Consider the following 144179-nt stretch of genomic DNA (forward strand, 5'->3'; position numbering starts at 1 on the left):
TGATGCAGCGGAAACGAGCCTTCAGTAGGCCGAATGCCTGTTCTATGACTACACGGGTACGTGAGTGGGCATGGTTGTAGTCCTCCTCATGCTGGTTCTGTGGGTTCCGGATTGGTGTAAGGAGCCATCTATTCAGTGGATACCCGGCATCACCTGTATGTGGACAATGAAGGATGTTTGTGGAATGACATTGCTACGTACGCATCCCCCCCGCTTCCTGCCAGGTCATTGACGCATCACCTACCCCACATTCCCATGCATTAAATGAGACTCACCGAGTAGCCAGGATCGGTGCCCTGCGTGTCGCTCCATGTAGCGTGGTATTGTAGAGTTCCTCAAGACCATAGAATCATGGGTTGATCCTGGAAATCGGGCACAACAATGTGTAAAGATCCTGTTGGAGTCACACACCATTTGTACATTGATAGAATGATATTGTTTCCGGTTGCGGTACTGGACCTCCATGGCATGTGGGACAACCAATTCCACATGGGTGCAGTCGATGGCACCAATGCAACCCGGTATTCCGCCAAGTGCATGGAATCCCACTTTTGTGTTTGTAAGCTCCTGCTCCGAGCGTGGTAAAGAGATGTAGTCGTCTGTGTGCTTCAGGAGGGCATCAAGCACTTGGAATAGTGTCCGTGACAATAGTGGCTGTGAAATGCCATGCAACTGTCCGACTGTGTGCTGGTAGGTGCCTGTGGCCAGGAAGTGGAGTACAGACACCACCTTCAGTAGGGGTGGGATGGCGGTTGGGCTATCTATCATGCTGACAAGGTCAGCGTGTGTCATGTTGACAATGGCGGTTATGGTGTCCCGGTCCAAACGGTAGAGGGTGTGGATCTGCTCAGCAGTGAGGTTGAACGGATTAGCTCGGAGGCGTGGGATTGCGGGCTGCCTGCGTGGTGGTAGTGGCTGTGCTGGTGGGCCTTGCTGCCCCTGCCTTGCCCTCCTCCTCCTCCTCCTGCGTCTCCTCTGTGCGGCCGGTTGTTGTAGTAGTTGGTGTTCGTCTTCTTCTTGAAGTTGGAGTACTTGCAGTGCTATCAGGTCCCCCAGGCCCAACATCGCTAGTCCTGTCGGTAGCATTTTGGAGTGGGTGTGGTTGTGGGAGGGGGTTGGGTGTGCAATTTATGTGTTTTCAGGCTGTATAGCCTCCACCTGTGGTGATTCATTCCACCTGTGCCAGCTGCAATAACTTTTGGGCGAGCACGTCCCGCACACAACGCTGCAATTTGACGCATGGCATCTTGCAATTACAATCATGTATTTAATCCCGATGGCAGTGAAATATTGGTTAATATGTTAATTCTGCTATGGTCCCATTGTTTCACATACTATATTTGCAGTCGCGAACAAACTTGTGAAGGGTCAGTGGAATGTAGTACTCGATCAACGGTGGACCCTCATGCAGCACTGTACCGACGTTCACCGACGGGCGGGGAGTCCCATTAGTGATTGAAGCCAGTTACCATTTTCACACACAGCCGCACTACATAGATGTATTTGTGAATTCAAGCGTTCACAGATGCCTTTTCGACGTGATGTTGCAAATGAGGAATTCGAAGGACAGCGCTTTTGGTTTTCAACTAGCGGCGAGGAGACGCCCACAGGTCTGACTTGAAATATAACGTTCTATTGTTGAATGTCCTTGGGACAGGGCCCATGACGAGAATGCAATGATTGATATGAATTGAAAGGGATGCGCAATAGCGTAGTGGACGATAAGGCAGGACGTTCCCAAATACATGTTACTTCACTAAACTAGAAATCCGGCCAGGAGCACAGTGGATTTTGCAGACTGCATTACGCACAGACTCAATGGAAATTTCAAATGTTATGTGAGTAAATATTCAGGCGTTTTTATACCGGGATGAGGGAATGATGAATGGATGCATGGACAGATGATTTAATTGAGAGTTTGCCATGTACATGGCTTTTTGGAATCTATCCCCTTCCCCTGCGCTATGTGATGCAAAGCTGCCATAGTGGGACCATCGTCTATCTGCCCTTGTTGAACCCTCCCTGTCTCGACGCGCCTTCAAACACTTGTGTCTATGCACGTTACTAATCCCATCTAATGGATTCTGTTTTAACAGACGCATGCACACAAACACTCCTTTGTAATAGTGTATTCACCTCGATTTATATCGTTATGATTCGCAAGTGATTTTTGGGTGAAATTTATCCTTTAGAGTGGGCTAGCATGCATATGGTTGTAGATTTAGTGTGTTGAATGAAGTGAGTAATACATATGAAGTTCGGATGCCCATACTATTATTTTTTTTTTCATTTGGGTGACAGGTATCTCCTCCCCTTTTGCCGCTGCCATCTGTACGCCACTCCTGCAGATGGCTTTTACAGTCGACACCTGCAGCTTCGAGTTAATCAGTGGAGCACCATTACGATCTTATGGGACGATCGCCAATGGGCCACATGCCCTTACGCAGTACTAGTGGCTAGGAGCAACATATCAACCTTTCAGCTGGACTAGTGCCTACTTCATGGGACGGCCCTGCGGTTCTAGGCGCTTCCATGTTGCCTTTTTGAACGTAAATGTAGCCCCTGTGTACCATGAAGGAACAGGGCGTCACACAAGAAGAAGCTGGTCATTTATTGCGGATGCAGCCCACAGTAATGAAAATTATTTGGGAGTTCATGAGCAAATAGCTGTATGGGCTTGGTGATTTTGATGTGCATTAAATTTATATTCAGATATTAACCGTGTAGCGTTATTCTTTGCTAGTAATGTAGCATATTCCGATTTGTGGCGCGATGTATTGTGAGATGATCTGCATTGGGTTCCGGCTTCTGAGTAGAGTTGTGTGGTACTGTACTGGCCGCGTTTGCCTACGAAGCCCAGTAAGGTCAGGGACAGGGGCTGCCATTATGACTGTTTTTATGATGTCATGCTCAGGGGCGGGGGATTAGCTTTTGTGCAACAGATGCCGGTCAGCCAGGTGGATTGGTGGAATGATGGGATTATCAGAAAATGGCTGGTCACAGGTGCCTGTGTTTGCGTGCGTTTCTTGGAGGGAGAGTGAGGTCAGGTCCATTGGAATTGCTTCTGTATTCGTGCCATCTGTGCCCTACAGCTCCCATTGGCCCCTCTTGAGATGAGCCTGGCTGCTCAGTCACTCTGCCAACTTGTGTGGTACATGCTTATGCTGATGGTTGGTTTGTCTACTGGCAAGAGTACAGGGCTGGTGCAGTCTCCCTCAGGATACTGCTTTGAATGTTGATTTACACTGGTGGCAAGCGATGGGGGACTATTGTTGTTTTGTCTCATGGAATATTTCCATTCATTTTGGTGTACTTGAACCTTCACATGCCTGTGCTGCATCAGTACGGCAATGGTGACATGCCAAATATGGATGGCCACTCACAAGGCACTTGGAGCCCCTGCATGCATTTGTTCGTTGGCATGCATGGGTGACTTGTACATTTCACTGGTTGCATAGTGTGACTACATTGCGCCTACGAGGAGTTGTGCAATGTGGGCAGGGAGTGGAGTACAGGCACTCAGTAGGGCCATTTACAGTTGGTTCGCGATGCCGTAATTCTCACCATGGCGGAATGGTACTTTCCGCCATGCTTGATGGCGTTAAGTAAATGCCCGCTAGGGTCAGAATTCGCGTACCGTTGCGCCATGGCGGAAATAACGGTTTTGCAAGGCGCGCGTGCGCGTACTTGGTGCAGTTAGCGTTGGCGTTCACTACGGTGTCGCTAATGGCATCGTACTTTACGGTGACGGGTCATAATCGCAACGAGCGGTATTCGATGGCGGTATTACATTTCCGCCATCGTTTTTCGAATTCCGCCAGGGTCGTAATGAGGGCCCTTGTGTTTAGGTCTCACCCTGAGCGCCCTCAAACCAGGTTTGGTATATTCTAATAATTTTTTTTAGAATAACAGGCTAACATTAAACAAAAAGAAATAAAAAGAATCATTATCTTTGGTAAGCGACCCAAATCTTGTAGCAGACACATAAATGACGAACAACTGGAAGAAGTAGATACATATTTGTACTTAGGCCTGCTGTTCTCTAGCTCGAGTAGATGGGATAGCCATATAAAAGGTCAAGAAACAGAGGCTCTTAGGTTAAGAGGCTTACTACGATTTGACCATCTGTTTGGGCACAGAAACTGGACAGGTGTCTGGAAGTTTATAAGCTGATGGTTGCATCCCTACTGCTGTATGGTAGTAAAGAATGGGGCCACCAAGACTGTAAAGCTATGGAGGCTGTTCAGAATCGTTTTCTGAGACAGCTGCTTAGGATACTGCCTGGTTGTCCAGCTGGCGGCTTGAGGTTAGAGCTGGGACTTCAGGGTGTTAACCTATTAGTACAATCTAGACTCCTATCATATTGGGCAAGGGTCAAACTAGGTTTTGTTGCCAATGCTAGCGTGACTGCTGAATTCCTAGAGATGTAGGTCTCGGCGAGCACATGGGAATATGAGTGGTTCAAAGCTGGGCATAGTCTGTGGAAGGCGTTCCGGTCAGGACATGGGGAAGACCGTGAACTGGGCACATTAAGTTAAGGCTAGTATTCCTGCCTGGTCAAAGGAAAAAGGCCCTCGATTCTGAGGTAAGACATTGTAAATCCCTGTCATCGCTGGCCTGGTACTCAGATATGAACATGTTTAAGCCGAGTCCAGGCCCAATTACTAAAATAAACTCTCCAGCAGGCAGAAGGCTGCTGATTTTAGCATGGACCCTTTCGCGACCTCTGCGACTCTCTCTCACTCACTATTCTCCCCTCTGGCCCGACTCACTCTGCAGGGCACACTCTGGATGTTCTGATCTCCTCAGACCTTCCCCTTTCTGTCCCTCTCTCCAGTCCTCTCTCCTGGAGTTAAGCACTTTCTCCTCTCCTCCCACCTCACCCTCCCTGCCCCTCAGGCCAAGCCACTTCCATCACTGCCACCCACCTTCTCGGTCATCTGACCCATGAAGCGTGTGTCAGAAGAGGCTTTCGCCGCCACCTTCTCACCCCCACACCCCATTTGGCTGCCTCTCACCCTGATACAGCCCTCTCCACGTTCCACTCTCCTATATCTGATACTCTTGACATCCTTGCCCCGTCATGAGAATCTGCCTGAAGCCCAAAGCCAAGTGCAACTCCTGGTACGACTCAGACCTCGTCACCCTAAAACGCAAGTACAGGGTGGCCGAGAGGAAATGGCACGCTTCATGTACATCCTCTGACAAACTGGCCTGCCGCCTGCTCCAAAGGCAATACCGGCTCTCTGTCCTAACCAAGAAGAGAGCCCATATCGAAGCCCGCATCTCTGCGGCATCTAACAACTCGGCTGAACTCTTTAAAATCTGCAAGGAACTGGCCAATCCTGCCACAGTCTCTACCTCTCCTGTCCCATCCCAGGCCCTCTGCACGGCACTGGCTTCTCACTTCATCTCTAAAACTCAGGACATCCTGTCCTCACTCTCCTCCTATCCCCTTCCTCCACCTACTCCCTGCTCTTCCTCTGGCCCTTCTGCTGACATCTCTCCTCCCTCGTTCTATGCCTTTCCCCTGTTCTCCTCAGACAAGGTCTCTAGACAAGTTCGATCTATGAAAGTCTTGTCGAAACAGGTTCACCCCTGTTCCTCCAAAATGTATCAAGGACCACATCGACTCCCTGGCTCCTGCCCTGGCGTATTTCTGCAATCACTCCTTCGCCACTGGAGTCTTCCCATCCCCCCTGAAGCACTCCCTTGTGCACCCTCTTCTTAAGAAACCCTCTGCCGACCCCTCCTGCCCAGCTAACTATCGCCCAATCTCCATCACTCCCTTCCTGGGCAAGCTCCTGGAGAAACTGGCCATCTCCCAGATTAATCTCCACCCTGAATCTGTTGGTTGTCTTCATGACCATCAGTCTGGCTTCAGAGCTGCCAGAAGCACAGAAACTGCTCTCCTGAACATCTGTGAAGACCTGCTCCCCAACCTTGACTCTAACACATCTTGCGTCGTCATCCTGCTTGATCTCCCTTCTGCCTTTGACACTGTCAACCATGCCATCCTGCTCAACTGTCTCTGTGATAACCTGGGTATCACTGGGCAGGCTCCGACGTGGCTGACTTCTTTCCTCTCTGACCGATCCTCCCAGGTCCAACTTGAGTCCTTCCTCTCTGCTATCTTCTTCTCTACCTGTGGTGTCCTCCAGGGGTCTAACCTCTATCCCTGGCTGTTCAACCAATACCTGGCGCTCCTTTCCCTCCGCATCACCACTCTCTGCCCCAACTTTCAGTGCTATGCGGATGACACCCAGCTTATTTTCAGGCTACCCTCGGCCTCCTCCTCTCCTTCCCTCATCTCTGACTGTCTGTCTGCTATCCAGGAATGGTGTGCCGCCAATGACCTTTGCCTTAATGCCAGTAAGACTGAGATTCTCCTCATCGGCACACCCGCTCCCTCCTTTCCTGTAGCTCTCTGGCTGGCCTCTCCTGGCCCTCTTCCTGCTCCCACCGGCAAGGCTAAAAACCTTGGGGTCATCTTCGACTCCACACTCTCCTTCTCTCCTCACATCTCCGACGTCTCTAAGAAGTCACAATACCAGCTGCACCTCCTCAGAGGTATTCTTCCTTTCCTCTCCTTCCCCCAGAAGCTCAATGGCTCCAGAGCTCTGGTTCTCTCCAGGCTGGTCTACTGCAACAGCCTCTTTCTAAATCTGCCTGCTTCTACTCTCTGCCCCCTGCAACTCATCCAGAACAGGACTGCAAGACTTGTCCTTGGCCTCAAGCCCAGGGATCGTATCTCTCCAGGACTGAAAGCTCTGCACTGGCTCCCAGTGGCTGCGAGGTTAAGTTCAAAACCCTCTGCTTCGTCCACAGGGCCTTCTGGGTCCAGGGGCCTCAATACCTTCAACTCTCTCTTCCTAAATATCATCCATCTCGAGCCCTTCGCTCATCTGCCTCCAACTCCCTCAGGGTCAGTCGCTTCTCCAAGCAACGAGTTGGGGGTAGATCTCTTTCCTCGGCTGGTGCCTCCCTCTGGAACAGCCTCCCTGCCTCCCTTAAACTTGAGGAGAACCATCTGTGGTTTCGGAAGCACCTCAAAACCTTTCTCTTTGCTTCTGCTTTTTCTCCTCTTCTCCTCTGCTGTCTTACTAGCTGTAACCGGAACTGCACTGGCTACCTGGACACCCTCTGATCTCGGGCCCAGGTCCCTTCCCCGCCAGCGTCAAACACCTGCACTGCCAGCCTGGCAACCCCGCACTTGGGGACTGTTTCTGTATCCCTACAGTCCCCCTACCAGCCTGTGACACCTGATGTCTGCACTTACCCTGCACTTGCCACATGCTGGCCGTTACTTACTTATTGTTATTATCTTTTCCATGTACTGCACTGTCCCTGCCCCCTCCCCACGCACTTGCGCAATCTGAATGACACCTGGCCTAGTAGGATCGTTGTCTGTCCTCCCTCTGGTCCCCTCCCTTGCCTCGTTGCGCCTTGAAACACTTGTGTATAGCCGCATTATAAATGCCATATCATATAATCTTTAAACCTATTGCCTCGGTCTAAAAGGATTAACTGGATGAAGGGATCAGGCAAATGTGGTTGCAATATGAGGATTTGGTTCACTTCCTCTCTATCTGCCCACAAGATCAGGACCTGAGGAAGGAACAGTTAAAAACATATTTAAGAGTAAGTAGATTAGAGATATTAGGCAAGCAATGTCTATGGTCTTAAACTCAGAAGATAACATTTTCTTGTACGACTTGGCTGAATTTGAAAAAAAACCTTTAGACATGAGAATGCATATTTTGCACAATGCAAGCAAATAGATTTCTCAACTGCCTGAAACTTATCAGACTGCCTGGTTTTAAAAATGTATGTTTGTAGTTAGAAGATTTTAAATTGGGTTTTAAGATGTATTTATTAATCTGTATTAATTGTGTTTTATTGTCTATTGTTAATGGAGAAATCCGAAATAACTCTTGCCCTTGGAGGACCGGTAGTTCGACCAAGGAAAGATAATTTGTGCTCATAGAATGTAATTGGGGGATACAATGCAAGAGTTGCAACACATTAGCTCCATTTTAAAAAAAGGGCTTTCTCTTTTTAATTTTTATTCTGTGGTTGAAAGTAAATTCAACCTTTAATAAATTACAAACTGATACAATCGAACATTACAGAATAATTACAATTCATTTTAATTATTACATTATAAAACAAATCATATCATTACATAAATTCATCACATCATTTTTTTTAAAACACATTAAAAATATTCCTCTCTTCAATTTCAAAATTCTTGGCCACTAAATAAAATCAAAAGGTCACTACACATTCACAAACTAACACAAACTTCACCCTTGCACGGGAAACTCTTCTACTTTCAACGTTTGAATAAAATATGTGACTGCAATTACTGTAGAGGGGGTGCGCATGGCCAAACAGGTAAGCCATACCCTCATCACCAAGATTATAAACATATTTTTAGATACAATGTTGGCAGACTTGATAATGCCTCGCATTCTGTCAGCCAGTGTTTAAGTGTTTCACAAACTCCAGCCAAGTTACAAAAACAGCAAGATGCATGCTCAGAGGTTATGAGCTCCCGAATTTGCTTAGAGGGGTACAGATTCCAACGAACAAAAATAGTTTGAGAAACTTCATCTGGTTAGACACTCAGAAACGGAGATACAATTCCCAACTTTTTGTGCTCACACCGCAGATGAGATAACAAGGTATATGTATGCATAGTCTCCTGTGTACTAATACAGTCTTATTGGTATAAAGACAATTTCACTTTAGGTGGCAAATGTATTCATTCGGTTATGGGACTACATATGTTGTCAAGGATAGAAGTGCCTAATTCCTGGATGGCTTTCATCCAAATACAGCCTTGTTCTGAATAAATGAGTTTAAAGTCCATGTATAAGGATTTCTCAGTTGGGCCTAAGATCTAACACAGCAATGATAAAAGCCTCCAGTATGAGCTTGCCTTCAATGAAACAAGCCTCAGTTCATATCTGATGGCATCAATCAGGAAAGAGATTGGTATTTTCAGAATTCTTTTCCATATTTTCCCCCCAAGAACCAGAAGGTAGTTCAACATACTAAGTGAATAGGTCTCTATTCCATACAATAATTTAGGAACAATTTTGGACTCATAGTAATGAATCCCAGGCTTCAATGTAAACTTTCCAAATTTCATATCAACCCTAGTCAGCTGATTAGCCAGACCAGAGGCTCGGCTTTTAAGCCAAGTGTAACTACTTGACAAGCAAGGCCTAGCGCTAATCAAAAACCCCAAATATGTCAAATAATTAACACTAGGCACAGCGACATTCCCAATGTGACAAATAAATGTACTCCTCTTCCTAGATTTTGTAACTTGCATAACTTTCGTTTTTTCAGGATTAACCTTCAAGGCATGGTCTTCCACATCACAAAAGCGTTAATAAACCAGGGCTTTCATCTGTTGCAAATCATTCAGTGATTTTTCTCACTTGTGTTCCATTTTCAACTCTGTATTCCAGTGCAGAATGGAAGAATCCTTATTACTACAATCTCCCCTGAGTGCTGTATGGATATCGTATTGACTTTAGGTTCAGTGCTCCTAATGATCCCATCAGCACTGACCATCTCTTCACTGTGATGGTTACTTTGGGGATTGACATCCGACGAGATAGAGACAGACCGTTCTCCAGCAGTATCCAAGGAAACTATAGAATCTTCCCAAGCAGCGAGAGCTTTAGACTGATGTGACCATGCATCCAAAGTTCTCACTGGGAGCTTTTTCCTGTGGCAATTGATCTTACCCTTGTAAAAAACTTTTAGCCATTTCCACAAGTTCATAATTCTTAGACGAGATGCATTATATATTAGGAACTGTTGCAATGCCCAGTGATCCAGAGTTACTTTTACTGGCACCCTGATTGTCTATAATTTTCAGAACTATTTATGCTGATTTGTTTCTTCTTTTTGTTCTTCATTCTATACATTTTCCGATGCCATAAGGTATCGTGAGCCATATGTCATTCTGAATATGGTTCAGATTGATGGCGCTATGATGTTCCAAGGAAGGCAGTAAAATATCCCACTCCCGACGGTGCACTTCATCTCACTTTCCGTTAACTGCTGTTCACAGTTGTTTGCAGAGGTATTGGGAGTATATGTAGATATGTTGTTTTCAATACAAAGAGTGTTTTTTTAGACAGCGTCCACAATTTTCCCAACAGTGCTGCAGAGCTCCTTTTGTTCTTTAGAGATAGCAGTGCACCGAGTAAACAATCATTTCAGTTTTATGCAAGTATTCAGTATTCTCTACCTCTTTCTCTTCCTTGCTAACTACTCCACTGCCACTGAGACGGGTGTCCTGGGACTGCCTCAGTAGGTGAGATTCCTGCATGAGACCAATATGCTTGGAGATCTCCTTTCAATGTATTGGACTATTCAGTCCTTTAACGTTCCAAGAGCAAAACTTGATGGGCCTTCTCACACAGTTCACAGTGTCCATACTGAAAGGTCACTGTTAAATAACCTCGCATACCGTCCAATCAACTCAAGGAAACTGAAGCAATAGACACCAGGAGAGGAAGGAGGGAATGGAAAAAGGGGTAGAGATGTGGAGGTCTTCCACCAAAACAACTTGCTCAGGACCATCATGCCTCAAACAAAGGCATCATTCCATACACCCAGACCCATAGTTCCTACTAACTGCATCCTATTTATTTTATTGATTACCAATTTCTTTTAATTGATTTCCACAATAACCACTGTTGCCCATTTATTTATTCATTTAAAACATATAAAGCGCAAACTAATGCCCAGAGGCGTCTAGGCACTAACTTTATCAGAAACAGAGTTAAAAAATGCCCTTTGCAATTTTGCCCAAAAACCAGTTAAAACAAATGGGTTTTAAGGGCCCTGCGGAAGGGCAAATGCTCCTCCATGACTTTCAGCGATAATGGAAGTATGTTCCATAGTGTGCAAGCCATTACTGAGAAGGAGCGTCCTCCCAACTGGGCGCGCTGACGCCTCAGTATTTTGAGGAGTGCCTGAGACGACGAGCGCAAATGCCTATCTTATCTTTCAAGTAGCGTGCACCTACATTGTGGAGCGCCCAGTGAGTGACACAGAGATTCTTAAACTCTATCCGCACCGCAACCGGGAGCGAGTGGAGCCGCCGTAGCAAAGTGGCAGAGGGGGGTCAAACGAGGCGCATTTAATGCCAATCTAACTGCTGAATTCTGCAAAATCTGCAGCGGTTGGATCTAGTACTTAGGTTGCCGCAAATAAATCCTGTTGCAGTAGTCCAGCGATCCCATAATGGTTGACGTGTCCATCATAGTTTGACTATTCGAGGGTAACAAAGGCAGGATCTTCCTCAGAACTTTGTGTTTCCCAAAGCCTGCATTATAGATAGCCGAAATCTGTGCTTCACGCGAACCATTAGGTAAAAGCCTTACCTGAAGGCTTTTTACAGACGGACATGGTGCTGGACAGAGCCCAAGCAAGTCGGGCCAGTATTGGGAATTCCATAAACTACTAGCAGTTGGAGGGCCAAACACCAAGACCTCCGTTTTATCTCCATTTAGCTTTAACCAATTAGCAGACATTCACTTGCCTACACTGGCCAGGCAATTTTGGAGCTTGGTAAAAGGTTCAGTTTCCAGGGAAGTCCAGCCAGAACACTAGTTGAGTGTCATTGGCATAAGTGTAAAATGGGACTACAGACTATGAAATTAAGTCTGCCAATGGATGCAAATACAGGTAGAACAGAAGGGGGGGACAGATGAGGGGACAGTGCCGAACCTTGGGAAACCCCACAAATCAATCTAGAAGGGTGGGACTGGCAAGCCTGGAAGGAAACGGTCTGGGTCCGTTCTGCAAGAAACGACTCAAACCACGTCAATAAGGGCTTCGTAACTCGTTCTTTTTTCCAGACGGTTCACCAGAATGCCATGATCCACAGTATCAAATGCTGCAGAGAGGTCCAGGAGGATTAGCACACCAACCTCTCTGCGATCCTGGAGAAGGGTTAAATCTACCAGGAGTAATATCATATGGAATATTGATGAATCCCCATTACCAAACAGTGCAGTATCTCAATGATCCCAATTATTTGGAATAAAAAAGAAACAGAAGACATAAAAATCCATGAGGTGCATTTGTTGCTAAATAATTCATGAAAAGAACCAAAGGATCAAATTGCAAACGTAGTATTATAAAATCAATTAAAATGAGGGTGAGGGCACCATGCGCTTGGATAAATCTAGGAATTAATTCCAATATCATGTTGCTCTCATTTTCTGTAATGTTCTGACCCATAGGCGACTGGGTGAGTCTAGCAATCTTTATTTCCTACCTTTTAATTTGATGATTGCACAGTGCATGTGGCAAAAAGAGTGGCTGGAAACAATGTTTCAGTAACATTCCTGTTCTGACTTGCTACGCGACTTGTATAGCGCCTCAAGTCCCACCACTGATGCTTAATGTGTGTTATACGCCACATCATGCAGCAGAGCTTCGTTCTGACCGAAGCAACTAGAGCGAGCATGCATGCCAGAAGCCTGCAAAATTGTGGGTTGTGCATTGCACGATTCTTCTGTATCCATCCAGACGCGCATTGACAGCGCACTAAAAAATGTGGTGCTGGTCCTAATGTTTTTCAGTGTCCAGTCTCCGCAGCAAGAATGCGCCAATTGTATCCAATGTAAATAAAAACCAATCCTAATAACTGAAGGCAATTGAGTCACCAACCTAGAGTACACGGTCATGGTCACCAAAACCATTCTAAATTGCATCAAGTCATCGAAAACCAAATTGTGGCAAGAGGTCACAGAACAAGGGTTATCTGCGATTTGCTCAAATTTAAACTGGTTGAATTGGTTTTACTGCATTTCTTTTACCTGCCCCCCACCTGCCCTCCACACCCTCTGTGTGACCCACCTCTTCTGCATATCTAACCCCAACTGACCATTTACTGATTTGTCTCCTGGTGCTCTTTATAATCGTGTAGGTTTAACTTTCCTGTCATTTATTTTGTTTAGTTATTCAAAAATGAATAGATACACCACGCAATCTTAGTTCCCCTAATGCCGGTGCCTATCTGTGTTGCTCAGTGCATTTTAAGTCGCTTTGATGTGACCCACACCCCCATTAACAGAAAGGAATCCATAAAATAACTAACAATGAAATGAAGGCCGGTCCCTTCCAGAGGTTTCTGATTTTCAGCCATCCACACAATGCTGGTGTTCCCTTCCAGAGGTTTGTTGGGCTGATGCGTGTTCATGTATAAACGTGTACAAAGTCAGAGGTGCAGTTGCTCATCACATTAAGTGCACACCTGAACCGAACTGGTGGCAAAGAATCTCCCCGAAATAATGTACAAATTGGGATGATAGTCAGTCCCACTTCATAGACCCAGGGCATGACGGTTTTCCACCGGATCATTGTGATTTTATTGAACTGAATCCAGCCTCAATTCATGCTTTTCAAATGTGGACCTTTTAGGCTCTGCTCTAGCTGGGAATGAGGCTTTTCACATGGCGGTCCATTATGGCTTTTTTGACGATTAACTGCTCATTGGTTCAGCAGGATCTTGTTATAGTAATGTTCTATGATGTTATTGATTCTGCATGCATATATATATACCTTCCGCCCACCTCTATTTTAATTCATGCATTATAGGTTGGAGGTAGGAGGTAGACAGGTAATTGCTACCTTTAGAATCTAGTTGTTTATTGTCGCAACCAAACATTTCGGCACATTATTGGCACCTGGCATTTTTCTCGTTCAGGGCAATTGTAAGGTTTTCTGTAGTAAATGGATGCCATATATTATCCTTGATTTGGATGCTTAGATCCAGGTTTTCTTGCTTAATATGTTCATCTGGTTTCTCAACGTAGGCTTCTATGGGATTCAGTGCATGTATTTCTCGGTATGTAGTGATTTAAACAAATAGAAAATAACAAACAATAGTTATATCGAAAAAAATACCACATTTTAAAAAATATATATGGGTGTGGGGTAAGGGATTAAAACAGGTGTGGAGGGGTTTGGGATGAGATTATAAACTAAGGGAAACAGGGGTTTGGGGGACCCCCCAAATTATGTTTAGGTATGAATGTTGTTCTTTAGTTTCTATTCATTAAAATCACATATAACCATATTTCTCCTGCACGATCCCCTCATGCTCGAGTAGTGTGTACAGTTGAATGTTGGTTCACATTTAATGCACTGGTAAGGTTTTCTTTTCACATTCATTTAGATGGTTTTATGACAAACATTTTTGACCTGATATTTGTATTCCTGAGGTAAGTGTCTCCATTTCTGGATTTGCAATATGTGTGTTTTGATATGACATGAGCTGCGTTTTTCTACCAAAACTTTTCTGACATTCAATACATTTACGAGGTTTCTCCTGGAAGAGTTCTCTCATGCAGGGTAAGACTACTCTTCTGACTGAATTGTATCTGACATTCAGTGCACTGATTAGGTTTTCTTCAGTGTGTTTTTCCCCATGGAGATTAAGAGGGCTTTCTTGACTGAATATTTTCTAACATTCAGTGCAATGGTGAGGTTTTTCCCACGTGTGTTCCCTCTCATGGACCACATGACGATTTTTCTGCAATGACAACGTTTTTCTCCAATGCATGCTCTCATTGCTTTCTAAGAAAATGTTTCCAACTGAAGCTTTTCTGATATTCAGTGCACTCATTAAGGCTTTATTATGCTGAATAAGACTGATTTTACAACACAAACATCTCTGACATTTGATGCATTGATATGTTTGTTCTTCCGTATTTTTTCTGACATACAGAGCAAGTTATTTTACAACTTTATTTTTGTTTTAACATTCCGTGCACTGATATGGTTTTTCTCCAGCGTGAGTTCTCGCATGCAGAATAAGGCTGCGTTTGTAACCAAAGCACTTCTGACATTCAGTGCATCGATAGGGGGTTTCCCTTGTGTGTGTTCTCCCATGCTGAATAAGCGTCTCTTTGTGACTGAAGCACTTCTGACATTCCGTGCACTGATAAGGTTTTTCTCCTGTGTGAGTTCTCTCATGCTGAATAAGCACCTGTTTGCGACTGAAGCACTTCTGACATTCAGTGCACTGATAAGGTTTTTCTCCTGTGTGAGTTCTCATATGCAGGATAAGAATATGTTTGTGACTGAAACACTTCTGACATTCAGTGCACTGATAAGGTTTTTCTCCTGTGTGAGTTCTCTCATGCTGGATAAGCATATGTTTGCGACTGAAGCACTTCTGACATTCAGTGCACTGATAAGGTTTTTCTTCTGTGTGAGTGCTCATATGCTGGATAAGAATTTGTTTGCGACTGAAGCACTTCTGACATTCAGTGCACTGATAAGGTTTTTCTCCTGTGTGAGTTCTCTCATGCTGAATAAGCATCTGTTTGCGACTGAAGCACTTCTGACATTCAGTGCACTGATAAGGTTTTTCTCCTGTGTGTGTTCTCATATGCCGGATAAGAATTTGTTTGTGACTGAAGCACTTCTTACATTCAGTGCACTGATAAGGTTTTTCTCCTGTGTGTGTTCTCTCATGCTGATTAAGCTTTTGTCTGCGACTGAAGCACTTCTGACATTCAGTGCACTGATAAGGTTTTTCTCCTGTGTGATTTCTCATATGCCGGATAAGAATTTGTTTGTGAATGAAGCACTTGTGACAGTCAGTGCACTGATAAGGTTTTTCTCCTGTGTGAGTTCTCTCATGGTGAATAAGCATCTGTTTGTGACTGAAGCACTTCTGGCATTCAGTGCACTGATAAGGTTTTTCTCCTGTGTGAGTTCTCATATGCCGGATAAGAACTTGTTTGTGACTGAAGCACTTCTGACATTCAGTGCACTGATAAGGTTTTTCTCCTGTGTGAGTTCTCTTATGCTGAATAAGCATCTGTTTGCGACTGAAGCACTTCTGACATTCCGTGCACTGATAAGGTTTTTCTCCTGTGTGCGTTCTCTCATGATTAATAAGAGTGATTTTCATTCTGAAACATTTCTGACATTCAGTACACTGATACGGTATTTCTCCTGTGTGCGTTCTCTCATGATTAATAAGAGTGCTTTTGTCCCTGAAGCATTTCTGGCATTCAGTGCACTGATATGGTCTTTCTCCAGTATGGGTTTTCACATGCAGAATCAAGCTCCGTTTGTAAATAAAGCACTTTTGACATTCAGTGCATCGATAGGGGGTTTCCCTTGTGTGTGTCCTCCCATGCTGAATAAGCGTCTCTTTGTGACTGAAGCGCTTCTGACATTCACTGCACTGATAAGGTTTTTCTCCTGTGTGAGTTCTCTCATGCAGATTAAGCTTCTGTCTGCGACTGAAGCACTTCTGGCATTCAGTACATTGATAACTTTTTTCTCCTGTGTGCATTCTCTGATGCTCAATATGGTCATTTTGTAGACTGAAGCCTCTTTGACATTTAGTGCACTGATAAAGGTTTTCTCCTGTGCGAGGTCTCTCATGATGAACAAGATTGCTTTTCTCCCTGAAGTATTTCTGACATTCACTGCACTGATAGGGATTTTCTCCAGTGTGTTTTCTCTCATGCTGAATATGATTGTTTTTGTAACTGAAGCAGTTCTGACATTCAGTGCAGGGATCTGGTTTTTCATCTGTGTGTGTTCTCTGATGCAGAATAAGTCTCTGGTTTTGACTAAATGCATTGGGACATTCAGTGCACGGATATATTTTCTTTGTGGTGTAGAGCTCCATGTTTGCTTTTGCTATGATTACAAACAACGGCAATGTAGAAGGCAAGGGAGAGACGCGAAGATGCAGGCCCAGGATCTTAACAGTGCAGTTAGAAATATCCAACTGTTGGAAGTTCACCAAAATGTAGCTCCAGAGGGAGCACATCTGTAGAACTTTCCTAGCTGGGCCACGGTTCTAATTTTTCTCACTCGGTATGCATTTCCATGCCATTTTACCTGTACCCTTAATATGTCACCCTTCTTGTTGTATTCATAGTATTGTATTTCCTTTGCCACAGTGCTCGGTTTGTCCCAGATATGTTTACGATATAGATACCCAATACATTCTTGAATAAAATTAATTCTAGCGTGAGGACATGCTCGGATAAAGCTTAGACTTTATTTTCAAATATTTGCCAGTCCCCTAGCAAATATTTGCATTTTATCAGACATATATTTCCTTTGGATTGTGGATGTTGTCACTTCTAAAATCGGCCTCTATGTAGTTGCATCATATATTTTACTTGGTTAATTTGGCTGCACCAAAGATGACTGGGTTATGTTACCCTCTGTTGTGTGCTGTCTCTTGGTCTGTTTTTGACAATATTTACTAACAACCTAGAGCAATATGGTTTCTGTCCACAGGCTGGGAGGATAGCTCAGGGGCAACGCAATTGTCTTGGAAGCAAGACAACGCATAGCAATACAGGTTAAAATCCCAGGCTCGCGCTTAGAAGCCATCCCCGGTTTTAAGAACATTGGAAAAGAACAATTATTAATATAAATGTGTCTATTGTCATGGGACATCAGGTTTAATTTGTAACCATTTTCTCCTACGTACTTCACATGTATATGGTCTATATCCTGTTAATGTTCATGCAGATAAATCAATGTCTTCCTAATAGTGATACTTTCATGGGCTCCAGTTTACCTGTGTATATTTGCTTACATTTAGCAGCAGGCAAAATGTTTAATTGTAAGATATTAGCGTGGTATAAAAAATCACTCAACACCTCAAGTATACAAATACACACATCACACCATTTCTGACTTGACAAGTGGCTTTTAACTGTACCCAGTGGCTAACAGTGAGTGCAGAATTTGAGCCCTTGAATTTAGGAATCCTTCTAGTCCCCTCATTTGACCAACACACATCTGTCCAATTACTCAGCTTTCGGAAACATGTGGGATTGAAGACATCACTTTTTAAAGCAGTAGAGTTCTTGGGTCTCCCGATTCATTCCTTAACACTGCAGCCTGTGGTGTTCTTTCCAGAGCATTGAAGCATCACCCTTTTCTTTTTCAAAAGTCCTTTTAGGGTGTTAGTTTTAGCACAAGTTACTAAATCATCCTTCTTGTCCTTTGTGGCCATGTGGCAGTCATCTGTAGAATTAAAGTGAAAAGTTATCTTTCGACACACACATTTGTGGATAGAAATAGCATTCATGAACTGAAAGGCAGCATTGTATGAGGAATCAGGAATACATTGGGTGCGGCAGGAGGGTTCACCTTCGTGGCTTAAGACGGACAGTGAGAACAATGGAAAGAATTAACACTGCTAAGATAATGTGATGGCCTAGAGAATATATCAGTCTACGCTGACAACATAATTCTTCTTTTATAAGGGAAAACTCCAGAAATGTTCACAACTTCCTAAGAGGAGGGGGTGCAGGATATTTGTTTATTGTTACTATCTATCTGATGTTATTGAGCTGATCAGTGGATGTAAAAATCCAATACAAAATAAGGTTAAAAAGAAAATCTAACCACTGAAAAACAGGTACATTTAACCAGCAAAGTTAAAAGATGTATTAAAGCCAATTTGTGGTTCCTTATTTCATGTGTCTTCCATTTTTGCACTAATGACTTACGCTGAAAGTCTCCATGTGCACAAGGCTGTGAATCTCTTATGCACATCGACGCACATTATCATTTGTTCTACTTGCGTCTCTGGGATAGCTTGAACGAAGTGAAGGCAGCTTTGTGGTACTTTAAAGTCACCCAATTTAAATACTCTGCTGGTGGCGTCTGCAATACCATTGGTAGGTAGCTTCTCACACTAACCTTATACTTTGCCAAATATTCACATTCCAATCTCATTTGGTCATATCACCCCCTCAATATATTGTTTGGCACCTGCGGGATGCTATCCGGGCTAAAGAACCAACCTTCTAAACCTACTTCTTGCAAACACTCTTATATGATTAATCCAGGGTATTTTGCTCACAGCTGCACTTTTACATACATCTGGAAGCAATTCTTTTGTAAGCACAGCTTGATTTTGGTTCCAAACACTGGCCAAAACAATAAGGGTTGCATGCCAATTAAATCACTTAAAAAAGTTATTCCCAATTCTGAGTGAATGTTATCGTTTTGCATTACGTTGCTTTATGTCTAAGGTCCAGAATGTTACGCAGGAACTTATCCTGGACCGCTTGCAATTTCCCCACCTTCACAAACCCACAGATAGCAGCACCATATCTCCCTCCCTACTGATGTGGCCTAAGCATTGTAGGCCTTTAAAATTGCATCAATGGGATCATTATCGACTTTTCTCACAACGCTGAGTATTGCACCATTGGCCTGTGTGAGTTTGGCATCAAGGAAGGAGACACAGAAAATTGATTAAAGATTGAACAATAGTAGTTTATTAAAGCAAAGGTCAGGTTGAATAAATACCTAGCCTGCCCTACAGTACAGTGGCGTTTCCCTACCTCAAGAAACTAAGGAAGGTCTGTGACAGCATGTTCAACTCAAACGTCTATCTGTGTCTAAATCCTATATTTGCCTTCACAACAACAACTACTACACAAAACAATGTACAAGGAAGTCAACCACAACCTAAATAGTGTTCCAAACAATGTTCTGAGCTGTTTTCCCGCTCCAGCGTACTCTTCAGCTTCTCCTCTCGAAAAGTCAATAAGTTCAACACAAACATTAAAATTGTCTTCCGCTAAGCATTATCAGAAACACAGTCGTGTAAAAGTCAGGGTGCCCTTTCCCAAGTTCAACACAGTTCCAGAGAAACACAATTTCAGAATACCAAAAACTCAGGGTTTCCTTCCCCAAGCTTAGTATCACCTTTCAAATGAAATATCTTGAAATTTCGTCTTTTAGTTGGCTCTTCACAACTTAGGGTTCTCTTCCTCAAGTCTGGCAATTATCAAGGTTTTGTTTCCGGGTTTTACCACAAGCTTCTTCTTTGCCAAAGATTAGTTCTCTGGTCAAGGCGCAGTTTCAGACTGCACGGTCCACGCATTACAGGTCACGCAACCACAAGCTCTCATGTTTCTTTCAGAGTTCCATGTGGAATTCATTGAGCAATTCCTTTAAGTGCAGCTTCACCACATTGAGTTCTTTCCTTCAATTCAGCAGGATGTTATAATTATGGCTTGTACTTCTCCCTTTTAGCTTTATATTCACTTAAAGCCAGTGTACTTGCTGTATTCACGTAGTGTTGGAATTATGGGCCTTTTGCTCAGTTCATTGAACCTGATATTCAAAAAGAATCTTCTTCACTTGATTTGTTCTATTCAGTATTTTGTAGGAAGAACATATTTTGTTTCATTCATTGAGTTATGGTACACTCACTCATTTTGTTCAATTTGATATTGAATAGATGCAGTGTAATCTGTTTAATCCAAAAAGAAATGTTATTTCCTGTTTATTCATTCCATTCAGTATGCAATAGGCCAACTTGGTCGCTTTCCTTTAAAGCGACAAGTTACTTTCTTGTCATTCATTGACTTTGGTATTCAATAGGTTAAGTTGGTCTTTTCCATTGACCTCTATCTGCGCAGTATTCAACCCGTGTTGTTTTACGTGTCCCTGACACTTAACCAGTCTCAGCAGCTCCACCGGCAGCTCCTTCTTCCGACGTGCAGCCGAACAGCCGGACGATTCACTCTGAGCTCTCCAGCTGCTATGCAGAGCTTCTCTTCCTCATCTCAAGATGAATGAGTGTAACACTTTTACCATGATCCCTGATGGTTGAGGAAAGATTATATTGGCTGTCATAAGGCTCAGTGGGTTCCCACAATTTACTCCCAAATATCTCTTTTCTACTCTCTATCTGTGTTTAACATAGTTGGTATAATACTGTTTCCTAACAGTCTCAAACCCAAGGGAGCTAGATACACAATATCCTATTACTATTTCTGGGATAGTGGTTGCTTTTGAAGAGGAGGATCCAGAATACTGTGTCCCTCCCATGGGACTCTCACCTCCAATCCCAGAGGACCCTCTATCCAGGTGATCCTCCCTCGCTTGTCCACCCACAGGGGCAGGATCCAAGAGTGATGGCCTTTCCGTGGCCACCTGCGTAGAGGATCCACAAGGAGTACAAGTGAGAAGACCCTCAGGTTTCTCACATGTGAGACAACGTCAATGCACAAACTTGGATGTAGTCTACCCATTATAGAATGGAGTTATATGCACGCCCAATATTTGAATGTTGCACATAATTCTAGTCTCTCTTGTACCATGCACACAGGATTGAACTTTTCTCTTTTCCTCGATATCGCCACAACGTTGGATTTGTTAACATTCAATACCAGGACCTTTTTGGCCATGCATGAAACATATGCAAACACTAGTTTCTTTAATCCTGCTGGGGTGCGGGCTAGTAGGAAAGCATCACCTGCATTGCCAAGAATGGGAATTTGCCTCTTGTCAATATGTGGTATATAGACAGAGACACACTGCAAGTAAACATTTCATGAATTTGTGTACAGACAGAAGGGGGTAGGTGCCAGTACACACCCCTAGCGGAAGCTCTTTTCAACCAGAAACCTGTTGTTACCCTCCCCCTCATGCCCGTACCTAACCCTAGCCATATTCCTCAGATGCAACTCAATCATGACATTCAATAAGCCAACCGGAAAGGGCCATATGCTAAAGAGTAAGAGCATAGCTGGTCTCTATCCACGTGTCGAAAGCAGCTGTCAGGTCCATTAAAGTGGCATATAATGTGACTTTTAGACCAAACACATATCTAGATAGCATCAGATACAGGTTTGCCCCTTGTGTCTCAGTGCCCAAACCTTGTCTGAATCCTAATTGTGTATCGCACGGATGGCCTCGCTCCAAGCCTCTACGTGGCTGGTGGCTACCATCGTCCCCCACCGGGGACAAAGGAGCAAGAAGGTAAGTGGGGTGGGGAGGGTAGGGAAGAGGGAGGAAAGGGGAAGGGAAAAAAACGACTTACCTGAGTTCCCAGCGGGGGGCAAAGGCAGCCTCTCAGCCGTGGGGAGTCTTGGAGGGGGGATGGCTCAGCTTCGAGCCTCCTCATTGGCTGAGGGGCTGCCATGCCCCCCGCCGGGTACAATGGCGTGGAATCCCGGCCGAGGGATTCCCGGCCGGGTAATGCCTCGGCGAGGGCCAATCAGAATAGTTGTTTCATTCTGATTGCACCCTCGCCGGGTACTAATTGAATATATAACCGGCCATCTTATCTGATCAATAGCTTTGGCCCTACGATGGGTTCTCAAGGCAGTTTTCACATCTTTCCAGCGCAGTACAATGGGATTATAATCTTCGTTATGGGAACTCAGTTCAGTACAATAATCATGACGGGACGGATACTGAGGATTCATTTTTCTTATCATGCAGTTTTCAAAATATGCCACCCACTTGTTGCCTGTCACAAGGGTTCGCTGGAATTTTCTTTCCTCCACTGACCTCTACTACAATATTCCAAAATGTGGAGAGGTTTTTATCTTTAGCTGTTTTTAAAAATGTCTGCCTGGGCTCCTTCTTGACTTTTCATCTTCTTTTATGCTTTATTTTATTTGCTGCTATTTCTTGTCTAATCGTCTCCAAGTCCATTGGGGTAGCTTTTAGTGCCCCAAGTATTTCCTCTTCTTACTGCTGCAGGTATTATTAAACCAGGAGCCTTTCCTACCTTAAGCATGCATAGCATTCCCTTACATGCTCTGTGCATGTTTTTTTTTAAATGTTCCACACTCGTCTTGTGAGCAATATCTTCCTCCAAAGAACACTTGACATATTCCCTGCCCTCCAAACCCAATTCCCTGTAAAGTTAAAAAACTATACTGTAATACATGTACAGGAGAGTAGAGTTTGTGGTTAAACGATAGAAAGCTAAGCTGTTCGAGTGATTATGGGTACCACACAGAACTGGAATGGTTGTGACATGGATTTTATGACATAACTATCCCTGTCACATAAGAATACTGGAAAGATGAAAACCTTTTCATTCCACTCATAGACGGGGCAAGTTTTTGGCAAAAGGTTAGCACTATTTGTGCAACATACCTGTAACACTTGTAACTGTTCAAATTGCGCCCAGATACCTCCGGGTTAAAGTGCGCTATAGAAATAAATAAATAAACAAACATTGTCCACCTCCATAGGTTGCTTAACAGAGATGCCTTGGACTGTGGGCCTCCGTTCACAGCTACATTCTGGAATGCTCTTGCTGAGAAACTAGGCCTCCAGTTGCACAACTTCATTGCTTTCCACCCATAATTTGATGGACAAACGGAACAAGTACACCAGGTGGTAGAACAGTTTCTCCACTGCGTTAGATCCCACGCACAAGACAGCTGGATGAAATTCCAGCCAGAAGCTGAATTTGACTGCAAAAAATAACATATCTACTGCTGTGCCAATGTTCTAATAGCTGACAGGCCGTCACCCCCGACTGTTCCCAGGGCAGCGCGCAGACAGTCCTGTTCCTGCAGCACACACGTTAGCCAAAAAGATGGACTCTGTATACTGGAACTCAGCACACAATTTTGGCTAACGCAGCAGGCTAAAGGCACAAGCATGCGTGAGGGGTCAGAAATGCAAGACAGGCACAAAGGTAAGGTTTTCTCAAGGTTTGCCATTCATTAAATAAAAACAGGTGAGATAAACACCTATCTTTCCCTATCCTAACAAAGATGTATCTAGCAAACTAAACTAAAGAAAGATGGCCTACTGTCCAAATGTCTGTGACTCTCATACGAATACATACAACAAAATAACACATGGAATATTTGGCAGTTTTCAATTCAACACAATAGAATAAAAGTTAAAACGTATAGGTCTTTGAAAGCAGTCCTTGTGACCACGGTTGGATTCCCTTCTCCTGGATCAATGCAGGAATCATTTTGGAGAATTTCTGATTCAATAATGTTCTGAAATAACAAGAAGGAGAGGGGTAACCTGTTTAGGAGTAGTTCTGTAGGGGTTGTGCCCTAGCACTATTTTGCAACACGACAAAGGAAGGGGCTACATACCCTGATAGTTAATCATTCAGCTAAACATCTATAATGCCCTGAAGGTTCTGTGTTGGAAGCCAAAAAAGGAGGGCGGACAAAGCTGGTTCTGTCCTGTCTTGACTCTCGAAAGCTGAATTATTGTTTGGGTAAGAGACTAGGCACTGAGTAGTGTAAGTATAGACAGCTGTTTAAGGACAGGAAGGCAATGGGGATAGAGAAAGTGCTGTCTTTCCCTGCCTCCTAATGGGCCTATCCCTAGTAGTTCCTGGTGTGCCGCTTATCTAATGGTGGATAAATTAAGGAAAAGGATATATATTTTTCATTTTTCTTTTTTCATTATTGTACCAATTCCTATTCTTTCAACTTCAGTGCCAGTTTTTTCATATGTCAGCGTATTCAAGACAGGAATTACCAGTTTGGGGCCTTACTCATATAGAATGTTAAAAATGTTAGATAGGATAGTTGTCGAACAGTATTGTGACAATGTTTACTTTATTGGGCAGTACGGTAGGGTCAACAAATCCCTGTTAAAATGTAATAAACACTCCAAGTGAAGAGCTAACACTATTTTTCTCTGAAGACTACTGTAAGAGGTCTGTCCACTCTCGTTTCTAGGCAGGCCCCTTTTTTGTGTCAGGGACTGCAGCAGAATCTTTTTTGCTGTCTCCCCGTATCTGTAGACCAGGTTCAGTGGACTATCGGACTCTTGCCACCTTCTTCAGGACTGTCTTCGTGCTATATTTGTAAGGATTATTTGCGTATCGGTATGACTATCTTACAATAAGTCACCCTAATTCCGTATCCAAGACGCAGGAATCAAATTGGAATGGCCTCACCTTTTTGGGTTTGTAGAGACATTCAAACTGCCCAGGTCATTCTTGCAGCAACTGTTTTGTTTTTGGCTTAAGGTGAATGTAACTGGTAACATGGAAGGTTCACACTGAGATCATCCAGTACTCGCAGGTCCGTGTTTCTCCTTACAACGGCGTTCTCACGCCGTATCCTGGCAACACAAAACCTTCAGGAGCATTACAGATGCTCAGCTGAATGATTAACTATCAGGGTATGCAGCCCCTTCCTTTTCTCATGTTACTCAATAAAGTTCTGTTCAGTTCAACACAAAAGATCTTCTCCTTCAAATACGAACTTCCACTTGTTAAAGTAAATGTCTCTTTCATAAACACAAACCACAGTCATGGGTGTGTTTCCCAATAAGCTACTTGGTAAAGCAAAAATGTCTTCCTCTCAAACATAAGTTCATAAATTAAAGCAATTATCAGCATATCACATTTCTTCCTCAATGGAATTCTTTTGTGAAGATAACACAGGAATAACTTCTGGTAATGCGCACTTGTTCTTCCAGTGAAATACTGTTGACAAGTTCTTTTCATTATAGCACTTTGCCACAAAAACATCTTGTTTCCTGGTCCACTTGCCTGCCACGACTGGTCCACCGGCCTTGGTCCCTTTCCTGGTTTACTCACCTGCCAGGTTGTAAACTCCTTCAACTACAATTATGCTTTGTGAGAATATTTGTTCCAAGATTCACAACACCAGTATCCGTTGGGGGAGGGTTGAACAATGTCTGCCTCTTTTTATAGTCTCTTGACTCTTAGTAATGCGGGGTACAGGTCTCCCCCAGTTGGTATTCCAGATAAGGGGAGATGCTCCCTTGTTGCCTTTCCTCTGCTCCTTTACAGTCGCTTGGCTGTTGGCACTGTGGGTTACAGGTTTCCCCCAATCGGTGTCCCATATAAGTGGAATTGTGCCCTTGTATTGCTTTATTTGGTCAGCATTCAAAAGTAGTCGTTTATGCTAAATGTTCTATTGGGAGCACCCTGGCGTTACCTTCAGCTTTAGGCCAACTCACAGGTCTTCTTTTGCGTCTTCTTTTCCTTTGCAGGTGTTGCGCTGGACCGTCTATCTTCTTTCTGCTTTGCGGTCAGGTGTTGCGTAACTCCTGTGGCCTGCACAGCTTCTTCCCGGAGCTCTGACAACTACAGTGGTCCTCCTGCACACTGAAGAGCTTTTCGTCGGGTTGGGAGCACGTCTCCTTTTCGGCTTGGCTTTTCTCCCTGATACCGCTTCTTGCTTTGCTTACTCTTCCACGCCACCGGCCTTCACATCTAGCATTGGCATCAGCTGCCCCTGCCTCAGCTACTCCTTCAGCGTCGTCCTCTCCTCCTTTCAGCTGCAACTCAGTCCCAAGTTTAAATATTCCACTCATGTGTTGTGGCCTATAACAACTAGACTGCACATTCTGGTTGTTTGGATTGTTGATCCTTACTAACTCTGGGCTCCTCTTTCTTCATCCCAGTACCAAGGGCATTATGGACCCTGAAGTCCATAATGGTTTGGGAGTTTTCATATTCAATTAGCTTGGATTGTTTTGTGAAATTAGCATTTCTAGTTAGGGAAATTTGTATAAAAGAATTGTGTTTTACATTGGGTTTTGAACCTCTATTTAAGAAATGATCTTGACAATTAGAGGATGTTGCATTTAATTTCTGAACCCTCGAAGTGTACACCTTATTCTGATTAGAGGACCTTTCACAACATGTTCTTTGGGCATTTTCATAGGAGGGACTTGTACAATGACAGCATGCCATTATATATTCGGGCATCTCATCCTTATTATAATATGAATACCATGTCGCTCCCAAAGGAGTCACCACTTCCTCTTGAAAGCCATCTCCTACCATGTGATCCTCCCTCATCATACCACTCCCAGGGTTAGGATCAGGCAGGGGCTGCCTTCCCCTGGGCATATGTCACTGATGACCAACTCCTGCCTATGCAGTCCATGATTATGTTTGTCTAGCAACAAACAACATTAAAATCCCATAAGGTTACTGCAAGCCCAATTGCTGCTTTGTCTGTTCTTTTAGAAATGTGAAACTTATTCCATCAGTGGCTACCAAACCACAGCTTCACAAGCATTGACACATACACCTGGTCTTCCATGTGTCCCCCTTAAGCACACTTACCCTGCACATCGGCATGCTTGCTCAGATGACACTGGCTCTCAGGAGCACCAGAATCAGAAGTAGCATCAGCCTGTTCATGATTCCTGCAGGTGAGGGCACAGGGACAAATATCTACTCCAGTGGAAAAGTATAGGCCCCCAAAAGGTACACTTGGGAACCTGCTCTTCTGTTGCATTTCTGCATCTTGTTTGGCTATTCCGATGGTTCATTTCCATAACCCTGATATGCCCAGTGCTTTGGGTTGTTCTGTCAGGAAAAAGCACAAGACACGGCACACCTTGGAGGGATTGCAGAGGTTAACTATGTCTGAGAGGTTTGTTTCACAAGCTCAGCTATCAGAAGGTATTTCACAGCCTCCTACAAAAGCTGTCTCTGTGCCCATGTCCTTCACTTCACAATATCATTAATTATTTATCAGCTAGTCTCCGCCTGCCATGATTCCACTGAAAGATCCGATCTGCCTATGCATCTACTCAAAGTGCACGCCTGATGCTTCCATCAGCGACTTCCATCTTGTTTCATAAGCCCTGGCATGCCTGGATCTCTGACACACTACAATATCTCTTGCAGGAATGTGTAGAAGCTGAGGGCTTTTGGTACCACCTGGCATCAGCTCCAGTGTGGTATTGGTGAGTCAAAGCAAGGAGAGGAGGCAGTAGGGCGTTAATGAACAGGCAAATGGAAAACGATAATTGAGACTGTGGTTCTGGTCATGTGAATGTATGTGTTGCTGATGGATTAGTCAGAGTGCTGATCAGAAGAGAGGTGATAGACCCATTTGTAAAGCCGAGCATTTTCTGTGACGGACGATTCTCGTACATTGCTGAGTGGTAGTAGAGACAGGGCATGGCTGTGTGATGGGCACAAGATGCTCTCAAGTGTGCCCTGAAGTATGGAAATTCTTTACCAGATCATTATTAGGAAATGATCACCCTCTTACAATCAATAAGGAGATTCTGGGATTGCCACATTGTCTGACAGGAGAGCCAGCACGAAGATTTGGCCGTGCATAGGTGACTCAGTGGGGCACAAAAGGTGCGAAGGGAGCAGAGAAAAACTGGATCCTTCCAGGTCTATACTAAGTACATCCTAGTGCTGCATTACAGAGATTAGGAGGGTACATCCTGAGTGTCTGAAATAGAAGAGAATACTCACGCGAGCACAAGGCTTTACATTGGGTAATGGGTGGTCCTTGGGCAGCATCGCTTCAGTACTGTGGAAATGCTGGTGCTTGCGCGCTCATGGAATGCACTTCCCGCTGTTCCCAAATGAAGGAGACCTTTATGTGTGGCTAGTAGCTTGCAGCTTCAGGCTTTGCACACAGCTGTAAAAAAGGAAAACATGTCTCATTAACCAGCAGCACAGAGGGCGCTTCAGTGACCCTCAGCAGTTGTGAAACAGTAAGAAATGACCCAGAGATGTTGTTTGCTGACTTTGAAACTCTTGGTACAAAATGCAAAACCGCATCCTTTTTTATACTGGGCATCGCAGGTCCTGGTAGAAAGCGTTAAGTGGCATGTACCATGTTGGCAGAAAGGGTGGAGATGAGGATTGTATCATGCCATGCCTTCATTTAGCAGGACTGGGACTGCGGCAATTCAGGAAGCCTTTACACTTTTAAAGACACGTTTGAAGCATTCAAATCAGAAGGAGAGACTAATAAGCTACGAGGGACACAGTGTGAACGTATCTGCCATTAACATAAGAGAAATACAGAGTCCTGAAAACAGTTCACAAGAGAATCCTTGAGGAAAGCAAACTCTCGTGGGGGAGAGACCAAGGAAAAACCAGCAGGATGGCATTGGAGCCTTGGAAAGTAACTTTGTGCAACTAAAGAACTAAAAGAAAAGCTAAAAAGTAACTTAGACTGTGACGGCATCATGAAGCAAGACACAGACAACAGATTCAAAGCTCAGAAGAACATGATTTATTAAATCAATTGTCAGGATGGTAGAAGCCCTAACGTGCCCCATACTAAGGTGGGATTTCCCTACCTGAATGAAACTAAGGGAATTCTGAGTCAGAGAGTTCATCTCATTTTGCCACACTGTGTTACACACTTCTTGTCAGTCTTTGGACTTGCTGCACTGTATTCATTCATACAATTCACTGTGTGGTGGTCTTTCTCATGCCCACCTTTCTATTGTATTTCTTTCACACTTGAGCTCTTTTCAATAAGTTGCTTACAAATGACCACTTAATCTTTTGGTTGCCATCCGTTGTTAGCTTTGCCCATAAGGTTTTATTCAGCTATGTGTGTACTTTAGCTCAGTTTAAGGATTTCATTCAGTATGATATTTAATCAGCTTTGTTTTCAAAGTTTAATTCGATTCGGTATTCAAGAAACATAATACAGCTTCATTTAAAGTTTCATTCAGTTTGGTATTCAATAAACGCTCACGGCACTTGATTGCCTATGCATAGCCCGCTAGGAACGCTCCGGTGCTGAGTAACTCTCCCCGACACTCAGCGTTCCTCTCCAGTGCCCCGCTTCTCCTCTTTGTCTTCTCCGGTCAGCGAGCCCTGCTCACATTCCGGAGGCGGTCCCCACACGCCGGCAGGTCCGTTGCTCTGGTACGGATGCGGATGGCGTCCTTTCTCCTTTCCTCGGTCGCCGCTTCAGCAGCTTTCTTTTGCAAATGCGCAGGATCCCACACCTGCAATGGCTTAACAGCCCGACTTCTGTTTGCTTCCACAGGTCCCCGGGATATCGGCCAACATCCTGGCTTCCTCTCATTTCCCACCACAGATGCCTCCTCACGACACATGCCCCCTGCTGGTCTCTGCTGTACAGGCCTCCCTTGTTGCTCTGTCTGCTGCACTTTCGTCTCCCTTTATACACCTGCAACCCTTTGACAGGTTGCAGGTGTGGATTTGCAATTGGGCTTGCCTCGCCATAATTAAAAGGACATGCCTGACCTTTGGAGCACTCTAAAGACATCTTCTTATCTTCTTCGTTCCAGTACTAGAATGGTGAAACGAGGTGTTAGTGTTCATCACTCCTAGTTGTCTCTTCCTCGTCCCAGTACTGTTGGAATTAAAAGATGGGGAAAAGAGGGGAGAGATCTTACAGTAGCCTATAAAGGCTGGGGGAGGGAAAGGTGTTACGCTCACCTGGTTCCCACGGGGGCGTCGATCGGAACTGGTCTGTTACGGTCTCCACCAGCGTTATTCGTAGTGCTGAGACGGCTGACTGGACCGGCCCTCCTAGCTTCGTTTGCTTGATTCGTAAAAAGAGTTTCCTAAAAGCAGGAGAAGGGAATTAGCCACCCAGTGGATGCGAGGAAACACTCACTTAATTCGTTCCCTCTAAGCACCTCTGATATTCCCTTTTGCTCCCTCACCTTATTGTTTGTAATGATGAGCTCTCCATCCTGCACCGAACGCAGGGGCGCGTAGAATTCCAGTTGCTTCACTGGTTTGAAGATTTTGGACGAGTACCAGACGTGTTGGACTCTATGGCAAGTGGCAAGGAGCCGTAGGTATGATGTCTATAGAGTTCAATTGTCTGTTATTCACTCGTTTTTCCCTTTTGTCTTGCAGCTTGAACCGAGAGGAGTTCACCTGAAGTGCAGCAGGTTGCGCGCAGGTAAGAGTCTGTATAACCCAGCGCTGTCCGGTAAAAAAATAAATAAAATGTCTTTAACAAGTGTCTTATCCTCCCACAGGTGCGGCATTAAAGATGTTGCATGCCGATGAAAGATGACTAGGGCGGTAACTCTAGTGAGTATAATATGGTTGTTTTGATTGTCTTTGTTGGCACCCGGCTCACCTTGTTATCCTTTGTCTCTCCCAGGTGCCACGGATGCAGCGACGAAATGATGGCAGCAACGCTGGACCGTGGAGATGAAGACTGGTAAGTATGGCGGGGCGCTACTGCTAGCGATGCAATGCTTTTATTTCTGAAGTCTTTTTCCCAGTTCGGAAGTGCAGCGAGTTTGGGAACAGATGAAGATTAGAAGGTAAGTTCTTGTTCTTATCTTCCTTTCTTCTAGGATGATGTCCAGGTTCGAGGCGGGCGTGGCAGAAGACAGGATGCTGCAGGCACGGTGAGCGTTACGCTGCTGAAATTCAGAATAACGCGAAGCGTGGGTTGCTGGTCGGGCATGGTTTAAATAGCCTCAAAAAGTAGTCCCAGGTAAGAAGTCCCTAGAACCACACCCGAGTAAAAAATAGTCCGTGTAGTAAAATAGTCCCCTCCAGGCTTCACGTTGGCCTGGATTCAATTGACGGAATATCATTGGATAGATGGAACCTCGCCTATCTACAACAATGTAGAAAAGAACATGGAAATGGACACAAGCCGGAAGGAGGAACCGACTGTGACGCGGGCAAAAACATCCAGGTATGCGAACAGAGACGACGGAAGTCAGGAGAAGCGAGAGAACGCCAACAGCAGCCCGCAAGGCAGATGGATCAAGCCCTTTAGCTAGAAGGTAAGTGAAACATCCGAGACAGCGAATGTAAGACTGTAGGAGGGAGATATAATAGAGCGGAATGTCCCTATTTCTAAAGACATGTCCCGTGATTTAGCTATAAGAGATATTGGCGCTTAGTACACCAAGAAGCCGTTTAAAGATCACGCGGGCGGAATGTTTCAATTTTTAAAGATACACTTTTTGTTTTTTGCTTCTATAGATATCGGCACTTAGAACACTAAGAAGCCGTGTATAGATCACGTGGGAACCCGGGACGACCAAGGTCGTAACCATTGAAGCAAAAAGAGGCATTCATCTCGTACAAAGATCACTGAAGGGTCGGGATAAGCTGAAAACAACAAACATGGCGGACTCTAACATGGGAAGTCCTAATTAAGGTACATACCCTAGAACTATGTGTAACACCAGATTATGCTTATTATACATAGGATATGTAGTACCAGTTTAACCAGGAGTAACTGTAAGTGACATTTCTGTATTGATAGATGTTGCAAAAGGTGAACCCAAAAAGGCAGTACACAAGTGTTGAGAATTAAGAAGCACCTAGAGATAGATACCTGGATGGATGAAAATAAACAACCTGCAGGTAAAAGCCAGAACGTAAATAGTGTACCATAACAGTAGGGTGAGAGCGTTGGGAAACTAAATAAATTATCAAATGCCCCTTTTTTAAGAACAGGGGAATTACGGTAAAAAATAGAGAGGGTAGGTTACTAGAAAAACGGTAAACCACCTTATGAAAAGACGTTGTGTCGTGATAATGTCCTTTACCAAGTAGTGCATGTCTAGTACTGAAGAATTGGAAGAATATATTCTCTCATGGTAAATTGTATACCCCGAATGTAGGAATAAGACTGCATAGAAGTTGGGTTAATAATTAAATCCATTCTTCATACACTTGCTTCTCACAGATACCTTCTTGTGGAATTCTGGGCCAGAAATGAAACAGATGTGAACCGAACACATGAGCCTTGACAAGAAGTATAAAGAATACAAGAAGACCGAATGGTCACTACATAACAGACTGTTGCTATACAAAAATTAACCCCTGAAGAATTTCCTGAAATTATGTGAACTGATAAAGGAAAGAAACATGTTGGGTAGTGTGGATTGTAGAATGAAAGGATGTCTGAATGACATAAGTGTGAATGAGTAGAGCACGATTTATGGGGAAGTTAGAGTACCCAGTGAAGAAAGGAGAAGATATAAAAAGTAAATGAAAAACTGAAAAATGTGTCTTCTACTGATGAACTATCTAATAACAGAGATATGTATTAGAAAATAGAATGTTATGTAGAAGTCGTCTGTGGTCAATGATACCAAAAATAGTGGCAAATGTGTAATAATAGAACTTAGACAAAAGTGCAAGATGCTGTCTTTGTTGAGATAATTGTGAATGTATTTTTTAGTGGTGTTTTTACTGAGAGTAAATAAATTGATATTTTTGATAAAAAAAACTGTCTGGAATAAGTATGTTGTAATTTAATGAGTTAAACAACATGCAGGACTGAGTTAGAAGAAGGTACTGGAGAAGCAAGGGACCCTTTAAGCATTAGTGTGGTATGTTTAGTGGTTTTGATGTTTTGAGGGTTGTCTTAAAGAGGTCCAGATAAATATTCCCTCTAGTCTCTTAAAGTTTTTTCAAGTGGTTGGACGGTCGGTGGGCCGTGAGACTGTTTTTTTGATAAATACAGTGGATGACATTGCATCATACTTGGGAGGAATAGATCACGCACGACAGAATATAAAACATGGCAGCTGAAAGGTGCAAGAGTTACGATGATGGATACATCACCGAACTACTTATCAACTCCACACTGTTTGGGGGAGAATTGGGGGATACCTCAAATCTGACTAGCTGGGACGAGCTAACCAGATAAAGAAAAGATTAATTAGGTCGGAACTACACGGTAGCATAATGCTAGAATACCTATGAAATGGGATCCTGCCACAGGGACTCGTGGTAAGAAACGAGCCAAGAATCTTTCTAGACAACAAAGAATTTCTGATCCAATGGAGTTATATTGGAAACAAATGTGGCAGGGATTGGGTAATACTCATAATAGATACCGCGCGCCAGACAACAGAGAAAATAGCGATAGACCTGCAGAAATTGGAAGAGGAGATCAAAAAGATAGTCCCCATTGAACAATATAAAAAGAGACTAGACGAACTCATGAATGAAATGAAAATATTCAAGGAAGATCTTACAAAAGAACGAATCAGAAGGTTGAAAAATGATATTCAACAATTCACACATGAAAAAGCCTTTACATACACGCAAGAAAATTATTTCACCAAAGAAAAAGATGAATTAGGAGTATCTCAAAACCAAAATAAGGGCAAAAGAAGAGTAAGGTTTAGAGGTACATCATATAGCTCAAGCGAAGAAAGTGCAGGAGAAGGAACTAGCACAGGAAGAAGGGGACGAAATTCTGAATTTAATTCAGGCAGACGAGGTTATAGAGGATCACAGGGCGGTGCAAGAAGGAATGGCAACAGAGGAAACCCTAATATACAACAACATTTTTTAGGACGGGACCAGCAGGAATGGGAGCCAGACCAAAGAGTCACCCGCAGTATGAAAGCACTGTGGAAAACCTTTCCGAATACAACCTTAGCCAAATTGAGACTCAAACATTGGAAAAAGGACTTGGTTTTGTGACCACTAATAAACATGACCGGTTTAAGTTTAGGGAAGAGCTAACAGAATTCATGAGGAAAATACACCTCAAACAATACTTTGAAGATAAAGAGGACTCCACCGAACCAGATAGTGGGTTGCATAATAAATCAAACTTTTGCCCCCCAATACACTCTCGGACTGCAGAAGCTCGAGTTTTTGAAAATAGAGTATTACAAGAACTTGCTATACTAGAGAAAGACACAGAAAAAGAAAAGATCTTCCAAAATCTAAGTCGAAAAGAGAAAACCACCCTAAAGGGACTACTATTCAATGATTCCATAATAATACGAAAAGCTGACAAGGGAGGAGCCGTCGTTATCCTGAATAGAAAAGATTACATCAATGAATGTATGAGGCAACTGGAAGATGGCCAGAGTTATCAGAGATTAGATGAGAATCCCACACAAAAATTGGAAACAATGATCCGTCTGAAAGTGACAAAAGCAGAGGAAAGGAGATGGATCACTAAGAAAGAAGCAGAATTTCTACGAGCAGACAAACCAAGGACACCACAATTTTATATTCTCCCGAAAATTCATAAAAGTCTAACTAGGCCTCCAGGGAGACCAATTGTGTCAGGCTGTGACTCGGTATTAGAACCTCTATCAAGATTTGCGGACCATTTCATGCAACCAATGGTCAGAGAGATGCCTTCCTTTATAAAAGATACCACACAAATTATAAAGGAAGTAGAAGGGAGACCATTTGACCATGTTGAAGAAATTCTGATATGCCTTGATGTAGTATCTTTGTATACGAATATCCCACAAAGGGCCTCACTTGAGGTCTTGGAAGAAAAACTCCTGATGGAAAATAATAACACTGAAACCCCAGCTTCTTTCATACTTTGGTGTGCTGAAGTAGCACTAATGGAAAATTATTTCCATTTTAATGGATGCTACTATAAACAAATACAGGGGACGGCTATGGGGGCTACACTAGCCCGAGCATCGCAAACCTCTACATGGAGGCTTTCGAAAAAAGAGTGATCTATGGTGACAACAACCCTTTCAGAAATAATATCCAGGTCTGGAAGAGGTACATAGATGATGTGCTTTTAATTTGGAAGGGCGATGAGAGTGAAGCAATTTCTTTCTTCAAATGGTTGAATGAACAAAATCAACACTTAAAGTTCACTGAGAACTACAGCAGAGAGGAAGTGAATTTCCTAGACGTAACAATAAAGGTTGATACCAACAAAGGAGAACTCTTTGTTAAACCGTATAGAAAGCCAACTGATCGGAATGCATTATTACATTATACTAGTTTTCACCCGAACCATACACGGGATAACCTGCCCTTTGGGCAGTGTTTGCGGTTGAAAAAGAACAGCACGAACAGAGAAGACTATAGAGAAGGGGCCAATAAATTGAGACTGAATTTATATGAAAGAGGCTACCCTAAAAAACTGGTAAACCGGGTGATGAAGAGGGCTGACAATAATCACCGGGAAGCCTTACTTGAGCAACAACCGGTATTGAAAAGAAAAGATAATGACAAATTGGTGTTTGTGAACACGTATAGTAATCTGTCAAATCGGATCAGGAAAATCATATACCGAAACTGGACAATTATGGAGAAAGGAAAAAGCCCACTGGAAAAACCGCTAATAGCTTTCCGAAGAAGTAAGACTGTGAAGGACCAAATAATGCGCAATGACATAACAAAACAACATAAATTTCAACCAACACTGACAGAGAGTTGGGGAATGAGAATACTAGAGGGACATGTACCGTGCGGCAGTTGTACGTGCTGCTCTCAAACTAAGAAATCAATTCAAATAGATCTTGGACTGAGAAATGAGTGGAGACAGAAAACACTAACTAACTGCAATTCCAAATTTGTGGTATATGTGATATGGTGTCCCTGCAAAAAAATCTATATAGGGAAGACTGAAAGAAAAATAAAAACCAGGATAACGGAACATAAGAGCTGCATAAGGAACAGAATTCCTTCTGCACCTATGGTAGGACATTTCGTTGAAATGATCCATAAGGCAGAAGAATTAAAGTGGTCGGTGGTTTACAAGGTGAAAGAGAGTAATGATATGAACATCGACAGGAAGAAATTATTAACAAAAGAAAAAGAACACATTTTTTTAACAAAATGCTGTGAGACGGGTCTCAATGAAAAAATCGAGTGATACAAAATGAAGTTATGCTACCACTTGAACTGGATATAAATTTGCATCAAAATCGTATAGTGTTGTCCAAAAAGCGACTGATGAGGAAATACGACTGAAATTAACGTGTCCAGCTCTGTAGCTGAATACAACATTTACGTGTTGAAAAAAGCATAGAGAAACATATGTGAAGAACAACTTTGATGGGTCAGGAAATTAGATCCTTATCTATGGTGCAGGAAAGGCAGTACCAAAGAAGAAATAAATAAATACGGAGTAACGAAGGCAAGAAAAAAGGACCTGTAACTCCGGAACGATGACGTGACGGAATATCATTGGATAGATGGAACCGCGCCTATCTACAACAATGTAGAAAAGAACATGGCAATGGAGACAAGCCGGAAGGAGGAAACGACTGTGGCGCGGGCAAAAACATCCAGGTATGCGAACAGAGACGACGGAAGTCAGGAGAAGCGAGAGAACGCCGACAGCAACCCGCGAGGCAGATGGATCAAGCCCTTTAGCTAGAAGGTAAGTGAAACATCCGAGACAGCGAATGTAAGACTGTAGGAGGGAGATATAATAGAGCGGAATGTCCCTATTTCTAAAGACATGTCCCGTGATTTAGCTATAAGAGATATTGGCGCTTAGTACACCAAGAAGCCGTTTAAAGATCACACGGGCGGAATGTTTCAATTTTTAAAGATACACTTTTTGTTTTTTGCTTCTATAGATATCGGCACTTAGAACACTAAGAAGCCGTGTATAGATCACGTGGGAACCCGGGACGACCAAGGTCGTAACCATTGAAGCAAAAAGAGGCATTCATCTTGTACAAAGATCACTGAAGGGTCGGGATAAGCTGAAAACAACAAACATGGCGGACTCTAACATAGGAAGTCCTAATTAAGGTACATACCCTAGAACTAAGTGTAACACCAGATTATGCTTATTATACATAGGATATGTAGTACCAGTTTAACCAGGAGTAACTGTAAGTGACATTTCTGTATTGATAGATGTTGCAAAAGGTGAACCCAAAAAGGCAGTACACAAGTGTTGAGAATTAAGAAGCACCTAGAGATAGATACCTGGATGGGTGAAAATAAACAACCTGCAGGTAAAAGCCAGAAGGTAAATAGTGTACCATAACAGTAGGGTGAGAGCGTTGGGAAACTAAATAAATTATCAAATGCCCCTTTTTTAAGAACAGGGGAATTACGGTAAAAAATAGAGAGGGTAGGTTACTAGAAAAACGGTAAACCACCTTATGAAAAGACGTCATGTCGTGATAATGTCCTTTACCAAGTAGTGCATGTCTAGTACTGAAGAATTGGAAGAATATATTCTCTCATGGTAAATTGTATACCCCGAATGTAGGAATAAGACTGCATAGAAGTTGGGTTAATAATTAAATCCATTCTTCATACACTTGCTTCTCACAGATACCTTCTTGTGGAATTCTGGCCCAGAAATGAAACAGATGTGAACCGAACACATGAGCCTTGACCAAGAAGTATAAAGAATACAAGAAGACCGAATGGTCACTACATGACAGACTGTTGCTATACAAAAATTAACCCCTGAAGAATTTCCTGAAATTATGTGAACTGATAAAGGAAAGAAACATGTTGGGTAGTGTGGATTGTAGAATGAAAGGATGTATGAATGACATAAGTGTGAATGAGTAGAGCACAATTTTTATGGGGAAGTTAGAGTACCCAGTGAAGAAAGGAGAAGATATAAAAAGTAAATGAAAAACTGAAAAATGTGTCTTCTACTGATGAACTATCTAATAACAGAGATATGTATTAGAAAATAGAATGTTATGTAGAAGTTGTCTGTGGTCAATGATGCCAAAAATAGTGGCAAATGTGTAATAATAGAACTTAGACAAAAGTGCAAGATGCTGTCTTTGTTGAGATAATTGTGAATGTATTTTTTAGTGGTGTTTTTACTGAGAGTAAATAAATTGATATTTTTGATAAAAAAAACTGTCTGGAATAAGTATGTTGTAATTTAATGAGTTAAACAACATGCAGGACTGAGTTAGAAGAAGGTACTGGAGAAGCAAGGGACCCTTTAAGCATTAGTGTGGTATGTTTAGTGGTTTTGACGTTTTGAGGGTTGTCTTAAAGAGGTCCAGATAAATATTCCCTCTAGTCTCTTAAAGTTTTTTCAACTGGATTCAATTGCAGCATGGTCTGCCTGAGGTAAGTAATGACTATGAGCCTGGCGCCTTAGGCGCCAGGACTGATTTCTATTATGAGCCTGGCGCCTAAGGCGTCAGGACTGATCCAAATTTAGCCCCTAACCGGGGCTGCTGAGGTTTTAATAAACATCTGGATGCCTGCTTCCGGGGCTGATGGGCTAGGTCCAGATGCCCGGGGGTAGGCATCATGACAATAGGTTAGTTTTCCATTGGAAAAGGAGGATACCATGTCTCACCTACCTCACCCTTAATCCTGTGTCTCTTCATCCTCTGTCTGGTTCTTTGTGGTGAATAACATCTTCTGACGTGTTCTTTGTCAGGGGAATAGGGAAAACAATATCCCATTACTGCCTCTGGGATCGAGAGGTCACCATGAAAAGTAAATGCTGAATACCGTGTCTCACCTGAGAACGTGTCATCCCGATCCCCAAGGACCCTCCACCTAGGTTATCCTCCCTCGCTTCTCCACCCCCAGGGGTCAGGATCCAAAAGCGATGGCCTTTCTCTCGCAAGACATGTAACGAGGTGCTCAACACAAGCCTAGAGAACATAAAAGAGCCAACACAATTAAATAATTGCCAAAAGCCTGCAAACGAGAAGTGGAAAGTAGAAAAAGTAACTCATCTTAGAAAATAATAATGAGTTAAACCGATCAACAGAGAAACTGGAACGACTTCAAAACAATATGGAGGGGATTCACAGGCATACAATTACGCGTAGGCCTGTAAATATAACCCTCTCCCACCGGGTGCTCTAGATATGACTCCAAAGTGGGAGTACCTTACTGCCTATTTTTTAAATTTGGGAGTAAAATGATAGAGGAAAAAAAGTATGTCCCACTGCTGATGGGAGCATTTGATTAGCAAATAAATATATTTTTAACAACTGGAACACATAAATGTTTTCCAATTAATGTTTCTTTGCACCTAGTTGTTCACGCATAATAAAAGCTATAGGTTTGCCTCTTCATACCAGCAGTAATAATGATAGTTACTTCTTGTAGTACTTCTTGTAGTACTACGTGCACTAATTTTCCAAACATATCCATATAGCTGTATGGATGGAAGCAGGGGGACAAGCTCCTATATGCTTGTTTACTATTTTTTGATGGGAGTATTTTTACTCACCATTTTTTGTGGGGAGTATTCACCTCTTTGTAGGGAGTACAAGTGCCTGATGACATGCATTACTCACCGTAATAGCATTTCTGATGATTGTACCTGCTTAGATTCACATGCTGTTCATATAGTCTCACATCCAGTGGCAACCGCGGTGTATTGCATCTTGTCTTTCGAGGATCGAAAGGGGACGTCGACAGTGGCGTGTCTGTAACACTATCCCTAACGTGACGTGTAGTGTACCCAAAATCCCTCACACGTCGCAGTGCCTCCGATTGTATTTTTTCTGCCATGAGGGAGCCTAATGACTATCGTAGGTGAATACATAAAAGAGAGATAGTAGTAAGACGTCTATGTTCCTTCTACCCTAGCGGGGAGGAAGTGTGGGCGCATTGAATCTAAGCAGATGCAATCATCGGAAATGCTATTACGATGAGTAATGCATGTCTTCTGATGCTTGTTAATTTGCTTAGAATCACATGCTGTGCATAGACTAGCGAGCAATACCCGGAGTTGGAGGTGGGTTGTGAGAAGGAACAGTAATGAAAAGATGTCTTATACTGCAAGTCCAACCGGAGAATCAGACTTGGAATGAGTGTCTAGGCAATAGTGTTTTGTAAAGGTGTGTACAGAACTCCAGGCTGCCACTTTGCAAATGGACTCTAGGGGAAAATTTGCAATGAAAGCTATGGAAGCCCCAGTGCCTAGAGTAGAATGTACTCTAGGCTTGAAGGGCAGTTCTCTCTTAGCAAGAGTGTAACAGAGTGTGATGCATTTGACAATCCACATTGAGATGGCTGATTTAGAGACAGGATCCCCTTCTCTACCAGCTGCCCCCTAGTCCTTTCCAGGTAAAACATGTCTGCCCTGTGCACATCTAATATGTGTAGGCTTCATTTGGCCATGTTAGTGGGGTTCTGGAAGAAAGTAGTCAGTTCTATTGATTGGTTCACATGGAACTTGGAAATAAACTTAGGCACAAATCGAGGGCAAGTGCGCAGAACCACCTTATCTCTGTGAACTGTAAGGAAAGCGTCTAGAACTGAAAGGGCCTGTAGTTCACTAACCCATCTTATGGAAGTGATAGCCACTAGGAAGGCTGTCTTATAGGTAAGATCCTTGAGACTTGCCTTATGCATAGGCTCAAAGGGAGACCCCATGAGTCTAGTCAATACCACATTTAGGTCCCATCCAGGAGACGGGTTAGAAATGGGGGGATGAATCCTTTTAACCCCTTCCATGAAAGCCTTAATAACTGGTATCTTCGACCACAGCACCTTCTGTTGTGACGTAGTGTAGGCTGAGAGAGCAGCTAAGTGAACCTTCAGATAATTAAAAACCAGGTCTGAGTCTAGTAAGTGAGTCAGGTACAATACAATGTGAGTAGGAGAGCAGTCAATGTGATTGACGCCCTTGGCATTGCACCAGATAACAAAGCGCTTCCATTTACTGCAGTAGCAATATCGGGTGTTAGATTTTCTTGCATCTCTGAGGAAATTGTAGGTGTCCAAACTCTATGACCTCAGGAGCCAGGCCGCTAAATTCACGGTTTGCGGTCATGGGTGAAGAGTTTCTCCCTTGTCCTGAGATGACATGTTGTACGAGCAAGGCAGTCTCATACGAGGAGAGAGGGACATCTCCATCAGATGGGAAAACCAGGGTTGGAGGGCCCACATGGGGGCCACCAATGTCATGGGGACTGGTTTTTGGTGCATCTTGTTGAGTAGGGGAATCGGGGGAAAAGCGTTAACAAATTTCCCTGACCATGCTATCCAGAGACAGTTCCCCTTGGATCGGTTCTGAGGGTACTTGGAGGCGTAATCTAGGCATTGGGCACTCTCCACAGTTGCGAACAAGACGATTTCTGGGAAGCCCCGTAGCGCGAAAACATTGGAGACGATGTCTTTGTGTAGTTGCCATTCATACTCTATGGGCAGTGGAAAGTCTCTGCTGAGCACGTCCACCAGAAGATTGAGTTCTCCTGGAACGTGTTGGGACAACAGGAACATCCTGTGTCTGAGAGCCCATATCCAAATGTTTTGGGACAGCTTGGATAGCCCTGGAGAGTGGGTGCCCCCTTGTTTGTTCAGGTAGTACATGGCCGTGGTGCTGTCTGTCAAGATCAGGACTGTCTTCCCCTGTAACTGTGTCTGAAAGGCTTTCAGTGCTTTGAATACAGCTAATAGCTTTAACAGATTAATGTTGCTGGATGCTATATCTGGGGACCACCCTCCGTGTGCCGTCTGCTGAAGCAGGTGAGCACCCCACCCCGTGGGAGATGCGTCTGTCGTGAGAGTGGCTTCTACTGCGGGGTGGTGAAGGTCTTCCCCTTCAAGAGGTTTTCCCTCGACCACCACTGCAGAGAGAGAACAAGGGCTGGCGAGACAACTACCAGATCTTCCCATTGTCCGCTGGCCTGGCACCACTGGCTGTTGAGCCACTCTTTCATGGGACGCATGGGTAGACGCGCGTGAGGAACTAAATAAATTCAGGACGCCATCATTCCTAGCAGTCACATGGCCTTGCATACTGTCACTTCCCGACTGGCTACATACTGAGGAATCTGAAACAGCATGTTTTGAATCCTCTCGCTGGAGGGGAAGATGAGGCCGTCCCTTGTTCGAATTAGAGCACCTAGAAACTGTTTGACTTGACTAGGGTCTAATCTGGATTTCTTCTCGTTGATGGAGAAACCAAGACTGAATAAGAGGTCTATTGTCTTCTAAGTGTTCAATAAGCATGTTCCGTAGGATTCTCCTGTTATGAGCCAGTCGTCGAGGTAAGGGTAAACCGGGACGGATTGTCTGGGCAGGTGCGCTGCTGCCACCGCCAGTACCTTCGTAAACACCATTGATGCTGAGGTAATGCCGAAGGGGAGTACTTTGAAATGTTGAACTGATAGTGCTTCTCCTCTATCATGAACCTTAGGTATTTTCTGTGCGCTGGCAACATTGAAATATGAAAGTGTGCATCTTTCATGTCCAGTGCTGCCATGTAATCCCTCTGTTTCAGCAGCAGGATTATCTCTTGTAAAGTGACCATACAAAACTTTTGAGGTTTGACCAATTCGGTACAAGGAAGTATACTGAATAAATACCCTTGTTTAACTGTAGCAGAGGGATGACTTGTACGGCGCCCTTTTCCTGCAGGATCTCGACCTCTTGCAGCATGATGCGTAGGTGTTCCGGCGTCAGACGTCTTGATTTTGGTGGTTTGAATTGAGGTGGTCGGACAAATTCTATGCAGCACCCGTGGGCTACGGTCTTGAGTCCCCACTCGTCTGTCATTATCCCCTCCCATGCTTGAAGGAAAGATGTTAGACGCCCCCCGACCGGGGTGGCAAGGGAGGGTACTCGGATCCGAGGGTCATTTCGGAGATGAGGCCAGGGAGCACCTGGGGGTGGAACCTTGGCCTCTATCCTTTCCATGCTGCTGTCCTCGAGGTGGATAGGTGGTAATGGTATTAGATCCTTATCCTGAATTCCAGTTGTTTCCAGAACTGTACTGGTTTTGAGGGGAGCGAGATTGCCCATGAAAGGACCAGTGAGAGCCGCTCCCTCTCTGTTGAGAAGGTTTCTGGGTAATCTGTTGAAGGGACTTGAGTTTCTCATGTTCTTCCTTGGCTGTTTCAAGTGCGTCGTCCACTGCCTTGCTGAACAAGTTGGTTTCTTCAGTGGGCTTGTTTATTAAGGCAGCCTGGGTCTCCTGCTTAAACCCGGCATGTCGCTTGAGCACGGTATCTTGTGCCAAAGTTCTTCCTGCTGTTTCAGCAGTATCTAAAGTGTTCTTAAGCACATTCTTATTCACTTGCTTGACTTCTGATACGATGGCGAGCAGCTTAGCCCGCATAGGTTCTGGTACTTCTTGAAGGCCTTCTTGCAGCAGGTTCCACTGGATGTCTGCATAGCTAGCCAACAGGGTGGTGTTATTGGCTATTCGGGTGGAAAATGCAGCAGCAGTTGTGACCCTCTTCCCCAGTGCATACAGCCTCTTGGACTCTTTATCAGGCTGTGCCTCTCCTGTAGACAGGGGTAGACCCGCCAGTTTCCTAGTAGTGGTAACTACTAAATAATCTGGAGTGGCATTGCCCTTAATGTAAGCACGGTCGGTAGGAGAAGGACGGAACAACTTCTCCACCCTGTGGTTCACTGCTCTGGTTTGAGCTGGTGTCAACAATGAGGGTGCCAATCTTCCCTTGATAGAGTTCAACAAAGGAATAGCCTGGCTGGTAGGAGGCTTCTCTTTGAGGATGTCCTCAACACATTCTGAATCCGGCAAAGCTTCTTGTGTGGCGATCTGAAAATGTTCAGCCGCCTTTTTCAAAATGTCATTAAACGCCATTTGATCATCCGCAGGGGAGGATTGGCGGACTGGGGTAGAGGGGGACGGTCCACACACAGGGCATCGGGGTCTGGGGTGGGAGTAGGGGACGCCCAAGCTTGACCCTCAACCTGGCAGCTCTCTTCCCATTTGTCCATAGGATCTGCAGGGTCATCTATATTGTAATTGTCCCCGAAGGGTGCATCATCTTGTACATAAGTGTCTAAAAGGACATCGTCATCAGTGAGGTCATAGGTATATTCCTCATGAGGATCATCAAAGGTCCGTCGAAACCTGGCCATAGGTGTAAAGGGAAGGTCCTCCGAGGCTTATTGGGAGCAAACTTTTCAGAATAAGAGACACATTTCTCTAGTGTGCCCATACACCCCTCAAGCTTCTCCCTGGTCCATGAGGATGAACCAGAGGAGTCCAAGGGAGGAAAGGGCTCATTTTCTCCTCTTGAACATTGGAATTTATCCCCTAGTGTGCTGGATAAGGGCACAGGACTCTCAGAGTAGTCCTTGCGGGGTTCCAGATGCTGTGGTGCGTTTTTCAGTGCGTCCTTAGGCTGTTCTGTGTGTCTCCACTTGTCTTTTGGCTGTTCCATGCATTTTGCTGTGTCTTTTAACCTTTCCTTCTGACCAACCACTGAAGCGATCCTAGCGATACTATTGCTGATGCTCGGGGTAATGGAGAGATGTGCCGGGTGGACCGGAGGCTGCGCAGTGGATTTTGGTGCCACCGGGCCTTAAGTGGCGTCTGCGCTGTCTCCTGTAGCGTCTCAACAGGCGCGTGTGTTTTAGTGCCAGCGCCTTTACTTTGGATTGCCTAGTCGCAGGCTGCTGCTGCAGTTGCGGGTAAGGCTGCCGATCATAAAGATCAGCGAACCCTGTCAAAGAATTCAACGGGTCTTTTAGCGCTTTGGAACGCTTCGACTGTGCTACTGAAGCAGAACCTTGGGTTGTGTGGTTAGTGTTTGAATCTTGTGCGCCCCTGTTGCCGGGTTTCTTCCCCATATCATGACTCGCGTTGTGCCTGTCGGGGTCGGGGACGGACACTGCAGATCGAGAACTCTATACCGTTAGGTCAATGGCCTCTGAAACGGAGCCCTGGTCATCGCTAGTCCCTTCATCACATTCAGAGGTTGTGGCGGCGGGGGAAGAACTCTCATGGCGGCTGCAGGGGAAGAACATGCCGTAGGCCGCCCATCGCTTCAGACAAAGCTCCTTAATCATTTTAGGATGAAGTAGTCTGCAAGCCGCACAAGCCGCCTCGTTGTGGTTGAGGGGAAGACAGTTGTTGGACTCACGGTGCTCGTCTTTCCACGGATATTTGGCCCTACACGAGGGGCAAAATTTAAATGGCATCTTGTCCATAGCGCAAGACAGGAACAGCGATGACAAAACCCAGGGAACAAAGTGGGTGAAAGAGGAAAGGCATACTTGAAAGAATATGGCCACCACAACCCCATTCTCTCTACTGTAAGGGCCGGACAGAAGGCCCGGCCACGTGGACGGCAGCGCCGCCGGATCTACAAGGCTTGGAAATTCTGCAGCAGTCTTCGGCGTTGCACAGGATTTTGTATTTTTGTATTTGTTTATTATTTATATCGCACACCGAACCGGAGGTAACTGGGCGCTGAAAAAAAACATAGATGTAGAGTAAGACAATTACAATAAGAAGGACCAGTGGATACAGAAAGGTCTGGAGGCAAGAATCATAAATAAATAATAACATAAAATAAGAATAAATGCAATCGGCAATCGTGAGGAAGAAGTTTTAGACGTTGGGGTGGTATCAAGCTGCAGTCAGATGGGTCTCATTGGGGTGGTTTGTTACTTAGCCAATTTTTTATTCCAGTTTTGAAAGTCAGGAAGGATGGTTCTTGTCTGAAGGTAAGGAGCATGGGGTTCCAGCGTTTGGCCACTTGGACTGGGAAGCTGGCTCCTCCTGCAGATTTTAGGTTGAACCTGGGTACTGTAAGGCAGTGAGATAGGGCAGATCTGGTGGTCCGAGAGGGTTGGTATTTACTGATTCTGTCATACAAGTATTTGGGGGGTGAGTTCGAGAGGCACTTGTGCATGATTACTAAGGTGCGGAAGGTTATTCTGTCACAAACTGATAGCCAGTTGGCAATGCGTCTGGGCGTTGAGATGTGGCTGGATCTGGGTATGTTCACCGCTGCTCTCAATGAGTTATTTTGCAAGACGTGAAGCCGGTTTAGGTTGAGTTCAGAGGAACCTAAAAAGAGTGTGTTGCAGTAGTCGATTTTAGAGAGTGCTAGTTATCTGGCTAACGTAAGGCAGCTATCGGTGGACAAGTATGATTTGCAGCTGTAAATTAATTTGTTTGTGTAAGCAGTGGCGGCCGCCACAGAGCTGACTTGTTTTTTGAGGAATAGTGTTGAGTCGAGAAAAACCCCCCGTGTTCAGACATATCATCATTGAGGCATAAACTGTTGGAAGCCATCCAGGCCTGGATTTCTAGGTAGATATCATGGAGTAGTTTAAAGTCTCGATCGTAGCATCTAGTGAGGGGGATGAGGACTTGGGTGTCATCTGCATAGTTAGTGTAGATGACACCCAAGTTGTCCAAACGATCAAATAGGAGCTTTGTGAATATGTTGTATAGCGTGGGTGACACACACGAGCCTTGAGGGACTCTGCAGAGAGTGGGGCTTGGGTCTGCTGACGCAGATGGAGAAAAGACTCTGGTTGTCCGATTGGAGAGAAAGGAGTTGACCTAGTCGGTGAAGAAGGCTGCAGCTATAGGAAGGTGCCCTGTTAAGATTTGGTTGTCGACAACCGTCAAAGTGAATTAAGGGAATAAACGACCAAAGTCGATAATTATAACAATAATGCAATCTCTTTTTAAGAGCTCCGCATTAGGGCAACCAGTTATCTGGTCGGAAATAAACAATCTGAGGGACCTCGAAGCGTGAGGGATTTTGGGTACACTACACGTCACGTTAGGGATAGTGTTACAGACATGCCCATGTCGACGTCCCCTTTCGATCCTCGAAAGAAAAGATACAATACTCTGCGGTTACCACTGGATGTCAGACAATATGCACAGCATGTGATTCTAATCAGTTTAACAAGCATCAGAAACACCCCTTATCTGTAGAGCTGCTACCACCATTATGAATAACACTATCCAATAGAAAGGTGATCACATGGGAATATGTCCCATGGACAAGTGTGGGCCATCAGTGCACATACCAGCGCTGTCATCATAGCTGGGGTAGGGCGTGTATGGCCAGAGACCATGCCGTGAAAGATGTGCCTGATCTGAGCTCCCCTACTGATCCTTATCTGATCCTTCTAACTTCAGTGCGTGGCATCCTGAACTGATAAATACCTACTTGGAAGGGCAGCAGCGGCATGTGCCACAGTCTTTAAGGCATTTTCAGGAGCGGATGCCCTCTTTAGCTGCACTGCCTTCCTGCGTGTGAGTTCATGCGGCCGACGAGAGGACAGCCAAAATGGCCGGAGGTGTCTGAAGAGGAGTGCCAAGACCTGTGTTCTGGTGAGTGGCGGTGACCAGCTGAGCAAGATTAGTGCTGTGGGAGCCCGGCGAAGTCTGCAGGCTAAGGCTTGAGTGGCCACCTGGGCTCGGATGACTGGAGGCGCAGGACACAAGGCTTTTGCTTCACACACTTCGCTTGGTTGCAGCCTGATTCTTCGCTCCTGCAGGGGCTGTGAGCTCACTGTGGACAGTGTGATTATACAGCGGGCCCCCCCACCAGATGTGATGAAGAAGTGGCAGGCTCTGCTGTGAGCGACGGTACCTGCAGGAGATGGGCTGACTGGGGGAATACATTTGTTTTATGGGGTATAACATCAACACAGCCCCTGATTACGAGTATAGTTTAGAGCGCTGGTAGCTGCGGCACAGACCTGCCACTAAGCCCACTGCAGCTTTGCACACTCTGCGAGAAGGATGCTATAGTAGACCTGGGGCCATGTTGGATGAAGGCACACCATAATGGCTCGTGTCTGTGTCTCTGTGGGGTAGCACAGTGGGAGCTGCTACATTGGTTGTGCAACATTATCCCTGGGCCCCCACTATCATCCTACTGTGCTGACACGCCCTGCTGATACCACCGCCGCTTTCCTTCCTGTTTTTTTTGTTTGCCTCTGCTCCTGATTTGAGGCTTGTATTGCAATAGTCTGTGGAACCTGCGGTGACCTGAAGGGAGATACTAGCTGCTAAACCCCCTGTCCATAAGATACTTGATATGCTAGCCACTAGGAACAAGGGGGGGGCTGAAAGGCACCATCATGGACTCCTTTACCCCCAAAGTTGTGCAAAAAGACACTACAGCGCCCTTGGGTCAGCATGGTCTGCAACTCTCTGACCCCCAGGGCCAAGAGCATGAAGACAGGGTCCTGGGAGCAATCGCAGCACTATGTAGCTCAATAGAGGCTAAAGTGGATGAAGTTAAGATCGATGTTGGCCTACTACGACAGGACGCCTGCTCCCTGTCTGCACGTGTAACCAACAACGAAGCTGTGCTTACTAAATACACCTCCACCACCACTGACCTAGGCTCTGTGGTAAAAGACTTGGTGAAATGGCATGCCGTATTGGAGCTATGTGCAGAGGAGGCAGAGGGCGGTCCCGATGTAATATCTGTTTACTTGGCCTGCCAGACGGCGAAGAAGAGTAAAATGCCACCATGTACATTGCGAACATGATATTTCAGGAAATTGGCCTGGGCAAATTGTCCCAGGGGTTTACCGTGAAGCATGCACACTGATCAATGCAGCAGAGACCACCACCTCGGTCCAACACTAGACCATTCATCGCCCTGATCCTTAATTTCTGCAACAGAGAGGTGATCCTCCAACACTCCAGAGTGGGAGGACGATAAGGCGTGGGAACAATAAACTAGCGATCTATCCTGACTACACGCCACCAGTGCAGAAAAAAAGGAACATGTTCGTCCAGACTATAGAGAAGCGTTGCGCATTGTGTGCCAAAGTCAAGGTAATCTACAAAGGGAAAGCCCACTTTTTTGAGGATCCTGCTGATGTAAGTGCCTGGATGGACCATGCTGGATTGGTGGGCAAAGCACCGATGTAAATGCCTGGATGGACCATGCTGGATTGGCGGGCAAAGCACCGATGTAAATGCCTGGATGGACCATGCTGGATTGGCGGGCAAAGCACCGATGTAAATGCCTGGATGGACCATGCTGGATTGGCGGGCAAAGCACCGATGTAAATGCCTGGATGGACCATGCTGGATTGGCGGGCAAAGCGGCGTGGGATGAGGGAGATAATGCACAACAGAACCCTTGAGTATCTGAATACTAATGATGCGCTGCTGCAAATTTGTATTACAATACATAGGAGGTATGATTATACAATAGTACACTGAAGTTCCCTAATGGGCATTATTTGCATTGTGTGGAAGCCACACTGACCCTCACGGCAATACACCATCTAGCGACCCCACAAATCTGACCACTGAGGAGGGCGCAGAACGCTGTGGCTGCCTCCGCCTGCCGTCCTAATGGTGACGTTCCACCACATGGAGGCGGGTCTGCTCGAATGGTGTGTTGCTGATGAGCACGCATGGAATTCAGCTGTCCTGTGTTCAAGGACTTGGTTTTGGTTTGTAAGATGCTGGGGAGGTCCTGGCTTGCTCGTTCAGTCCCGTTTGGTCTGTTTAAGTTTGGTTGTTATGTTACAGGGCATTGTATGGGAAATTGAGGAAAGGGAAGGGAAACACCTGGGGAATGATGTCTATGGCCGGCAACAGCGAAGGAATATTGGAACATCTATACACAGGATGGGTGTCTGTGGGGGGAATGGGGTGGAACATAGATAGCTGCAATGACCTCAATTAAGGTGATGACGTGGAACATCAGGGGGATGAATACCTATAGGAGACTGAAGAGAATTCAATCCTATATGTGTAGGAAGAACGTCTCCATAGCGCTGGTACAGGAGACACACATGTTGCCAAATGAGCAGGAGAGGGTGGTGGCCAGTGGGGGTGGGAGTATGGTTCCGCCTATTCTAGCTATATGAGAGTTGTCCTAGTCTGGATTAGCGGTGCAACCCCCTTCCAGTTAACTGATGTCGCGAAAGATGATGAAGAGGGTAGGCTTGTTGTGGTTCATGGGTACGTCGAGCATAGAGAGGTATATATTGTTAATTCCTATTCATCTAATCATGGGACGGACACATATCTGCGTACACGGGGCGGAAGATTGGCACGCCTAAGGGACTCATTGTTTATATGGGGTGGGGATTTCAATTGCGTACTAGACCCTACCAAGGAGAGAAATAGCCCCATACATTTGAGACTGCTGCCAGCTTCTATAGCTCTTAACAAGATGGCATGAAGAAACCTCAATGGCAATAACAGTAGTTACTCGTACTACTCTGTGCCACATAAGCTCTACACTAAGATTGACTATATTTTTGTGGGGAGAGAGCATGCTGGTGAGTTTGTAGAAGCTACATATAGCGGTCGCTCGATATCCTTGTAACCCACTGGGAATGTACTGGGGCATATCCGCCAATACCAACGTGGCGCATGACCACAGGGGCCCTACTGGATGAGACCTTCCAGGAATCATGTTGATGAAACCTTGACAGATCACCTATAGAGCAATGAGGGCAGTGTGGACAGATGGGAGACGGTATGGGAGATGCTCAGGTGGTGGTTCGGGGGGAAATTATAGTTAAGGCAGGGGGCATTAGAAGGTCTCTGCAAAGGGAACTGGAGAACTTAGAGGTTCAGATTTACACCCTTGAAAATAGTGGGGAGCTAGATGCTGGGACATAGGCAGAGCTGCTGACCCTACAAATTCAGTGTACCTTGGCATGGGAGTGATTAAGCACATTTTATAATGGTACCTATATCTCCAGGTTACATGGAGAGGGAGATAAAGCAGGAAGGCTCTTGGCATGTCTCTGTACCAATGAAGCTCCCTGAGGTGAGATCACAATGGCCAAAGATGAATGTGGTGCGTTGTGGTGCTCGCAGGCAGGAATAAATGACTCTTTTAGTCCATACTGTAACACCCTATACGGACAACGCATGGGCCATTCATAAAGATGACGTGGAGTTTACGCTGTCTCAAATTGAGCTGACGAGCCTTACCACTGAACAAGCTGACGCTTTGGACGAGCCTATAACCGTGGAGGAAATCCTGTTTGTGATACAAATCCTTAAGACTGTCTCCCCTCTGGGTTATATAAAGAATATGGTGGTGTCCTTGCTCCATATACTACACAAGTTATATGAGGAAGTGTATGAGCTAGGGAATTTACCAAGCAGTATGAGGGAATCTATGATAGTCCAGGTGCCCAAGCCTGGGAAAGACTTCACGCGGTGTCTTTCGTATGGGCCACTTTCCATGCTGACCCAGGACATCAAGATTCTGACGGCATTGCTGGCTGGTCACCTCAACCAGGACACAAGGTCCTTAATACACAAGGATCAATCAGGCTTTGTTCCCAGACGGAACACTTTCATGAACCCCTGTAATGCTCACCTGGTATCCACGGGGACATCACTCAGCCTGTTCTGACCTCTTACGACCTCGAACCCTTCCCTGGAGTCTACTCGACTGGAGACTGGGCCTTGTTTTCTTGGAAGGTGTGCTCTCCGTCCTGCTTTCAGCGCAGGGGAGCGTTGATTGATGCAGGCTCGTTGCTGCCTAGTTACTTCACTGGCAAGAGTCCGACAGGTAAGTATAATGAGTCTTTTGAACAGTTCTCTAACTTCGTTCCTTTCCTTCCTTAGATGATGGCTGGCGTCCGGGGATGGCGACGTGCTGCTGAGATGAGTAGCGCTGAAGGTGAGTGAGAGCGCGATGCGCGATGCGACCCTTTCGTATTTGTATTGAACTGAGTTCTTTTTCTGTGTCTTTTAGGTGCCGCAACGCTTTCAGCGTGAATGCCGGTTATGAAGAAGAAGTCCGGTGAGTAAGCGCGGTATGCAGCGCCTCTAGATGTTTCCACGCTAACCTGGAGTGTCTTTTCCCTCTTGCAGATGGATGAGAAGTTCTAGAGACAGAGTTCCCCCAGAGCGGCTGGGATTCAGGTAAGCGTTTGAACCTCGTACAGTCTTTAAAAATAAGCGAAGATTTGCTGAATGCTTACTAATGCCTTTTTTCTGTTCTTTTCCCTCTTCCTTAGGAAGCGGCGTGCCGGGATGGGAATAACACCACCGAAGATGCCCGCAGAATAGAAGAAGCGATGAATGATGAGCAGAAGCGCCGCAAGGTAAGGCTGTTCCTAACGGTGTTCTTGTTCTTTGTTAGGGAGAATTCTCTGTAAAGGCTAATTTCCCAAACCTAGTGAGTCCCCCAGCAGCTTTTCTGGATTTTTGGGGTTTATTTTTTTCTCTCCTGCTAAGAGTGAGACTCTTTTCCTCCCACTCTTAGACATGATTTGAGGTGTTCCTTTGACTTTGTATGTGTTCTATGGGCTATGGGGTCCTTTAACCCATAGGGCTTCATGTGTTTTTGGTATGTGGGTTACACAGCACCCTCCGTGCCGTAACCCAGGGGTGTCGTAGCGACCCCCAAACATAGACTCCATACCCTGGGACTGACTACTGTCTCCCAGGGCATGTAAAGTCACCATTGGCTTTACTAGTCTCAAATTATGAACAGAACCAGTACAAAGCATCCTATTGTGGACGTACTGGTCGGGGCAGGTCTGTTGTTCGAGGGGGCACTGTCCAGTCCCCCCCGACCGAGTTTTGGCTGGTGGCAGTGGATACTACTTTTTATATTCGACCGCGAATATATTCCTATGGGATTTTCCCATTGTTCGAGGCTACTACTTTTTAATATAGCCTCGAACATACCGCCGGTTTATTAAATTAATATAAATTCACCGGTTGGTAATTTTTGCCGAAAGTTGGTTCCAAAATGGCGTTTGTGTTCGCTTCTGTGACTCCAACCCAAGTCGAGCCCTTTGTTCCACTTTTTGGCGGGCTTCTCCACAAAAGCCTCCAAAAGTGGTGCCACTCTGTCTGGGTACCACAGGGGGTGTGGGAGGGGGTTTAGGCACCATGGACTGAGTTGCCTCGGCAACTCAAGACGCACTCTTGTGTGATTGGCCCAAGTGGTGAGCCGCCCGGCTCACCACTTAGCATATTTGATTGACAGCTAGGCTGAATGAATGGGGGTTTTCTGCATAAAAGCAGGGCTTTGGGGACTGGAACTTCAGAAGTCGCCACAGGACCTAAAGAATCCGAGGAGGGAGAAGCCGAGCCGACCTGCAACGACGACACCCCCGGTGGTGCCCTGCTGAACCGTCTCACCACTTTTCCCGACGACAGAGGAGATCTCCAGCCCGGAGAGTCTTCTTCCTTTCACTGGTGGGGATAACTAGTTTGCCCGTCTTTTCGCCTTCCTGGACCATCTCGTGGCCGCCTTGCCCGTGCCAAGCACCCCGGCAACCGGAATACCACGGATTACCACTACCGCGAAGAAAAGGGTGGTACCTTGTAACCGGGAAACTCTGCAGCTGGTTTCTTCCCTGGCAGTGCAACGACCTTCAGCTTTCCTCCACGTCGAGACCTCCTCTTCTCCTGGGCGAAACACCGACTTGCACCCGCTGCCAGGAACAACTGCCCCTGCTGGAGCGTTCTTCCCACTTTTAGGTACTGTGTCCCACCTGGCTTCCCTTGCGACAGATCGTTCGGGGTGACAGTACATCCTCGACTTTCTAACCTGGGCTAGCCTGGGACCTGTTAACTAACTTTTCCTGACTTGATCTCAATCTTTTGCGAACTTTCTACAAAGACTCTTTGGGCATAACCCCACTGTGTGATCCTGGACACATTTCGCTTGCTCTCTGTGGGTGGGTCTGGCATTTGAACTTCCTTGCTCCCCAGTATACTTTGCCTAATCTGCCTCACTCTGGTTCTTTGAAAAGTATTGAAATTTGTGTGCTTTCATAACTGTGCCTTTTTCCCTCCCTTTTTAATAACTTATTAGAGTGCCATCTTATGTTAAGTGCTCACCCCTGTCTGGAAATAAGTGGTGTTTCTCACTAAGACTTGTCTAATAAGTAATCAGGGTTGTATATATATGATAGTGACTTTGTGTTGAATTTACTTACCTCTTTTTGTGCTAGTGTAATTTACAAGTGTGTCTTTAAATAAATAATTATATACTTTTACACCAAAGCTCTGGTCAGTGTCTGCTTGTGCTACTGTATCTCTGTACCTATTGTGTATACTCTATATACTGCCTAACTCATCTTGAGAGAAGTCTGACTGCTCAGCCGAGCTACCAGGTAAATCTGGGTGGTACAGACTGCTATCAATTGGGTTTACTGCCAACCACCTGTAGTCCTACATCTTTTGCAGTGGTCCCTAAGGGAACTGCACAGGTTTATGCCTAACATTCTTGCAGGAGCTGAGCGCAGAAGAAAGATGCAGGCCTACTGGGGACCGATCCGAACACGGTGAGTGTCACGCTGCAGGTGCAGAAAACACAAACCATGTTTCTCAGCCTGGGCGTGGCTTAAATAGTCTCTGGGTATCCCAAGTGTCTCTGGGCTGAACCACACCCAAAAGACTAGACTGCACATGCAGTTCTGGGAACTGAAATATGTGGGGGCATCCATCTTGTCCCCATCAAAGCACTACAAGTCAAATCCCCAATGTTATCCTATGGGAGTGAATGAGTCTGGTGCCACAAGCGCCAAGTCTGACTTCAAGTGGGTCTTTGGAGGGATGGAGAGGCCCTTGAAGGCCATGTAGGTGATCGTGGCCTGGCTCCAGTCTGACATCTTGGAGGGCTGGGAGCATGAGGGGCAGGAATCATGACAACCTCCGCCGGCTGCAGTACATCGTAGACAGGACTGCGCATCTGGATGCGCGGTGTGCTGTGATATCACTAGATGCTCTTAAAGCATTAGATTCAGTTTACTGCGAATGGATATATGCGCTGCTAGGTAGATTTGGGGTTGGTCTTGGAGTTAGGACTGATTTTCTATACTCTGGCCTGGTGGACAGATGTACAGAAGGCCAACCTATTTTGTGACAGCAACAACTCTTGGAAGCTGTTGCCAAACCATTTTAGGTAGCAGTGACAGGCGGTCTAGACTAAGTTCTTCAGAGGGGGTGAGCTTGTTAAGGGTCCACAATGACGTCACACAATGGGACTCAAAGATTACACTTAGACAGGATGTATAAAAGTACAGTTATTTATTTATGGCCAAAACACACTATAGAAAAATGACTACTAGCAGGTAGACTTAGCACCCAACACTATTCACTTTGTTATAGGGCATAATACACATCAGAAACTCATGCAAAGGAAAGGTTACAATGATATTATGCACACAACGTCCACCAAGATGATCCCTAACTAAAATTGTCCAGCCCTAAATTGGCTGGGGCCTTTTGCCCAATAGTTCAGGTTACAGTTCCACAGAAGTTAGGAGGCAGGGAAAAATGCAGGTAGGGTCTCTGGGGTCCAGTGAAGGGTTCTAGTTCAAGTTAGACTAATGCCCAAAAGTAGCCCCAACAGTCAGATGTATTGCCCAAGCTAGCAATGGCAAACCCAAAGGTCTTATAATTAAGCTTTATTATAAGCCCATTGATTTATAATGGGAGTATGGGGTAGGTTAGAAACCCTGTAACTTACCCCCCGTATGCCGATTCTTACCCAGACTTGGCAGAACAAAGGAAGTGTCCAAGGTTGCTTTTCCCACTGAAAGTCGGAGTCCTCGATTCACAGGGGTTGCAGGTTCTAGCTGATATCCGGTTGGTGTCTTTCACTGTTGCAAGGACTCTCGATTGAAGAATGCAGCAAAACTGGATGCAGCACCCCTCTCAGGGATGGACTCAGGTCAGGTAAGATATTTCGATCGGTGGTCACCACAGCAGGGTGACACAAATGGACTCATTAGCCGCGGTCAGACTTTCCCTCCTATCTCGGGACCCCTCGATGATAGGACACCGATGTTTTGCAGGGGTAGTCTCATAGGGCCAGCTGAGGATCCACCAAGTTCCAGGCTGAAACTCGGTACGGTGTCGCCAGCAGCACGGTAGCCCAAAAACGAAGCTGCTCAGCCACAGGACGGTTTCAGGGCACTCCCGAAGGCTTCCTTTGGCAGGGCACCAAGCAGACGTCAGGAATGAATGGTCCCTCCACTCCAAGGGTTGCAGCTCCTTTGCAGGACTGCTAAAGATCATGAGCAAGACGGGCTCCTCAAAGACAGCAGAAGTTGGTTGCCAGACCTCCTTCAGTTAGGTCTCAGGTTTCTTTGCGGATCTTACAGCTGGACAGGATACTTGGCTCCTTCAGGTTTCTCCAGGATCTCTGAAGAATGGGTTCAGTGGTCCTCTTCTTATCCTAAAAGCCAGGTAAGAGCTGCTGCCCTCACTAGCCAATAGTAGGACTAGCCCACACACACACCAGCAGTGGTCCAATCAGGACCACTGGCTGGAACATTCATGCATACCACTCAGACACACCAAAACCAGTTTGTAGATTGGGGTCAGACAGACCCAGCACACATTCTGCCAGCAAACACACACAGCCCTCCAGTAGCCAGCCCGCCAAAAGCTTCTGCTTTCCCTGACACTGGAAGTCCTTATTAGGGTGTGCCTGGCCTCTGAAGCCAGGAAGAAGGCTAAAGAACAAGATGGCAAAAGGAGAGCCGAAAAACCATGTGGCACTGCAATGTTTCAACACTAGCCGCAGTTAGTAGCCAAACACGGTAAACGCGGTAAAGCTAAAACGAAAATCCCCAAAAAGTGGGGAAAAGTCACTGCTGTTACCAGCCTTTCCTAGCCTTTCTACATCTAGAGTAACCAAAAACTGTGAGTGTTTGTGTTGGGCAAAACAAAAATGCACTCCATTGTACTGCAGTGTAAGATGCATTGTACAATGATAGAAAGGAATCTATGTGATCACTGTGCCACCTGTAACTGCGCGATGAAAATGTCACCACAATTACAGTGCAGTTCAGTGATCAAATAGATCACTTTAGCCACGTCTATCATCTGGCCCCCTTCTCCCCACCCGACACCCCCAAACCACTTACCCGTAGGGTGGCACACTTCTGTGTGCGCCGCTGACTCCCCGCTACCCCTGCGGCATCAGTTTCTCCCACTTACGTGGGTCGGAGCTGACGCTGCAGCGTGATTTTCTTTTTCTTTTTACTTTATTGTCCCCAGTTTAACACAATGGTAAGCAGGGGACACCCCTGCCACCCCTGACTCCCATTACTGCACCCAAGGAGAGCGGAGGACACCCCCGCTCTGCTGTGGCGCATTAATGGGAGTAGGTAAAATGAAATGCATCAAAGCCACCGTAACTGCGTAGTAACAGTTACGAGGTCGACATTTTGGTGCATTTCCATAAAAAGTTACCACAAGTGATACAAACGTAACCAAAAGTAGTAACATAGTAACACGACTAAGGGAAACAAGGTTTGCCAGTACTGACAGCCTGCAGGACATATCAGTTTCCCCATAAAATATGAGCAAAGGCCAGTGCAGTGAAGCTTAAGGTTCCACTGTACTGCAAAAAGTACAGGTCAGATTAAAAAATAAAAGCAAAGATTCCAAGATGGCGGCCGGCGCAGGAGGACGTGCCTGATTGTCTCTCCCCACCGGGCCGCTTCACAAACACCCATATATGCAGCGTGTCGGGCGATCCTAAGCTCGAAATCCGAACGGTGCAGTGGCGAATGTGCATTGCGGGGGACACTGAAACCGGCTCCTCTTGAGGTCCTGCTCTACACCAGCGGGGGTCTCCCGGGCCGTAGACGGAGCGACGTGAGATTGATATGGCGGGCGGCTGTGCCCCCCGCTTAGCTTCCAGGGGTTGGACACCCCCGGCCCAGCCCGGGGCCGGCGGAGTGGCTCGGGTAGAGGAATGCTCCGGAGGCGGATTAGAAGCTCTGCTCCTGTGAGGAGCCGCGGTCCACAAGGGCTGTACCGTGAGCCGAGAAGAAAGTCAGCTGCAGCCGGATGCTGCCGCTCTGGGGTGGGCTGGCCTCCTCCCCCGGCTGCTCACCCGATCCGCGCCGCACGGACGACCGCACTGGGGCAGGATCAAACAGGCACCAGATCACTTCACTGGAGCCCTCCTTCGTCGAGGACTATTCATCTAGACCCTCCTCTTTCTTTGCCGCCATCTCGGGACTGCAGGCACCGGGCCCTACATCAGGGCTGTGCCACGTTGGTCCACTGCCGGCTACGAGCAACCCTGAAGACCTGTGCTGGGTGTACGTGTGACGGGCGCCGGGACGCCCTTGGACCTTGATTGAGCAGTGAGGCTGGGGGCATTAGGCGCTACTGCGGGAGACTAGGATGATCAACCTCATCAAGGCGACTTCGGCCCCACTCTCCCCCGGCCTCTCTTCGGCTGACTGGGAGCGGTTGTCCCCGCCTTCTGGAAGCGGTAGGTCTTTGGCTTCTGGGCGAGAACTGGTCCCTGGGACATCACCTGCAGAACTCTCATGTGAAGTGGGAGACTCCACTCTACCTCTCCACCTCGACACCGCATCAGCCCTTCAGAGAACCCCCTCCTCTCTGCAGCATACCTGGGCCACAACAGTCTGACTTTCAGCTGCCCCCCCCCCGGAAGTGGTCTCCCCCTGGTTGAAGGTCAGTCCTTTCTCTACAGTGTACATCGTCTGGCCTGCTTTATTGGGAGGTGACTCTGCTGACAGGGGGGAGTCTCAATCCACCCGCCCGCGCCCTCTCTCCCACCGCGCCTGGGCACTTCTCCTGCGGATTCTCCCCAACTGTAGTGTACTGCATTGATGTCGAGATCGAGGACAAAGACCCCGGCCCAATCCCCTCCACAGAGGAAACAAGGCAGGAACCTAAGGCAACTATGGGGGACACAGAAGGACGCCTCCCTGAGTTCAGACGAATTCCCCCCGCTCCTTCGTAGCTCTCCTCAATATCTACCATGGAGGGGGGGCATACTGCACAAAGATGATATGCAATCCTACTTCAAAGACCTTCAATCTCAAATCATTAGCTCCATGCAGGAACAGTTTGCAATTTTCAGGGGCGAAATGAAGCAGGCCATTCAAGAAATCAAACATGATGTGGCTAAGCTAGAGGAAAGGGCTGACATAGTGGAGAAGAAGCTTCAGCAGGTCGAGGAGGACTCCATGAAATCAGATGAAACCTTAGACAATGTTGCTCAGACGACCATGTTCCTAGAGCAACAATGTGAGGACCTGGAAAACAGGTCGAGAAGATCGAATATAAGAATTAAAAACCTGCCAGAGACCATAGAGGACTCAGACCTGCGTTCCACGGTGACACAGCTCTTTATAGGGATTTTATCAGAAGATGCAGACCCAGAGGTGGGGATTGATCGCCTTCACAGAGTGGACCCTAAAAGAACGTCTGAACCAGGGGCCAGACCCAGGGACGTCATAGCGGCGCAATCCTCCTACACCCAAAAGGAGCAGATTCTCCGGAAAACAAGGCTGGTTCCTCAGGTGCGAGTGAATGGTCAGGAGGTACAATTGTACCATGATCTCGCCCAGTCAACTCTTCTCAAACGCCAGAAGATGGGCCCGATGGTCCATCACCTACAATCACTTCAAGTGAAATACAGATGGACTTTTCCCTTTGGTCTCCTCTTTACCTGGGAGGGGGTGCAGTACAGGATCACAACCTGTGAGGAAGGGGGAAGAATCCTGGAAATAGAGTGCGGAGGCGAGGCTGCGCACCCAAGACCGCAGAGGCGGACCCGTGGTTCGACTGCACAAGATGGTTGGTCAACGGTCCACAGGAAAAGCAGGGAGAAGAAGCATAACTGATGTGCAAGGTGACTGGGATCTCACCACCCCCCTCAGAATGGATAATGTTCATGAGAAACATGCCACTGCTGCCAGATACATACAATACTCCCGCCCGACCGATCAGTGCCAGGCCGGGAAGGGGGGTCAGCACAGCTTGTTTGGAATCAATAGTGGGGTTTAGGACCCCCCACGCAGAGTTATTGAGGGAACACATGGACCGGGAGCGCCGGGCACTACGCCTCGGGGCAGGTAGCAACCCGGTACAGTCCTCAAAGGACTTGGGGGAGGGAAAGTGGGTATATTTGGGGAAAGGGAATGTCAGGACGGCACTCTGCAAAAGGAGCGACACAGCAAAGGCTAGAATGGGAGCGGCACGGCATACTCAAGTGAAGATTAAACAGCTGATAAAACACCAATGGCTTCAGTGACAATCCTCTCTCAAAATGTCAGGGGTATGAACTCCCCTATGAAACGGGCCAAACTAGAGCGCCAAGCTTGGCAACATAAGGCGGACATATTGCTATACCAAGAGACCCATATATAGAGGGGCGAGAAACACCGGGTTAGAATCAAAGGGGCAAATTACATCTATCAATCCAATGCTGAGGGTAAGAAAGCAGGAGTTCTGATAGCCGTGTAAGACTCTCTCAGGGTGCAGATCCACGACCACATTGTGGACAAAGAGGGCAGATACATCTTCCTAAACCTTACACTTGAAGGAAAACCAGTAACTTTAGCATCGATCTATGCGCCGAATGTAAGACAGGAGTAATTTTTGCTTCGTAAATTGGGTGAGTTGGAGAAATTCTCTTCAGGAAACATCATCCTGGGTGGAGATTTGAACCCACCTTGGAATCCCCTGCTGGACAGGAGCTCCAGAATAGGCACCCACTTGAAGGCTCCCTCTGCGACTCTTAAGAAAGCATTCGAGTCCCTTTCCCTTCATGATGTATGGCGAACACAAAATCCAGTAAAGCCGGGATATACGCACTTCTCACACGTCCATAATTCCCTATCAAGGATAGACTATATATGGGCCTCTACACCCTTGATGGGCACGATGGGGGACATGGAGGTGGGTCCCATCTTTCTCTCAGATCATGCTCCGGTTATACTCTCCTCAGCACTCAGAAATAGGGAGAGGATGCCCTGGTCCTGGAGGTTCCCGTCTGATCTACTGCAAGACACCACGATTGTAGAAGAAATACAGGAGAAGATAGATGCTTACTTCACTGAAAATGACACAGGGCAGACCCCGCAGGAGATAGTGTGGGATGCCTTCAAAGTGGTCTTAAGAGGTGAGCTCATAGCCCTCAAAGCAAGGAGAGATAAACTTTTGGCACAATGGGAACATGACTTGGAAGCACGACTCCAGATGGCTCAGAAGGAGGTGGTGGCCAACCCTAGCAGAGCCAAAACAAGAGCGATGCAGCATATCCAGGGGCAATTAGACCTCCTTAGCAGGAAAAAGGTGGAGAACTCACTCCTTCGAACAAGGCAAAAGTACTACTTGCTTGCCAACAAAGCAGATTAATTGCTCGCCTGTCAACCCCGTGAGACGGTTAAAGAGAGGTCGATCTTAGCTCTGGAAGATCCCAACGGAGATCGGAAAACTACAGATGCTGAAATGGGAGAGATCATGCAAACTTTCTACCAGTCCCTTTACCGCTCGACTTGTCCAGTTGAGTCGGAACAGAAGAAAACCTTCAGGACATTCCTCTCCCCCACTTACAAAGAGAAACCAGAGATATACTAGACCAAGATATTACACCAGAAGAGGTACTCCGAGCTATCAAGCAACTTCCCAGAAATAAGGCACCGGGACCAGATGGCTATACCGAGGTCTTCTATAAAAATGTCCAAGCCTCACTGGTCCCTAGGCTCACACAGGTCTTTGACACGTTTAAATCCCGGGGAAACATCACACCTTCTATGAACGAAGCAAAAGTAGTTTTGTTTCCGAAGCCAGGTACGGACCCTACCCTACCAGGATCATACAGGCCAATCGCCCTGATAAATCTTGATGCAAAACTTTATACAAATATTCTGGCCAATAGGCTAACGGAGCATCTGGCATCTTTGATAGATATGGATCAATCAGGTTTTGTCCCCTTGAGACAAACAGCGGACAATACCAGGAGGGTCTGCCACCTCATTGAGAAGGCGGAGAGTACCGGCACTAAAACTATACTAGTGGCATTGGACGCTGAGAAAGCGTTTGACCGCGTTGAATGGTCACAACTGTTTCTCACAATGGAACAAATGGGATTTGGAGAATCCTACTTGAAAATGCTGAGGGTGAATTACAACTCTCCTTCCCTGAGAATATCAGTTAATGCTTCTTGTCCCAGCCAATCGTCCAGACGAGAGGAACGAAGCAAGGCTGCCCGATGTCCCCCCTCTAATATGCCCTTTTTCTTGAACCCCTCTTGGCGAGGATGCGCCTTCAGAGTCAAATAAGGGGCATGCAGATGGGAGGGCTAGAATATAAAACCATGGCCTTTGCGGATGACATGTTGGTGGCCATAACTGAGTCCACAGAATCTCTGTAAGCCCTCTTACAAGAATTGGAGGCATTTGAAGCTGTCTCAGGTCTCCAAGAAAACAAGACCAAGTCGTAAATCTTGAATATCTCGGATGATCCTTCGGCAATAATGAGATTAGCGCAGATACAGGGGATGAAAGTAGCACAAAACAACATAACATATCTTGGAGTCAAGCTCACCCCCTCTGTGACTCAGCTTTACCAGTCCAACTGCCCAGCCCTACTACAGCAACTACAGAACCTCTTGGCAAGGTGGTGCCCCCTTTCTGTCTCGTGGCTGGGAAGGATTGCTGAGGTCAAGACGACAGTCCTCCCGAAGGCCCTTTCCTACTTTCAGGCCCTTCCAATAAGATTACCCAAATCATTCTTCAGATCACTGAACAAGATGAATTCATCATATGTAAGGCAAGGCAAGAGACCAAGGGTGGCATTGGCATTGATGACGGCGCAGGTGGGGGACGGGTGCTTGGCGTTTCCGCATTTCCAGAAATATCATGAGGCAGCACAACTTCGTGTGATTAGAGAATGGGTGGCAGATACACCCCAGCACAAGTGGACAAAGCAGGATACGGCTGTGGCAAGGACTCCCCTCTCTAATCTCCTTTGGTCCCACAAGAAACATAGGCATGCAAACTCCAAAATAAGTGAAATCCTACGGGCGACTCTCACCGCATGGGACACTGCAGTGAAAAGAGTGGGTCTGACAATCCATCCCTCCCCCTTCACGCCGTTATTTGGCAATCCTGATTTCCCCCCGGGGATGGACCCAAAAGCATTCTCCTCTTGGAAGCAGGCAGGTTGCACCAAAATTTGCGACATGTTCCCCGCTCATTCGCTTAGGACCTATGAGGACTGTGTCTGAGAATTTGGTCTGACTACCTCGGATAGGTACCAGTATACTCAACTAGCCCATTGGCTCTCCTCCCCCACCACTAGGGAAGCTGGTACAAGGCCCTTCACAAGATTTGAAACCTTCTTGATGACAGACGCAGGAACGCGGAAACTTATATCTAACTTATACGGGCATTTGAACCTGCAGGGGGAGGAGGTCTGGTGGAATTACATGAAGAAATGGGAGGTGACGCTGGGGGAGAGGATACTGCGGCACTTCTGGGAGGAAGTTTGGCGAAATATACCCAAATTGCCTGAGAGAAATGTGGTATAAAGTGCTAATACAGTGGCACCTGACGCCAGAAAAACTATGTATCATTTTTCCTAACAAGGATGGGCTGTGCTGGCGGGGGTGCTAACAACATGAAGACGTGTCCGGTCCTGGAGGACTTTTGGAGGGAACTCAAGACTGAGGCGGGGAAAATGGTCCACGGACTTGAGACTCTGGGGGACGGAGTGTGGTTGGCAGGCCTTTGGGATCCGCAACAGTCAGTTTTTACCAAGCGCCAGCGGAAAGTGATAATGGTTTTGGTGATAGCAGCATGGCTAGTAATAGCTCAATGCTGGAAACAACGAACTCCCCCAACTCAACTTCAATGGCTCAGAAAAGTCTGGCACTTTGTCACCATTGAATGGATGACCCATAACTTGCAGGGTACCCCAGAAACTTTTCATGCAGACTGGGGTCCTCTCCTCCAATATTTGCAAAGTGACTACATGCTGCAATGGTGTCCTCATAATATTTGTATCTTGAACCTGTTTTGACGTAACTCCTAATGCTGTGTCTCATCTTCATATGCTTAAGTACTGCCGTTCTGAACTCCTGGGGAATCTGGGTGGGGGAAGGTTGGCGGAGGGGGAAGAAGGGTTTGTTTATGGTTGTGTTTGGTTACATGTTAAATTAATAAAAAGATAGTTAAAAAAATAAAATAAAAAAAGCTAAACGTTTGGGGTTCCATGACGATGGAAGGAAAGGTGCTGTAAAGAGAAATCTTTCCTAACACAGGGTTTCACAAGATGGGTGCAACTGTTATACACAAAACCGATAGCCAGGGTCCGCACAGTCATACATGTATCTGCGGCCGGGGAAATCCTGCGAGGCACCAGCCAGGGCTGCCCGTTGTCTCCACTGCTGTACATTCTCGCACTGGAGCCCATCGTGGTGTCCCTGCGGGCGGAATTCAGTGATATGGGGCTGGGACACTTAGTATCACTTTACGTAGATGACACCCTTCTGCATTTATGCGAACCAGAACATAATCTGCCTCTGATCTTTGAGGTGTTGCGTAGTTTTGCGGGTCTCTCTGCCATCACATTTAGCAGAGACAAGTTGTGCATGTTCCCCCTGGCCAAGCTCCAGGAACTAGACTATCAGACCTACCAGACCTTGGTCTGCGGTGGGAGGCACGCAAGTTCCGCTACTTGGGAATACTCATCCTACATTTGGCTGAGGAAATGCATGCCTGTAACACTGTCAGGGCTCTCAGTGGGGTGACAAGATCTATGGACTATTGGGGTAGATAACCTCTGTACCCAATGGGACGAGTTGCAATCGTGAAACTAATGGTGCTGCCACGCCTATTACACTATTTCACTCATATACAATTTCTTATCCCCGCCAGTTTCTTCAGAAGACTCAAATCTATAATCGGGAGCTTTATTTGGGGGGAAGGCCGTCATAGGGAAACAATTGCGACACTATATATGAAATTTGAAGAGGGGGTGCAGCTTCCATGGCTCAAACTTTATTATTTGGGGGCACAGCTGCAGTTTATGGTTGATTGGCTGGCGGATGAGCCTTCAAGTGTTGCCAGACTGATGCTGGAGGATATGAAACCAGCCACACTAATGGAAGCAATGTGGCTAAACGAGAACTCTATCGGCAAGATGCCTTATATGCTCCGGCTGGGCCAGAGTGCTGAAGGTGCTCAATGTCAGTGACACTCACTCTCCCCATATGCCGATGACAGCAGACTCGTGCCAGGATGTTAGGGACCTTGTGATTTCCAGAGACTGGAATGGTGCACATGTTTCAACCTGGGGCTATATGTATGAGGAAGGGGTCTTTAAGGTATTCAATGACATACTCCCCACCACAGGAATACGTAAGGGACCATTTCTGAGGTACCTGAGAATGTCTAGGCTGGCAAGAGGGAAATGGCTGGATTGACCGGTGGAGCCTGAGCATAGCGGAATATTGGCATTGATGAATGATCTTGAGGGTGGGTTGAGACCTGTGTCGCGACTAGATAATGGGCTCCTATATGCTAAAAGCAAAGGTATGCTGAAAATTAGAGAAGCTTGGGAAATGGAGTTGGACCTGGGGCTGGATTTGGAGGATAAGCAGTGGGAAACTGTATTACTCTTTGTTCGCTGTGTGTCCAGGAATGCATGGTTTAGATGGCTGCAACTGAATGTCCTTCATCGGTCACGTATGATCCCCGCTAGAATTGCCAAATGTAATGACCAAGAACTGCCTAACTGCTCATGGTGTAGAAATGTCCCTGCGAATATCATACACATGATCTGGCGATTCCCGAGGGTGCCGGTCTTCTAGAGTATGGTCATACTGACGCTAGAAAGGGCTGGTGTGTGCAGATATGAGTGGACCCTGTAGTGTAATATATAGCGCCTTGGGGTGCAGCAACTCACTGAATGTGATGGCATTTTGTTGCCAGCAATAATATGGCATACACATATAGCCAGTCGTATGTTGCTAGCATAACATGTGAGTATGTGGATGGAGACAGGCTGCAGGTTTAAAAGTGCACCAGAAATTTACATAGGAGACTACATTATTCATCTAACTGACTTAATGAACAATTACTAATCACTAGTCCTAACTCATTAACATTATAATGTAATCTCTCTGTGAAAAATGAGTTGAAAGTACATTTTCTGAAATCCGTTTTCAAATGTGCACTAGAATATTATTTTCTTCTCTGTGTTTGCAGCAAGCAGAATCTGCATACCAGCAAATGGTATTAGTTACAGTTTCTCACTGTATAACTGCTCTATTTTGTTGAAGGAAGGGTGATGCAGCCTTTTTAATTTGATTGGTGCAAAGTATCTGCAGTGGTTCTACGTAGGAAAAGGGGAAGGTGCAGAGGTTTGCTGGGGAAAGACTGACAGAGGGAGAGGCAGTTGGAGAATGAGCAGGCTTCCAGGCGGATGTGCCTGGTTTCACTTAGCGCTGGCTTGAGGACCCTATGTTTTCACCACACACTCCAAACATTCGAGATAACAGAGAAAACCCCTGCTGTCTGGGCCTGTTCGAGTGAAAAGGAGATTGTGTGGGAGAGGGAACTGCAAATATTTGGTGAGCATCCAAGGTCGAAGTGAGGTTATTCTTATGCGATTGTTTGGCGAATGTGTTCTAAAAATATCAGGCAGTCAGAATAGAAAGGCAAAAGAAAATCCCTTGCATTTTTATTTGTCATGTGTTGGTTGAATCCTAGTTTGAAAAAAAAGATTTATTTGCACTGTATCTGGGGTTTTGTTTTTCTCTTCTCATTTTGTTACAGGTAGAGATGAAATGCAAATAGTAAGAACTGTATCATGACTTTGTAATTGTTTGCAATATAAGATGTATACATACATGCTTTTGAGTCTTCATTGTTTTGGGTTTGCCTATGCAGATATGGGGAAGATTCCTGTTCTTTGGTAATATAGCCGCCCATTTGTTCATGCTGATGGAATAATAGATAGAATTAGCGGTGATAAATAGATGTATGCGTGTGCTCCCCCAGTGCATGGTGTCAGGGGGAATCTAATACAATATATAGATTACTGGGGGTCTATGAACCAGTAATGGGGCCATGGACGCATAGTTCACTGGTGTAGATAAATCAGTGATAACAGCCACAGGTTATAGGTTGCACTCTATGTGAAAGTGTGGTGTCCCTGAATGTAGGTCCAAGGCTCTCTATAGATCACAAGAGTATTATAAGGAAGGTTTTGTGTATGATGGGGCTATAAATAGGGGAGGAGAATTATGCTCACTACTAAGTAATTTACCACCAGAAAAAACCACCAATAGTGTATATTACTAAATTCTCTAATATAGTGTAACAAAATATGGTCACTGGAATGAGGTAAGGCCAAAGCCAATCTAGATGCAAGGATAAGTTATCACTAAATTACCACTCTTCTTTCGGCGGTAAGAAAATACCGCCAGACCCCAAATCTACACAAAATATCCTACATATATATGGTGCGTTGCAGGCCAGGAAAGTGATTATAGAGCACCTACTGGGCGTGGCAGGTGTGTCTCACACTACCATCCGTGCATTAGAGGGAAACCATTTTATAATAGCAGAATGACACTAAAAGTGAATTTCAGAATGTCTCAAATGGAAGCCACATTCCCAGAGCTAGTGCAATATCTGGAGGCAACGTTATATGCACATGGCACATGGTCATCAAATAATGCCACAGAATGGCATGACCGCATCTATGGTGAAGTACAGGAAGAACCACTAGACAGCATTTTTGCAGAAGGCAGCATAATTCAGGTCTGCCTTTTGAGACTATTAAATGCAGCTGATAAATATGCAGAGAAAGATTGTCTGATACGGCTATGCGCCAAGACATGGTTTATCTTGAATAAGTCCCTGCGAATGCAAGAAAATGATGCTAAGCTGATTAACAGGTTAAAAGCTGATCTAGAAGAGACAAGTAAAAAAGAGGAAATGTTAAGAGCAGAATTGGAGGTATGTCAAAAAGACATGCAGTTAAAATGTAGGGAGCTTGATACTCCATTGTCTAAAAGCAAGAAACAGTTTGAGGATAGTGAACAAGAATTGGTACATTTGAAAGCGTTGGTAGACCATATTAGACAAGACAAAGATGGGCCGCCACCAATCCCATACACCAGAAACCAGGATTGAATCACAAAGTAGTGCAATTCCGTGTATAGCAACGAGTAGCCCCATAGAGATAATGAAATCCATCAAAGCTCTGATATCAAACCATTTAAAAAGGGAGGGGAGTGCTGCATAGAGGACCACATAGAAGCGGTGCATGACATATTTAAAGCCCTCCAGATACCTAAGGAACAATACAGACAATATTTTCATTTAACTCTAGATGCTCCCACAGCCAGTATCATAAAGGGATTAAATGAACAGCAGAATATGACATGGGCTGAGTTTGAAAAAGAGATTAGACGTAATTTTTCTCCTTTCCAATTATTGCAGGAGGCGAAAAAGGTTGCTTACACGATTACTGCTGGGCCTAATACGTTACCTCGCCAATTTTTGCAAGACTTAAAAATAGTTTTTTCTTGTTTTAATGTATCTTTTGACCCCAATTCCAATGAGTTTAAAACTGCCTACTTCTATGGGCTACAGAAAGACAGCCTATCACAGTTGGTCTGTGAATTTGACCGTGACAAATCACTTGAATGGATTGTACACCAAAGCACAAAACTATATGAGGTACTCTATTGTCAGGGTAGAGAAAATGATAAAATGAAAGACACTAGACCAAAATCTAAAGAACCCTCAGCAACAGTGATGGAAATCAGGTCAGCAAAAATGTCCCTTGAGTCTGCTCAAAGTCCAGGTAAGAATAATTTGACACCTGAACAAAGGGGTAATCAACAGAGATTGTCACTCCCTGCGCCAATATTTCAATCACATGATCCTAGTAATAGGGAGAGCTACATCAGCCATAGGTACTTAGGAGATAGACCCCGGGCAGGCTATGGGCCTGATATGTCAGGTATGAATAATAATCAGAGACAAAGTCAGGATCAAAGAAATAATGGTCCCTACCAGACATTGGGAACACAGAGCAGATTTCATCCCAACACCATGATATATGGTAATAAGGATAGACCCCGATATGTGGATCGATTTACTGATAATGGGAATCAACATAGGGGTCAGTACCCACAACATGAGAAACAGGACATGAGGCAGAGTGTAAATTACGCTCCACGTCAATACAATGATTCACCACCAACAGGGGACCCAAGGATGGGTGCACCCCGCTCCCCTCCACATATGAATCAAGAGTTCAGGAACAATCCCAATAGAAATAATTCCCCTGAGAGGTATGAGAATAGATTCAATCAGGGGAAAACAACCAATATCCACAGAGAGAGGATTCTAGAGAAATAGAAAGATTCCAGTGCCTCGAGGCCCAAGGGAAAATGTTGGCTGAGCCAATAGGAAAGCTCTGTGCAGCACAAAAACAGTCATCAAAGGAGGGGGCAGAAGGCCATAGCACTGACCGGGTGATTTCTGATAAGTGACTAAGTATTTATGATACCTGCAGTGCCAAGAAAACAGATTGCTCTGATGTGATTTTGCATAATGACTCTGAGATGCCTAATGAGTTAAAATTGAAAGTACCAGTAAATGAACATGTGACAGAAAGTGCAAACACGTATAAAAAAGAAGTTCGGTTTAATCTAGAGCTAAATCAAACATTGGAGATGTGTACAAATGAAACAGGAAAACCTGAAATTCCAAAAGAACAAAGAGACACATTTAAGAAAAATGACTCATGCATGGGGAATACCAGTGTACAGGGAGTAAGTGGGGATGCTATAACTCATTCCCTGGGTAATCAAAACAATAACCAAACACAAGCAGAAAAAATAAATACTCAAAAGGAGGGTATAGTTCAATCACCCAAAGAATACTTTGAGCCACATTTTTTTGAAGAAGTTAAAAGGACTGGTACCATACTAAATGATTACAAATGCACAGAGTTAGACAATGACAAATTGCCAAGTGATGTTGTTACATATGTTCAGTTGGAGAATTTTAGTGTGACTTCTGATGATCCCTGGATGGATGGGTGAACAGTGGCCACACTCCAAAAAACCTCTGAACATGGGGAAATGAATAAAGTCTCTCACACAGAAATGGACAGAAAGGAGGGAAACATGTCTTTCCATTTACCAATGTGTTTAGCCAAAAGTGAAAAAGGCCTGGGAAAGGTGAGTCCTGAAATCAGTAAGAATTCACACTTCTTATGTGTATCAGAGGAGGTTGAAGACAGGTATTATGCTCCCATCACTGTAAAGAGAAATGCGATACATTTGCAATGATTGACACTGGCGCACAGGCCACAATTATGTCCAAAGAATTGGTAAAAAGAATTCATGAAGGGAGATTGCCACAGAATCAGATCACAGTGAGACAAAATGAAGGTCCAGTGCATCATTTTAACGGGGAGCAGGGGGCTATTATAGGTGTTACCGAGGTTGACATAAAAATAGGAAAACACAGAATAAAACAGGAGGTATTGATCACATCTATTTCTGAAATTCCATTTCTGATGGGGACAGATTGCCTGAAAAGATTGTCTCCTCTAATAGATGGGGTGAATGCAGTACTGTGGTCCTTAACAAAAAAACCATTGAGACCTAAGAAAAGAAAATCACAAAACAGCAATATAAATGAATGTCACACCGTTGCCAAAACAAATGATGCAGCAGAGGTATATCTCCAGAATAGCTGTATACCTAGCGTCACTGTTATCTTGATGTGTCAAGATAAAATGCAAAGTGAAAATGAGAAACAATCTGTACAAATTTATTTAGACCCTAGGAAAAAATGGCAAACTGCAATAGATGAGCACACATTACGTTTTTATTTAAAAGAGAAGGCATGCAAACAGAATACTACTCCTAAAACAGACACAGAAAAACACATTACTACTCTTGCTGAAATACACATCGAAGATGAGCAACCATCTCATGAGCAACGTTGGTATACATGACCGTTCTAAAGTAGTAAAAGCCATACTAGCGCTTGAACAAGAAAGAAGCTTTATTAATAATAAATTACTGCAAACAATAATGGAGAAGGAGGAGATCCCAAAATGTAGGATTAAAAACCAAGATGTCTCTGGTTTGGACAGTCCAGACTTTGAAAATCGAATTGCAGGCTGATGCATGCTAAAGATTAATATTGGGCAGAAGACAATTTATCATAATGTGTGGATAGTGAGTGGGACACAAAATGACTTTTACATGGGCAATGATATCATACAGAGAATGTGTATGGTGTTAGATTTCCTTAATCAAAAAATATGGTCACGGCTAGGTGGGCCTGCACCTGAATTTGAAGACTAAAGAAGGGCTTATCATTGCGCAAAACTGGTCCCATATGCAATTGAATTACAGCTGAGGCCTTCCTGGACACACGGCGGACAAAGAGCAATACAGTTTCCCACTGCTTATCCAACAAATCCAGCCCCAGGTCCAACTCCATTTCCCAAGCTTCTCTAATTTTCAGCATACCTTTGCTTTTAGCATATAGGAGCCCATTATCTAGTCGCGACACAGGTCTCAACCCACCCTCAAGATCATTCATCAATGCCAATATTCCGCTATGCTCAGGCTCCACTGGTCAATCCAGCCATTTCCCTCTTGCCAGCCTAGACATTCTCAGGTACCTCAGAAATGGTCCCTTAAGTATTCCTGTGGTGGGGAGTATGTCATTGGCCTTCCTCATGCAGGGATACTATTATCCCTGCATTCACCAAGCAGGTTGCAATAACGCTGAAGTGCAAAAATGGACAGCAGATGAAGGATTCTGATGCTTTTGTGTGCTTGAATGAATCCATAAAACAGCAAGGTCTGGATTATGAATACATTCCATTGATAGAGGTTGGTGAAGGGTCTGTGAAAATTATGGTGACTAATAAAGGGGGTCAAGATATTCATTTAGAGGAAAATTCTTCATTAGGAATGGCCATACAAACATCCCATTATAGTGCAGATCTAAATAACATGGTCATTGGAAATATCCCTGAAAGGCATGTAGATGCCAGGGGGGTGTTGCCAGAATACTTGAATTCTCAGCCCAAATGGATTTTTAAAATTCATTCTTTGTACCCTTATGATTCAAATGAGACAGTGTGCTGTCATCAAAAGGAGTATATAGTATTTGACTTAAATGAAGATGAAACAGAAAATCAGCCCATTGAAGTGGAAGCTGATATACCAAAATATTTAAAAGTGGCAGCATTACAGAGAGACACAGCCACACAGTTATAAGAAAGCACAGAGATTCCTCCACTGGAAGATTTCCCAGAATTTTCAAACATGGTAGAGTAACAGATTTTATCAGCAGATGCATGTGATAGCGATGAAGATAAAAATGAATTGAGAAAAATATTTATGGAGTTTAAAGATGTCTTTGCTAAGGATGCATACGATTGTGGACTAACTAACTTACATGTTGCCACATTACCGGAAGGGTGTAGTAGAAGCCCAGTATTTGTGCGCCAGTATAGATTACCACTGGCATGTTTAGAGTCATTGGCAGAGATAATCAAAAATGTGGACTCTAAGGGAATTATCAGGCCTATTCATAGCACATCTATTCTAGGTGTGTTAAAGCCAAATAGTCAATGGCGTCTGTGTGCAGATTTGAGAGAATTAAATAAAAGAGTGCCAGTGTCCAGATGGCCACTGCCATTCATTGATCAAGACCTGGCTCAGGTGCATGGCTCAAAAGTGTTTACTACATTAGATCTCACATCTGGATATTGGTGCGTGCCATTGGCAGAGGCGATTCAGAATTTATTTTCCTTTTCATTTGATAAGATCCAATACGCATGGGTTAGAGTTCCATTCAGGTATGTCAATAGTGGGAGTGAATTTGGCATATTTTTGAGAAAGGCTATGCCTGATGCAGCGGAAAGAGGAACTATAGTTTATGTGGATGATGTCCTGATAAACAATGAAAGCTTAAAAAACCATTTTGATGAAATAAGACATGTTCTTGGACAATTGCAAAAGGCAGGTGCCAAAGTATCTTTACAAAAAGCACAATGGTGCAAGAAAAAAGTGAATTTTCTAGGCCATGAAGTGACTGAACATGGACTAAACCCACAAAAGAAGAAGGTAGAAGCCATACAAAAACTAAAAGATCCGAAAAGTGTGAAAGGAGTAAAAAGTTTATTAGGAATGACGGGCTATAACAGAAAGTTTATTGAAAATGATGCTGAAATTACTCAACCATTGACTAAACTACTGAAGCTGAATACACCCTGGAAAAGAGCAGTCTGAGGCAGTGGCTAAATTAAAGGAATGTCTTATAAAGGCACCATGTTTGGCATACCCCATAAAGGATAGGGATTTCTTTATAGAAATAGGTTTCTCTGAACATTGTATGTCAGCAGTTTTATCACAAAAACATGATTTGAATCACAAAACCATTTCTTATGCAAGTAAGGCATTTTCCCAAGTTGAAATTAAATTCAGTGAATGTGAAAAGGCCCTTTTGACCACTGTGTGGGCGCTATAGCATTTCCGCCCCATTGTTCAGGGAGAAAAGGTAATTATTGAGACAAATCATCAACCTTTGCAGTTTTTAGAGAGTAAAAGAATTAGGTCAGGCAACCTAGCACAGTCCAGAATTACTTCATGGACACTGGCATTGCAAGGCTTTCCTGTAGAAGTGAGATATGGCCAAAATAAAAAGAGCCCAGTTGCTCAGTGTTTAGCAGATCTACATGACTGTGCAGCTGAACATGTATCAAACTATCAACAATGCCTGACGCTGTGGGCGTATCGACAGGGTTTTCCGTTATGTTGTCCACCCCACTCGAACCCTGAGAGTCTTCCAATTCCCCTTCCTCCTCACCTGATGAAGACGAGAAGTCCAACTTCCTTCCGCGGGGTCGACGAGTAAAAGTCCTCCGCTCCTTGTGTAGATAGGGTCAGCCTCGGGAGGAAGCCACCACTACCCTTTGGGAACGAATCCGTGGTGACTCCCCCCGCGACAGACAAGTGAGGCAAGGGGAAAAGCCTTACGGCACAAAAACCCCTTCGGAGTGTAGATATCCGATGCAGCGGAACGAGAGAAAGATCCAAAGCCAGCTGGAAAATGGGAGACCGGCAAAACTGACGGCAAGGCTCAGCAAGAAAAGTAGAGAGAACGGCACGGAATGCAGACAGGGGGGGGAGCCAGAGAGAGAGAACTCAAGGAGTAAAGGCAGGAGAAGAGAAGGGAGGCGAGCAATCCAAGCGCCCAAGTACAAAATAATGGGGCACCGGTAAGAGAGAGAGAGAGACAACGGAATGAGAGAGGAAAGCAGGCGAAAATAGGACAGGAGCGGATCACCGCCAAGCGAGAGAACTGTGGAGCGCTAGCAACGAAGAAGAATTCAGAAGTTGCAACGCGCCGAACTGCCGAGCGTAAACAGAGAAGTACTCTCGGCGGCAGCCATGATGAGCACAACGTGGCGGCACAGTCTGACGACCGCCATATTTCCACCTCTTCCATAAACGCCAGGAACCTGCGGTTGTGACACAAACGAAGTAGAAGTGGAATCTAGTTTACAGGAATTTGGACAATCACCACATAAAGCTTTTGATGAAAAAACATGCAAGAATTTGCCAACTGTATTTGTTGACGGTTGTGCTTTTCACATTGAAAATGACAGTAATAAACAATTGGTGTCAGGAATAGGAAATGATTGTTTGAAAGGTGAAGACTTTCCCAGTATAGGGATGAGAATTGGGGCTACGAGCAGTCAAGTAGCGGAATTGGCAGCCATTTATAAAGCAGTTACTTCTGCAGTTGATAATAAATTTAGTGAAATTGTCCTGGTGACTGATTCTGGTTATGCACGAAATAGCTTTGTGGAATATTTGCCTGGCTGGAAAGCAAGAGGCATGATTACGTACAACAAGAAGCCCATTAAACATGGAAAAATGATACAAGCCATAGACAAATTGGTGTCAGAGAATGGTTTGACAATATACTGGAGAAAAATGTGTGGACATTTAAAAACTCCAGAAGAGGATAAGGAGGGAAATGATAAGGCAGATCATTTAGCTATAATTGGGGCTGTGATGGGAGAGGTGCTACCTATTGAACATTTACTTGGTGAAATACAACTTGATGCAGTTACACGCTCTAAAGTCCAAAAGAGGTGGATCAACCAGTAGTACAATGGAGTGATGATACACCAGATCAAGATCTGATTAAGGCACCAAAGGATGATCCAATTTTGGGAATCTATTATAATCATTTGATTGACCCTGAACAAAACCCTTTAACAGAAAATGATTGTGTGGGAAAAGAAGAGTTGAGGGTGCTATTAAAGAATAAAAAACGAATTAGACTACAGGATGGACTCATGATTAGGGAGTCCATAACAGGACAAATACAGGGGGTGGTACCCCTTTCATTCAGAGGGCTAATGCTACACCATGCACATGATGCAATAACTGCAGGACACAGAGGTTCACAAAAGACATTAGAGATACTGAAAGATTATGCTTACTGGCCACATATGTCCCAAGATGTGGAACTATATACTAGAGGATGTTTAGTATGTGCCCAATTTAAACCTGCTTCACCAATGCATAGGGCCCCACTAATGAAAAGAGGCTTAACTCTTCCATGGTCAGATTTGCAAATAGACTATGTAGGGCCTGTAAAGAGGTCGAGCAGGGGGAACCGTTACATTTTGACTGTGGTTTGTTTAATGTCAAAATAGATAGAGTGTATTCCTGTACCAGATTGTAGTGCGCAAACAGCAGCTACATTACTGGTAAATCATATATTTTCAAGATTTGGTTTACCACAAAGAATAGAATCAGACAGAGGAAGTCATTTCACAAGCGCTTTAATGAGTAAGGTGTGGCAAATACTGGGAGTGAAAAGAAAGCTGCGCATTGCATACAGACGCGCCTCTTCTGGTGGTATTGAACGTTGTAATAGGTCTGTTGTGGATATATTAAAGAAGTTTGTAGCAGAGGCAGGTTCCAGTTGGGACTTACGTTTACCTCTGGTTTTGATGGCAATCAGATTAACTCCTGCCAAAGCCACAGGCATCAGCCCTCATGAAGTACTGACAGGTAGGAAGATGGTGTTGCCACAACATCTGCTATACAAGACACATGAGCAGACACTTGTAAGCGCATCTACAGTTCATGAATATATGGAAGAACTGAGGAAGCATTTACAACATGCATTTGCTTTTGTGCAGCGGAATTTAGAAAGGGCTGCTGACAGTGCAAAATCATATTATGATAAAAAGACGTCTGTGAAAGAGTATTGTGTTGGGGGATCAGGTGTATAAATTTCATTAACCAAAAGATCCTGGAGATGGCGGTGCCGACAAATGAGACCACCACTCCGGTGGCTCGCTCAGGTACCACCCAGCCACCCTACACAAAGCCGTCAAACCTGAGTAAGGTTCAGAGTGATCAGCCCGCCTGTGAGGTGCAGGGAATAGGGAACCAAAACAAACACCCACGGGAGACCCAGATATAAGAAACTGAGCAGCACCTGCCCCTAGATCCCAGTTCTGGTGATACGGGGAAGCAAGGCAAAGAGGCAATTTTGATAACAGTACAAATTCACCCCCATATGCATTCAGAGTTGCCAATCTCAAACAACCCAGCTAACAACTCAACAAAAGACCAAGTCACATCAGTTTTTCCCCATCCAGCACAAGGACTGTGCAGCATGGAAGACAACTCCATATACAAACTGCCCCACATGGAGGTCAATTTGGCGTGGGCCACAAAGCCCACCACGGACATGAACCCCCGTGTCTCACCGGGTGTCGAAGGAGGTACAATCCCACGCACCAAAAAGGCGCCCTCTGCAAAGAAAATAAAAACAACATGTAACAAAAGACAAAAAGGAAGGACTCCAAAACCGAAAGGAATAAATAAAGCAAATCTTAACGATCTGGCCAATATAAGACATGAAGATGCAAGTCTTGGACCAAAAGACCAAAAAAAACCTGAACAGCTGGCAAATAAGAAGGCGGAGACCCGGACATCCACTTTACCAAACCCTCTGATTTCAAACGCCCTGCTCAATTTTTTCAAGAAGCAAAAGCTAAACTCAGATATAGAACTTTCTGACGCAGACATTTTGGAAGTGGTAGACAGGATCTTGCCTGCTAATAAAGCAAGGAAAACCGATGAAGCAAAATCCCATACTAATGAAGAAGCAGACATGGGGCCACAGGTGACCCCAAACCAGTCGAGGATCTACAGGGATATGATCCCACTCTAATGCCAAGAGGGGAAAACGCCATCCACCCTCCAAAGGATCCCAAAGTCATCCAGCATCGAGACGAGATGGAGCAAGCGACGGCCCTACCTTACCCAAACGCTGCTGTCTCGCCAGAGAAATCAGATCTCTCTGACACGGAGACATTACAAACGGCAACCAGAAACAACAGGAAGCAACAGACCTTATAGAGCAGAATACATCTTCAGAACTTCAGGGGGGCGACAAGTCATACGAGGAGTGGGCGAGGCCACATCCCCAAGCGCCTGGGTCAATGGGGAAAATGAGTGAGCAGCCCTGGACAAAAATTCATCTACAACATCTAGACAGGAGTGAAAACCTCACAAATATGAGCTACACTGGAAAATATGGGGAACACCGAACTATGCTAACCCCTCCCCAGGTGCCCTTCCGTTCTGAAATTTCAACGCAGTCCCGCCTTCCATCGCAAAACATAGAAGTGCAACAAATGCCGGGTAAGCACAGAAGGTACAGTGAAATTGTGATGGACACGCAAAGACCATCACCCAATAAAAAAACAGACATGACAACAATTATGGCGGCAATCACGATTGCTCTCGCCCCCTTTTGCAAACTCTACGAAACAATAAACGAATCAACAAAAGATAACACAACGATTCTTGGCAAACTTCTATCAAAATTTGAGTTCATTGAAGGATATTTAACAGCTGTAGAAGTAAAAAATGAAAAACAGACAGCGACTTGGGCGGCCAAATGGGCCCGTATGGAGGCAGAACTCAAGGAAGGCACTCAAGAGAACAAATGTCATAAAAAGACAACGGAAACAGCGTCCCAGAAAACGTCAGTGAAGGAGAAAGGTGAAACGGAATCTATTTCCACCAAATCAAAATCGACACCACGACCAGGAGATCCATCAATGCAAATGCAAAACCTGAACGCCACTCAAAAAACAATACCTTTGCTTAACCAAAGGGAAAAAGTAGGCTTGCAGCTGGCAACGCAAACAGGAACGCCGAAGAACAAACCTCCACTAACAGAGGACAACAAAGAAAAGAATAAGATCGACTTAAGTAAGAGCCCAATTTCAAGCGTTTTGAAAGCTCTAAAACCTCAAAAAGAGCCCAATTCTAGAGAAAAGTCACCAAGAACGACAGAGGAATTTCTGGCGACAAGTGCACTAATGGATCTATCTGTGCATCCGGAACCAGAGATATGGAAGGATAACGTGCAAAATAAAACGCACCCAGTCCGTAGACCTAGAAGGACCCACAAAAAGAGACCAGACAGAGGTAGAAACCCTCAGAGAAAAGAAGACACAGAAACCAAGGGACAAAACACCACCTAAGCAACAAGGTGAAGCTCACAAGGAACAGGAAAACCTGAAAAACTTCCAAGAAAAACGTGAAACGGACAAAAGAAATGAAAACAGCCTTGCGTCAAGCCCAAAAAATCAAAGAACAGGAGGAGACTCTGAGGAAAAAACAAGAAGGACATATGGGCGGGAGAGGCCTATTACATGGGAAAATCAATCAGAAGAAATCAGAGTCTTCAAACTAGAACAAACATCATACAAAAGCAACTACATGATCCTCAACAGGAAAACAGTTTTAAAAACGCTGAATAAAATTGAATCCCTCAAACATCTTAAAACAGAAGATTTTATCCTAATTGAACCCTACCACCGAGAGCAGAAAGCAAAAACCTATCTACATATCAAAGGCAGGGCACTCAAAGGACTTACAAACGAGCCATACAAAGACTTAAAAAAAGCTGGCTTTACACTAACAGAAATTGCACAAGAAAAGCAACACCCAAGGGGTGGAACCAGCAAGGACACTGGGGACCAAAAATGCCACTACAAAGGAAAATGACAGCGACAGAGAGCAACCCAACCGAGAGGCCAGACCGGAGCCCAGTAGGCGGAGAGAGACCCGCATCACGGACGTAAGAAGAGACGTTCCAGTCTGGAAGAGAGATCAACCTCGCAATCGCAGGTTTCGCTCAGAAGCCGACGAGTACAATCAGAGACCGATCACATACGTCCACAGAATGGAGCCAGAGAAAGATCACAAAACTAACCAGGAAAGAGGAGAGAACCACTCGGAGAGAGGTGACACAAAAATACCAATGCCCATGGAAGTGGCTAAAGGCAGCCCTTAATCCTAAACCCGATAAATAGCAATCACCAGGAGGAGCCGCAGAAAATCGATTTCCTACGTTTCATCTTCAAGACCCGCCGCCGAAGAGCCGCCTTACAATGGCTTAATAGAACACGAGAGGCCACCTCCATTTAACGAACCCGGACAATCAAGACCTTGGAGCCTTTGATATACTCTGTCTCCAGGAAAAGTGGCTAATAGCAAAACCTTCTCTTGACGGCTTTGAGATAGCATTCTCTTCGGCTACAAAAGGCCTTTTAGGATGCCCATCCTCAGGGCTCTTAATAACAATTCGATGGGGATCAGGGATTGAGATCACAAAAAAATAACAGAATCATATGGTATCTTTGCGGTTCTTACAACATGGACCCAAAAACACAGTGGACTGAGAGGGAGCGAAACAGTAAAGATAGCAATCATAACTGTCTACTTAAACCCACAGAAAACGTCTAGCATGGACTTTTGCAAAAAACTAGAAAAGGTAGTCAACAATATTTCAGTAGAAGACTCCCAGACCCACATAATTATATGTGGAGACTTAAACTCAAACTGTAACATCAAAACGGACAACTCCAGGGCGAAGAAAGCTCTATCACAAGCGGAAGAAAGAGGAGCAACATGGATGTCTCTGATGAAATCAAGAAATGTACACAACGTCGCATCACTGAAAGCATGGGAGGGGACGATACGAACCTGGGAGAGAGGCGAATCGAAGGCCACCCTTGACTACTTCTTTATTTCTCACAGTCTGCTGCAATACATAGAAGACTACTCAGTATCTAGAACTACAGAGAGTGATCACAATCTGGTGGCAATAGAATGGCCGTCAACTCTTCCTACGCCCCAAAGCTACAATCACCCGATTGAGGTAAACAATCAACTCACTCTAACGGCATCTAATATTGAAAACATCACAGACTCATACAAAAAAGGAGTCCGTTAACTGGAAACAAAGGCTGCGCGTCTGGACTATCTACCCTTCTTGCTACAATACAGAAAGAAAATGAACTGTGGTAACCACGCAGCAAGCAAAAACAGCCATGCGTATGACAAAAAAGTAGTGTAAAAAAGAAGACCCCTACGAAAAATGAAAAGACAAGCCAAAACAGCTAATTCCCCGACTGCTTGGAATAATTTGCAAGCCGAAATAAAGAAATACAAATCCTGGATCATGGGGCACAGACACGCATTGAACTAGAAGGACGCGGAGGAAATGCTCTGGGCACTAAGTACAAAAAAACTGCGAGTTTTGGGCACTCATTAAAAGGCCCAATAAGGCGATAGATACCCGAACCATAAACTCAGTGAGTGAAGAAGCGTGGGCCACATTTTTCGAAAAGCTGTTCAAGGCCCCGGAGTCCAGTGAAATTCCACCCCAAATAGTCACAGGTTCCTCATGGATTGACCTTTCCGACAAAGATTAGAAAACAACAGCAATAACAAGACTAAAAAAGTCAAGAGCTCCGGGGCCGGGTGGCCTTAGTAATATAGATCTCAAGGAAAACGTGGAGGAATGGTCAGAGTTTATCAGCGTTCTCTTTGAACACTGCAGAGCATCAAGAGCCATCCCAACATCTTGAACCGAAGCAGTAATTGTACCGATATTTAAACAAGGGGACAGGGAAGAACCGAGCAATTACTGTCCGATTGCACTTCTCGATATAATAGGGAAAATCTTCGCAACTCTACTTCTGGGCCATTTTTGCACCTGGGCCAAAACGTCACCTGCCAATGACCCATTTCAAATGGGCTTCCTAAAAAACAGAAGCACTACCGTTAACATCTTGTTGCTAAGCCTAATAAAAACAAAGGTAAAGCAAGGCGCTCCCCCAGTATTTATGGCCTTCATAGACCTGTGACAGGCGATCAACAGAGTGGACAGGCAAAGACTATGGTCCAAATTGGAAAAACGGAGATGCCCGAAAGAAGTGCTTGACCCCGTGATGGCCCTCCACGCGAACACAAAACTAAGAGTGCGCCTTAACACCCAAGGCGGGCTATCTCGCGAAATACCCTCAAACCGCGGAGTGAAGCAGGGCTGTCCCCTAGCGCCGGCCCTATTTATCACCTATCTAGGGGATTTCAAAGAAACGGAACCTGCTGTCAGAGCCTTCCCGCCCAAGCTCGGAAACTCAAACATCTCACGTCTACTATACGCAGACGATCTCATCTTGTTAGATCAGACACAGATAGGTCTCCAGCGCAATTTAACAACCTGGCTACATACATGGAACTAAATAACCTGCAAATAAACAAAACAAAAACAAAGATACTGAAACTTGGAAAAAGTTCCACGAAAAAAAAGATAAACAATAAATGGTCCCTGGACAAGGTGAATATCGAGTTAGTGTCTACCTACAAATACCTAGGAGTGTTTATTGACGACTCTGCCAATTAAGCTACAATGCAAGCAATACTGTGGAAAAAAGCAAAAAATCTAGCAGCCCAAATTAAGACAGTGGACACAAAATATGGGAAATTTTCATTAATACCGGTCATTCAATTTTACAAAGGGAAAGTAGTCCCTACGATTACCTATGGGATGGGTACAACCCTGAATATACCAAAAACCATCTGGTGAAAACTAGAAGGTTACCTTTGGAAATCCCTACTAGGTCTTCCAAACTCGTTCTCAGTGGACCTCATCAGGCGAGAGCTAGGCTTGCTTTCTTTAGAAACAACGGTAACACTTGGTGCTATGCAACTTCTCAGAAATACCTCATTAGCTGAGTCTCCGCCGATCTACAAGATCATTGAAAGAGAAATAGCAAAGCGCAATCTGACTAACTTAAATGTCTGGGCAGACAAGTTAAGAGAGAAGTTGGAGGAGATCGGATGCACAGAAGAAGATCTCCAAGTTAACCCAGTAAGAGTAAAATCCAAAATGGAAGCCCAGGATTGGATTAACACTCTTGAAAAAGCACACGGTAACAAACTCACAAAACATCTCCCGCCTACCTTTAACAGAGTGAAGGTACCACTGCCATACTGCATAAAGTTCCCAGACAAACAACTATGGACAACCTACATGAGAGCACGCTTGAATCTCCTCCCAACACGTGAAATTCAGGCTATCAGATTAAAAACAGCCATCAAAGAATGCAGACTATGTGGCGAGTCCAACCAATCGGAAACAGTAAGACACCTCCTAACGCAGTGCTCGGAGCTAAGAGAAGTACGGGCGACCTATTTGAACAGCCTGTGCACCGACTTTCTGGGACACCAGAGTGAAGAAGAATACGTATGGTGGAACAGGCTGATCGCAAGTGAAAAGATGACTTGGTCAATCGCAACAGCAAAAATCTTGGAAAGCGCCTTTCCAAGACATGCAAACTGTTGCACTTCCCACGCACCCGGCGGAGATCTGCCTGAATGACTGCGTTGGAAACTGATTGCAACCTATAAGAGGGGGACTTGTGTAAATTAACTTTCTCGTCCATCACTTTGAATCTAAATCACTCTTCATCTTCTGTGCACTTCCGGTACTGACCACTTTAACTAATTAATTAATTAATTGTTGTTGGACATTTCTTGCTACATTTTCTTTCTTCGACTCTCCCCGTCCCCCTTTTTCGCTTCTTCCCATCTTTTTCTGTAATCTATTAGCTCCTAAGGAACAGACTTGACTCTTGTAAAAATTGCTAATGTGATTATAAACAATCAAAAAAATAACATTCATTTTGGAAAGGGTAAACAGAAATATTCTAAATTTCTGGCGGCATGGCAGGGGCCATTTAAAATCATAGATAAGGTGTCTCCAGTGGTTTATAAAATTTTAAGAACTGAAGGTGAAACGGTAACAGAGCAATTTGTTCATGTTAACCAAATTAAACCCTGGCATCCCAAACATGAGGTAAGGAGGCTTGAGCGTGTAGAAACAGATCATGTCCCTTAAATACATGAAAGAAGACACATGAGTCTATTCGTAGGGCCCAATAACAGAGTAATAAAAATAGAGGTGATTATTGTAATGCAATAGATGTAGATAAAAAGACTATATGTGATGATCATTAAAAGGGGGCTGAGGCTAATGAAATTATTTTATTACAATGTTGAAATATGTTAAAAGATCAATAATGCTTTCAATATTTGTTTTCTCTCTAACATGTGCTTAATTTCAGAAAGTGAAAGAAAAAGGGTTAAATATTTTTGAATATATAGATATTTTATTTTTGGTAAAAGGGTGAAATTAGTATTGTGCTATGTACTTAATCTGTTTCTTTTCTATTTGATTTAGAATCATTAACCTGTCTTTTGAGGTCAGAGGTCACAGGATCGAAGGACACGGTAGACGATGGAGTCCTAGAGTCCGCGGGATGAAGATCAAGTGATGCCTGCCTCCGGATGGCAGTGAAGACAAAGTAACCGGGACACCAAAAAAAGATGACTCCTATGGAAGTCCAAGAGTGCCATCCAAGAGTGCCAGAATGAAAGAATGCCCCAAATGAACCAGATGATGTGATGTCGTCTGCGGGATGAAGATCAAGTGATGCCTGCCTCCCTATGGCGGTGAAGACAAAGTAACCGGGGCACCAAAAAAAGATGACTCCTATGGAAGTCCAAGAGTGCCATCCAAGAGTGCCAGAATGAAAGAATGCCCCAAATGAACCAGATGATGTAATGTCACTGGTCGGAACGTTTCAGAGGTGGACATCAGTGATGGAACAATAAACTTGCAGCATTGTGGGTGCATTCATTCGGATGTATCCTAGAAGTGTGGAGTGCCACACCTTTGTTATTTTATTATTTATTTTAATTTCTTATATTCATTATTTGTTTTAATTAATTATTTTATTTTTATTATTTTGCAATTGAACTTAATATGTTGATCTACACTTAAACGGATGTCTATTGGACATTGGACTATGGACACTTCAGTTGGGAAGATATATGTAAAATATTTTGTAAGAACTGATGGACTCATTTGAGATGAATTTTGATGTTATGGTAGTTAAGCAGTGATTTATTGTGAAAAATGTGAATATTTGTTTTGTTGAATTGCTATGATGGAAAAAAAGGAGCGCAAGTTGGGTTTCCTCCAATTGTGGCATGGACCACTGACAAATTGTCAGAAAAGGAGGGATAATGTAGTGTAATATATAGCGCCTTGGGGTGGAGCAACCCACTGAATGTGATGGCATTTTGTTGCCAGCAATAATATGGCATACACATATAGCCAGTCCTATGTTGCTAGCATAACATGTGTGTATGTGGATGGAGACAGGCTGCAGGTTTAAAAGTGCACCAACATTTTTTTTCTCTTCTTTGAAATGCCTCATACATAGGAGACTACATTATTCATCTTCGAGATAACAGAGAAAACCCCTGCTGTCTGGGCCTGTTCGAGTGAAAAGGAGATTGTGTGGGAGAGGGAACTGCAAATATTTGGTGAGCATCCAAGGTCGAAGTGAGGTTATTCTTATGCGATTGTTTGGCGAATGTGTTCTAAAAATATCAGGCAGTCAGAATAGAAAGGCAAAAGAAAATCCCTTGCTTTTTTATTTGTCATGTGTTGAAAATCCTAGTTTGAAAAAAAAGATTTATTTGCACTGTATCTGTGGTTTTGTTTTTCTCTTCTCATTTTGTTACAGGTAGAGATGTAATGCAAATAGTAAGAACTGTATCATGACTTTGTAATTGTTTGCAATATAAGATGTATATATACATGCTTTTGAGTCTTCATTGTTTTGGGTTTGCCTATGCGGATATGGGGAAGATTCCTGTTATTTGGTAATATAGCCGCCCATTTATCCATGCTGATGGAATAATAGATAGAATTAGCGGTGATAAATAGATGTATGCCTGTGCTCCCCCAGTGCATGGTGTCTGGGGGAATCTAATACAATATATAGATTACTGGGGGTCTATGAACCAGTAATGGGGCCATGGACGCATAGTTCACTGGTGTAGATAAATCAGTGATAACAGCCACAGGTTATAGGTGGCACTCTATGTGAAAGTGTGGTGTCCCTGAATGTAGGTCCAAGGTTCTCTATAGATCACAAGAGAAGTATACGAATAAGGAAGGTTTTGTGTATGATGGGCTATAAATAGGGTAGGAAAATTATGCTCACTACTAAGTAATTTACCACCAGAAAATACAGCCAATAGTGTATATTACTAAATTCTCTAATATAGTGTAACAAAATATGGTCACTGGAATGAGGTAAGGCCAAAGCCAATCTAGATGCAATGATACGTTATCACTACATTACCACTCTTCTTTTGGCGGTAAGAAAATACTGCCAGACCCCAAATCTACACAAAATATCCTACTGCCCGAACTGAATGTCTCCTAGGGATTTACAGCAGGGCAGAAAAAATAAGGTACTCGGTTAAACTAATGGACTTGGCGTAGTCTGTTGAGTGTTTTGTCTACCACAGAATGCTGGAGGGTCTGTTTTCCATGGCGGTCATTTGCTGGAGGAGGAGCTGACTCGATAAACACTCCGTACCCAAGCAGAGCGGTGCAGAGTGTGTCGAGTGTTCTATGGACTGTTGAACGATTGGATGGATCTGCGAGGGAGGTCTAAGTCGTAGCCCTCCAGATGGTTGGCACAATGCCTGCAGGATACCCCGGAATGCCTCTATAACGGCCTCAGCTGACTGCGGTGAGTCTCTGGTTCTATACTCAATTCCTGCCTTTTGAATTGCCCTCAGACTTATTACTCAATCCCCCAGTGTTTGACTGGAGGCGGTGGACTGACAGATAGAGTTTACATTGCGACTATCAGAGGCCAGCGTCAAGCAGCCCCTCCCTAAAATTCTCTGCTGCTACGGCTACGGTATATTTACTGCAAAGCAAGAAGAAAATTGCAGCTTAATTTATAATTTTATATACCTCGGTAGACATTTGGTGTGAAGCAGCCGAGTGCCAATTAACACAGCTCCTACTGATTGTGTGAAGGCTTCATCCGATACCGACCAAAAGTAACAGCAATCTCCTCCTACAGCTGAAGCGGGGAGACAATCCTTTGCGGTCACCTACAAGGAGAATTAAGTAGAAGTATAGAACAGTTGTTCATATTGAGTACAACTGGTACCAATTGAAGCTGATAACTCTCCAAATCAAGCTAATCTTAGCTTAGTACTGAGAGTCTCATGTCTCATGGACTGGGGAGTGGGGGAGAGGCGCACTATCCCATCCTTGTACCTCGGTTCTCCATGCTGTCATTAAGGCAAGCCAACTTCGTGCATTCCTATTATTTGCAAGTTCTGACAAATGACGCGCAAAGGGACCTTGCGGAGGGCAGGTACTCAGTGCAAATGCACAAACTTGCAAAGTAATACTAAATATGCCCTGGTGAAAGACTCTACATATACTTTACCATCAAATGCCCAAATGACTGCATTCTTTGGCACTAAAGAGGGTGATGCGCCTTGACACTCCTTTGGCTTGCTGAAGGCACGCTTCCGGTGGCTGGACCGTACCCAGGTGCCCTGATGCACAGGCCAGAGAAGGTTGGGCAGATATTTGTTGCCTGTGCCATTGTGCACACCATCTGCCTCAGGTGAAATACCCCTCTGCCCCCTGATCTGGGCATGCCTCCCCCAGCAAGCAATGATGCACTGTCTACAGATGCAGTGCAGCCTCACAGTGAGCGTGAGGATGCCATGGACGGCCGTCTTGTGCGCAGGACCTAACAGAAAATGTTTCTAGCCACATCACTTTTCACTTGCATCACACTTTTGTAAATATGCACCTTTATAATATATCACCTTCAAACAAATAAATATTGTCCTTGCATTTCTTGAAGTGAAAAAGTATTTTATTTTGAACTCTGGTGAACATCCATCCACAAACCCCTCCCCATACACCTCCTCAATCCCCAACACCCATACCCACCCACCTCCGCAATCCCCAACAGCCCTTCCCACCCACCTCTCCAATGAACAACAGCCCTTCCCATCCACCTCTCCAATCCCCAACAGCCCTTCCCACCCACCTCTCCAATCCCTAACAGCCCTTCCCATCCACCTCTCCAGTCCCTAACAGCCCTTCCCACTCACCTCCCTCCCTTGTGCCCAGTGAAATAATGTCATGTATCTACATGTTCTTTACGTGGCCTATTGCCCTTGCAAGCCTGCTCAGGCAGCGTTCGGACGACATTGTGGAGGGATCGGCACAGTGGGCTCACAGGCAATGACCCTTCCATGGTGTGATGGAGGTGGAAGGTTCGGAATCCTGGCCCCGTATGTGTTGCAAGGAGAGGCGCATGCTAGCGTGCATCGATTCGGCAAAATCTGACATGCCCTCTGTGTGCTCCCTCATCCTCAGGCCCACAGTTATTGCAGCAGTCGCCATAGATAAGTGGTAGTCCAGATACCGTGCTATTCCCCATGAGGAGCCCTGAGCACACTGCCCGTTTGCCTGCAGATGCTGCACCTGCATCTCCATCAGGTTTTCGATGGTGACCTGGCGGCAATCCCGAGCAGCCCTTCCCACCTGTCTCTCCAATCCCCAAGAGCCCTTCCCACCCACCTCTCCAATCCCCAACAGCCCTTCCCACCCACCTCTACAATCATCAAAAGCCCTTCCCACCCACCTCTGCAATCCCCAACACCCCTACCCACCCACCTCTCCAATCTCCAACACCCCTACCCAGCCACCTCTCCAATCCCCAACAGCCCTTCCCACCCACATCTCCAATCGCCAACAGCCCTTGCCACCCACCTCTCCAATACCCAACAGCCCTTCCCACCCATCCATCCAATCCCCAACAGCCCTTCCCACCCACCCCTCCAATCACCAACAGCCCTTCCCACCCACCTCTACAATCCCCAACAGCCCTTCCCACCCAACTCTCCAATCCCCAACACCCCTACGAACCCACCTCTCCAATCCCCAACAGCCCTTCCCACCCACATCTGCAATCCCCAAAACCCCTATCTACACACCCCTCCAATCCCCAACACCCTTACCTACACACCCACCTCTCCAATCTCCAACACCCCTACCCAGCCACCTCTGCAATCCCCAACAGCCCTTCCACCCACCTCTGCAATCCCCAACAGCCCTTCCACCCACCTCTGCAATCCCCAACAGCCCTTCCACCCACCTCTGCAATCCCCAACAGCCCTTCCACCCACCTCTGCAATCCCCAACAGCCCTTCCACCCACCTCTCCAATCCCCAACACCCCTACCCACCCACCTCTGCAATCCCCAACAGCCCTTCCACCCACCTCTCCAATCCCCAACACCCCTACCCACCCACCTCTCCAATCCCCAACACCCCTACCCACCCACCTCTGCAATCCCCAACAGCCCTTCCCTCCCACCTCTCCAATCCCCAACAGCCCTTCCCTCCCACCTCTCCAATCCCCAACACCCCTTCCCACCCACCTCTCCAAGCCGCAACAGCCCTTCCCTCCCACCTCTCCAATCCCCAACAGCCCTTCTCTCCCACCTCTCCAATCCCCAACAGCCCTTCCCTCCCACCTCTCCAATCCCCAACAGCCCTTCCCACCCACCTAAGTCACAATACCCGACAGGGTCCACCTCTCCAATCCCCAACAGACCTTACCACCCACCTCGCCAATCCCCAACAGCCCTTCCAACGCAACTCTCCAATCCAAGACCTCTACCCACACACCTTGCAATCCCCAACAGCCCTTCCCTCCCACCTCGCCAATCCCAACACCCCTTTCCAACCACGTCTCCAATCCCCAACACCCCTACCTACCGGTCCACCTCTGAAATCCCCAACAGTCCTTCCCTCCCACCTCTCTAATCCCCAACAGCCCTTTCCACCCACCTAAGTCACAATACCCGACAGGGTCCACCTCTCCAATCCCCAACACCCCTACCTGCCCACCCACCTTGCAATCCCCAACAATCCTTCCCACCTCTCCAATGCCCAACACCCATATGTCTGGATTTAATTAATTCTCTTTTCGTTCTGCCTTCGTATGACTCAGAGGATGGGGGTGGCAGAAAAAAAGCAATTCCGTTCCATGCCCCACCCCCTTCTCTCTACCATACAAATTAATGAAAATATGGGACGGTGTAAAACGCATGGGTAAAACCACAGAAATCCAAACCCTGTTTCTTTATAAATCAAGGTAGTGCACATCAGGTGTATAAGCTAATATTTATAAGGTCACTTTATTATTTTGTAGATAATAAAGGGGTTATGTGTGTGGCACGGTTAATGGTAAAAAGGTGAGTATATATTCCAAATAATGTTCAAGCACTTGACAGTTCACAACGCGGAACCGCCGTTTGTGAGCGTGTAACAGGATTATCAAATCCAGCTCCAAAATCTATAGATAACATGACAATCATTAAGAAGTCTATAGAAGAGACATCATTAGGATGTACAACATCACAACACATACATCCTTCCGAAGATCCACAGCCAGTGATGTGGTGAAACACGTGTGGAGGGAAGGCCCTCAGCTAGGGATGTGGTGAAACACGTGTGGAGGGAAGACCCACAGGTAGGGATGGGGTGAAACACGTGCTGAGGGAAGACCCACATCCAGTGATGGGGTGAAACACGTGTTGGGGGAAGACCCACAGCCAGTGATGGGGTGAAACACGTGTGGAGGGAAGACCCTCAGCTAGGGATGGGGTGAAACACGTGTGGAGGGAAGACCCACAGGTAGGGATGGGGTGAAACACGTGCTGAGGGAAGACCCATAGGTAGGGATGGGGTGAAACACGTGCTGAGGGAAGACCCACAGCTAGTGATGGGGTGAAACACGTGCTGAGGGAAGACCCACAGGTAGGGAGGGGGTGAAACACGTGCTGAGGGAAGACACACAGGTAGGGATGGGGTGAAACACGTGTGGAGGGAAGACCCACAGGTAGAGATGGGGTGAAACACGTGCAGAGGGAAGACCCACAGCTAGTGATGAGGTGAAACACGTGCGGAGGGAAGACCCACAGCTAGGGATGTGGTGAAACACGTGTTGAGGGAAGACCCACAGCCAGTGATGTGGTGAAACACGTGTTGAGGGAAGACCCTCAGCTAGGGATATGGTGAAACACGTGTTGAGGGAAGACCCACGGCCAGTGATGGGGTGAAACACGTGTTGAGGGAAGACCCACGGCCAGTGATGTGGTGAAGCACGTGTTGAGGGAAGACCTACAGCCAGTGATGGGGTGAAACACGTATTGAGGGAAGACCCACAGCCAGTGATGGGGTGAAACACGTGTTGAGGGAACCCACAGCCAGTGATGTGGTGAAACACGTGTGGAGGGAAGACCCACGGCCAGTGATGGGGTGAAACACGTGTTGAGGGAAGACCCACAGCCAGTGATGGGGTGAAGCATGTGTTGAGGGAAGACCCACAGCCAGTGATGGGGTGAAACACGTATTGAGGGTAGACCCACAGCCAGTGATGTGGTGAAGCATGTGTTGAGGGAAGACCCACGGCCAGTGATGGGGTGAAGCATGTGTTGAGGGAAGACCCACAGCCAGTGATGGGGTGAAACACGTGTTGAGGGAAGACCCACGGCCAGTGATGGGGTGAAACACGTGTTGAGGGAAGACCCACGGCCAGTGATGGGGTGAAGCATGTGTTGAGGGAAGACCCACAGCCAGTGATGGGGTGAAACACGTATTGAGGGTAGACCCACAGCCAGTGATGTGGTGAAACACGTATTGAGGGAAGACCCACGGCCAGTGATGTGGTGAAGCATGTGTTGAGGGAAGACCTACAGCCAGTGATGTGGTGAAACACGTGTTGAGGGAAGACCCTCAGTTAAGGATGGGGTGAAACACGTGTTGAGGGAAGACCCATAGGTAGGGATGGGGTGAAACACGTGTGGAGGGAAGACCCACAGCTAGTGATGTGGTGAAACAGGTGTTGAGGGAAGACCCACAGCTAGTGATGAGGTGAAACACGTGTGGAGGGAAGACCCTCAGTTAAGGATGGGGTGAAACACGTGTTGAGGGAAGACCCATAGGTAGGGATGGGGTGAAACACGTGTGGAGGGAAGACCCACAGGTAGAGATGGGGTGAAACACGTGCTGAGGGAAGACCCACAGCTAGTGATGAGGTGAAACACGTGTGGAGGGAAGACCCACAGCTAGTGATGGGGTGAAACACGTGCTGAGGGAAGACCCACAGGTAGGGATGGGGTGAAACACGTGCTGAGGGAAGACACACAGGTAGGGATGGGGTGAAACACGTGTGGAGGGAAGACCCACAGGTAGAGATGGGGTGAAACACGTGCTGAGGGAAGACCCACAGCTAGTGATGAGGTGAAACACGTGCGGAGGGAAGACCCACAGCTAGGGATGTGGTGAAACACGTGTTGAGGGAAGACCCACGGCCAGTGATGTGGTGAAACACGTGTTGAGGGAAGACCCACGGCCAGTGATGGGGTGAAACACGTGTTGAGGGAAGACCCACGGCCAGTGATGGGGTGAAACACGTGTTGAGGGAAGACCCACGGCCAGTGATGTGGTGAAACACGTGTTGAGGGAAGCCCCACGGCCAGTGATGTGGTGAAACACGTGTTGAGGGAAGACCCACGGCCAGTGATGTGGTGAAACACGTGTTGAGGGAAGACCCACGGCCAGTGATGGGGTGAAACACGTGTTGAGGGAAGACCCACGGCCAGTGATGGGGTGAAACACGTGTTGAGGGAAGACCCACGGCCAGTGATGTGGTGAAACACGTGTGTAGGGAAGACCCACAGCCAGTGATGGGGTGAAACACGTGTAGAGGGAAGACCCACAGGTAGAGATGGGGTGAAACACGTGCTGAGGGAAGACCCACAGCTAGTGATGGGGTGAAACACGTGCGGAGGGAAGACCCACAGCCAGTGATGTGGTGAAACACGTGTTGAGGGAAGACCCACAGCCAGTGATGGGGTGAAACACGTGTGTAGGGAAGACCCACAGCCAGTGATGGGGTGAAACACGTGTAGAGGGAAGACCCACAGGTAGAGATGGGGTGAAACACGTGCTGAGGGAAGACCCACAGCTAGTGATGAGGTGAAACACGTGTGGAGGGAAGACCCTCAGCTAGTGATGTGGTGAAACACGTGTGGAGGGAAGACCCTCAGCTAGGGATAGGGTGAAACACGTGTTGAGGGAAGACCCTCAGCTAGGGATGTGGTGAAACACGTGTTGAGGGAAGACCCACGGCCAGTGATGTGGTGAAACACGTGTTGAGGGAAGACCCACGGCCAGTGATGTGGTGAAGCACGTGTTGAGGGAAGACCCACAGGTAGGGATGGGGTGAAGCATGTGTTGAGGGAAGACCCACAGCCAGTGATGGGGTGAAACACGTATTGAGGGTAGACCCACAGCCAGTGATGTGGTGAAACACGTATTGAGGGAAGACCCACGGCCAGTGATGTGGTGAAGCATGTGTTGAGGGAAGACCTACAGCCAGTGATGTGGTGAAACACGTGTTGAGGGAAGACCCTCAGTTAAGGATGGGGTGAAACACGTGTTGAGGGAAGACCCATAGGTAGGGATGGGGTGAAACACGTGTGGAGGGAAGACCCACAGCTAGTGATGTGGTGAAACAGGTGTTGAGGGAAGACCCACAGCTAGTGATGAGGTGAAACACGTGTGGAGGGAAGACCCTCAGTTAAGGATGGGGTGAAACACGTGTTGAGGGAAGACCCATAGGTAGGGATGGGGTGAAACACGTGTGGAGGGAAGACCCACAGGTAGAGATGGGGTGAAACACGTGCTGAGGGAAGACCCACAGCTAGTGATGAGGTGAAACACGTGTGGAGGGAAGACCCACAGCTAGTGATGGGGTGAAACACGTGCTGAGGGAAGACCCACAGGTAGGGATGGGGTGAAACACGTGCTGAGGGAAGACACACAGGTAGGGATGGGTTGAAACACGTGTGGAGGGAAGACCCACAGGTAGAGATGGGGTGAAACACGTGCTGAGGGAAGACCCACAGCTAGTGATGAGGTGAAACACGTGCGGAGGGAAGACCCACGGCTAGGGATGTGGTGAAACACGTGTTGAGGGAAGACCCACGGCCAGTGATGGGGTGAAACACGTGTTGAGGGAAGACCCACGGCCAGTGATGTGGTGAAACACGTGTTGAGGGAAGACCCACGGCCAGTGATGGGGTGAAACACGTGTTGAGGGAAGACCCACGGCCAGTGATGGGGTGAAACACGTGTTGAGGGAAGACCCACGGCCAGTGATGTGGTGAAACACGTGTGTAGGGAAGACCCACAGCCAGTGATGGGGTGAAACACGTGTAGAGGGAAGACCCACAGGTAGAGATGGGGTGAAACACGTGCTGAGGGAAGACCCACAGCTAGTGATGGGGTGAAACACGTGTGGAGGGAAGACCCACAGCCAGTGATGTGGTGAAACACGTGTTGAGGGAAGACCCACAGCCAGTGATGGGGTGAAACACGTGTGTAGGGAAGACCCACAGCCAGTGATGGGGTGAAACACGTGTAGAGGGAAGACCCACAGGTAGGGATGGGGTGAAACACGTGCTGAGGGAAGACCCACAGCTAGTGATGAGGTGAAACACGTGTGGAGGGAAGACCCTCAGCTAGTGATGTGGTGAAACACGTGTGGAGGGAAGACCCTCAGCTAGGGATAGGGTGAAACACGTGTTGAGGGAAGACCCTCAGCTAGGGATGTGGTGAAACACGTGTTGAGGGAAGACCCACGGCCAGTGATGTGGTGAAACACGTGTTGAGGGAAGACCCACGGCCAGTGATGTGGTGAAGCACGTGTTGAGGGAAGACCCACAGGTAGGGATGGGGTGAAACACGTGTTGAGGGAAGACCCACAGCCAGTGATCTGGTGAAACAGGTGCTGAGGGAAGACCCACAGCCAGTGATATGGTGAGACAGGTGTGGAGGGAAGACCCACAGGTAGGGATGGGGTGAAACACGTGTGGAGGGAAGACCCACAGGTAGGGATGGGGTGAAACACGTGTTGAGGGACAAGTAATCAACAGTGGCATCACATGTGCAGATCTTATTTGCAAATCATTGGGGATCTCAGGAATAAAGGGACCAGCAATCTGAAATTTAAACTGGATTTTTTTTATGGTGAATGGACAATGTGAGATCTTTAGAAGAAACATTAAAAAAATTCTAATAATTGGAACTGAAATAAACAAAGATAAGTGAACTGTCAAGCGGTTGAACATTATTTGGTATATATACTCACCTTTTTACCATTAAATGTGTGCAGAAACACCCCCCCATTATTATCTACAAACTCATGTGCGACAGGCACAATGTCTGGGGTAGTTACTAGCGAAGGTTGCTTATAATATGTGATTTGTCACCACACTATCTGACATCTGCCTGTTCCCCTTTCACACTTTATTATTCCGAAGCAGGAACATACTTGCCAGAGGTAAAAGGTCTTTCAGTTGGAACTGCCCCACTGCAGGCCCAATTGGCTAAAATAAATGCCCAATAAAGGTACCAGTGATCACAAAAGGAAAGAGATTGGGCAGACCCGAATCTGTATCACCCGCATGCCACCCTGTTCCTGACAGGAGTTACCAGGGAGTGCTCAGTAACACTGCAACCAGAACATGCAGGACAATGAGCAAACACTATTGCCCCCTCTGCTTAGGAGAGCCCCTAAACCACTGATGGCAGTGAATCGTATAAGACATAGGAGCTCTTCTCTAGGGTGACTAGACGGCTGAGGTTTGCCCGCAATTGGGTCCTCTGTCCCCACATCCCAAGAGTCTTTTAAAGTTTAAAACCCCTGTTCCAGTTTTGGGGAAGGGCGTTGACCTCTGGCACAATCTCAGCTCAACTTCCCTATCAGCAACAATTCAACATATTATTTATAAATGACATAACATGAATAAATCAAATAGACATTACGGCAGTTTCATGATTTTACACTATCACTTCAGCCAGACCTCTGCGCCCCCAGAACGGCCTCGAACCCCCAACCTTCCATGCATCAGCCCCCTGGCGAGAAGTATACACAGAGAACGCCTTGTAATAACAATCAGAGCAAAACCCCCTTTATATCATGATTGAGCCACAGGGGAATCAGTGCAGCTGTGTCTATGCAGGAGGTTTTATATCATGATTGAGCCACAGGGGAATCAGCGCAGCTGTGTCTATGCAGGAGGTTTTATATCATGATTGAGCCACAGGGGAATCAGCGCAGCTGTGTCTATGCAGGAGGTTTTATATCATGATTGAGCCACAGGGGAATCAGCGCAGCTGTGTCTATGCAGGAGGTTTTATATCATGATTGAGCCACAGGGGAATCAGCGCAGCTGTGTCTATGCAGGAGCAGCGCTGGAAATGGAAATGATTTAATGTAATGTGGGATGTTGGGGGACAGGGTCTAGGGGGTCCTATCTTTGTGACCGGTCACTTTTGGTCACCCTGTTTTATGCTCCTGCTGCCGTCTCGGCCTGACCCCCAACCTTTCAGATAACCCCTGGAAAATGCTCCTGCATCCACCTCTTTATGTTCTTGAGATCATTACATGTTCATTACATGTTCTTGAGGTATAAATATAAAGTGCTACGTGTTGAATCGTGGCGCAACTAACCATAGAATGTGCAATGTCTCACCTGCGGCGCAATCTGCGGGATAATCCTCTGTGATCCGTATCTCAGGACAGGGAAGATAAGGGAGTCCACGCGCTCCCTCTAGAGTTGCGGCTCTGAGCATGTCTTAGAGATTAGTGTCTCACGCTGTGCGCATGTGCAGTAGATATACATGTGCTCTGTTGAGCGGGTCCCTGCTGGCCAATAATGACTCTGACACCCTTGCAGGAACAAACATCTTCTTTACTCTGCTACTGGTACATTAGGTCAGGTAAGTTATAAGGACAGAAGACATCCACCAGCATCAGGGATCACATCCTCTCAACTGACATTCATGGAACCCACTCATAACACAACATTCTCTCACTCTGCATTCAACCCATACAAAGCAGGGTGCAGGTAAAGCTAGATATAACATATCGTCCCCCTTTTCCAACACACAACCACATCAGAGAGCGATGGACACACCGGACACCAGCAACAAATATCTTCTCCATAGACATTGCCACAGTCACATGAACAATTCTTACAAATCATTAAACAATGCGCTAATGCACTAGAACACATTTCCTAATCATGTAGACCTTAAAGTCCATCCTGAAATATGAAAAAGTGAATACATTTTCCTTCACATCAAGTATGCACTACAATTGCAACTCTCTATGTTCTACTACCAGTCGTTCTGTGGAAGGAAACATTCAAACAGAGCTCTAACTCTAAACCTCTATTTGAAAATAATAATACATTTAATAATGAATGCCTCAAATTATTTGTACACTAAATTACTTAAGTATCCATCACACATCACATATCATCTCATCTCCTCCACTATCAAACACTGCTGCACCTGCTCGCTACCACCGGCAGCACCTCATGCCCATAACCCAGGACCCACCCGGCCATCCTGTAACACACCTAGGACCCACCTGGCCATCCTGTACACACTCAGGACCCACCCAGCCGTCCTGTAACACACCCAGGAACCACCCGGCCATCCTGTATACACTCAGGACCCACCCAGTCATCCTGTAACACACCCACGACCCACCCAGCCATACTGTAACACACCCAGGAGCCACCCGGCCATCCTGTAACATACCCAGGACACACCCGGCCATCCTGTACAGACTCAGGACCCACCCGGCCATCCTGTACACACTCAGGACCCACCCGGCCATCCTGTAACTCACCCAGGACCCACCCGGCCATCCTGTAACACAAACTGCAGCACTACTCACTCTACAGCACAAATCACTTCTCCAAGATGCCACACATCACAACACTGTAAATGTTGCAAAACGAAAATACAACTGCATTTGCAGAACCCAAACACTACAATTATGCAAATTACTCTTACTCTTAAAATCAAACTTGCCAAGAACACAAAGAAAACCAATGGCAATATAAAAACAAAGGCACAACTTCTCACAACGATCAGTCTGCCCTTGCGCCTCCTGCCAGCGCCAGCCAAAGTACAGTACCTCTGGGGACACAGCCCCTTTCTCCTCCAAACAACTTGAAACTCACTCAGGGTCAATGATCCCTTCTCGGTCCTTCGCCCGCTCACCCAACATTTTCGTCAGAGGAATCTCGTCAGTAGCTCCCTTTCAGCTGTGCGCTGCGACTTCCACCTTTTCTTTTCCTTCGCCAACCGCTCGCTCCCCTTACAAGTAAGCACAAATCCTCCTGCAGCGCCATCCTCTCTATAACAATGCCGCTCACTGAAGAAAGGACCTTAAACAAACAGCCGCAACGTTGCGACATTACTGAACGCTGCAGGGTTCTTTTTTTCCTTTCAGTTCTGTAGCTGCAAATCTTCCGAACGATGACATCCTCACTTCACAGAAGTGATCACCATCTCCCCAGGCATTCTCTACTATGTCACCATTTCAGGTGACCCACAGGGGAGAACAGAGCTCTCCGTTCCTGCAGACTCTGTAGGCGCAGCAAACCTCCCGCTGAACTCACACTCACTCCACCAGTAAAGAACTCTTGTTCCACACTGCTCCAAGGTCCTATCCTGCACGCTACCTTCACAAACGATGGAGCTTCCTCTATCAGCATATAACCTCCACTTTCTGATACTCTCTCTAACAAAGCTCAGAGGTCAGCGCAGCAGCATCAATGCCCTGTGAGAGGCTTCCATCCCCTCTAATGTTCTGCAACAGGCTCCAAGCCTCACTAATACGCTGCAACAGCTCCAAGTCTCAATGCTCCACTGGTTGGGACCCTCGTGTCCCCACTGCACCTCGCAACGCTTCTGATTGGGCCTCACTTGTCCCCATTTCACTTCGCAGCGCTCCAATGGTTGGGCCTCTCCTGTCCCCACTGCACCTCGCAGCGCTTCAATGGTTGGGCCTCACTTGTCCCAAGTGAACCTTACAGCGCTTCAATGGTTGGGCCTCTCTTGTCCCCACTGCACCTCACAGCGCTTCAATGGTTGGGCCTCCCTTGTCTCCACTACACCTCGCAGCGCTCCTACCTGCGGGAAGAACTTCTCAGCGTTTGTGGGGCGGTGGATGTCCCTTACATGGTGGTGTGCCCCCAGCACAGCCACCATCCTCGTCGCCAATGTTGAGTTGGGTCCCTGGCCAAGAATTACTCTGATACCCTTGCAGGAACAGACATCTTCTTTACTCTGCTCCTGGTACATCAGGTCAATTACATCAAGCCAGGTAAGTAAAAGGGACAGAGGCGATCCACCGACATCCTCTCTCAGTGATCACATCCTCTCAACTGACATTCATGGAACCCACTCATAACACAACATTCTCTCACCCTGCATTCCACGTCAGTCACTCACAGCATTCCAACCTTACAAAGCAGGGTGCAGGTAAAGCTAGATATAACACTCTCTCACTGTGCACATGCAGTATCTAGAACACCGATCTTTGCGCATGCGGAGTCGGTGCAAATGCTCTCCTTGTGTACATTTAATGAATTGCCTCCTCGTCCCAGTACTTATCTGTGAGGCACTAGCCCTCCCAACTGTTGTAGTGCCCGGTGGTCCCGGTGTTGCATGATATTGAAGCATGGGACGACACAGGATAATTGCCAGGTTTATTGGTGGTACGTGACGTGCGTGGGGTAATTTTACATTACTCAATACTTTTAAAAGTTAATAAATGCTTTGGGGACATGAATGCCACTGTCGTCTCACTGCTCGCTCTCTGCCATTCTCCAACCACTTTATCTCGCTCCCTTGCTTCCATCCCCCAAACTCCCTCAAGCGTTCCACAGATGATGGCAAAGCTGCACCATACTACACACCCCCTTTCCTTCACTAGGAACACCTCCCACTTTATGATTCAGCATAGTCAATCAAATGTCTAGGTCTTCGGTAGCTCCTGCCAAAGCTTGATGTCCTACGTGGCATATCTGTATTATCTGCCATGGAAAACATACTGCCAGAAAAGGAACCTCCCCCCGAAGATCCAGCACCATCACCATTACTTCCAAGCTCACGTGCTTCTCCCTCCTCCGTCAACACCATTACCCTCTCGTTGTTCCACACTCTCCCATCCCTGGTTCTCACAGCATGCCGAAACACCTCCACCACCTCAATGGGCTTCGACCACTGACAACCACCTTCACCCAACACAACCAGTACCTTGATTCTGACCCAGAAGCCAACAAATGGCACCTTTCCTCTCCTGAATCTCTTATTATCCTGCTGCAACTTGTTGGTCAACTGCTTCTGCCATATGTTACTCTCTACGCTGTCTAACTCCACCTTCCTGCCAGCCACTGCACTCATCCACCCTGGGAACAATTTAGTGTTGGCCTTCCTCCCCCTGCTCAGTTCAGAGGGAGAGACCCCCGTAGTGCTGTGCGGGGTACATTTATGAGCTACCACATACTCTTTCACCACTGCCTTCCAATCCCTCCCATTCGACCACACCCACCTAATGGTGTCCTTAATTACTCTATTGTACCTCTCCCCTATACCATTAGTTTGGGGGTGGTAAATGGCACTGACCTTATGGACAATAGACCTTTCCTCAAATTACTTCTCCATTTCTTTAGACTTAAACTAAGACCCATTGTCTGTCAATAACTCCTCAGGATACCCCTCACGTGAACACAACTCTTCCATAAATTTGTTACATGAGAGGCCATTGCCAGCTCCACCCATCTAGTTAAAATGTCGATAACAACAATAGAGTATGTGGATTTTCATCACTCCATACCACCCGCAACACATCTATGGCTATTTTCTTCCACAACCCCTCTGGTATATCCCTAAGTACCATGGGATATTTTGCCCCTAGACACACTTTATCACTTTTGATGCAAAGGATACAGCTCCTGATGTTCCTTTTCAGCTGCAGGTCACACGCTGGCCACCAATATGTGTTCCTTATCCTACGTTTCGTCTTCACTACTCCTTGGTACCCCTCGTGACCAAGATGTATGATTTTCTCTCTGAGTCCCTCAGGGGCACCAGCTTGTCACCTCTCATGAGACATCCATCTTGGACACGCAATTCATCTCTGATACTCCAGAAAGTACCTTCTCCTGCCTCCTGCATTTCAACTTTGTGCCACTTGCCTTCCTCCACATTCCTGATGACCATCAATAATGCAATGTCCTTCAACAACTCTTCGTCCCATTCCTACTTTGATACAGCTGCATCGGACAACTCACAGATCACTTCATGCTCATCCATTTCTTCACTATGGTCACTATGATTGGTCAGCCTTGACAGGCAGTCTGCTGTGTAATTCTTCACACCTGGAATGCATAATATTGAAAAGTCAAATTCCTGCAATCTGGACACCCACCTCTGGATTCTGCTTGAAACTTTATCCAAGCCTTTTGTACCAAAGACCTCCACTAAGGGCTTGTGATCCGTGTGTATTTCAAATTTGACACCCCTGATGAAACTCCTGATCTTCTCGGTGGCCCAACTAATGGCCAATGCCTCATTCTCAATAGTCACATATGCCTTTTACGCCCCTTTGAGCAAGCTGGAGGAAAATGCTATGACATACTCTTCCCCTCCATGTAATTGTGTCAAGGTCGCTCCTTCTTTCCTCTCCGACCGACCCTCCCAGGTCCAACTTGGGTCCTTCCTCTCTGATATCTTTTTCTCCACCTGTGGTGTCCCCAGGGGTCTAACCTCTCTCCCTGGCTGTTCAACCAGTACCTGGCACTCCTTGCCCACCGTATTGCTGTTCTTTGCCCTAACTTTCAGTGCTATGCGGATGATACCCAGCTCATTTTCAGGCTACCCTCGGCCTCCTCCTCTCCTTCCCTCATCTCTGACTGTCTCTCTGCCATCCATGAGTGGTGTGCCACCAATGACATCTGCCTTAATGCCAGTAAGATTCTACTCATCGGCACAACCACAATCTTTGACTCCACACTCTCCTTCTCTACTCACATCTCCAACGTCTCTAAGAAGTCTCACTACCAGCTGCACCTCCTCAGAGGTATCCTTCCTTTTCTCTCCTTCCCCCAGAAGCTCACTGTCTCCAGAGCCCTGGTTCTATCTAGGCTGGACTATTGTAACAGCCTCTATCTAAATCTGCCTGCCTCTACTCTCCGCCCTCTACAACTTATCCAGAACAGGACTGCAAGACTTGTCCTTGGCCTCAAGCCCAGGGATCGCATCTCTCCAGGACTTAAATCTCTTCACCTGCTCCCAGTGGCTGCGAGGATTAAGTTCAAAACCCTCTGCATTGTCCACAAGGCCTTCTGGGGCCTGGGGCTGAAATACCTTCAACTCTTTCTTCCTAAATATCTTCCTTCTCGAGCTCTTCACTCATCCGTCTCCAACTCCCTCAGGGTCAGTCGCTTCTCCAAGCAATGAGTTGGTGGCAGATCTCTCTCTTCGGTAGGGGCCTCACTCTGGAACAGCCTTCCTGTCTCCTTGAAACTTGAGGAGAATCATCTCCGGTTCTGGAAGCACCTCAAAACTTTCCTCTTTGCCTCTGCTTTCTCTCCCCCTCTCCCCTGCTAAACTTCTTGGCAGAATGGGCATTGGTTACCTGGCCACCCTTTCTGATTCTCAGGCCCAGGCCCCGCCAGTTGTCCACCTGCACTGTCTCCCTTGCTACCCCGGCACCTGGGGACTGTTTTCTGTATCCCTACAGTCCCCCTACCAGCACTTATGTCTGCACTTACCTTGCACTTGCCACCAGTGGCCGGTTTTCTTTTTCTTTTTTCTTTATCTTATTTATTCTACTATCCATTGTACTGCACTTTTCCCCTCTCCCTTCCCCACGCACTTTTCCCTCTCCCCCTCCCCATGCACTTGCGTGATCTGAATGATACCTGGCCTAGTAGGATCGTTTTCTGTCTTCCCTTGTTCCCCCTCCCTTGCCTCGTTGCGCCTTGAAACACCTGTGTATATGCGCGTTATGAATACCATGTCATATCATATCATATCATAGGCCCACATTACTGGCATTCATGGTGATCACTATCTGTCTCCCCCTTACATAATTCTGCAGGGACGGTGCTGTAGCCAAAGCCTCTTTAATATATCTGAATTCACTTTCACACTCTCTGTCCCATGTGAATTTCTTGTTCATTTTCAACATGCTTCTCAAAATCACTGTGTGTTCAGCAAATTAATGAATTTGGCATAGTACTCAACCATGCCTAGGAAGGTCCTTAGTTTCTCCTTGCTATTAGGCGTCATCATGTGTCTCATTGAGTCCACCAGGTCTTTTTTTTTTGCAAAATTCCTTCTCCAGAAATCACATGTCCAAAATATTCGATATCTTTCTTGTTATTTTTAGATTTTTCTTTGCTGAGTACCATTCCTACCTCTACCTCATGCAGTTTCCTAAATACTCTCTCCAAACTTCTATTGTGTTTCTCTTTGTTCTGTGCATAAATTTAAATGTAATTCTGAAAGAAAATAACTCCAGTTTCTCCATCCAAAATACAGTTAATAATTTTCTGAAACACGGAAGCCGCAGAGATGAGTCCAAACAGCATCCTTCTGTATTGATATAGTCCCTCAGGAGTAATGAACGCTGCCAAATGTCTCGATTCCTTATGCAATTTCACTTGATGGTAGGCAGCTGTAAGGTCCAGCGTCGAGAATATTTTCGCTGAACCCATTGTCGAGATCAATTCTTCTATGTTGGGTAATGGGTGCCTCTTGGGAATTATGCACTTGTTCAGTTCTCTTAGATCAATGTACACCCTGACTTTCCCAGAGCTCTTCCTGACCACAACCAAGGGAGATACCCATTCCGACGCATCAATACTTTCAATCCCTTGTTCTTCTAGTTTCTTGAGTTCCATCTTTACTTCTTCTCTAAGTGCTAACAGTACATTGTGCAATATTTGTGCAACTGGATTGGCATCTCGTATGAGTAATATGCGATGAGTGAAGCCTTTCACACATCCTATGGCATCATTCTTAAATATTTCTGCCCGTATCCTCTCTGTATTCACCTCTGACCCTTCGACTAAGAAGACAGATTGCACAGCATTCGGATCTAATCAAACCTTCAATAACTTCTGGTGGGTTCAACTGAGAAGGTAGGAGCCTCCACTTTTTGAAACATATATGCGACCTTCAGCTTGCCTCTCCTTGAACATTAAAACCGCACTGAACCACCCAATCAGCTCAATCTTGGCACCACCATAAGCCTTCGGTCTGCTACTAGTTCATGCAGAAATTCCGGTCCAACACCTTTTCCATACTCTCTCTGGAATGAGAGTATATCTTGCTCCTGATTCCACCATCATAACTATAGGATGCCCATTGACCATGATTGTCGTTCTTGGGCTGTCAACTACTTTACCTTCACCTGAAACCATGGAGACACACTCTTCTCCCTCGTCGCTGTCTCCATTTCCGATCCAATTCATGCCCACATTCCTGCTCCTTCAGCACTTGGCAAGATGTTCTCTTCCATTGCAATTCCTGCAGATAATTCTCAAAGCTGGACAGTCTGGACTATCACATCTGTAACATGTCTTGAGAATGGCCTGTCCTCTTCCTCGCTGTGCCCCTCTGCCACGGCTTTGGTAATCAAAATCTTGTCTCCTGTTTCTGTACTCTCCCTCTCGGACATCTCTTCTCTCACTGTTAAATCTCCCTTCATACTAAGTTCTCATATCTTTATAGTTGCTGGCACTTCTTCTCCTGCCTTGGTTGCCTACATCGGCTATTGCTTCCTCAGCAGCTGGTTGTATGGTATTCACTGCTGCTTTCACTGAGAAATCTTTAACTCTACCCTCCAGTGTTTTTACACACTTTTCCGTGTGTTCTACTTCTTTAGCCATCTGTCCATAATTTCTCTCTAACCTTGCTAGTGCTGCACTCCAACATGAATTGGTCTCTCCGTCTCTCTTCTAATTGCTGATTGAATTTGCATGTTCTGCCCAGTTTTCTCAGAGCCGTGATGTACTGCTCGACACGCTCCCCTTCCTTTTGTACTCTCTTCCCGAATTTATATCTTTCTAATATGGTACTTATTTTCTTCTCATAACGATGGTTCATCTTCTGAATGGGTTTATCATATTCGTTCATGTCCTCAACTTCAGCTGTCCGGAGGCCAGGCAGGTATTCATGTTTTTCTTGGCCAGCCAGTCCCAAGCAGTGCAACAGCAAGGATGTTTTTCTCTCTACGCTGTAATTTGTGCCGCATGCTACAATGGCATAATGTTCAAACGTCTTGAGCCATTTCTTCCATGGCAACGCAGGTTCACCAATCTCAGGTAAAAACATTTGAGGAGCTGGGACACTGTGTATTGACATGTCTCCCGCACCTCCTCCAGCAGCCGTGATAGTTTGAATGTAGAAGTTTATTTCGTGGAGGTCTGTTTATTGTGACTGGAAGCTTCCAAATGTTTAATGTCTACACAAGCAGAGTAAGTTCTTCAACTAGTTTTGAGTTTTGCCAGAGGGCCAAATGTACCTTACAAGCTATCTACCGGGGGCCAGATTGTGTGAATTTACGACCCCCCCCCCAGACATTTATAGTAAGTATGTATGGGCATTTTGAGGTGCACTTCTTGTCTTTATTGCTATTTGTGCTTTCAATTCTGTAGTACACGTTATTAACAAGCCAGAAGAAAAACTGATTTGTCCCTGGGCTTCACCATGTTATCAATGGTGTGAGAACAGAATCATCCCTACACGCCCAGCAGCAATAACCTAACAGAACTGGCTGTCCTGCAGGTGAAAAAGAGATGTGCAGATGTGGCTGGTGAGTGATCTGCCCACATTGACTACATGACTCCACACACCACCACAAAACACCTCTGCTTTCAGAAGTACTGCCACAAAAGACTTCAATACCCACTATCAACATTGCTTTGTCACCGGGGCAATAAATGAATGTTCTCTTTACAATACTTTTATTTGAAGCATCATACAAAGGTGGTGTGTACAGGCCATGGAAAGACAATATAACCAATATAGTTTTTTTTATATACTGCTTATTACCATGCTTTATAGCACTAGTGTTGATAAAATTATGTACTAAACTGGAGGGGTGTAAATATTTCCCCCAAATATGCCAGTGTGATGGAGCGTAGCAAGGGAGCCCAAACCAATCAAGAGGTGTTGGAGGTGCAGGGGGTCTTCCTCCCCACCACCCGGGAATAATTTTAAAACGCAAGCACACGCAATGACATACACAATTTAAATTAAAGTACCTTCTGCCCTGGTCCTGATGTTTCCTCCCAGTGCTACAGCTCCTGCGTAGCATAAAAAAGAAGCAAAGAGCGCTTCCTGGTTCGTGCACATGAACCCAAGAGTCGGAGCGCTGATGACTAAGAGCCCATCTCCCTTTGTATGTGGTAGGAGGCGCAGGAGCCCCTCCCTCATACATACACACATGCAGTTCATCAGCCAGCATCCCCAATTGGCCATGCAAGGTTGGGGAAGCAAAATGGCCCTTTTTTACATGGCTCACTGGATAAAATCCAATGAGCTGCAAGACTTATGATTGGCCTCAACCCCGGGGACCACATCTCTCCAGCCCTAAAATGTCTCCACTGGCTCCTGGTTGCTGCAAGGATTAAATTCAAATCCCTCTGCATCGTCCATAAGGCTTTCTGGGGCTGGGGACCACTGTATCTACAATAGGCTCTCACCAAATACTCTCCCTCCAGATCTCTATGCTGCTCCAGTGCCAACTCTCTGCGTGTCAAGCGCTTCTCTAAACAGCAAGCTGGTGGCCGATCTCTTTCCTCGGCTGGCTCCCTACTCTGGAACAGCCTCTCCCTTCCTCTCTGTCTAGAGCCGTGGGTTGGTGCAACCTTGTCCATTATGGAGAAGTGCCACTGGTGCCCCGTCAAAGAATGTATGCAGAGGGTCGGTGTGGATGGAGATGAAATACTGTTGACTTTGAAGTCATGGACATGAACTGCACTGTTGGTAATAGTGATTTTTGAATACATTAATGAACTCATAGACAGGTGCTACAGAAGAAAGCTACCGGGGTAGCTCGGTAGCTTGAGTGACTGTTGCTAAAATGTTACATATTTAAAACTGGCTGCAAATCCTATGACTTTGCAATTCCTTATAAAAATAAGTGCTATAAAATGTATGCCGCCAGGGGATATGTTGTGCTGCTAGCTTGCTTATATTCAGGGTGAGGGTGGGGGAATTTTTGCTCACGCAGTGAAAATCAAAAATTGGCACCCATGAACCCACATTTTAATTTCCTGATAACTGCTGTCAGTGCAAAAGAAGCATTTATTTGTGATTACGCAGCTTGACAAACATATAGCAGCTTTAGAAATATATCCTGTGAAAAAACACAAAGGAAAGGACAAAAACAACAGGGTATTTGTGACAGACAAAAAAAAAACACATTTGAAAGGACACGAATGAATGTAAATTCCAGAAGCATGTTTCAGTTTGGAAATGTCTTTTGTTGTTTTTTTTAACCAGTGTAAATTTGGTAAACTAAAGTGTGCCCACCATGTACATAGCCTGCTTTTATCAGTGATAGCCCCCACCCCAGTGATATTCATGGCCCATTGCTTCCCGTGGTGTCCCTTTCAGGCCAGATGAAAGAACACAGGCAGTGCAAATGGAGCCTGCTAGGCGAGAATGATGGCTGGGCTAAGGAGCACCTTTAAGGCCCTTGCAAAGAGTTCTTTGCCGGAGGTCTGGGAGGAGGGGAACAGGCCCTCAATTAGAAAGGTAATTACCCCCCTCGTGGGACGCCTCGCCTATGCCAGTAACATGTCAGGCTTCAAAGACTTTCATAATGAAGTGGGGACAGCTTTGTTTTCTGTTGCTTGAAGAAGTGGGCCGCACTTCATTATGAAAGTCCTGTTCTTCAGGGGGCAGCAAAGCACAATACCGTATGTTGTGCACCCCAGCTCTAGATGATTCCTGGCCTTCCAAAATGGCCAATGGCAACGTGCTAAGGACTACGTTGCACAGTCCTTTCTTCTAATGTACGGCTCACTACAGTCAGAGCCAATTGTCCTTTATGCGCATGTGCAGCGCAACATAAATCTCAAACATCAAACAAAATGAAGAATTAAATGTTGCTCGACAAGCTGCTGCCTGCAGTGGAACGGCAGGGGCCTGCGATCGCTGCACTCTCATCTGGGTGCAGCTAGAGCTTCAGCCAGAGATCCTTCTCAACGGCCTCGAGACCTCGTCGCCACTGAAGCATGGGGCGACACAGGATAATTGCCACGCAGGGTTTATTGGTGGTACGTGAAGCGTGTGGGGTCATTATACATTACTCAATACTTTTAAAAGTTACTAAATGCTTTGGGGACATGAGCGCTACTGTCGTCTCACTGCTCGCTCTCCACCATTCTCCAACCGCCTTGTCTCGCTCCCTTGCTTCCATCCCTCGAACCCCCTCGAGCGTTCCACAGATGACGGCCAGGCTGCACCATACTACAGATATCCTGCATCCCCATGGCAGCATGAGGGAGGCAGTGTTCGGCAATCTTCGGATCTTTGGAGCCATGCTCACTTGGATACCCCGCCCACCCACAGATGGCTACAGCCATGCAAACAGAGTAAACATTTAAAGGATAGTTCCGGGACTTTTTTTTTATTGTCCCTACGGGTCGGCCATGTGTTTGTAAGCATAAATCGGTAGATCGTAGGAAACTTTCCTATGGACCTTACCCGACTTTTCGCCCATTATCGCACTCGAAATCAGCCTCCATTTTGTGATAATCCTATCATTCCGCCGCATCGACCTGGCTCACCTGCCTTTGCGGCACTAAATCAAATCCCCCGCCCCTGAGCCTGACATCAGCAGACGCGTACTGCCCATTTCAAGCACGTCTCGTGTCAACAATCGCTGCGCCTCAGCTATTGACGTGTTGCCATGGAAATGGCAGGACGCCTCTTTCCTCAATAAGTATAAACACACCGTTTCACAACACACAGCAGCAGATTTTCGATTCCATTCCTCTCTCTGTGTTACTTTGAGTATTCTGTGACTCGTTTCAGTGCTCTGGTCAGCTACCTTCGCCGCTTGTAGCCCGTGTGAACACCTGTACCATCTCTGTAAATTATTTTACTATCTTTACCGCACAATGGCCACAATAATGCCGTATATGTACGAGCCCGAGTACACCGAGGAAGAACTACTGGAAAGTCAAGCACGCGAAAACGATGGGGATTCGGACGGCAGTTGGGAGGACCAGTCAACGGATGAAGAGCCTGGACCATGTCGCATGGACGGCGTCTCCACCTGGTGCACGTGCAATCGGTGCGAGCTAATGCCAACTGAGGAGGAGAACTGCTGCTGCCGTGAAAATTCCGGGTGCTTGGCCTACATTTCGGAAAGCGAGCAAAGTCTGCAGGAAGGCGAGCAAAGTCCGCAATGCATCACCGAGCTGCCAGAGTTCAGGGAAGCCTGCCTCTCACGGACCGTGTTGAGGATGATGATGGTGCTTATGCACGAACTTCGCGGCACTGTTCGTCCGCGTAATCCGAGTAACGAGTAAGTATACTCTGTTTGTGATGTCAGTGATGCCACCAATATTTCATGGTCGTCTCCCACATATAAAATTACATTTACATATCATTCGAACGCATGTAAATTTGTTCCATATAGTGCATTTTCTAGATATAATTTTTTTCTAAGAAAAATGACATGTGTTACCTGAATCGACATTGATAAGAAAGTTTGGTCAGTTTAATACAGTTTGCATCTTTTTTTTTCACAGGTGGTACAGGCTGGTGGCCTATCGTTGCTTCACTTGGTGGCTTCACGGGAGGCTCGGACACCGCGTTCGGAGAGTAATACCTGCCTGTGCGGTACTTGCCATTAGACAACATTTCCCCAGTGACAGTGGACAATACCGCGGATTTTCCCTCGATGTGCTGCAACCTCAACTTTACAATGTGTAATGTTTATTATTTATGTTTAATTAAAATCTAAAATAAAGCCCAACATATATTTTAACAATGGTTGTTTTGATTTTTTAAATGAATCTAGTGTATATTCTCCTGGGAGGGTGAGGTATTTATAAACTCACCCCCCTGCATTCCATGTAGTAGATCCTGCAGCCATCCTCTTACATTCAGTTAGATGGCCTCTCCTTGGTGAGGCCCTGCGGCAAACTGGTCTTGTCTGCACGACCACCGCCCCGATCCACCCCCCGCCCTATCAAAGGCAGTTCGCACCGGGGTACTTGTGCTGGCAAGTGGAGCTGTCAGGGAGCGATAAAGGCCAAGAGGTGCCAAAGACCATGTACACTTCAAAGTGGTCTATAGAGCATGGGTTGTTGTTCCCATGTCTACCTACAGACCCCGTGTCTCCTGCCAAGCATCCCCCCTCACGCTGGACGGCCCCCTGCAATCCACATAAGTGTGTCTCCATTCACGAGTCTTCCTGTGTCTTGTCTGCACGACCACCGCCCCGATCCACCCCCCGCCCTATCAAAGGCAGTTCGCACCGGGGTACTTGTGCTGGCAAGTGGAGCTGTCAGGGAGCGATAAAGGCCAAGAGGTGCCAAAGACCATGTACACTTCAAAGTGGTCTATAGAGCATGGGTTGTTGTTCCCATGTCTACCTACAGACCCCGTGTCTCCTGCCAAGCATCCCCCCTCACGCTGGACGGCCCCCTGCAATCCACATAAGTGTGTCTCCATTCACGAGTCTTCCTGTGTCTTGTCTGCACGACCACCGCCCCGATCCACCCCCCGCCCTATCAAAGGCAGTTCGCACCGGGGTACTTGTGCTGGCAAGTGGAGCTGTCAGGGAGCGATAAAGGCCAAGAGGTGCCAAAGACCATGTACACTTCAAAGTGGTCTATAGAGCATGGGTTGTTGTTCCCATGTCTACCTACAGACCCCGTGTCTCCTGCCAAGCATCCCCCCTCACGCTGGACGGCCCCCTGCAGACCGCATAATGCCACGACATATACACGTCATTCATTCACAAACACACCCCTGTTTCGAATTCTTTATAACCCACTTCATATTTCTAATGAGAACTTCTTTGCGCTTTGCTAGTCAACCCGTGAAGGTGCTGGTTATCTGCTCTTCGTCTCTGTGAACTTCCGTGACCACTTTGAGCAAACTCGTCAGTTTGCAACCTGTGAACTGCTCCCTGTTCTACGACAAGAAACTACTCTGATCCCTGCATCTAACTGTTTGTTCGTCAAGGTAAGTCCATGTACCATAATCATTTTGCGTCCAATTTTTTAATTTATATCTATTTGCTAGTAGTCATCAAATTGCATCCATGTTTTCTTTTCGTTCACGACAGTACATGCAAGGAACTAGTCACATGTTCTGAGTTTAGTCAAATTACTTTTTCTATTTTTTGAAAGTTATAGAAATACTTATCCGCATGTGAATAACGTGTATAGTTCCAAGAACCAAAACGGACCTTGCATTGAACCTTTTATGTGTCATTTAATGTTTTAACACATTGGTATTCATAGAGATTTGTTGATCTTTACTTTTCAGAACTTTCCATAATGCCTGCCTGTTCCATTGGCGGTTGCCCTTCGAAGACCCATAACAAATCTGAAGGTACTATAATGCATGTTTTCCCTAAGACAATAGATCAGATAAGAGAATGGGTCCGATATTGCGGATATCCAGCCTCTGAGATAGAAAGTAGAGTCCTAGAAGTCTTTGCGGACAAGAGGGGTGATCGATACCGCATCTGCAGCAGGCACTTTAGCCCAGACATGTACTCCACATCATTGCTAATAAGGACGAAAACACCGCGAGCGAGGCGAAAATTGCTCTCAACCGCTATTCCCACTCTATTCGTCCACATCCCTCCACTGGTGAGTCAAGTTTACGTATTTATCTCTCGGCATTGCGGTAGTGTGTAGCATTAGCTAACAATAATTTCCCCATTTATGTATCCACTCAATATGAAGGCTGAAGATTCTCCATCCGTGTCGTTATTGCAGTCATCAGCCACTTCAAGCGCCTATCGGGTAATCTTACTTAGCTATTCTGACACTGACTTGTTTTAGGCATGTAAATCAATAGTTTTAATTGATCGTGTAATTATTTTACCTAATGGTACACCACAGTTCTCGTCCTCTAGTCTTTGTTTTCAGTTATAATTATTGTTATCCAAAATAATGCAAGTACTGTCTTTCAGGGAGATGCTGAGGAGTCCAACGCATTGACGACAACCGTAGATGTCACTCAGATGCTCGAGGTACGTTTCCGGACAGTTCCATCGATGGAGATCATCAGATCTTGCATTCTTGTAGCGTGATTGTTACACACAATGTTTCTTTCGTTTTTAGCCATTGGTATGTCCTTCTGTCGTCGCCCTCCTATGTGTCTTCTTTTTTCAATATTGTGTTCATTACTAATGAAAGTCCTATGTTTCAGGGAGTCGATGGAGCATTAGTCCAAGAGGAAGGGGGAGCATGCAGTTACGGGTCGGCGCAACAGCTTGCAGAAGTGTGCACCGCAGTTACAGCGTCCCTTGATGTTCTTATGCATTTCGAGGTATGGATACTGACAGATCAATCATGCGAGATCAAATGACGTGATTACATCCGCTATACTTCCTTCTTTATTAACGCAAGTACTATGTTTCAGGGAGCTGACGGAGCTTCTTCAACAAGAACATCACCCCTAGTAGTTGATGCAGATCTCTGGGTGGTGACACTTCCAACGATGGAGCAAATCGAATCATATTTGGATATCCATTATTTATTTTAGACAACTGATCATTTGTGCAGGTCTATTTAGATGAGCCGTTGACGCCTGCAGAAAGTTTATGTTCTTTTAAACAAAATAGAAAACCATACTAATGCAATTACTGTGTTTCAGGGAGTTGCTGAAGCGTCATCTTCAATAATATCATCAATGGAAGTCTATGCGGAGCCCGAGGTATGGATCTTGACAGTTCAATCTAACTAGATCAACAATGCGTGAACTATTGTCGTTTGAATGTTCTACACAATGCGTTCATTCGTGTTTTGCTATTGAGATGTACGTATGGGTATTGGTCCCCAAGTACATTTTGTGTTTTCAATATTATTATACATACTAATGAAAGTTCTATGTTTCAGCGAGTCGATGGAGCCTCAGTGAGTGATGGATGTGCTTATCATGAAAGTATAGTCGTTGCAGCGCGAGAGGAAGTGGAGACATGCACACACGAGTCGGAGCAACAGCGTCCAGATGTTGAAGTTCGAGGAAAGAAAGTTTCAAAGAAAAGAAAGCAAAAGAAGGTTAGTGTCCTGTTCACTATATTATGTTGTCTTTCACTGTCAATAGTTCAATACTGTAAGTTGTGTTTAAACTGAACATCCCTTTTCTAATCTGTCCTCTAGTTGCGAGTGGGTGTAAGAACTAGATCTACACAGACAGTGAAGCGAACGAGAGATGTTGCTTGTCAAACCTTTTGGCAGGGACTTGAGACTGGAGATGCATCGTGCCAATGGGAAGAATATGAAGTGATTGACAACGGAGCTATACCACCACCAGCCATTGATAGTGAATGTCCTCCTGGTAGTTTGGATGCAGTCGTAGATCAATTCACAGAATCCACACCCGCAAAAAATAAGAGCGCGCGAAAGTTGAAGACATTGTTTTTTTCTCCCATCTCCGGACAAGGAACAGATGTTGCAATGGAAGAGAATGAAGTGGACGACAATGAAACACCATCAATATCACTCAGCATAGCGGAAGACGATATCAGAGATTGTACCTTTCATGCGAGTGACATGTCCTCAACGTTACAGGCCGAACCAGCTGGGATGCAGAGTGACAGTATAAGGAAAGAGGCCAAATTCATTGTATTCGATAGCTGTTTGATGGATATTATTATGATGATGAAATGTGGGCATTGGGTTGGTGGGGAAGTATGTGGGGAGCCATTGATTAATGTGACTCGTGCAATTCGAGGCACTAACCTTAAAATACATGCCACCTGTACACAATATCATCCGTTCGCATGGTCTGCACAACCCATGCTGGGGCAACTGCCAGCAGGCAATCTACTTTGTGCAGCGGCCGCACTTTTTAGTGGTTCAAGTTTTAAAAAGTTACAGTATTTCTTTCAGTTTGTGGGAATCCATTTCATTGCGAAAAGTCAGTTCTACAAATACCAAACCGATTATCTATTTCCAGCCATCAGCGAAGCTTGGAGAATGGAAAAAATGTCAATGGAAAGTACATTCGCGGGCAAACGCTTCAGGCTAGCCGGTGATGGACAATGCGACAGTCCAGGATTTTCAGCCAAGTACTGCACCTACCACTTTCAGGACATGGAAAGTAAGAAAATTGTGAGTTCGGTGGTCGTGCAGGTGTCACAAAGTACATCCTCAGTGGCCATGGAGAAAGTTGGCTTTGTAGCATCATTGCAAGAACTACAATCGCGGGGAATGGTGATCGACCTGATAGCCACGGACAGACACGTTTCAATTGCCAAGACAATGAGAGAACAGTACAAAAATATAAATCACCAATTTGACGTTTGGCATCTTGCAAAATCAATCAATAAAAAATTGTCGGCTGCAGGAAAAAAAAAAGATATGCAAGGTATTTCACAGTGGTCCAAGTCAATCAGCAACCATCTTTGGTGGAGCTCAAAAACATGTGAAGGGTCGTTGGAAATTCTACTGGAAAAATGGCGGTCAGTAATGTTGCACTGTAGCAACGTACATCGATGGTCGACAAATGAGCATTTCCACAAATGTGAACATGGCCATTTGTCCACAGAGGAGGCACGGAAGAAGAAGTGGTTGATTCCTTCATCACCCACTCACAAGGCCATTGAAAAGATTGTATTTGATAAAACTATAACAAGAGATTTGAGGGGACTCACGGAATTCTGCCACACAGGAGATTTGGAGGTGTTCCACAATATGTGCCTAAAGTACAGGCCCAAAAGATTGCATTTTGGCATGGAAGGCATGATAAATCGGACTCTTCTAGCGGTCTTGGCACATAACCATAATGTTGGCCGTCAACAAAGTAGGACGACCGGAACTTTAGGGACGCTTCGCTACAATAAGGCCTTCACTAAAAGAAGTAAACAATGGGTGATCAAACCAGTGTTTGAGGATATGCAATATGAGTTTATTGCATATCCTCAAACACTACAAAGCCAACTTTCTCCATGGCCACTGAGAGACTTATCGTAGATGTCCTCGATAGGCACATACATGGAGTGGTGAACGAACCTATGCAGGGGACAACTGCATTGCCACCCAACATTGCCTCTGTTCCATGTCCACCTAAAGCAGAGCTCATTGAGAAATACACATCACGGTTTAAATGATTGTAATTCGATTGTCTGTTCTCTCGAGTCTCCTCATGTTGCAGGCCCATTGCAATTAAACCAAACAGTAATATAAATCATTTTTACAAAAATTATAGAATGTTTCCGTATTACAAACACATGGCCGACCCATAGGGACAATAAAAAAAAAGGCACGCAGACAAGATGCCCTTACACTAACTGGAGCTAACTAGAAATGTGTGCTCGCTCAAAGTGAAGGTCAGCTGCTTTGATGTTTTGCTCGGGTGGCGGAACGGCCCACGACCCAATATAAGGTTCTATTGTGATTTGACCTTGACAGGCCGGGACCATCCTGAAAGACTAAGAAAAGATAATGAATAAAATTTCAGAAACGAAACGATGAGCCACGTTCATTAGAAGAAGTAACGTCGGCAAAGAAGGAGTGGTGTTTCGGGTCTGCCCTACACAGAGACACAATGGAAAATGCAAATATAATGTAAGTAACTTTTGATGAGTTTATACCGCAATTTCATTACTATACAGTGGCTTTAAAGACGGGTTCAGTTGTACTTGTTCGTTCTATGTGGCATAGTGTTTTCTACCGCGCACTATCTGGAGGAGAAACATCTGCTTTTACTGAAGCACCTCAAAACCTTCCTCTTTGCTTCTGCTTTCTCTCTCCCTCTCCCCTGCTACAACTGGTCCACTGTCTGCGACCTCGGTCCTGGGCCCTTCCACTCTCCACCTGCACTGCCTCCCTGTCAACCCCTGCACTGGGGGACTGTCTCAGTATCCTACAGCCCCCCCTTCCCAGCACTTGTTCTGCACTTACCTTGCACTTGCCACCAGCTGGCCCTATTTATTTATTATTTTATGCTACTTACCTTGTACTCCACTCCCCCCCCCCCTCCATGCCTCGCCACGCCTTTAAACACTTGTGTACACCCAGTAGCGCTGTCCTCGCTATGAAATGAATAATTTTAATAAGGATCTGATGGTGAGACTAATTTCATTTTTTATGTTTTTAGGTACATCATTCACTACTGTCTGTGTCACGAGTACCAGACACCGGCGGACGGCTTCTACAGCCGCCAGTTGCTTCTCCGCGTGAACAACGTTACCACCCTGACCATTTTATGGGACGATCGCCAAGTACAAGTATGCCCTTACGCGGTACTAACGGTTAGATGCAACATACCTACCGTTGTGGTGGCCTAGTGCCTCGTTGTTGGAACAGCCATGCGATTATCAGTGCGACCGAAGAGCTTATTTTTATCGTAAACCAACACCCTGTGTACTGCACACGAACATCGCTTCCCTCAAGACGAACTAATTTGGATCGAGAGCAAAGAAAAATGCAAATCGCTGAATATTCTCTAAACATTTGATGTCCAATAAACGTACTTTGCCAAATGTACAATCTTGCCGTTTGCTTTTAAACCACGGTTTCACATTCCGAATTGTGGCGCTGTATTGTGAGATGCTCTAAGACCCTGTGTACAGCAAAGGACCATCGCGTTCCTCAATACGAACTTTTTGGAACATGAGCAAATAAAAATGCAAATCGCTGAATATTCTCTAAACATTTGATGTCAAATAAATGTACTTTACCACATTTACAATCTTGCGGTTTGATTTCAAAGTACAGTTTCATATTCCGAATTGTGGCGCGCTGTATTGTGAGCTGATCTGTGTTGATTTCCGGGGTCTGTGTGGAGTCGCGTAGAAGACGCCTGGGCGCGTTTGCCTACGCAGCTCAGTCACGTCACGGATAGAGGCGGGGAATATGAATGTTTTGATAAAGTCTGTTTCAGGGGCGGGGGATTTGATTTAGTGCCGCAAAGGCAGGTGAGCCAGGTCGATGCGGCGGAATGATAGGATTATCACAAAATGGAGGCTGATTTCGAGTGCGATAATGGGCGAAAAGTCGGGTAAGGTCCATAGGAAAGTTTCCTACGATCTACCGATTTATGCTTACAAACACATGGCCGACCCGTAGGGACAATAAAAAAAAAGTCCCGGAACTATCCTTTAAACATGAAGATACAGCCTCTTATCCCGCCCTCCAACTGCCCCGTTCCTGGATTGGCCAGTGATGATCTTTGTAGCTCCGCCCCTGCCGATTCCCGTCATCTGTGGGGGATGCAGAATATCATAGAACGCCAGGAGTGCAACGCAGGCTCCGGCTTCCGTGCCCCTTAACAGTTCAAAGGAACATGTATCTGGGCGCATTTTGTTTCTTCTGATGCAAATCTACTATCTGCTCGGCTCGGCTCATCAAGCACTACACGTTTCCTGAGTCATAGCCCCAGTGAGACACACAGGCTGCAATGAACTCGACAAATTGTTTCGTTTGTCATCAGCAGCAGAGCCTTTCTTATGCATGATGGTGAATTTCCAACTGAAAGGCCACTAGTCACCCTGCAAATCTGTGACAGTTAAAGCAAGCAACACAATAAAGCACCCTTTGAAAATGTGTTTTGATGTCCTTAGTTGGATGTTCTGAAAACCATACGTAACAACACGCTGGAGGTTTGTGACAAACCTCCAAACCTAAGTGGGTTTGTTACACCTCTTTTATTGTGTTGTCTTAAAGCGCTAAAAATAAAGTGGCTACATAGATATTTTGCCTTTTGCATCTTATAGTTTTCCATTCAGGATCTGGAAAATAAAGGTACACTGATATTATTTTGGCCCAACTTGCTGCTGCTGTAAGTAGTTACATGGTGTCATGATGCTTTACTGTGCAATTTGTGGATTTTCAAGTAAACTCTATAGGACAGTATTATTGTAGGTCTTGACACCCAAAATGTAAATATGTGTTCCAAGTAAAGTGTGGAAGAAGGTGGCTGTGCCCAAATTGCAGAGTTGGTAAATATCCCTGCTTCGCTGTTTAGCGCAAGCGAGTGATCCAGGGGAAATACTGTAGTCTCACGCTGACTTCAACTGCAAAAATTGGAGAGCTTATAAGTGATTACGTTTACACTCTTACAATAGGACCGTTTTTATAAGTTTAGGGACAAATTAGTGCTCCCTGGTGCTCCTCTGCTAGTGGCTCCAATGCTTTCACATAGAATTGCATTATTGCTGAACTGGCCTTCTGCCAGTCTCATATAACTTGGTTTGACAGGGAGACATAGGGGGTCATTATGAGTTGGGCGGTAAGGGATACCGGGCACCGGTAAGGAGACCGGTGCCAGTAATCCCTTACCGCCCAATTTTGAGGTCCCTTAGCGGGAACCGTAAAGGATGTGTGGTCTGACCACACGTCCTTTACGGGTCCCACTAAGGGACCAGAGCGCTAATAACGGGCCTGCTATTTGCGGGCCCGTTATTAGCGCCTTCCGCATTCCCATTGAGCCCTATGGGGGCTCGAATGGGGAATGGTTGGTAGAATGGGGACTTACCGGGTCCGCACAGGTCGGAATGTCCCGGTAAGTCCCCATTCAACCAGACTGGTGCCGGACCCGGTATTGGAGGCAGCCATGGTGCAAACATCCAGTCAGTGCACCAGAGATTCTAGTATAGCGCACTAACTGGTGTAGAACCAACATTGCATTTTCTCCCCTGTTGCTCCCAGCCACTGAAGTTGCTTGGGCCATCAATCGTACTGCCCCACACTCTGCGATGTCATGTTATGCTATGATATGAGTTTTTTTTATTGCACACCGTCTGCCATTTTCACACTTTCTAGGACTTTCAGGATCTGCAAAAAGTGGGTGTTTTCAGACTTAAAGGAGAGAGTTAACTGATTGTAACATTGAAGCTGCACTAGAATAATCTCATTACAATGAGCAATGAAGTTAGATGCCCCAACAAAGAATGTTTGTCACCCCTCCATTGTCTCTGAAGTTAACGCCTCTCCCAACATTTGAAGGGTTAGCCCCAGCCTATATTTTAGCCTAGGTGCACCCTTGGATGTGCGCACTTGCATTTTGTTAGGCAGCGAGGTGAGGGAAGCCTTTCCCGAAACTGGCAGTGTTAATGCTTTTTACTGTGTTTGTTCGGAAAAATGTACTTGAACAAACGCAGTAAAACTGTAAAGGTGATACTTTCAAGAAAGACTTCCATCGCCTCTCTGCATATTGCACTTTAAAATATACCATTTGATAGTTGGTCCCCACACCAGACCATGGGGAGTCGGAGGGTAGAACAGTGGGGACGGAGCCTCCAAGTTTGCCCCGCCTATTTTCTGAAGTGGCCCCTCTCATCACCACTTAGCCCACCCCAAAATGTAGGTTTAGTTGTGCCCCTGTACAACACCGCTGTTCGAAGGACTCAAATATGGGGACTGCATAGCTTACTTGTGGTCCTCACCCCCATGGGAATCAGGTTTCCATCATTTTAAAATGCATTCTACGTGTGTAACAGAGCACATACATATCCTGTGCTCCTTACTAGCCACATGCAGCAAGTTTAAGCACAGTGCTACAAATATCATATCATGTCAGTCCTGTGTGCCTTTTTAACAGGATTTCATTTACAGGCTTCCTGCCTAAGGGTTAAAACTTGTCCTCGGCAAACTTCTTTCCCAAAAAAGTGGTTGGGATCCTAAGAAAACTCCCTTTAAAGCGCAGCCCTAGATGATAGTGTGAAAATTAAAGTAGCTTTCAAGCAGCCAGACAGAAGTTCACATGGGAAAAAGAAATCCTGCTGTGCAAACAAGTGTGCCTTGCAGCGCATGGCATCCAAAGCCCTGGGCTCGCCTATTTGACCCCACCCTCCCTCCCAAACTACAGCTGGCCGAAGAGCACATTCCACCATGACTGGAATCCAGCAGTTCTACAATTCACCTTCCGGACAATGTTAAATGGTAAACCACTTTCTGCTTTCTGCTGCAGTCAGGGACCAGGCTCGGACTGGCCTTTAGGGCAACAGGGTAGCCCCGCCCAACCACAGATGCTTAGAGCCATAAATACAGCACGAAAATAAAAATACAGCATGGCCACGTGACGAGACCCCGACCTCCAGCACTGGGACTGGGAATGGCTGATTATCTTCTTTCACTAAAGGTCTGCTTTTTATAAGCGACGTTAGGCTTCTTTTTGCCCAAAGCCGCTTATCATTTTTCAGGTTGCTTGTTGTGTTTTTTGTCCGCTTACTACTCAAATTAAGCGCATATTGTTGCACTTGTTCCGTTCAATCGGATAAAAACCGCAACAAGCAGATTCTACAGGATCACGACTCCACATTTTCCACCTTTCCACAGTCCACAGACAGGACCCTGCATAGCCTTGAAATACCCTTGGAGACTACATGCACCCCATCTCTTCCTGCCCAAGGCCATCAGCACTCTAATGCATGGCAGTGTGCTGGGCTGCATTAGGGATCTCAGACCCCACCTCGGAGACAGTCCTCTAGTTTTACCAAATTTTGTGGGTCCTTTACAGTCCACCGCAGTATGTCACCGAAGTTCAGATGTACAAAAGTGCTAAACGTTTTATTGCTGTCGTCACTGGCGAATATCTAGTGCTGATGTTTATTTTAAAATGTTCCTATGCTAAGGTCTAAACTACAATCGTCTAATTCGAATGGCTGTTGTGACAACACCCAGAGATGATGGCTGTCCACAGAGTTGCTTGAGACTTTGGTGATTTTTAGGTCTTCACAACGCCCTAAAAAATTAGCCCATTTGCTTACCATTTAATTGTAAATGTGGGGTTCCACTCCCTTTATCGACTCCCCATTGTGAGAAGCCAGAAGGTGTCTCACCCACGCGTCCCCGGGATCTGTCAACCAGGTGGCCAGGCATCACTTTTGGGTCCAGTTAGTGGGGGTAGACCAGTACGGGAGGATCATCTGGCTAAGGTCTCTTCGGGGAGTGTGATTGGGACACCGGATGGTGAGACTCTGTCCCCTTCTTTACAATACATTTACCCCATCCTACCCAGTTGGATATTTAGGAACTCCAACCACCCACCCCCCGTTAAACCACAAACACTTTCTCATGGACAGCCCGCTATGAGAAAAACCGGACTAACACCCGAGCCGAATACCTGATGTGACGGATTTCAATTGTTATCAGTTCAATCAAACCCCACTTCTGACACTATATGTAAGGAAAGCATGGTATCAAAGTAAGAAAGACACAAGTGATCACAGTTTAAGGATGTTTATTGAACTTTTATCAGGGGTGTGAAAAATGCATATCTAACCCTAAATCTATGATGGGAGCAAGCTACAACCATCAAATAATAATAATACAGTCCTAGTGGCGTCTAGTCAAATAAAAAGGGCCTATACTAAAAATTATATTGCCCAACCTTACCGCTATGCTACAAAATAGTGTGGGATAATTTTCACAAAAAGAAAGAAGTGTTCATAAAATGATAAGTCAGGAAGGTTAGGCCCTTCCCCACGTTTTTAGCAAAGGACAAGGTGGGGCACTTGAGCACAGCACACCCCTGAGCTTCTCCAGCACAAGCTCACAGTTTCTTTCTCCTACATCAGGACCTTCTGTGTCCACGTCTCTTTGGTGCAAAGTCTTTGCCTCAGAGGAGCTGATGTCCCATAAACAATAAAGAAAGGTTCCTTCCTTATATTCATGTTGGGCGATTTTGTTTTCACCCTGAATCCCCCTCTTCTGGGCTCAGATACCCAGTATTCACAATGTTGTGCCAAAGCAATACAATGATGATGGTGTCAATTGGGGTTCCAAAAGTACCTCGTAATACACAAGATAGTGAAATGCAGACAGATCACCCAATTCCCCACATGGTCCCTAGCCCTGGAGAATAAGTTGACAGATTGTACCACACAACAATTGTTCCACCCTCTGACCCAGAAAATTACACTGAAGTATGGGTTGATTTAGCAGGCATTGGGGATGTATGTATATGACATGTACACCAGAAAAATATGCGAAAGCAGGGGAAAGTTTGAGGTCAGTGTGCAGGGCCTGGATGCTAATAAAGGGATCTCCACCGTATGAGGAGGCAGGAAGAAGGCAGAACGAGCGACTAAGGGCAACTGAGCAGCGCATGTGATCAGGAAAATGTGTTACTGTAGAAGTAAAGAAACGAGGGAATGTTGGGAAGGGGCCAAGCCCTTCCCACCCTCCTAGGCACTTTAGGGTGAGGTGAGCTCCCTTTGAAGCACTGTAATGGACCTGGGGGGAGGGGGCGACCCAGAGGACCATAAACGATACAGAGGACACTTTATAGCATACAGTTTGTGATTTAGAGACGGTACTACACACATATGTGGAGAAACCATTTTGTAGATAGAAGTAACTAGAGCTGAAATACAGAGGGCTGCACAATCACAAAATAGCTAACGCTCTGAACCCATGCTGCAAGGCCCAGGGAGATATCTGCACAGGACCAAGGACTGGTGAGAAAGCCTGTGCTGCCAACCCCAACTGAAACTCTTTGTCTAGCTAAAGGTTGTTACAAATGTATTGTGCTCTGCTGCAAGGAATGTGCTCTGCAAGTCCGTGAGACAGAGCCCAGTATCCCGATGAGCATGTCTCACAACCAAACCCAAGTAGGTTCCTCACACCAAGCCAACCCGCACTGAGTTATGGTCCCCACCACTGCCCTAGTCTTACAACCTTTTGCATTCCCAGATACCAATGATCCCAGACCACTGACCATAAACGCATTATTTCATTGTGACTTGGCCTGTATTGCGAGCTACAGGGAGGGACACAATGTAGCCCAAAAGCAAAGGTGGAAGCTTTGGGAGCCGATGATGAGGCGGAATGAATGGAAGATGTGTGGGGCAGCATAACCTCAAGAGACCCCGGTGCCAGTCCCCGAGCTTCCCAGGTGCACAGTATAATGATAGAATAAGCATTGTTTTTTACTTGTTGCTAATTCCTCTTTCAACCTTGGTTCCCTGGAAGACAGCGAGCCCAGCAGAAGGCCACGTGATGGAAGATGGAAGGACGGGCCCCATGGAGCAGGCCGACCATGTTTAAGGTCTTACCAATCAGCCATGCAGGTTTTTACTGTATTTGATGTCGTCATTATGACGCTGTGTCTCCTTTTAAAGTTCTGCTTGTACCTTTCCTCGGCAGAATGTTCAGTGATGGCCGAGTTCTTTGCTGCTACGTTTATTTTTGTGCAGTAGATTCTTGTTATACTTGCAAGAGTGACTTTGGGTCTTTTTCCACAGCGGGTTGTATTTTTTTCTGGTGTGAGCATTCAGGGACGTTCCTTCACAAGGTACCAGTCAGTCCCAGACCACCAACCATAAAACTGTAAGACTCCCAATTGATCAGAAGAAGATCAGAAAGCAGGGAATAGTTGCCTTCACCCTAGGTCACGTGATTTGTGCTGCGAGGTGCCGGGATGGGAAAAGCAACATAGCCAAAATGAGGGGGGGGAGCTCTGTACGGGCGCAGATGTGTCTGGAATCAAGCTAGTGTAGACAAGGATATGACCTCATTGTATCTGCTTAGCTCTCATCTGCAAAACCAGGTGCACATTGGGTTAATGGTGTAGAATGCATTGTTTTTTAATTCCTAATTGGCAATTATTTGTAACTTATGCTCACTGATGTGTGAGAAGGAGCCCACGTGGAAGAAGATGGACTGAAGAGGCTGCAACCAATGGCTTGGCATCCCTTATGGAGTAGGTAGCCTATGCATAGGGTCGCACCAACCATCCACTCAGATTTGTAACTTATGTAACTTATTTTATTTATTTATTTATTTGTAATGCGCTGGTAACTCGCGAGTATCGGGACGCAGAAACAAGGACACGAAAGACAGAACGTTTATGTGACGGGACAATTCAACTAGAGATGTCTCAAGATCAGTGAGTCATAGGTGGCATGATCAGTCGAAGAGGTAGGTTCCACTAGCTTACGAAAGCACAAGTAGTTGGGTTCTTTCCTTATTTTGACTGGCATATTATTCCAGATACCTGCTGTGATAACAGGAAAAGATTTACCCAGGCCCAGCTTGCGTTTGTGTGGCACTACTGTGATCCTATTTTGATCCATAGATCTTAGGGTGCGGCTTGGAGCATAAGACTGTATTTTGGATTTCAGGTAGCCACGGGCTTTCCCATGGATGCATCTATGAGCTACTGGAAGAGCCTTGAATTGGGTTCTGCTTTTAAGCCAGTGGAGCTTCTTCCTAGAGTTGCTGATGTGGCCAGATTTTGATTTGCCTTTGATTATCCTAACCGCATTGTTTTGGATGATCTGATACGCCTATAGGCTTTTTTTGTTAGCTCCTACCATTAATGCGTTCCCGTAGTCTAATCGGGATAGGATGGTTGCTCTGGCCACTGTGGCACAGTTGTTCTCTGAAAGATAGGGTCTAATGGCTTTAAGGAGTCGCAGATAGTAATTGCATGTTTTCTTTTAATGTACTGAGTCTGAGCTTCAGCTCCTAGGGATGCTTCCATCATCATACCTAGGGTTTTCACCTTCTCAAGTACTTTGATGTTTGTGTCTTCAATCTTAAAGTTGGCATAGTCTGGGGTCAGGGAGTTTCTGGCTTGGGTGGATCCAAAGACCATCAGCTCGGTTTTGTTCCGTTCAGGCACATCCAATTGGAGTCCATCCATTGCTCGATGATATTGTATATTCTGAAAAGATTATCGTTGTCAGTTTTATTATCCCCACATAGTTGGTAAAAAAAACATCTGCATGATCTAATACATAGCATAGAAATCTGATGCAGAGGTTGAAAAGTAGTGGAGCTATGCTGGCTTCCTGTGGGACCCTGCAGAAAATCTCCCTTTCCATGGAGAATTTATCTCCCCAATGGACTCAAGAGGTCCTGTTCTTTAGGAAAGACATTATCCATGTCTTTGCCGCCGGTGAGCAATTTGCCGTTTTACCTATTGCTACTTCAAGCAGATTGTGGTCTAGTAGGTTGAATGCGGCGCTGAGATCCAACAGTATAAGAAGTCCAGTTTTTCCCCTGTCCATGATGCTGAGCATCTTTGTCTGTAAGTCCAGCATAGCTGATTCTGTACTGTGTGCAGGTCTAAACCCTGACTGTTGTGGGTGAAGTGAGTCTGAGGCCTCAGTGTGTGCCTGTAATTGAGCGGTAGCTACTTTGTCCATGATTTTGAGCAAGAAGTTACAATTCGTGATTGGTCTTAGGTTGCCTGGATCTCTCGGATCCATGCCCGGTTTTTTTTATCAAGAGGATTACGGTGACTTTTTTATGGATTGAGGGACTAACTGGTCCCTGAAAGAGGTATTAACAATTTTAGCCAGTGTAGGGGCAAAAATATCTGGGTGTTCGAGAATTATTTTGGCTGGTAAGGTGTTTTCTGCACAGGATGGTGGTTTCATAGAGGCAAGTGTTTTTTTTTCATCTCTTCTGCGGTGATATACAAGAAGTTGAAAGTTTGTATGTTTCCAAGAGGCTTTTCTGCTAGCATTTTTATGGTTTTAGGTTTGCTTAGTTGGACTTTTGTGATTTTGTCTCTAGCCTTTTCTAGTTTCTCAAAAAATGCTTTCTGTGTGTTATCGCATTCCTGTTGCAAGGGTGATAAAGGGGACGAGATGGCAAGGGGTTTGTCTAACGACTTCAAGATGTTGAATAGTTTACTTGACACATTGGGCCTCATTACACGGTAGGCAGTAGCCATGGCGCTTTTAGTGCCATGGCTACCCCCTTATTGCATTCCGGGTCCGTGTTCCCGGAATAGGGACTTACCAGGTCATTCCGACCTTGGAGGGACCGGTAAATCCCCATTCCGGGAACAATTCCCCATTCCCATTTGAGCCCGCATAGGGCTCAATGGGAATGGGGATGGAGCTAATAACGGTACCGCAATTTGCAGTACCGTTATTAGCTCTGAAGTCCCTCAATGGGTCCCGTCCTTAACGCTTGGTAAAACCAGGCGTTAGGGAAGGGACCCGCTAAGGGACCTCGTAGTAAAGCGCTAAGGGATTACCGGCACTGGTGCCCTTACTGGTGCCGGTAATCCCTTAGCGCATACCGTGTAATGAGGGCCATTGTCTGCTGCCAAGATTTGTTTATTGAAGTACTGCTTTTTGGCCTCTATTATTTCTTTCTTGTAGCACGTTTCTGTGGTTTTCCATTTTTCCCTATTTTCCTATGTGGGTTTTTTTTCCATGCATTTTCCAGTTTTCTTTTGGCTCCTTTTAACTGAGATAGTTCTTTAGAGAACCATTCTTGCAATTTGCTTTTGGTTCTAAAGATTTTGGTCTGTAAGGGAGCATTTTGATCTACTAGCTTTTTTAGATGGTCAAGGAGGGTACTCATCATGGTGTCGAAAGAGTCCTCTTCTTCAATACTGGTGGTAAAGTGTTTTATACAGGAGTCAAGTTGTTCTTTCTTAATGTTTTTGAAGTTCCTTTGCGTGATTTTTATAGGAGGGTTGGGGTTTTTCTCCTTAGGCGAGGGGAGAGAGACCTGAAAAGTGACACTGTAATGGTCTGACCAGATACAGGGTTCGGTTTGGTAGTCGTGTGTCTCAAGGTTGTTGGTAATTATCCAATCCAGTTGATGTCCATTTTTCATTGTCGGTTCTCTGTCAGTGATGTTGTAATCTATGTTTTGTAGTGAGCTTTCTAAGTTGATGGCGTGTTTGTCTGCCTGATTGCCGTACCATCTATTAAGATCTCTGACCGCTAATGTGGGTCCTTTCAAGAGATTTAGGAGGTGAGTGAAATTTTCGTTGAAATCAGGGGTGGGAGATGGTGGTCTGTAAACCACTATCAGATTAAGGCAATTGTTTTCAGTTGGTAGGTGCTTAAGGTGAATCATTTTGCAGCCACTGCACAATGATTTACCTTGGAAGAGTGCAATGGAGCATCTAGCAATTACTGCTACTCCCCATCCTTTTCCGGTTTCCCTGTTAGTGCAGTGAATTACATACCCATTAGGGACGGCAATGTCACAAGTTGGACCTATAGGCTCTGAGAGCCAGGTTTCTGTGACACAGAAGATGTCTATATCTTCCTCAATGATCCTGTCATGGATACATTGGGCGTGTTTGTTGAGTGAGCATGTATTGAGTAGACACATTTTTAGTTCAGTAGTATGTTTTGTTGTGGTTAGTGTACCTGGCAACTGAGTCACAGAGGGTCTTATTTTTTTGTGTTGTCTTTTAATTGCCTCGGTGTTTCCTGGCAGCGTTTTCTGTGCCAGACGCCGTGGACGGCAAAGACCGGTGCAAGACCGGCTTGGCCCAGAAGCGCTGGCGCTGAAGCGCCTTACGTTCCTATAAGAGGAGCGCTGGTGCTTCTGGGAAATGAAGTCCCAGTAAGCCTCCTAGCCAATGGGAATGGCTTGTGCAGCAGTCTATTTACGTGTGCTCAATAAATGAGCTAATTATCGCGTGCCGCGGAGCGGCTGGGAGTCAGTTTGCTGTGGTGGAACTCAGAGCGCCAGGGTGAGCTGGGCGTTCGGGCTGAGTTGCAAGGACTTCAATTTCAATTAAAGCGCACCAAACACACATCCGTTATGTAAGCAGCAAGATAAACAGAGATGCAAAAAAGAAAGAACCTGAAAGCAAGCCCCACAGCAGATTAAGTAGCTGGGGAAGACTAGGCTTGTCTCAGGTGCTCCAGATCAACTGATTTGAAGAGCATGGGGCTGCTGGGAAATGTAGTTTCCCTGGCAAAGTAGCTCACAGTACACAAAGCAAAATGCTGCTTTTACAGTGAGTAGACCAACATCACATGCAGCCAGGCACACAATCCACAGAAAGTGATGGAATCTCACAAATAATTACAAACGTACTTCAATTTCAATTAAATCGCACCAAACGCACATTCCGTTTTGGCAGCAGTAAGATAAACACAGATGCAAAAAAGAAACGTACTTCTCTGATGACGCTGTGCACCTTTTAAAGTGCTGCTTCAACTAATTTTGGCAGAACATTCCGTGGCAGCAGAGTTTTTTGCTGGTGCCTTTTGTTTCATGAGGAATAAAACTTTGTTTTCTTTGCAAGAGATGTGCTGGGCCTATTTCCCTAGAGGGGCGTATTTTTTCTGGTGTTAGCTTTGAGGGGCTTCTCTAGAGCACGCAAGTCTTTCTTCTTGGTTTGTACCTCCCCATCATATTCATGTGCATGCTTTTTTTTATAAATAAGTCCTTAGTAGGTTATACTTTACCAATAAAGAAGCTTAACAATTGCGGAATCTGTCTTGGATAACATTGTGGATCCGTAAGGTCAGAGTAATTTTTGTTCAATAAAGCACTTATTTGCAAATAGAATCTTAAACCATAACTGTGTCACCATACTACAGCCATGTTACTTTCTTTGGCTTCCTCTACCGGAGGGTCTTCAGATACGTGACAGTTTGATACACTATATGCAACTTCTAAGAGAAGCACATTTTAATCGCTAGCTTCTGATGTGGCTATAGTCAAGTTATCACAATTCAAATACATTTCTCGTGATGCAAAGAAGTTTTCCACGTAAATTATGGAGGTCGGTCACCCTCAATATTCCCATTTAAAATATGCATATCCCATATATCCAACTATTAAACCTCCATGATCTCTCTGGACTGATTTTTCATTGTTAGTGAAGAGTGTGCTTACCAAACTGAATCCAGATATTCACAGTTTAAATCCCCCAACAGAATAAAATGTGCAGTGCATTCCTCTGACCAATAAGATAAAAGTTCAGAAATTTAATTCATTCAAAAAGAGTTCTAAAGATGTCCCTCTCGAATTAAAATACACATTCATCAAAATACAAATATTTGCAAAATTCGGCTCCTCCCCAGGCCATGTCATCTTTACTGATCTTTACTACCACAATATCCGAACACCCTGTCCCTATTCCCTGGGCTAAAATATCCAGATCATTTCGAATTGCACATAACAGGCCTCCAAGGGGACAATAGTGACATGATCAGTGAAGCCATCAATAATGGGGGCTTGCTCAAGCCAAGGCTTCCTCACCACCAAAGTTTCCAAAAGATGTCAACATTAAATGTGAGTGCCCTCGGGTGTTCCAACTAACCACTTTCTGTTTTTTCATTTAGCACCCATTAGTCTGCTGAGAAAGATTTGTATGCAGTGAGCGTGTCATTTCAGACCAGTCTTCCTGTTTACTTTCTTGCTTATCAACATTTCCCTTTAAAGTTGGACACCATAGGGGTAGCATGTCTGGCTTGCGGCCCATTGATCCTTAGCAGCTGCATCTCCCAGTAAACTCTCTGATTTTCAGTTGATCTACCACATTGCAATAACCCCCGGTGCTAATAGGACCCTTATATCCGGGGAGACCACCAGGGGGCACAGACATAATGGAAGCTTAATCCACTATCTCCCACAACCGAGGAAAATGCACTAAAAACCAAACACATGAGAAAGATAAAGGCAGGAACGGTGATCGGACACATCAGGGAAGGCACCCATGAGTCTGAGGTGTTTGGGTGCAGGGTGAACAAGGTTGCCAGCGGAGATGAAAAGCAGCCTGCAAACTTGCTGATAGGCCGTGGCGGTGGAAGAGCAGGAGCCCAGCAGTGAAGCTGGGAGAAAGTCCCCGTTAGCCAGCTGGGGACTGGGCCCCGTGAGCCAGTGAGGGACGGAGCTGCGGTGGAAGAGCAGGAGCCCAGCAGGGAAGCTGGGAACATACCCCAGTCATCCAGCAAGGGACTGAGCTGTGGCAGAAGAGTAAGAGCCCAGCAGGGAAGCCGGGAGCAGCCCCTGAGGCCCAGTGAGGGACGGAGCCCCGGAAAAGAGCGCCATAAGCAGTGGGAAGTGGAGCAGGGACATTAGCCAGAACCTAGGGACCATCCATAGACAATAAGGCAGAGATCCCGGCACTGCAAGGCAAACCCTGCAACACCCGATGAGGAAACCGGCCCGTCCCCAGGCCGTATCGTGAAGGAGATTGGCCTCGCAGACTACAGGCATCATCATAAGGGGAGAGGTGGCAACACCAGGAGAGCCTGATCCAGTGCCCACACCTTAAGGGGAACGAGCAGCTACCAACAGAGAGAGAATCATTCGTTCACACAGCATCCTGTGTTACAACTATGCTGATGACACTCAACTAATTATAAAAGTCTTGAACTCAAAACCCAACTGCCGACCTGACCTCGCCTCCTGCCTCCTCGACATAGAGCTGTGGATGACCCAAAGCCACCTCTTGTTAAACCCCTCCAAAACCGTAATCATGGTATGTGGCAACTCCGAACTTCTTCCACACCCACTACCCTGGCCACCTGCTATGGGCAACTCACCGACTCCCTCTAACTCAGTAAAAAACCTTGGATGCACCCTTGACTCTGACCTAACACTCTCGCATCAAGTCAACAACGTCTCAAAGTCCTGCCACTACCACCTTAAAACTCTTAGGCGCATCTTTCCATATCTCTCCTTCCCCAACAGACTCTCCGCGGTCCAATCAATTGTTATATCAAGACTGGACTACGCTAACCCCCTCTACCTCGGAGTCCACGCTTACCAACTGAATAAACTTCAAAGAGCACAAAATGCTGCAGCCAAATTGCTACTAGCACTCGGCCCGAGAGACCACATCTCCCTAGCCCTTAAAACTCTGCACTGGCTTCCAGTGGCCCGAAGGGCGACTTTCAAAACCTTATGCATTTCTCATCGAGCAGTGCATAAAACCGGACCTTAATATCTTCAAGACAAGCTACAACCCTATCACTCTCCACGTACTCTAAGATCAAGCTCAGCCGGCCCCCTAATCTTACCTAAAACAAACTCAGTCAGGTTAGGCGGATCATCATTCTCAGTGGAACGTACTCCCACCCCACATCCACCTAACTGAAGATCTAATGTCTTTCCGCAAACTACTGAAAACTTGGCTCTTCCCCTAAAACCAACCCGTATGCAAACTAACCCAAACTGAATAACAGCATCTCAATGACACCAACCCAACAAACTACTAGATCTTGAATAACAATAAGACAAATAACAATACAACATCAAGATCCATGCGAGAAAGCGACAACTAATAACCGCTAATGTAAACTAAAAGGACAAACAGAATAGAACGAGTGAAGTAGATCAAAGCAGTGAAGTGGATAATAAGAATAAATTGTACAAAAACAGTAATGAGGTTTAAATTAATTAAATGGATGTAATGAATGCAATGGACAAATGAACAAAATGGGCGAAATGAATAAAGAGAAGAGTATGGAAAGATGAATACAAGAGACTGTAATGAGTGCAATGGAAGAGATGAGTGCGCTGAGCAGATGAATGCGTTGAGCAGATGAATGTGCTGACCGGATGAATGTATAGAACGTATGAGTATGTTGTGCGGATGAGTGTGTTGAGCGGATGGGATGTAGAACGGATGAATGTGTAGAGCGGACAAGTGTGTAGAGCGGATGAATCCGTAAGTGTGGAGGAGTGTGTAGAACGCAGGAGTGCATAGATCAGATGAATGTGCAGAGGGGACAAGTGTAGAGCGGACGAGTGTGTAGAGCAGACGCGTCTGTAGGGCGGATGAGTGCGTAAGTGCGGAGGAGTGTGTAGAATGCAGGAGTGCATAGAACAGATGAATGTGCAGAGCGGATGAGTGTATAGAGAGCGGATAAGTGTATAGAGCGAATGAGTGTATAGAGCGGATGAGTTTATAGAGCAGATGAGTGTATAGAGCAGATGAGTGTATTAAGCAGATGCTTGTATAGAGCAGATAAGAGTTTTCAGTGGATGAGTGTATAAAGCGGATGAGTGCGTATGTGGAACGACTTTGTAGAGCAGATGAGCGCATATAGCAGATGAACGCGTGAAAAGAACTCGTGCATAGAGCGAATGCGAGCCGGGAACGGATGAGTGCATAGAACGGATGAGTGCGCACAACGTGATAGGTGCGCAGAGCGTGATAGGTGCGCAGAGCGGAAGAGGGCGCATAGCAGAAGAGGGCGCAGAGTGGAAGAGTGTGTAGAACGGAGGAGTGTGTAAAAACGGTGGAATGTGTAGAGTGGATGAATGCTTAGAACAGACCAGTGGGTAGAGTAGACGAGTGTATGGAGCAGACAAGTGCGTAAGAGCAAATTAGTGCGTGAGAGCGGAGGGGTGCGTGAGAGCGGAGGGGTGCATGAGAGCGGGTGAGTGCGTAGAGCGGGTGTGTGCGTAGTGCGGGTCAGTGCGTAGAGCGAGTAAGTGCGTAGTGCGGGTGAATGCCTAGAGCGCGAGAGGACATAAAGCGGACGAGTGCCGTGAGCAGACGAGTGCATAGAGCAGAAGAGTGTGTAGGGCGGATGAGTGCGTAGAGTGGATGAGTGCGTAGAGCATGCAGAGCGTATGAGTGCCTAGAGCGGATGAGTGCCTAGAGCAGATGAGTGCTTAGAGCGGATGAGTGCGTAGAGCGGATGAGTGTGTATAGCGGATGGAACGTATGAAGTTTGTGGATGCAATGGGTGACGTATGTAGATAGAACGAGTGATGTATGTGGATGGAACGGGTGACGTATGTTGTTGGTACAGGTGATGTATGTGGATAGAACGGGTTACGTATGTGGATGGAACGAATGACGTATGTGGATGAAAGGGGTGAAATATGTGGATGGAACTGATTAAGTATGTGGAAGGTACTTGTATAATAAGTGAAAGGTACCGGGAAGTATGTGGATGGTATGGGTGAAATATGTGGATCGAGTGTATAAAACAACGTAGAAATACTCTGGACGGATTGGAGTGCGTTGAGCGGATTGGAGTGCGTTGAGCGGATTGGAGTGCGTGGAGCGGACTGGAGTGCGTTGAGCGGACTGGAGTGCGTGGAGCGGACTGAAGTGCATGGAGCGGACTAGAGTGCATAGAATTGCACGACTTACATGGAATGGTTTGGAATGCATGGAACGTCTGAAGAGCATGTAACCCACCATATCACATCACCACGCTTACTCTCTTCTTTACACCACCATTCAACTAGAACACAGAGATACTATGACACCATTCGGTATAACTGTTCCCATACCAACATCTGCCTCATACTCCCCATCACTCTAACTAAACACTGCTGGTTACACCCCCCCCAGCCAGGCAATCTCCTCAGGCCTAATTCAGCCACAATCGGTCTGGATAAATCCTGCCAGAGCGAACGCATACTCTTGATCTCTCAACCACCACACCTACCACTAAGAAGCAGCTATTACACGAATACCACACCAGCTGCACACATATTCGGTGCTCACACGCACCTTTGACTCTCTCTACTCTCTCAACTTGGCGCAACGGGAAATCCCCCAGTGGTAGCAAAGACAGGGGGAACACAGAAGGAAGAACGGACACAGTGGTACTAGCGGCAGACGCGTGCCCAGGATGGCCAGAGCCGACTCAGGGCTATAAGAAGGGGGGGGGGGGGCGAGGCTCCCCAGGCAGATCTAAAGACATTCAGTCGCTGAAGAATTGTTGCAGGCAAGCAGAACACCGGCTCAGCACTCAGGACCACAGGTGACAAGGAAAAGGACGCAAAGGTGCCGAAAAGTGTGCGACGAGGTACCAGGGGTGTGTGCTGACTGCAATAAAGACGGTTGAAGTGAACAGACGGACGCACCGCCACAGGTGAAGGTAACAATTGGATGGAAGGGGAATCCATATTAAAAGCCCAGAGAAGAGCAGGAACAGTGATGAGAACCCCACGCAAGATGGACTACAGCACAGCCAGGACGCCGCAGAGCTTTTGCAGAGACCCCCACAGACGCAGCGATGGCCCAGACAAACAGTTCACAGCAGGTGACTGGAGATGGCACAGAGATGGCACAGAGGGGTCGACCAAAGCCGACATTTTGGATGCGCCTAGAGGAGATCAGATCGATAAAAAGTGGCCTCACTGGGGGGATCACTGAACTGAAAGGAAGGGTTGATAAAGTGGAAGATAAACTTGAAGCTATTGAAAAGCTATTGAAAACAACCGGCTGACCTAATAGTAATGCGCTGCCATGGCCATGGGCCCGGAATCACAGACCCTGCAACTTCAGTGCACGAGAGAAAGGGGCACGAGAGCAAGGGGTAATACAACTGAATGGACTCAGTCCTGACGCCTTTGGCGCCAGGCTCATAAATAAATGTGCACTAGCACATTTTTACTTGGTGCAAGTACCTGCTTTTTTCCTGCAGAGGCCCCCACATGCATTTGGTCGGGCGTGGCTGCTGGGAAGAGGCAGACTGCATGTGTAAGCAACCTCTAGGAGTGGCAGGGTGGGGCCGATGAGTCAGCTAATGGGCGTGGCCAGAGCTAGGCTATATAAACCAGCTCAGCCTTCATGCACACACTTCGCGTTATTCTGCTATTGCAGTGTAACGATCACCGCCGCCGAAATTATTAAAAGGATACGGACGATAATCAAGAATCAATACTACAATATTTTAAAAGCCATAAGACACTTACCTTCAGGAGTGGTTCAGCCACAGCCGGTCTGGGCTGCCACGCACAATGGTCAATGAAGGAACTCGGTCCATCAAACGTGCCCCTGCAGTGAGAAGCAGGACGTAGAGCTCGCAATCATCAATAAACAGGTGAGGCTATATGGGTTGGCGCATGCTCACCACATACTGGGAAGAAGGGTTTGAGAGAGACAGCAGTCATATCGCAGCATTCTCACGATCTCTCATATCCTCACAGGGGCAGTACCAACAACCAGCGCAGTCCACAGCACACGAGCAGGGGAAGAAGCCTGACAAGGGGAATCCACTTCCAGGGAGGGCTGCAACCGTGCCGCAACATCCCCGCAGAGACCAGGTGAGTGTAACATGTGCACAGAGGGCCGCATGCAAGAAATCGAACAAAAGGAAAGAGACATGGCCCTTAAAATCGATGAGCTGGAATATCACGAATGGAGGTCCAACATTAGGATCATGGGCATGAAGGAGCCACAGGCCGAATCCGCGGCTGATCCAGAGCAACGAGTGAAGACGCTAATCAACGGTCTCTTCGAGGTCCAGCCCGTCCCAGAGATAACCTTCGACAGAATCCACTGCGGAGCGGGCCCACCTAAGGGACCAAGGTCAGTGCTGGCGAAATGTCACTACTATGATAAAAAAACTGACATATTACAGAGAGCCAGAGCGAAAGGAGTCATAACCTTTGAGGGAGCACAAATTCACCTCTATCAGGATAAGTCCTCCATGACACTGAACAAGAGAAGTGAATGTCGCCCACTGACGCAGTGCCTTACTGAGCAAAAAATCCTCTACCGCTGGAGGTTCCCGTTCACATTGACCTTCGAACACCAGGTTGAGGATTACAGAGTCACAATGCAGGAAGAGGCAGGGTAGGTCCTGCAACACTTGAAAGTGGAGCACAGAAACCCAGATGCCATGGAGGCAGCCAAGGACTCCAGACAAATTCACGGCCCAAGTGAACAGTATCCGAGATGGGGCCAACTGACAGGCTCGAGAAAATACAAGAGGTGTAACACACCATGAACATCGGCCTGCGCCTCCAGATACATAACTCATCCCTCTTGGAAGGCAGACTGGCCTGGGAGTGCAAGACTCCGAAGGCCACATAAAGTGGCAATTGAGAGACCATCGCTAAGTTCAGCGTTGCAATGTTTAGTTTTTGTTTGACAGTTGGACAGCACTGGTTTCTTTAATCAGTGACTTGAAAATAGCTCGGTTGGTTCGCTGCAAGGAGCAGGGCCACTCTAGGTTGGCCCTTGGGTGATTTTCTTTTTTTCTCTTTTTCACACAGCGTGTCTCTGATTGCGGGAAATGCCGTTCTTTTTTCCATCATAGCGACAGGAAGCAATGGGGCAGGGGTCATTTGGGGGCACGGTAGGAAGCCGGGTTGGGTGCCAATGGATGAAGGGCATTAAGGCAAGGAATGATTGGACATGGAAGTTTGCTTCACAACACAAGGGTGGAATAGGATGGGCGGTATGTCACGGTCGGGGCTTTGGACGAAACGGTTGAGAAATTAGGAATGCTGGCCATGAGGTGAAGTGATGTAAAAGTGGAGTCCCTATGGTTCTGTGGGGGTTAAAACTATTGTGGCTTGATGTTTTCTTTCTCCAATTTAAGGTGGGCAAGGAATGTACACTGAGGGGAAGGGGAGTGGGGATGGCATTCTGGGCATTCTGGCATTGAGTGGCCCCTCAAAGAAGGTGGGTGAGGAGATTTTGATCAGAAAAACACTGGGATTCGAGGTGCAGGAAGTAAAAAGTGGCATGGAACGGAGACTGTAAGCAGTGAACGGGAACATAGGCACCACAGCAGTCATGCTCTGCTCACTATATGCTCCCAACCAGCAGCAGATCCCACTCTGCGAGGCAGCACTGGCCTCAATTAGCTCATGAAAAACAGGTTGACTCATCTGTGGTGGCGACCTTAACCAGCTCATCAACCCTCTAAAGGACTGGTATTCACGTAGGCCAGGAGCAACCAGCATACATCCAAGAGGGAAATGAAATGAAAGCACTCCTAACAGAACACTTCCTGATTGACCTATGGAGAACACTACACCCCCACACTCAGGCGTCCACGTTCTTCTCCTCACCACACTTGACAGTCACAAGAATTGACTACATTCTATTAGAAGCATCACAGGAACATACCATGACCGAGGCGGGCATCCAAGTCATGGCGTGGTCAGCCCATGACATGTGCAGGATCACCCTTGAGATGGGGCCCAGGACACCACTTGAGGCGCAATGGGTCTGCAACAACAGGCTTTACAGTGACCCGGTCTTCAGAGGGACTCTTAAAGAAGAGATTAGAGAGGTTTTCCAACAATTGGTTAAGGAGGACACACCACTGCAGATTATTTGGGAAGCAGCGAAGGCCACCTCCCACGGCATGCTGAGCTCGGAGGGAGCATCTAAAAAGAGGGAAAGAATGCTACATGAGACCAAGGTAAAGCAGGCAATCCAGAAAAAAGAAAGGTCCCTTAATGAAAGGGGGGGGCTCAGAGAAGGGAGATAGCAGAAATCAGGAGACTTAGGAAAGAATTAGGGGACACATGGAGGGGAAAGGCCATCATACAATTACGATACGTGAAACAAAAATACTACGAGAAAGGGGACAAGGCGCATACGATTTTGGCTGCTCGCCTTAGGGGTCAAACGGAGGAACAGGTACTTCACAGAATAAGGGAAAAAAGGGGTACAGTACACAATCAGCCCAAAGACATTGGACCAGCAAACTACGAGGTTTGCTGGTACTGTTTAGCATAGAGTCATCGACAGCGAACACACCCTTCTACCTCACATGCAGAGAAATCTTTTACTAGCGGCCAGAGTATGTGTCACGCTTCACTGGAAAAGGGCCCACCCAACAATGCGGCAGGAATGGTTGACAAAAGGGCACGAAATATATGACATGGAAAGCCTCACGCCCTTCTTACTAGAATCACACACACATATCAACATTGAGTGGCTGCAATTCATGGAACAATACCGCCAGCACATGGAGAGAGGCCTATCACAAGGTTGATATTCACATATCCAGCCCGTCAGACCCGTGACAACTACCACCCGATTCAAACAAGATAGTCTAGTGCCTGGCATAGCACCCATAAGCCCCATCAGGAGGGAGGGAAGAGAGAGAGGAGAGCTAGGGGGGAGTAAGGGAGAGAATGTTGAACTTGAGCCAATACATGTTGCATGATTGTTTGTACACCATGGTTCCCATGGTACCTAGCAATTATTGTTGCAAGTGACTTGTTCCCAAGTGATCTGTTTAAAATACTGTGCTGTACCACAATTCATAAGAAGCAAGACATTTGTTTCCTCCTGAACTGCTAATTTCACCAAATTAGAGCAAATAAGAGCAAAAATGAAGCTGCTCCAAGTCAATCTTGTCATACAGGAATTACACCTGGGCAATATCAGATGAATTAATCATCCTCAACTTTTGGATCTCTTTAAATATTGATAAGATTTGGTGTTTATTTAGCGGTAACCACACACCATCATTAAGAACACGTTCAACAAAAAGGGTATACCTGGTGCCTGATTCACAAATGACGTTCAGTTATTAACCCAGTTTTGCATCAAAGACACAAACGATTCCGGTGCTATTGTCTTGGGGTCACTCAAAGTTTGTATGTCCAGGCACCCCTTCTTTGGCCAATGTGAGGCCTGAGACTGATCATCTACCCGAGATCTACCAACATTTTCTGCCACCGCTTTTGCACTCTTCAAGTTTTGCCTATGATTATAGTCTCCTTGTTAGTGCACTCCCAATCTCTGGCCTCTGGGAGCTGAGGGAGCGAGAATATTTTGGAAGAGGAGCATTGGAAGTGTCAGGAGAGATTGGGTGAGGTCCAGTGTGAAAGGGGGTGTGGGCCAAGAACTAGGGCCTGTGTCAGGAGCTGGTGGCTGGACTGGCACAGGTGGTGGTGGAACATACGTAGGGGGTGGTGGTGCCGAAGGGGGTGCTTGCATCTCGCTCAGCAGTTTGTCCATTAACTCATCAGATGTGGGCAAATCTTTTGATGGGAATATTTCATGTACATCTTACTGGAAATTTCTGTGCATGGCCCTAATAGCCTCATCCTGCTTCTGCTGGTCATGTGCTAAAGCATTTTCTGCTTCGGTGGTATGTCTGTGAGCGAATTGTTTTCTACTTTTGAGGTGCTGGGTGGCTTCTTTGCACCAATCCCTAACCGCGTCAAATGCAGCGGGCCTAGCATTTGTAACAGCACTGATTCTAAGTGCTGTATTCTAGTGAGTTCAAAAGATCCATTCTCCGGCCACTGAAGGTCTGCTATATGTCTGGTCTGCCGATGCCAAATACTATTAAAAACTATCGCTCCTAACCCAAATTATATGTACATCTCGTATGCGGGGGAACCCTCAGGTGGGGCGGGCTGACCATATTTTGACCCATTGTGCTGTTTTCTATTGCAGCAAAGTGCTGCCCAATATGTGCGCATCTTACTAAAACCGGGCATTTTAATTTACTCAAAAACAGTTTTACCTGGCAAAATATTTTGCAAAATATTTTTATATACAAACAGTTTGAAACAAACTCACCTGATTCAAAACAAAAAACAATCCTGCATCAAGCGAACTCCGTTGTGGCTGGAGGCCTTCTAACAAAGCAGCTTAATGTTCGGGCCTCTCGCCGTGATGACCTCTGGGTGAAGAGACAGACCTGGATCCACAAGTAGCAGCTGCGACAAACTCTGTCTCAGATTAGCAAGGCCCCCGGTACTCACTCGTCCCAGCGTCTGTTTACTCTGTCCTCGAAAAAGGATGGATCATCTTCGGAAGAGCCCAACATTGGGCGCCAATTGTGAAGCCACAATGTGGCACTACAAACAAGGTAAGAAAAGACCAGCAGTCACAAATCAAATATTAACAACAGTTTATTCGCTTCAAGGGGACCCAGGTTCATCTAGGACTGTGAACAGCCATAGAGAAGTTAAGCAATTTAAATCGTGATTTGTTCGCTTTCTATACAGTTCTGGTTTGCTGAGATTGTCAAATTCTAGACAGTTTATGGCTTCCTGTAACATGTACATTTTCTATGAAAAACATACATTTCTCATCTTTGCTTCTGCTTTCTCTCCCCTTTGCCCCCGGCTGAAGTCTTGGCAAATATTGAGACTGCACGGGTTACCTGTCCACCCATCTGATCTCGGGCCCAAGCCCTGCCAGTTGCACACTTGCGCTGCCTTCCTGGCATCCCCTGCACCTGGGGACTGTTTTTTGGATCCCTACAGTCCCCAAACCAGCACTTATGTCTGCACTCACCCTGCACTTGCCACCAGCTGGCCATTCTTTATTATTTTATGTTGTTATTTCTTTCCCCCTTCCCTTGCACTTGCACGATCTGAATGACACCTGGCCTGGTAAGATTGTTGTCTGTCTTCCCTCTGTTCCCCCTCTCTTGCCTCATCACACCTTGAAACACTTGTGTATAGGCGTGTTATAAATGTCATATAATATTAGTGTCATGCTTGCACAAGTTAACCTTTCACACAGTTCAAACTGTTCCCAGCACAAGGAGCTGTTCTCGTGCACCTAATCTATCTATTGCCTGACCAAAGGTTGCTTTGCAGCTGTGGCTCAGTAGTTTATTTAGAATACCCCCTTGCTGGAATGTACAGAGCATGTCATGTCTTTGTTAATCATTGGTACATATATTTTTAGGCCTGGGCAATTAGTTTTGGGAGACGAGAGACGGGAAGGCCTATATTATCTCTTATCTTACTTGTACCGGGCTGCTCAAGGTCTGAGGCATGCACAAACACTGAGCTAATCGTTCCTTGCCAAATATGTTTTCTCAGCAACTTTCATGCTGCGAACATTCTAAGCTGGAAAATAGGAGACACAAAATGGAGTCGGATGGTGGGCGAAATGTGAGAACTTAGACTAACCAAAATGGATGCCTTTTCACAATTGGACCAAGAATCTTATGCCGCCTCTCTTCTAAAGTTAAAAAAGGTGGAGATAATGGAGTAGCTTTCATAGTAATCGTGCTTAACTCCTTCGAACATACAAAAGTAATGGCAACCCCCCCTTACTTGTCCTCAAGCCTTCCTCCCTTGCTTTCTGAACAATTACCTTTGGCAGTAGTGGTAGCAAGAACATATCCGGGTCTATACACTTCGTGCAGGTGGCTTGTTGATTCAAGCCAGACCCCAAAACTGCTTTAGCAGATTGCCTTAAATGGACAGGATTCAAACTTGCAGCTATACTGACTTCCCCCTGTGTTATCCTCGGGGCATCCACCCTGATGCTCCCCACAAAGACCATTGGAAGTAATGGTTGATACACCTCATCACTCAGGTGATTGCACTTCATGCATACAGTGCATGAGTTCAATCCCAACCCACATACATTTTTAATAATGGGCCTTGTTAAAAGATCAATAACGTGCTGCTCATCACTCTCCCCTCTGTCTGACTCACTATTTAAATGAACTGCTAATATACTGAGATCCAGAGAATTTTTGAGTGGGGCCATTGTATTGGCTATTAGGTTCAAAAAAGGGCTAATAGTATATTTCCCCAGAAGTGGATTGAGGGCTTTCTTTTTGCCCTTCTTGTTATTCAATTTGGTCACACTCTTAACTGGGGCTATCACAGAGGTATTCAAAATTACCTTTGGGATTGACCTTTCTTTCACATTCTCAGCGCTATTGTTTGTTTCATCTCATTGAAATCGCTCCCCTTTATGTAGAGGTGCCGCTTCAACTGGGTTAAGACAGAGTTTCCTAAGAAACTTGCGCTATATAAAAATAAATAAAATAAATAAATAAATAAATAAACTTCCTAGAGCCTTATTCTTATTTATAATATGATTTTTTTGAATTTTTTGACTTCTTTTGGAGGGCCGCCCCACGTGGGATCATTTCAGTCGGGCTAACAGGTTTACTTATGGTCCTCTGCTCAGCAGTCAAAACCGCACTCTCAACACTCAATGCCACAATTTCCACATTCATCATCCCACTTCCTCTCTAAAGGTGGGCAATTTGTGGAGGGAACCAGATGGTTCAAAGTCTTTTGGTGAATTTGATACAAAGAGGGGAGGTGAACAAGACAACCGTGTAGGCGGAAAAGAGTCTAGTGATTGTCTAGTAGGTACGTTTATAACCATTTCCTCATTTACATTGGCCTCATAAGCAGACACCCCATTAATTGCACTTGGGTTAAGTTTCCAGTTCAGTAATGGGGCGGCTTTGTTTGTTGTTGGTATCAAAGCCATCATGGCCGAATCACTCACCGGCAGCACATTTGTACAGCCCTTCAGGGTGCTGGACTGATGCTGAGGCATTGAAATTGCTGCCAGCGCGGATATTGCATCCGGTCTTGTCTGCACTGGGATGATAAGGGCCTGGGCCAATGTCACAACCAGATGGGCATCAGGAAAATGTTCAGGGTCGGAGGCGACCTTACTTCACAGTGCTTACATTACACAAGGCAGAATTAGAGGGGCACAAGAAACGGGGCAGGAGAGTCAAGTTAATTAGAGGTTGACTGAGTTCACCTACTCTCTGTCAGCTGCTAACCCGGCAGTTAGGTATTATAATACACGGCTGCCAGCCTCCAAAACTCTGCCAGTTAGAGCTGAAGCCTGCGGGTCACGTCCGTAGCTCCCAGCCTGCCAGACACCCACCAGAAGACTGCCACCACTTCACTGCCTCCACTTATGCGCTCCTGGATTCATCACAGGAGCTACCTTTGAACATCTGTTGCACCAGGAGCAGTGAGATCCAAAGGAGTAGTCTGACACCTGGAATTAGTGGGAGTTAGCAGCCTTTGACAGGGCCCATTGGGTATTTTCAGTGGTGGTGACCACCACTGCTGGACGCATCAGAACAAACAATTCAGCCGTAATGACATGAATCAATTATATGGGAGGGAAAGGGTTCAAATCCCTGAGATAGTTGCCAATGAAAATTGGTTGTTTTGCGGAAGGTCACCTAGCAGCCCTAGACGCAACCCATATGATGGGGGTGGACAACACAGTGGCAGACAGATTCAGCAGGGTTTTCCAGGAGACATTCTTATGCACAGACATCTTCCAGAGAATATGCAGCAGGTTCAGGACTTTGATTCTAGATCTGTTTGCCTCCCCAGAGATAGTCCAGCTGGAGATATTGTGCTATAGATTTTCATTCCAGGGGCCATAGGGGTGGATGCTTTGAGTTTGGAATGGCTCAGGGGGCTCCTGTTTGCATTTCCCCCCTGATTTCCAAGGTACTGTGGAAGATCAGGTCCAGTTATGTAGATATCATCACAGTGGTCCAGTTTTGGCCAAGACAAGGGTGGTTTCTGGTGCTTCAGGAACTATCAGTGCCACCAATGTAGAGGAGTCCCTCTTGGCCTCCTGCATTGAGGGGAAAAGAGAGAGGCTGAAGGGCTATGCAGTAAATGGGTGGTCTGGAAATTGAGAGGAGGGGATTATTGAACCTGGACATTTCTGATCATATAACTTGGTCATTGCGTAGGTATTCAGGTGAATTCCGGCTGAAAATTGAGATATTCAGCTCGGCCGAATACTTAATTATCACTCGAAGTTTCCCCAACAAAATACATTAAGTACTGCGTTGACTGTCTGGAATCATTCATGCATGTCATGTTTACCCTTTCAAAGGATCATTAAATAAATGCTGCAGTCCCTTTTTTGATTGAGTACAGACAGAGCAGAGGTTTTAAAGTGCAAACAAAGTGCCTGCCCTTCATGTGCTGGACAGACAGACTTTCATCTGGTGGTTTGCTGAGAGGGGGGCGGGCTGAAGCAAAACTCTCAATATTTTGACTGTATCTCTAGTCTCCCCTGTATTTTGAAGTTGAAGAACATTGAACTGGCGCAATAGTTTATGACGTTGCTATTGGAAAATGGTATTTTCTTTAGGTGCTTATTGATTTGCTGAGAAATCTTATAGTTACAGGTTCCAATTGCATCAATTATAATATACAAAGATCAACACACTGTGATAACTCCTGCGGAGTCCTCTCAAAGACCCTAGCTAAAGGCTCCTCCCGGGTGGCCAGAGGAAGACAGCCGCTACTTGATCACAATCCTGGGGGTGCTATTAGCTGGGAGGATCACCTGGGAGGAAAATGTTCCCAGGGGAACAGGAGGTTTTCTTTCCGAAAGCTAATTATCCTGATGATGGTGAAAACTGTCATAAGCAACCGTTTATTGGGAGTAAGAAACCCCCTCCCAAAATCACTCATATTTATGGAGGTGAAAGCTCCTGTGATCAACAGGGGAATGTTAAAGGTGAATCTCTAAACATTAACATCACATAGTCTGAAAACCCCAATTCCCCTGTAAAGCAGAACCACTCATTAAATCCTTATAATACTCCTTTAGACAATGTAACTAAGGATAGACATGAAGATGGTAACAATATTCCCATTAAAAGAAGTAAGTTGAACATTGGAGACTTCAAGTCCCACAATTCCCAAAGTACTGTGGCGAAGAAGAGGGATGCATAGGCACTGTACTGCAAGTTGCATCCTAATAGGCTTAATAACCCGCACCTGAGGGAGACTGGGAGGCATAAAAGTTAAAAGTCCCCCTCAGGTGCAGGCCATAGAGAGAAGTAGTGGGAGGTGGAGTGATTGCAGTAACTCCACATTGCAGTTGCAGCTGAAGGAGAGCAGAGAAGCCGGAGCCACCGTTGTTTGTCGAATGGATGCTGGTTTTGAGAGGGTCTCTACCTTCGGAGACCTTGAATGCAGAGGTTGCGCAGCGGGAAGCGTTGTTTCCAGAAGCTTTCCCCCTGAAGACCGTAACTGCAAAGGTCTTGTGGTGGGAAGCATGAAGTTAAGAAGCTTTCCCCATTGTAAGTTAGGCCCTAGTGGCAGGCGAGCACCGGTGTGGTGCAGGAGTGAGGAGCTCTCCTTTTCTGTTTGGCGTGGCCGCAGAAAGCAGAGAGAAGCAGTCAGCCGATTCGAGAGGAGCAGAAGAAGCAGAAGACCTGGAGGCGGCGGAGCAAGCGGACGCATACGCGATACCCGGTGAGTTCACCAGCCGTGTGTGACCCCGGAACGCTCCATGATCGACCGCTGGTCAGGTCCCATTATTTTGAATGCCAAACTGATGAAAAAGAAGGGAAGTGGAAGATTAATAATTATTGTGAATACCGAGCGGATACACAGAAGATAAAGTGGCAGAATAACAACTGTGGGCACAAGCAAGAGAGGTATCATTGTGCTTATAAAGGTCGCAGTAACCAACCAAGTCAAGAGAGGGCAAAATTACCAGAAGTGAATACAAACTACTATTGTCAAAGCCAAAAGAAGGCAATAACAAAGCAATTTAATAAGAACCAACATTGACAAAGCCAAGAGAGGGCAATTAAGAAACTAGTTGTGTGTAGACCGTATTGCCAGAGTGAGATAGAAGCAATAGTGCGAATTGACCTAAACAAGCATTGTCTAAGCCAAAGAAGAGCAAATGTGAGAGAAAGCCATTGTCAGTACTTGGTTAAAACAAGAGTGGCAGGAAAGCTACCCTTCTGATAGAGAGTATTCAGGAGGAGAGGAGTGTGAGCTGCATTGCATGTGGCAATCACTAGGGTGGAACAAACGGCACCAATGTGTTTCATGTCTTCCCAGAAG

At 45.9% G+C, this 144179-nt stretch overlaps 1 protein-coding gene across 2 annotated transcripts; it reads right to left on the reverse strand.

The window, feature by feature from the left end:
- Window positions 1-8134: 8134 nt before the first annotated feature.
- LOC138489269 (zinc finger protein 268-like) lies at window positions 8135-97328 on the reverse strand. 2 transcript variants are annotated; one of them, XM_069616963.1, is made up of 3 exons: window positions 97158-97328; window positions 28043-28211; window positions 8135-18057 (listed from the first exon to the last, which is right to left on the reverse strand). In XM_069616963.1, the coding sequence occupies exon 3, from the start codon at window positions 16838-16840 to the stop codon at window positions 14801-14803; it is 2040 nt and encodes a 679-aa protein (XP_069473064.1). In that variant the 5' UTR covers window positions 16841-18057; window positions 28043-28211; window positions 97158-97328; the 3' UTR covers window positions 8135-14800. The 2 variants fall into 2 exon arrangements, with proteins under 2 accessions (XP_069473064.1, XP_069473063.1); XM_069616962.1 differs by lacking the exon at window positions 97158-97328 and adding an exon at window positions 95655-95751.
- Between the last annotated feature and the right edge of the window lie 46851 nt (window positions 97329-144179).

The sequence above is a fragment of the Ambystoma mexicanum genome, chromosome 9 (assembly GCF_040938575.1).
Source record: "Ambystoma mexicanum isolate Mex_15411 chromosome 9, UKY_AmexF1_1, whole genome shotgun sequence".
In the NCBI taxonomy this organism is placed as follows: domain Eukaryota; kingdom Metazoa; phylum Chordata; class Amphibia; order Caudata; family Ambystomatidae; genus Ambystoma; species Ambystoma mexicanum.

Bases quoted from the DNA above. Each gene is read 5' to 3' on its own strand.
- LOC138489269 (XM_069616963.1), bottom strand. From the start codon at position 16,840: ATGTGCTCCCTCTGGAGCTACATTTTGGTGAACTTCCAACAGTTGGAT.